Consider the following 144,179-nt stretch of genomic DNA (forward strand, 5'->3'; position numbering starts at 1 on the left):
CCGGATGTATACTGAATCAAAATATAAAACGTAACATGCAAATATTTCAAAGATTTTACTGAGTTACAGTTCATATAAGGAAATCAGTCAATTGAAATAAATGATTTAGGCTCTAATCTATGGATTTCACATGACTGGGAATACAGATATGCATCTGTTGGTCACAGATACAGTACCTTCAAAAAAAGTAGGGGTGTGGATCATTAAACCAGTCAGTATCTGGTGTGACCACCAATTGCCTCATGCAGTGCAACACATCTCCTTCGCATAGAATTGATCAGGCAGTTGATTGTGGTCGGTGGAATGTTGTCCCACTCTTCAATGACTGTGTGAATTTGCTGGATATTGGCGGGAACTGGAAAGCGCTGTCGTACACATCGATCCAGAGCATCCCAAACATGCTTAATGGGTGACATGTCTGGTGAGTATGCAGGCCATGGAAGAACTGGAAATGTTTCAGCTTCCAGGTATTGTGTACAAATCCTTGCGACAAAAGGCTGTGCGTTATCATGCTGAAACATGAAGTGATGGCGGCAGATGAATGGCACGACAATGGGCCTCAGGATCTCGTTTGTGCATTCAAATTGCCATTGATAAAATGCAACCATGTTCATTGTCCGTAGCTTGTGGCACTCTGTTCAGAAGGTTGTCATCAGCAAACCTCTCACCCCCACACAACGCCATACACATGGTCTGCGGTTGTGAGGCCGGTTGGACGTACTGCCAAATTCTATAAAACAACATTGGAGGCGGCTTATGGTAGAGAAATTAACATTCAATTACCTAGCAACAGCTTTGGTGGACATTCCTGAAGTCGGCATGCCAATTGCACGCTCCCTCAAAACTTGATACATCTGTGACATTGTGTTGTTTGACAAAAGTGCACATTTTAGAGTTGCCATTTATTGTTCCCAGCACAAGGTGCACCTGTGTAATGATCATGCTGTTTAATCAGCTTCTTGATATGCCACACCTGTCAGGTGGATGGATTATCTTGGCAAAAGAGAAATGCTCATCAACAGTTGGACAACATTAACAGGGACAACATTTTAGAGAAATAAGCTTTTTGTTTGTATGTAACATTTCTGGGATCTTTTATTTCAGCTCATGAAACATGGGACCAACACTTTACATGCTGAGTTTATATTTTTGTTCAGTGTATATTTAATGTGCATAGGGGATAATGGTACAGGAACTCATTACAGTAACATAAGAATGGAATATCCAGGCTGTGTCTGGGGTTAACCATACTAAAGTGATGGGAGTGCCTCTGACTGAACCAGTTACAGATAAATTAAATATATCCAGGGAGAGGGAAGTTGGTCAAAATTAATACTTGCATGGATTAGAGAATCAGGTGGTTAATAAAGCAACACCCACAGAATGGAGAGAAACGGAATAGGTGGCGATGGAGAGGGCCATTTCTGAAAATCACGGAATGCCTTTCTTCCATTGTCTACGACTCACTCTTTTGCTCCTTTAATTTAAAAAAATGATCATCATTTCATTGTTATATAACACTAATGTCATAAAAGTAAAATATAAATCATGTTTAATGTTACCATATTCGCATGAGACAAAAACACAAGATATTTTGAATAGCCTAAAAACAAATAAAAAGGGATCTGTATATCTCGACCTACATTTCCCATGTGTATTGTCTTATTGTGCAAAAGGTGCAGTAGTAGTAAACACTAAACACTATGAACAGTAGCTAACGCTCCAGAGCCTATTGTCCCCAACTCATTGACTGTGGTTACGGAACGTTTGTTAATCCCATGAACCGAGCGCACTGCACATGATCGTTAATGAATCTATGAGTAGCCAAGCACTAGTTCCTAAAGGCTATATACATTTAAATTAATGAATACTAAAAAAGATCATCGTCATCCAACTGTCAATATTCTGTAACAAAGAATAGGCTAATGAAGCGCTTATTGACATGCAAACCGAATACACTTATTTGAAATAACCATACAATAAACCGGTGATAGACTATTCATTTGAGATTGGCAAACGGATTGCACTCACAAACTAGATTTACGTCGCGCAATTTAGCCGCGACATTCTAATCCGCCTCTCCAACCACATGTGCATGCAGGTGTGGTCGGTTGAGGGTTGCCCTCCTGGTGATACTAAGGCAACATAACAGTGAAACAGGCAATGCAAAATGTATATCACAAATTACGAAAAAACACCATGAAAAAAAAATGTGCGTTCGATTTGCCATTGTTGCAAAGGCGCAATTGTTACCCAAGGCTAACCAAAACGCACTACGGAACACAACCTCGTGCAGACAATGAATAGGCAAATAAAGAGCAGTATCGTTATTGTATAGGGTAGAAATTCTTACCGCTATGCGAGTCTGTGAAGATGCTTTAATATAGATGCGGTGTTCCCGTGAAATTGTTTGTCGGTTCTGGCCTTACACACAGTCCAAACTTTAATTTTTGTCGGTGTTGATATGGTTGGCTCCAATTCTCAAGAGAACTTGAAGAGTATCTCATCGCATCAGGGAAAGCTTGTGCATTATTTGTCCATGTTCCTATGATAACTATTATTCTCTCATGATACAAGTACGTCGATTAAAGCAAAGTTCTCTGCTGCGTAAAATGCATGCCAAATCCCAATGAGCGCATTCCTGAACAGTCTACTGTCTTGTCATTTCCGTAGCCTATTAGGAAAAGTGGGATACATAGTCAGTTGTCCAACTGAACGTATTCAACTGAAATGTGTCTTCCGCATTTAACCCAACCCCTCTGAATCAGAGAGGTGCGGGGGATTTTCTTAATCGACATCCACGTCTTCGGCGCCCGGGGAACAGTGGGTTGACTGCCTTGCTCAGGGGCAGAACGACAGATGTTTTACCTTGTAGCTCGGGGATTCGATCCAGCAACCTTTCGGTTACTGGCCCAACGCTCTGGTAGGCTACATGCGGCACTTGTCGGGTCTAAAGGCTTCTTTGCATATGGAACAGTGGCATGAGCTTCTCTGACAAATTCTTTTGTTCATGTCAGTCGCTGAATTGGGTTGCCACAATTCAACATGTCTAACAAAGCCATGAATCGCTCACATCTTATTGTTCCTTCTTTGGTCGCTTCATCGTCGGAAAACCAGAGAGTTGATGTCTTGTGCAGGTGTTTTCAACTGGTCTAATCCACCTCAATCCGACAGTGACTTCTCCTCTCGTATGTATTACGGCAGGCGAGCGTTTGTTTACCATGTGGCGTGGCATAGTCGCTGGCTAGACTTCGAGCTGACACGTTTTGGTTGAAAATACTATGGACACCGGAGAGTGACAGCTCGATTTTCTGTCAGAAGCGCAATGATTCACGATGCGAAAGAACAGTGGGATGTTGCGCATCTTTGACAGTGCGCGTGCCCGTCAGGTTACACGTTTGGATTTTGGTGACACAACTCATCATAAACATCACTGCACGTTGAGGAGCCAATTCCTTTGCATTAGCAAACAACTATTTAAATATGAGCTATATCTAGGGGATGGAACATTTCAATGGAACAAATTAGGTTGTGTAAAAGTTAGTTACCTTACCTTGAACTGTCTGCAGAATTAAATGTGCAAATATTGTGATTGTGATAACCTAATTTTGTAGGCTATTTCTTCTCCAAATGAACTTTTAAAATATATGTTACAGTAACCTAATCCCTATCTAATTCCCTATTAACTCACAAGCCCATAGAATGTTGACATTTCCTCAATGGCCAATTCAAAATCGAATTGACTGTACTTACCCTAAAAATGCCTGATGTAAGATTTACGTTTCTTATGAAAGGAGCTGTTGCGCTGACAACCCGTTTTCTACTTCTTCCATCACAGAGAAGCGCGTGAAGAGACACGGAAAGTTCCAACGGTAGAACAATGTAGGTCCTTTTAGACATAACCTTGGGGCAATGAAATGGAGAGTGACAACGGAACCGGGTTCCCGCTGTGACCAGTGGCAGTCCCTCATCCTCTCTCCATAGTGATAGCGCCTCTTCTCTCTCCTGTCAAATCAGGACAGGCTTGACAGGATTGGTTGGGTCTGGGCTCTGCCTGTGAGGGCGCCCAGAGAAGAGGCTGATGCCAGGTTTACACTCGTTCTTTCTGTTCAGTTGCTCAACACCAAGAGCCTGAGGAGAGAGGAAAGTTGGGATCCCAATACAACTTTGATGACTTCACTCGGTTGGATGACCCATAATGCAGAGTGTACAGTGAGGGAAAAAAGTATTTGATCCCCTGCTGATTTTGTACGTTTGCCCACTGACAAAGAAATGATCAGTCTATAATTTTAATGGTAGGTTTATTTGAACAGTGAGAGACAGAATAACAACAAAAAATCCAGAAAAACGCATGTCAAAAATGTTATAAAATTATTAGCATTTTATTGAGGGAAATAAGTATTTGACCCATCTGCAAAACATGACTTAGTACTTGGTGGCAAAACCCTCGTTGGCAATCAGAGGTCAGACGTTTCTTGTAGTTGGCCACCAGGTTTGCACACATCTCAGGAGGGATTTTGTCCCACTCCTCTTTGCAGATCTTCTCCAAGTCATTAAGGTTTCGAGGCTGACGTTTGGCAACTCGAACCTTCAGCTCCCTCCACAGATTTTCTATGGGATTAAGGTCTGGAGACTGGCTAGGCCACTCCAGGACCTTAATGTGCTTCTTCTTGAGCCACTCCTTTGTAGCCTTGGCCATGTGTTTTGGGTCATTGTCATGCTGGAATACCCATCCACGACCCATTTTCAATGCCCTGGCTGAGGGAAGGAGGTTCTCACCCAAGATTTGACGGTACATGGCCCCGTCCCATCGTCCCTTTGATGCGGTGAAGTTGTCCTGTCCCCTTAGCAGAAAAACACCCCCAAAGCATAATGTTTCCACCTCCATGTTTGACGGTGGGGATGGTGTTCTTGGGGTCATAGGCAGCATTCCTCCTCCTCCAAACCCGGCGAGTTGAGTTGATGCCAAAGAGCTCCATTTTGGTCTCATCTGACCACAACACCTTCACCCAGTTGTCCTCTGAGTCATTCAGATGTTCATTGGCAAACTTCAGACGGGCATGTATATGTATTCTTGAGCAGGGGGACATTGCGGGCGCTGCAGGATTTCAGTCCTTCACGGCGTAGTGTGTTACCAATTGTTTTCTTGGTGACTATGGTCCCAGCTGCCTTGAGATCATTGACAAGATCCTCCCGTGTAGTTCTGGGCTGATTCCTCACCGTTCTCATGATCATTGCAACTCCACGAGGTGAGATCTTGCATGGAGCCCCAGGCCGAGGGAGATTGACAGTTCTTTTGTGTTTCTTCCATTTGCGAATAATCGCACCAACTGTTGTCACCTTCTCACCAAGCTGCTTGGCGATGGTCATGTAGCCCATTCCAACCTTGTGTAGGTCTACAATCTTGTCCCTGACATCCTTGGAGAGCTCTTTGGTCTTGGCCATGGTGGAGAGTTTGGAATCAAATTGATTGATTGCTTCTGTGGACAGGTGTCTTTTATACAGGTAACACGCTGAGATTAGGAGCACTCCCTTTAAGAGTGTGCTCCTAATCTCAGCTCGTTACCTGTATAAAAGACACCTGGGAGCCAGAAATCTTTCTGATTGAGAGGGGTTCAAATACTTATTTTCCCTCATTAAAATGCAAATCAATTTATAACATTTTTGACATGCATTTTTCTGGATTTTTTTGTTGTTATTCTGTCTCTCACTGTTCAAATAAACCTACCAATAAAATTATAGACTGATCATTTCTTTGTCAGTGGGCAAACATACAAAATCAGCAGGGGATCAAATACTTTTTCCCCCTCACTGTAATTGACAGTCTCCACCACCAGCCAACAGTGTCCCAAGGGGAAGATTAAGTTCCAAAAGAGTCCCTTCCATATCATGATCCCATGGAGTCAAATCTTCCATTCTTGATTCACTCGAAAGAACGTTAACATTCTCACTCCTGCTCCATACTGGAAAGGAACACAGCCACTCCATCCATCCATGCCATTCCCTAACTAACTGCTCAGTACTGAGAAATATATCGTTCTGCCCCTGAACAAGGCAGTTAACCCACTGTGCCTAGGCCGTCATTGTAAATAAGAATTTGTTCTCAACTGACTTGCCTAGTTAAATAAAGTTAAAATAAAATAAAAATGACATGGGGTCTGGTTTTGATCTGCCTTTGTGTGAAGCCTCATGCCAGGGAACACATGGCTAATTGAAACCAGGCTAGTTAAGTTCGAGGCCTAATTCTTCAATGTGGTTCTAATGTACTCCACCCCGTCTGTCTCGCTCTTTCTGGCAGGCATGTGTCTGTGCAGCCATCCCCAGCCCGACTCTCCCTGCCTAGCTGCTTGTGTTCTGCAGTGTGGCCTGACCTCCACAGATCCTGTGATCTCTCATCATCAGAGGATGATGATTCAGTGTTTTGGGTCCTTCAGGTGCCCTAGGGGTGAGGGAGTCACACAGTCATGCGTTTTTTCTCTTTCCCTTTGTTCATTCAGTGTTCCGACCTTGCCGGACCAACACTTGTCACGGACCGGCCAGCCAGGCAGCAATGGCGCCCCCCTGTGTCTCTAGGACATGTGACTATTCAGGGAGGGAAGGATGGAGGGGAGGTCAGGGCAGCCACAAACCCTCCTCCCCATTAAAGGATTAGGAAATAACCTCTACGTATACATACAGCCCTGTCATCAAGCCACCTACTGTCTACCACTCTCTAGTCATCTGCTGATAAAGGGAGACATATATTTAGCCACCAGTCTCTGCTCAGTCTATGGGTAATGTGGTTGGTAGCACTAACAAACTAATGTAAATAATGATATATTATTACATTTCTTATCACAGTAGACATGAATATGTTTTCTGCTGAGGGGGTGGATGTGACTGCTTGTGATGTAGAGGAGTGGTGAGACTGAAAGAGAGAGGGAAGCAGATGACAGAACCAGAGGTGTAGGAGAAGATAGACTGAGAGCGAGGAGATGAAAAGAGGGGGGGAATCGAGCAAATGAAAAGGAGGATGAAAAGAGACAGATGAGAGTGGATGAGAGAAGAGAGGGAAGGCCTTGCTGGGGAGTGTGCCCTCAGCCAGGCCATAGCAGAGAGCAGTCTCTAGCGTCTCTCGTCTATATTTAGCAGCAGTCCACAGATTGCAGAGAGCGCTCAGGGGACGTGCATTCAGACCGGCAGGAACCGCTGCCATCCGTCCCACTGCCCAGGGCCATGCATGATCACAACTCACTCCAGCCAGCACGGTGTAGGGAGGGAGATGGGACCACTGCAGAGGGTTAAAAGACACATTCACACACTGTACAGTACACACCAGCAGTGTGGGAGAGTGAAAATTATCATATGCAATGTCACAACAGACGCCATCGAAAGAGGTTAGAGGATTTGGTTAATTAGCAACAAACTGAGACTCTTGTAAATGCTGTGTTTGACACTGACAACACTGATGACATCGGACCATAAACATGTACAAGATACAAAACGTAAAGTCATAAAAAGTTGCATTTAAAGGCCCAGTGCAGTCAAAAACGTGATTTCCTTGTGTTTATCTATTTCACACTACGACTTTTGAATAATACTGTGAAATTGTGAAAATTATGATGCCCTTTTAGTGCAAGAGAGGTTTTTAAAGAATAGCTGAAATGTCAGCCTGTTTTGGTGGGATGCAATTCTGACCTGCCTGGTGACATTAGTTAATAGGTCAATAAGTAAGAGGGTTCCAAACCTCTCTGCCAATAACAGCAGGTTTAAAATGTTCCCATCCCAGACAGTCCTAACAAAACTCTTGCTTGAGAAATTATTCTTCGGTAAGAAGCTATTTGCTTATTTTTACCATTTTAATTGAAGACAATCACTTAATCATCACCCGGAAATTATTTGATATCTAGATAAAAATAGCTGCATTGGACTTCTAATAACCTGCTGGAACATTCCATATCTTAAAGTACCGATGTCTCCGCGAATGAAAACCACACCCACAGAGTTCTCACGATTGACGTTCAGTCAAAATGTCAAAGCTGCTCGAGACCTTTTTTAACCCTCCAGGTCCAGTCCCGTCCCCCACCCTGCGTCCATTCTAGTAATCGTGATGGGCATACAGCAGAGATGTCAGAGCTCTCTAGGTGTGACCGCCACAGAGTTAACCATACACCAAGTCATCAAGTCAAGGGAATAATCCATTATTAGTCAAGAGTACTGAATCAAGCCCTGCTTCCTAACACTCATATAGTGGTTATATTTAAGCTATTACGCAAATATGTCATGAGTCTTTGCCAAATGTTGTATCTTGGAGCCAATTCCTTGTGCACTCAGACTTTAGTTGGGTCAGTGGAAAAAGCTTTCGGAAACTTTGACTTACTTACTCTTACATTTATCATCAGGGCACCAAGAGAGAGGCTCAGTTAGGAATCAAACCACCAGTCTGTCCATTTCTTTTACCTTCTTTCTCCCTCCTTGCCACCTTTCCCGGTGGCTCTTTCTCAATTAATCTTTCCTCGTCTCCTTCTCAAAACCCATTGGAGAAGGTGGTACTAGGGGAGGGACCTTGGATCTTCTCCTCCAATAAAGGAGGAAAGGAGATTGTCTTAGAATGTGAGGAATCACAGAAAGACTGAGGCTTTGTGCTCCAGCACAGGGCAGCACACTTGGTGTGCATGTGACCCTGGTCTTGCCATCTATCTTCCGTGGCTGCCTATCCCCATCCAGAGGCCTGTCCATCAGTCACAGTCCACACAGCCCCCTCAAAACAGACATGCCAATCACTCACACGGACGCCTGTGCTCCAACATGGCGCTGCGCACTGTACACCACCACCCATATGCATACAGTGCAATAACACATCAAGGTCATGCCGTATATACAGTAACTTCAGAAAAGGGCCCTCAATGTGAACCAAATTAAACACCTGGAAGGAAGTGAAGAAAATAAAGTTACCTATGGATTCAAACAAAACAGATCTCACAAGCATATTTATTTTTTATTCAAAACAGACGCAAGATATCTAATTTCATAATTAAAAATTAAAAAAAACAATCAAGCCTGCTTTCAAGTCATCTTTACATCTACAAAACATTTGGGAATTTATACATGTCAAAAAATAAACAAGACATTGATGAGAGGGGAAACACCTCAGCAGTATTATTCATTGCGCTGATGACGAGAGGTGTCGGAGATGTTTCTATCCCGCCAGCCCCTACAACTGTAGATGCAGTCCTATCATAATAACAGTCCCTCCTACAAGGAGAGCACGGGTGGCCAAAGTCTTAACAGGAGATTGCAGGGTCTGTCGGGTTCCATATCAGTGCTTCATTGATTCACTTAAGTCATTGATGAGGGTAAGTGACCTCACCTGGTTAACAAAGTCCACATAAATCACCAATATGAAAGCAGGAAACGAAACTGGCAGACTCCGCTTCCCTCTGTGACAATGTCCACCCACCTCAGTGGGGTTTATAGCCCCATACAGTGTGGTGATGTTGGTTGTGGTGCTGGTGGAGGAGGGTAGCACTCCGGTCGTTGTCTCCCCGTCTCCAGACACCTCACATGGGGTAGTTGAGCACCACGTCCTGCTTGGCCAGCTCCAACAACATAGGGTCGTCGAAGAACTTGCTGATGCTCACATCCTCACTCAGACCCTGCATGGAAACCAGGGAGTCAGTCAGTCACATGGTCGTGATGTGCAGAGTCAATAGGCAATAATACATACTTAAGACACACCTTCCCTCACAGACATGGTGAGGGGGGGGAGTAAACGTACATACCTTGCGCCGGCGGGTCTTGATCATGAACTCTCTGGCCAGGTGAGGGGCAGGCTGGGGCTCCAGCGGCCTGATCACAATGCTCTTGTCCAGGGGGTCACCAGGGACAATCTGGGGGAAGAGGAGAGAGTAGAAACAGGGATCATGAGAGGGTTGAAAAGAAAAAAGGGGAATGAGTGCAAAGCACAATATGGTCCGTTTGAAAAACTCCCCATCTAGTCTACGGCTACACATGATCCACAGAGCAGAGGCCTCCTATAATAGAGTCACCACCACTAAACCTTTCACCACTCAAATACGTGATTCGCTCTCTGCTAGTCAGCCGGCGTTCTCCACGTCGCTGAGTCAGGGGGATGTCTGTCACACTCCTCATCGCCGCAACGTTAGCACATCTAGTTCTGAGTAGAATGGCGTTTTAAAATGATTACTTAAACCTATCATCTTCACCGGCACCTCAATCCCATTTTGATGGGTAAATATTACGTGCTTGTTGGAGGGAGAGCAAGGGGGTGGGGGGGTGAATCTCTTGGCCCCAAATCAGGCAAGGGGCTGTTTCGCCAACTCTGCAATCTCTCACTCCCTCCTCCGTGTGGGGCTGCGTTCCAATCCCAAAATGGCACCATATTCCCTATTTAGCCCTATGGGCCCTGGTCAATATTAGTGCACTAGCCTAAATAGGGAATAGGGTGCCATTTGGGACAAATCCTAGGACTGTGCTGTAACAAAACCCCAGGCCTGCGGGGGAAAAGATTGAACGGGAGGGGGAAGAAAAAAAATAAATCAATGGAGCGTCTGCAGCCCAACGAACAGATGGAGCAGGGCCGCTAAACGCATCACACCACACTGTTTCTCCACACACTGGGAGGAGGTGATGGTCACGCTACGGAGAGGAATAGCCTGCGTTTCACTTTACAGAAGAGGAGAGACCAGAGGAGAGACTAGAAGCAGACTGGGGCAAATGAGGGCGACAGGAGCAAATACATTTTTTCCTGACACAGCCAAAGAGGAGAAGAGAGAGACACATGAAACAGGGGGGGGGAAAGACAGAGACAACTGTAGCGAACACAACAGCTGCTGACTCAACACCCTTCTAGTCAGCATCCAAACCAATTTACTCAGAGTGGCAGGCATGAGCACGAGGTTCATGACTCTGGCATCATTCTGTCTGAGTGTGTGTACATGTGTACATTAACACAGCTGGTGGGCATAAAGAAAGAGGGCCGTTTGATCCTACCTGCCAGTGGTGGAAGACGGACAGGGAGAAGGCCTGTCCCTGTGTGTGTGTTCTCAGGTCAGTCTCGAAGCCAAACGAGTCGATGGCTGGGATGAAGGCCTTGATGGTGTAGAGGGGAGACCCGGGGATGGGGGCGTCCTGGGTCACATGACCTCTGTAGCACAACACAAAAACACAGCAGATAGAATTGTAACAACGAAAATAACAAAACCACCACATTTGAGCAATCAGCACAATATTTCCCAGTGAAGGTTTAAAAAGATCAGTCGAGAAGTTATGGGTGGGGTAATTGGGATGGTACAGAGGAGACATCGTTATTTAGTGGTTTGCGGGGCTCACCTCCGTCTGGCCAGTACTGTGTACACAGCAGACACACAGTCAGCTGGGGCCTGGACCTCGACGAAGTAGTAGGGCTCCATCAACCTGGGGGTGGCCTGGGAGGGACAGGAGAGGGACAGCCATTAGGAGAACCAGAGGAGAAGAGGGCAGGAGGGAGAGCCAGAGAAGATAGAGGGCAGGGGAGGAAAGAACAGTGGAGAGAAAGTCAGAGAGGAGAGAAGCCCGAGAGGCGGGCAATGATGGAGGGATGCAAGGAACCAAAAAAAGAGAATAAAGGAGACACCCTGGAAAGAGGGAAGCTATCACACGTCAATACAAACAACAGCAAGTCGGAAGAAAGCAGCACTTTAATCAAGGTAATGTAACTCAGGAGAAAAACTGGAGAAAAAGGATAGGGAACAAGAGTTCATGAAAGCAGAGGGTGAGGGAGGGAGAGAGAGAGGGGGACGATCTCACCATGAGGAAGGCAGAGTACACCACTCTCCTGGCTGTGGGGATGACCTGTCCTCCTCCTCTGTGTAGAGGCTCCTGCGCTATGACCGCATCCAGGATCTTAAACTTCACGTTTCTGATAGCTAGGGAGGGGATATACAGCGGTTAGGTGACTGCGTGTGTGTGAGTGAGTGATAAAGAGCGGCAAGACACTCACGTTCGTCACACAGAGGCCCCTCCCTGGTGCCCCACTGGAAGCCCTGGATGATGCTGTCCTTAACCGAGCCCAGCAGAGCCTTGTCCACCTGCACACAACACACCGTCAACTACCTGGAGACGTATGCCTCGTGCAAAGCTACACACGTCTGAATACAAGTGGACACAACATTGTCTTCATTACACCCAACAGTGTCATAATCAAAGATCAATATGGAGAGATTGATTGTTCTCATTGATCATAATTATTTCCTTGTCTTCCAGGTGGCATAACACTAACCCAAGACCGACGTTATTGCGCCCGATGACAGGCCAACTCAAATGGGTCAATGCCCCCATGATCACACCAGTGCAGAGGGCCAAACACACATCCATCGATGCATTTTCACACATCTGCTAGACAGCAGTCATCCTAAATCACTCCAACAACGCGCTCACAATTCACACACAGTCTGTTTACAGTTAGGCCTAGAGACAGGCAGGCTGACCCCAAAGTAGCCCAGCTTGACCCCAGAGCCCTAGCCTGCCCAACTCACCTCAGCCCACCCTGACCCCAAGACCACCACACCACCCCTAGCCCAGCCCCAGAGCCCTGGTCTCACCTCAGAAGGCAGGGTGTCATCTACCAGGATGTTAGGCCCGGTGGTGTCGGGCCCAAAGGCCCAGATAGACCTGGCAGCCAGCAGATCCCAGTCATACTTGGTCTGGAAAAACTCTCCCAGCTTCTTCCTGGAACCATGGATTAAACAACAGGATGGATTAGTGAGTGGTGTCCGTGGGGATGTGTGTGACAGGAAGAAGAACAGAGGGGACAGAGTTTGTTTCATGGGATGTCAAGTTAAAGTGTGTCACTGCCTTGGCACCATGGCTCACGTTGGCAATGCCAGGCCTAGATGGGTTCACAGATGAGCAGCACACAGCGGGCCGGACACTGTACACTTCCAATCACACACACACACACACACTGGGCTACAGCTGCGGATAGGAGGATAGGCCTCAAGGTATGGTCAAGACAGGTGATCTGTGATGGCAGGTGTCTGTTTGGGTTGAGACACTGACATGTGGACAGGTAGAAGGATACAGCAGGTATGTATGAATAGTATGAATAGGTGGTGTGCAGGTGTGTCCCGTACCTGTTCCATGTGATCTGCACCACCTCGTTCTCTATGTCCTCAGCCAGGCCCTTCTCCAGAGGCTCGGCAATCATGGTGATCTTATTCCTGTCAATCAAAACACACAACCGTCAATCACACAGGGGCGGCAGGTAGCCTAGTGGTTAGAGCGTTGGGCCAGTAACCGAAAGGTTGCTAGATCGAATCCCCGAGCTGACAAGGTAAAAATCTGTCGTTCTGCCCCTGAACAAGGCAGTTGACCCCCGTCGTTGTAAATAAGAATTTGTTCTTAACTGAGTTGCCTAGCTAAATAAAAGGTTAAATAAAATTAAAACACAGACAAACAGCCACAGCTCTCAATCTCCCATCCAGCTGGTCTAGACACAGCACACTAACCTCACACCTCAACATGGAACAGAATGCGTCCCATGACACCCTATTCCCTATATAGTGCACTACTTCCGACCAGAGCCCTATGGGGGCTGGTCAAAAGTAGTGCACCATAGAAGGAAATAGGGTGCCATTTGGGATGCATACCGTCTACACTAGTCGTTCAGTGTACTGTAGGCTAGGTCACTGGTGACCCATGGGAGATGATGGTGAATGCTTACTTCTTGTTCGGCGTCTCGGCAAAGCACTTAAGAGACGACGTCTCCACTACCGTCTCACAGAAGGTCACCACGGGGTCAGCCACCTGGGAGAAAGAGGGAGACATTCAGCACTGGAAAAGGAATAACACTGGACATGAAGGGTATTTTGTTTAAGACGTTACAATTCCGATACAGGAAGATTAGTTTGTTGTTCCAATTGGGTGAAGAGACATGTGAGAGAGCGAGAACTGACCTTGATGTCGATCTCAGAGTACATCTTCCGCAGGTCGTGCATGACACAGTCCAGGTAGAGTTCCCCAGTACCCAGGATAACATGTTCCCCTGACTCCTCCACCTTGGTGGTGAGGGAGGGGTAGCTCTTATTGACCTTCCGCAGTCCGTCCAACATCTTGGGCAGCTCTGACGGGTTGACTGGCTCCACAGCGATCTTGATGACAGACGCCGTGTTGAACTTGAGCGGCCGGAAGATCTGGGCTTCCTCGTTCCCTCTGGGCTCGGTGATGGTGGCCGTCTTGACGATGGGCTGGTCGCAGCCCTCAATGAGAACCCAGTTGCCAGCAGGCACACGGTTCACCTCTATCTGGTACCTGTGGTTTAGAACGTAAAGGGGTTTGAGCTACAACTCCTGGAGTAAATTACAGACAACTTGGGATACGCAAAAAAAACATTGTGTATAATACACACTTGTACATGTGAAATAGGACAAATAAGTGTAACAGTATAGCTTCCGTCCCTCTCCTCGCCCCAACCTGGGCGAGAACCAGGGACCCTCTGCACACATCAACAACTGACACCCACGAAGCATCGTTACCCATCGCTCCACAAAAGCCGCGGCTCTTGCACAGCAAGAGGAACAACTACTTCAAGGTCTAAGAGCGAGTGACGTCACCGATTGAAACGCTATTAGTGCGCACCACCGCTAACTAGCTAGCCATTTCACATCGGTTACATGAGCACCCACTAAATCATGATGATCATTATTATATTGAGGACCAGAGACTAGGGAGGAAACACAGAGGGGTTAGACTAATGAATACATAACCGTCAACTTGTTATAATGAACACACACATTCCTCGCCCAAAATGGCCCCCTATTCCCTATATCGCGCATTACTTTTGACCAGGGCCCATAAAGCTCTCGTCCTAATTCGGGCACCATGTACGGAAGAGTGTGCCATTTGGGACGCAGGCCAAGTGATGTGTCCGCGAGGTGGCACATTAACAATGCTGTCATTACCTGGCGACGTTGATCCAGAGACGTCCCACCGTGCAGACCTGAGAGTCCTCCTCGTCCTCCAGAGTGTAGTTCTCTCCCAGCACCTTGACTGGCTGGCCCGCCTGGATGGTACCGCTCAGCACCCGGCCGAACGCATGGAACTGCACCCCGTCCTCAGTACTGTACATCTTAGTGGTGTGGCACATCAGAGGACCCTGGTGGGAGGAGGGGAAAGAGAACGAGCAATAAAGGAGGGATACAGGGAGAGAGGAAAGAGGGTAAAAGGAAATAGAAAAGGTTAATAACTTTAATATGTTTATCTAACAGAATTCAAAAGCAACCATTTGTTACATCTCAAGTCTCTCCATTATTGGCTAGAGGATGTCTGAAGGGCATATGGAATGTTTGTGATCGATTTTTTTTAACAACTCACTTCACTCCCAGTCAATTCCAAATCACCCGCTTGCTTAATTGCGATTCCAGTTGCAATGAGGCTATTGATTAACACTGAAAACAGATTCCCCCTACTAGAAACCAACTACCATCCGCCTCTCGCCTCTTCTCACCCCCAGATCCTGTGTTTCCCCACTCCGTCACACTCACATCAGGGTCGCATTCTGCCATGGCCTCCCCCAGGTCTGAGTCCAGTCCTCCAGTGTAGCTGTGCTCTATCTTGTTCTTGGCGCCCCCCTGTGGTGAAGGGATGTGCTGCACGCACATGTCCACAAAGCCTGCAGGAGGGAGGTCACGCTCGGCATCACAATAATATGCTTCTCACACTCACCAGAAACATAACATTGTGTGCAATTATACCACTGATTATCCAAGGCTGTAGGCAGATACACTGGCCAGAGCACACAAAGGGTGAGCGGTAACCACATAGTGAGTCATCGTGTACGCAAACGTACACTAAGAGCCTATAATGAGAATGCGTACAATAGAATTAGGCCTTGCTAAAGACAAAGAAGATAAACATGGCTCAACTGTAAATGACCTCTGTGAATAAGATTAAACATGAGATGGTTACTGGGTGGTATATGAGGAGGCAGTAGAGGTCAGAGAGGAAACGGGGGCGGCGGGTGGCGGACGTACCAGTGAACTCTCCAAAGAAGCGCTTACAGACCAGCCTGAGTAGAGGCCTGATGTTGAGCTTCAGCTCCTCTTTGACCAGGTGGATGCCCAGCTCATCCAGCACCCGAGGCAGAGACGTGTCACAGTCACCCACCACCTGGGAGGGAGAGGGGAGGGAAAGAGAGAGAAGGGGGAAGTTTACTTCTGAGACGTGCTAGCACTACTTAAAAGACTTCTATGGAATGGGGTGGTCATCTGGGTAAAGTCATGTAGTCCAAACCAGAAAATCTGGCGGCATCTCCCATGAATGGCCGCAACAACACTTTTCAATTCACGGCGCTCCTATTGATTTCATAAGCTGACGCGTTTCGCTCGGCCTTTCTCAAAGCTTCCTTTCTGTGACAAAGACCGATTGAGGTCGCAATGCGTCAGCTTTTAAATAAGAGCACCGTGAACTGAAAAAAACTGTTGCGGTCTTTTATGGGAGACGCAATCCCGTTTTCTTTTTTGGACTTACGGGGATAGTGTTTGAGGGAGCAGACATGTCTACACTAAAGAAACCATCTGTGCATGTAGTAGGGTTGCACATTTTGGGGAAAATTCAGGTGGCAATGAACAGAAATATATGCAAATTAATATTAATACCATTTCAATGTAGATGTTTCTTGCATTGGATATATTTACCATATCATATGGAGACAGATACATAAACATTTTACCTTATCATAAGTAGACATAATTTCAAATTATTAAATCCTTCCAATAAAAATAAAACAAACAATTGAGTTATGAATTGAACTTTAGTGAAGTGAGTTGGCTCTTCACATGGAATGATTTCACTGAACAACAAAAGAGAATATTGAATGATCCATCGCATCTCCCAAAAACGTTTTCAACATACATCTGTAAAAATGATCCCAAACAAGGACCAGTTGCACTCTGAGGCGGCTGATGTTGGTGGGATTTAGAGGATGATGGAGGCAACAGGGGAAAGAGCCTCAGATCCACAAAGTCCCTTCCACCAGGTGGCTGATGAGATATGTTGGCACGACTGCCATATTGCATCTCCATCCCAAAGCCCTTGCTTGGAAGTGTACTTTGAGGACACCATAGGCCTGGTTGATCTCTGCACCAGACAGGATGCTCTTGCCAGCATACTTGGGGTCCAATATGTACGCTGCGGCATGTATGGGCTTCAGGCAGAAGTCTTCATGCTTACTGATGCATTTCAGAACTGCAGTTTCCTCTGCTTGGAGCAACAGTGAAGTGGGCAGGGCAGTACGGATTTATTATCTTACATCTGCAAGCAGAGTCTGAACATCAGACAGGATGGCATTGTCTCCCTCAATCTGTGCAATGGCTACTGCTACAGGTTTCAGGAGTTTCAAGCTACTCTTTCAAAATACATCATCCAGGAGGATCCTCTTGATGGGGGCGTTCATATCGGCCGACTGTGATATAGCCATTTCTCGGAGAGACTCCTTCCCCTTCAGGAGACTGTCAAACATGATGACAACACCACCCCAATGAGTGTTGCTGGGCAGCTTCAATGTGGTGCTCTTATTCTTCTCACTTTGCTTGGTGAGGTAGATTGCTGCTCTAACTTGATGACCATTCACATACCTAACCATTTCCTTGGCTCACTTGTTGAGTATAACCATTGTTTTCAGTGCCATGATGTCCTTGAGGAGCAGATTCCATGCATGAGCAGCACAGCCAATGGGTGTGATGTAAGGGTAGGACTCCTCCACTTCAGACCAACTCTGTTGAACTCTGCATCCAGCAAATGAGTCGATAAAGCATGTCTGGTTGGAGGGGTGTATGCTGGGCAAAGAACATTCAGAAATCTCTTCCAATACACATTGCCTGTGAGCATCAGAGGTGAACCAGTTGCATACACAGCTCGAGCAAGACATTAATCAGCATTTCTCTGACTACATTCCTCCATTGAGTCAAAAAAACATCTGATTCCAGGAGGACCATGAGCTGTTGCTATCGATAAGGTGTCTGATTCATCATTTTCACCTCGAATAGAGGTACTTTTGTCAGAGGTTACTTGTGAGCGCTGAGGGAACTTTATGCACTTGGCCAGATGATTCTGCATCTGTGTTACATTCTTCACATATGATTTGGCACAGTATTTGCAAATGTACACAGCTTTTCCTTCTACATTAGCTGCAGGGAAATGACTCCACACATTAGATAATGCCAGTGGCATTTCCTGTAAAGATGAGACATTTTTTTTTTTTAAATATATGTACACACACACACACACACACACACACACACACACACACACACACACACACACAATTCCATGTACAGATAAATAGTTAAGCAGTTAGATTAAACAACTTCTCTGTAAGATAAATGTTTTAAAATGAAACATGTAAAAGGTGAATTAACACTCCTCAGTTAGCACCCACACGGTCGCAATAACTAACTAGCAGAAATTGTTATCAAGTTAGAAATGATTTAAACACAATTTGCTGTAGGCTACTATTTACTTGTTAACAAAAAAATCATGTATGTGATATAAAATACATTCACCCCACCCAGTATTGTAATCAAAACTTACCAGAAAGCATGTAGTCCTTGGCTCAGACAGTGTAGTAGTGTGGGCTCAATAGCATCTCATTAGTGTGCAAGATCTTGAGAATCAGCTCTACATGTTGCAATTCCATTGACTTGGGGATAGGTGAACCAAAAAATATGCCACAAGACCTAGAATTGCCTTATGTGTATCCCACAAAAAAAGATGCACTGTTATGCAAATTAGCTTTTTTGCTGAATTTAACCATGGAAAATTTCCGGAAATTTCCTGGAAAGTTTCCGACCCTTCGCAACCCTAGCATGTGGCGTATAAGATTTGTTTTCTAGGAGATGATTGCGTTAGAGGAGTCTTACCTGAGATAGGATCTTGTACAGAGGCTCCAACACAAACTCCACAAAGCTACGCTGGGAGTTACTGGTGGGGGCTTTCTTAGTGAACCTGCGTCTGAGGAGAGAAGAAAAAAAACACGGTTATCGTCGTGCATTACAGACAAAAAGTCTAAATGACCCTAAATGAAAACCACTTACGTTTTGGGGTTGAAATAAATGTCTCCCCACAGCCTCTTGGCAAACTCTGTGTAGTTGATGTCACCTGCAACACCAGAGAGAAGGGTTAACAACAGTTCATTTTTAACAGTTACTCGTAGGGTTAAAACTAGGGATGCACAATCTATCGGTGAACATATCAGAATCTGACAATATTAGCTAAAAATGCCAACATCGGTATTGGCCTGATGTCTAGTTTAACGCCGATGTTAAAAAACAGTGTCAAAGCTGCCGAGCATACCTACAGTTGAAGTCCGAAGTTTACATACACCTTAGCCAAATACATTTAAACTCAGTTTTTCACAATTTCTGACATTTAATCCTAGTAAAAATTCCATCTTAGGTCAGTTAGGATCACCACTTTATTTAAGAATGTGAAATGTCAGAATAATAGTAGAGAGAATGATTTCTTTCAGCTTTAATTTCTATCATCCCATTGCCAGTGGGTCAGAAGTTTACATACACTCAATTAGTATTTAGTAGCATTGCCTTTAAATTGTTTCACTTGGGTCAAACGTTTCGGGTTGCCTTCCGCAAGCTTCCCACAATAAGTTGGGTGAATTTTGGCCCATTCCTCCTGACAGAACTGGTGTAACTGAGTCAGGTTTGTAGGCCTCCTTGCCCGCACACGCTTTTTCAGTTCTGCCCACAAATTTTCTATGGGATTGAGGTCAGGGCATTGTGATGGCCACTCCAATACCATGACTTTGTTGTCCTTAAGCCATTTTGCCACAACTTTGGAAGTATGCTTGGGGTCATTGTCCATTTGGAAGACCCATTTGCGACCAAGCTTTAACTTCCTGACTGATGTCTTGAGATGTTGCTTCAATATATCCACATCATTTTTCTTCCTCGTGATGCCATCTATTTTGTGAAGTGCACCAGTCCCTCCTGCAGCAAAGCACCCCCACAACATGATGCTGCCACCCCTGTGCTTCATGGTTGGGATGGTGCTTTTCAGCTTGCAAGCTTCCCCCTTTTCCCTCCAAACATAATGGTCATTATGGCCAAACAGATCTATTTTTGTTTCATCAGAACAGAGGACATTTCTCCAAAAAGTATGATATTTGTCCCCATGTGCAGTTGCAAACCGTAGTCTGGCTTTTTTATGGCGGTTTTGGAGCAGTGGCTTCTTCCTTGCTGAGCGGCCTTTCAGGTTATGTAGATATAGGACTCCCTTTACTGTGGATAGAGATACTTTTGTACCTGTTTCCTCCAGCATCTTCACAAGGTCCTTTGCTCTTGTTCTGGGACTGATTTGCACTTTTCGCACCAAAGTACGTTCATCTCTAGGAGACAGAACACGTCTCCTTCCTGAGTGGTATGACGGCTGCGTGGTCCCATGGTGTTTATACTAGCATACTATTGTTTGTACAGATGAACAAGGTACATTCAGGCATTTGGAATTTATCCCAAGGATAAACCAGACCTGTGGAGGTCTACAATTATTTTTCTGAGGGCTTGGCTGATTTCTTTTGATTTTCCCATGATGTCAAGCAATGAGGAACTGAGTTTGAAGGTAGGCCTTGAAATACATCCACAGGTACACCTCCAATTGACTCAAATTGTCAATTAGCCTATCAGAAGCTTCTAAAGCCATGACATTATTTTCCTGAATTTTCCAAGCCGTTTAAAGGCACAGTCAACTTAGTGTATGTAAACCTCTGACCCACTGGAATTGTGATACAGTGAATGATAAGTGAAATAATCTGTCTGTAAACAATTGTTGGAAAAATTACTTGTGTCATGTGCAAAGTAAATGTCCTAACCAACTTGGCAAAACTATAGTTTGTTAACAAGAAATTTGTGGAGTGGTTGAAAAACGAGTTTTAATGACTCCAACCTAAGTGTATGTAAACTTCAGACTTCAACTGTATATAACGTAGGTACATAACGTAATGACGCCACGTAAAATGTTGCGCTACACTTGCAACACAGCATTCCTAACCTAGCCCACAATGGAATTCATTGCCCTTGACAATCAACCGTTCTCTGTCGTGGGTGATGTTGGCTTGCACCGACTAGTCGAGCACCGGTACACCCTACCACATGCGCTATTTTTCAGATGTTGCCCTATCGGAGTTACACAGGAATACTGCTATTAGCTTCACGACATGCATACTATGGAACGCCGTTTGGGTCTTTGCGTTTCAAAAAGATAAAGTAAGCACTGTCAAAGCTGTACAAAAAAGTTTGCAAACAAGCAAACACCAGCCATGAACAATGTGTTTACAATAGAGCGTTGGTAATAAAGCATAATATGTTCTACCGCAACTTCTGGGGTAGCTAGCTTTAGCTTGGTACCTAGCTAGCACCAATACAACCAGCCTGAAAACAATGACCAGTAGAAACTGCAGTCATTTTCATTATTCTTAGCAATGATTTAGGAATCCTTGTGAGTAAGTATTAGCTATGTTGCCACTTGTTGTTCACTTGTTCAAGTAAGTGAAAGAAATAGGTTTTGATTATGTTTTACTGGTAATGGGGACATACGTAAACGCCAACAAAATAATTGTTTGGTCAGTGTGGTGTGTGTGTGTAACCTTTATTTAACTAGGCAAGTCAGTTAAAAACAAATTCTTATTTACAATGAGGGTCGTCTCACCGTAGGTGTCGGAGTAGATCTTGGCGAAGGAGCCCAGGGTGAAGCAAACACAGTACTGAGAGCTGGCAAAACACACGTTCCCCAGGAGAGGAGACACCACCAGGTTCTCGTCTGTAGAGTAGGTGCTGAGGGAAAGGGGAGAGTGGAGCCACACTCAATGACACACACTGGACACTACAACAGGCTAATCTCAATGTTAGTAGTTTTCACATTCCTGGTTTCACTCTGCAATGCAATCTTCTTTACAAATGCTCTGTGCTCCGCTTGCTACTCGTAGTAATCTCATCTGAAATCCGTCGATATTTCCTTTCCTCCACACCCGTGTCAGCCCCGTAGCCATGGTTACCAGGCCCTCCCCACGTCAGTACCTGAGCATGGCGTTGACCTCGTCCACTATGTGGCGTAGTTTGTAGTAGGCGTCTGTAGGGGGCAGCTTGAGCTCCACGATGAGGCGGTCCACCTTGTTGATGCAGATGGTGATAGCCAGACGCTCCTGGACGGCGTGCTTGATCAGACGCTCTGTGTTCAACATCACCTAGACACAGAGGGGCAGAGGCCTGGGTTAGGGGAGGAATGGTACATTTGACTTTCTGGGGCCAGGCCTCAGAGGTGGAAACACAAAAGCCTGCGTCTTTAGGCCAAACACCGAAGCAAAGTCTGATAAGAGAAGTGAGACACAAGATAGAGATGCACCGAGGTGAGTGGGGATTTGAGCTAAAAAAGAAAAAGTAAGAGCACCCACTCCTTCTGCTGCGTCGATGAAAAGCACAATGCCGTCGGAGAGTCGGATGCCTGATGTCACCTCATCCGAAAAGTTGACGTGGCCTGCAGGGATGACAAAGGGTATGAGGTCCCGCTCTGCCTTTCTAAAGCAGCCAACCTAACATCACACACAGTGAGGCGGTAAATTATACCAATCAACCGCCCTTGATTACTCTTTTAATCTCCCCTACGTTCCCTAGGAACACAAGCACTTCGCTACACCCGCAATAACATCTGCTAAATATGTGTATGTGACCAATAACATTGGATTTGATGTTGATTTGCATACCTGGTGTGTCCATGATGTTGAAGAGGAAGGATTTGCCTCTGGAGTCTGGAAGAACCATTGTGACGGGGGTGCTCTTGATACCAACCCCTCGCTGTGGAGGCAACCAAATAGGAGTCAGCACAATGCACTTATATGGGAGATAAACAATCCTGCAAGAACTTGCCATAGCTCTGAATACAATAAAAACTTACCTCCTGCTCAGTGAAGAGGATATCTGTGTAACGGAGCTGAAATACCAAGGAAAAATGCAGTGAATTAATGGCTGATTTACAGTATACACAGAGCATTTCAGATTCAAATCAAATGTTATTTGTCTCACACACACACACGTTTAGCAGATGTTATTGCGGGTGTAGCGAAATGCGTGTGCTTCTAGTTCCGACAGTGCAGCAATATCTAACAAGTAATATCTAACAATTTCTATCTAACAATTTCACAACAAATACCTAATACACACAAATCTAAGTAAAGGAATGGAATTAAGAATATATAAATATATGGACGGGCAATGTCAGAGCGACAGACTGAGATTCAGTAGATAGTATAGAATACAGTATATACATATGAGATGAGTAATGCAAGATATGTAAATATTATTAAAGTGACATTATTTAAAGTGACTAGTGTACCATTTATTAAAGTGGCCAATGATTTCAGGTCTCTGTATGTAGGCTGCAGCCTCTCTAATAGGATTTCTCCAAATTAGGATGAAAGGTGAGCAGCAAGTTTGGGGCAGTTTAGTCAAGCTGAAGCGTAAACTCACATCCATGTCATCTCTCTTCCTGATCTCTGGGTGTGTCTGTTCAATCAGGCAGTCCACGAAACACGTCTACAGACAATAAACAAATCCATTAAATCACAATAATGCCAACAGTATAGCTACTAACATCCATGATTTAGCCAGGGCTGGCTATAAAGCAGGTCAATTGCTGAGTTTTTGACCTTGCCGTGGTGCAGGTGGCCACACAGGGTGACGTTTCGGATCAGCTCGGGACTGTCCATTAGGTCAGCCAGGAACCTACAGAAGAGGAGAGGTAGGGGTTAAACATTGACCTTTTGTGAGTATAGACAGAGACAGGCAGACGCAGGTCTAGTTTACAACAGTCAAACTTGTGAACGGTCAATTACTTACTCCATGTCATAAACAGTGGAAGGTAGCTCCTGTTCCATCAGAGTGAACTGCTTGTTCCTTACAGGCTTGATGATGGGTTCTGATGGGGATGGAGAGAAAATGGGAATACGTTCAATACTATCATATCTGAATGAATGCATCTATGTGCTCGAGTGTGTATTAGTGAAACTGTGTTTATGTGTGTGGTGTCTGACCTGTGAGGGGCTGTGCGTCCTCTTCCTGGACTAAAGTTTCCACCTCCGGCCCGTACACTTCCTCTGCTGTAGGATAGTATTTCTTATCCTCGTGCAGAACTACCTCCATTCCTGGGACATCTTCATCAGCATCAGCCGGCTCATCATCCTCATCCTCATCAGCCTTCACAAAGCAGAGAGTGACACAAGCATGTCATGAAATGACCAGACATTATAAACACACCTACTTCATTTTTGTTAGAATGCGTTGTAATGTGCATTAACGTCTACGCTGTCTGTTGATTTCAGTAAACAAACCTCATCCGCATCTCTGTCGTCTGCCTCCAGATCATCATCCTCGTCAGAGTCTAGTTCTGGACCAATGTAGTTCCCAAACTCGTCATACAGATCCGTCTCCATTGTGAAAGGACTGGGTATAAGGAAAACATAATGGATTAGCATTAAAATTGCATCTCACACACACCCACCCAAGCACATGATTTAGCCTTCTGCAAAGAGTACCCTATACAAACCAATGAATGTTGTCTACTCTAATTCTGCAATTAGTTAGCTGTGTTACTGGTTCAGATGTTCATGTATAACGTTTCAGGTACACACACACACACACACACACACACACACACACACGTTAGCTAGATACTGCATGCATTGGCGAGTATGTTGAGAAAATCATGAAAAGAAACCCATCAAACTCACACCTCAAAGACAATGGTTCACTTTAAAATGGCCTGAAATGTGCAATTTTGTAATACAGATATTTAGTAGCTACAGTAATCTCTTAGCTAGCTAGCTATGTTTTGGTGGAATCGCTAGCTAGTTAGCAGATAGCAGTTATATAGGGAATGAATGGCATCCATAACCAACGGACAGGCTGCGTTGCGGTTGATGATGTTTCGCTTTTCTACAATAAAGTAGCAAGCTTGTTCTGGAGAATATATCAGCACAAAAACACATAACGTTACCTTGATGTGCAAAACGAGCGGTAGTTTCAAATTTGTATCGCTATTTTCCTAATTATTTGAACTATTCACAATGTTTTTCTCTTCTGTTTCCAAACCATGCACATGTAGGACCCCTCAATGCAAACGGACGTCGATCGTAAGTGATGCACAAATGTAGACTATCTTCATATTGCCTGATTGTATATTTTTGTACAATGCATTAAAAATAATGATATTAAAATAATATATCTATGGTTATTTGTTTTAGGAAATGTGTATAACATTTACAGTCCACATATATTTTATTTGCTAATATATTTCGAAGAAAATGTTAATGCGCGCGAAGTCTCCAGCCTAGGCGATATTTTTTGTGCAGGCGCATATTTTACATGAACGACAAGCGAGATTACTCAGGATCGATATTTGGTACTGAAAGGAAAGGCACTGTCTGTGTTAGATGGATTTGTAGGTTTGTTATAAAGGCCCAGTGCACTCAAAATGTTGTTTTCCCACATTTTGTGTCATATTGTACAACAGCTAATGAAACTAACATTGTAAAAATATATATTAGCAGTAAAAAAGATTTGATCAGTAGCTAGGTTTCCAAACAAATTGAGACAGATTTTCATGAAAATATTTTAAAATCTGCATAAAACAATATAAGCGTTTTCCCACCAGAAATGTGTTTCTCTCAAACTGACTTTTTGCGGATAAAAGGCTGTGCCTGATGACATAGTGCACATAAAAATAAATGTTGCTGTTAAATTCACATGTACCGAATTAAAAATACAAGTTAAATGGGTTTCCATCGTATTTTCAACTTTACTGATGGTTTTGTCACAAAAACGGTTTCTTTATATTGCAAATGTGTCCACTATGGTCTTGGCCCATGCACTCTAGCCAACAGCTCGCACATACAGTGCAGGTAGGCTACCTACATTATGAGATTATCATTATAAGAGTGATATTATTTGTATTTGTCAAACGGCAGCCCAGCATCGATCATCATGTCACAAGAATAAGACCCTTGATATTTATTGTAAAGAAGCATAAAGCTCATCACCTTGCACGTTCACCACCCTGTGAAGTTGATCATAACTTATTCATCTTTATTTGATTTATTTATTTTTATTTAACTAAGCAAGTCAATTAAGAACAAATTCTTATTTACAATGATGGCCTACCCCGGCCAAACCCAGACTGACGCTGGGCCAATTGTGTGTCGCCCTATGGGACTCCCAATCACAGCCGGTTGTGATTCAGCCTGGAATCGAACCAGGGTCTGTAGTGACACCTTTAGCACAGAGATGTAGTGCCTTAGACCGCTGCGCCACTCGGGAGCTTTATCTGTAGCCTAATAAACTGCAAGCTTTCCTGAGTCGTATAGTGGGAGGACCACACAACATATCATCGCGTGACTCCAAGTTTACTTCGATTTGATGGTTATTATATCAATATTTGTACATAAAGGCATTTCCACCGCCATTTCCAGCATAAATCATTTTACCGACACAGAAAGTTCCCATGTCGATCGAAAAAATTGTCTGTCAGCATTTATAAAATTGTACCGGCATTTCATGTTTCCATTAGGCCTGTCGTGACTTTTTCATACATCAGGTAATTCATCCGCATGAAATGGTTGGATGGAGACGTGGTTACAGTTAGGCTACTTCCTAATAGTTGCTGGTTGAAAATGCAATCTACACAGGACCATCTAATCAGAAGGTTTTTGCATGAGGGGAGTTTCAGCTTCACTGGTGACATTCCCAGGCAGTAAATAAATTAATAGACCAATAACAAAGAGAGTTCCAAACTTGTCTGCCAATAACAGCTAGTTTTCAGTTTTCCCCGCCCCACTCAGACCACTCCCAGACAATCTTAACAAAATTCATGTTTGAGAAATAGGTTTAGGCTATAAAGCTATTTTTGTTTCTTTTTGACCATTTTAGTGGAAAAGTATTACCATAAGGGTCTTAATTTTAATCTGAAATTATTTGATGTTGATATAAAAATGGCTGCATTGGGCCTTTAAGGTGGAGACGACAGTCATTTATTTGCCAAATGCAGATGTATTGCATCTATTATCACCCTATATAAATTGTTAAACTAGCTTTCTCTAATAGCCTGCTGTTGGTAAACAGTTTAAGTGGTTACAGTCATTATGTGAAACAATAAAAGTGACTGTTCTTCTTCTCAAATTCTGTATAATGTCATAGATATATTTTAGATAGGCTAGGCCTGCTTATAATACAATGGATTAGTCCTCAGGGGCTCAAGCGGTGTTGGCACAATTATAATTATTTCTGTGCTTGTTGTGGAAATTGAAAATTGTTCATTGATGGTTGCATAGTTCTGGGGTGTCAGATGACTGGCATGAGGAACAAAATCTACCTCTGTAATTCAGTAGGCCTTGTAATATGTCGAAACAAAAGTATGCATTTTATCAGCGATTACACAGAATAAATTCATAATCTCTGGTGTAACAGAACTATTTTTCACCCACTTGGAGACACTATTTAGACCTTTCTTTTATCTCATTGGTTTTGGCCTATCTCACTGCTAATTATCCTCCGTGGTCTAATGTTTTGAGAGGGAGGGGTGTGGCATTGGCATGGGTGTGAAATGCATCTAAATGGTGTTCAAGCCTATTGTGCTGCTGCCTTAAGAAACACTTGTTCCAGTGGAACTTATGTGTAGAGAATAACATAGTGGGGTGCAATTACAGTGTGTTAGGATAGGACATTAAAGTGCAGACTCAGAAGTTTAGTTCATGGCTTTATATTCCTGCTGGTGGTGGAACAAGTACATATTAAAAAACAGATATATATATATATATACACACACACAAAATAATAATACATGTTTTAAAATGACAATATTTAGTTATGTCATATGGTACATTATATTTTAACTTATTTTCCAAAACTTTAAAACTGGTCTCCAGTTGCAATCTGTAGATCCGCCAGTAGATGGCGATGTTGTCACATTACATTTTCCCTGATCAGCCATAAATTCTCCACTTCACAAAGAGCACTGTTAATTAACAAGTAAACAACACCATTCATTATTGATAATATAAGACAATTACACTGGAATAGCCACCCATTAATTTAGCATCGACAATGCCATTGGGTGGACTGGAGAGGGCTAGAGTCAGAGAACAGGCCACTAACTAACATGATCTGCTGCCCTACTGACCTAGTTTGACTGTTAATAAACCAATAAAGCTCAGTGTCAACAAAGGAATATAGGTAATACATCAGTCCTAAATGTATCACTGCAGAACCCCCTATTCAGTCAATGATGCATGTTTGTTCCTCTTCCCTCTCAATCCAGCGTAAGAGGATCAATCCCTCTAAAAGCTTGATTGACTGATTGGTAGGGTATCAACTAAGGCATAGGTCTCTGTAATGATTAACAGAGTTGATGCTTTTATTGGGTTGGTGTCTTTGATTGACCTTAAGCCTAGAGTGTGAAGAGCTGGACTGAAAGACTACAGTATCTCTACCTCTGTGGCTGAGTCAGAGTAAGACAGATGGACTGAGCGGAAGTGTGACACTGTCTGTCGCAGGCAATATATCAAAGGCCTGTTCAATTGGAATGCTCTATTCTTGAGTGTAGAGTGTTTTTTCATTGATGTGTGTCAGTATGTGGTTTTGTGGGTATTTGATCTAGGAATGTGATTTGTGTATGGGTGTGTGTGTGTGCGTGTGTCTCTGAGTATTTGTTCATGTGTGTGTGTGTGTAGCAGGCGGTGTACCCCCCACCCCCCTAGCTTCATCATTTCTCCTCTGCGTGCTTCCTGAGTCGCTCCACCACATCATCCCCACTGGCCCAGGGCACAGTGACAGCCTTGAACTCTCCCGGCCTGGCCTCGTGGATCTCAGTGATCAGCCGGTGCATGGGGTAGTCCCGCCGGGCGAACGCCGTGTCCCGGGGGCCCAGGATCAGTGACGGGCAGAAGTCGTTGGCCCCATCGCCCACGTAAAATACCCTCTGGAACGGCCGCCCGCGCTCCTGCGTCCGCCTCATCACATAGTCCCTCAAGATCACCTGCTTGCACATGTTCTCCGGGCAGCGCAGGCAGCTGTGGGAGTGGAAGGGGCGCAGAACCAACCGGCCATCCTTGTCGAAGGTGGCAGGGTTGGTGAAGATCTTGACGAAGAGCTGGCGGGCCCCAACACGGCGGAGCCAGGACTCGATGAAGAAGGTGTTGGCATCAGACACCATAACCACCTCAAAGTCTTGCGGAGGGCGGTGGCGGAGGAACTGGAACAGGGCCAGCATGCCGGGAGAGGCGGGGATCTTCTCGATGACAGAGCGGATGGCGCTCTCGGGCACGCCCTTCTCTGCCATGTAGGCTAGCACTCGCTGCATGTACTCGTTGTAGTGGCCCGGCCGGTAGGTGTCCTTCAGCCAGGCGGGGAGGTTCTGCCCTGGGGCTGCCTGCACCACCACATCATCACTGCTCTCATTCACAATGGTCTCGTCAAAGTCGAAGACGATGAGGAAGCGCCTGTCAGAGGGGGGTGTTGCTGAGTTGGCGGCCATGTTGTTTGCAGAGCGTCTGGAACGTGGGGGGGTAACGTCCTCGCCTGGGGGAGAGCCAAAGCAGTTCATGATTGGCTTTGCCACAACCTCTTACTGAGATGAGTGGCACCAAAATCCAGCTCTTTTGCACCTTTTGGTCTCTCGTTCACAACGAGGCAGGTCGGAAAACACAAGGTAGGGGGTCTGGGAAGAATGTGTCTAATAGGACGGAGGAGGAGAGGATGGAAGCAGAGTAAAAAGTAAAGATTGAAGAGGAAAAGACAAACAAAATACAAACATTTAGAGATTTATTTTTTTCAATGGACCTGAATTACAAAGATTAGAAGTGGTATGAGAGAGAATAATTTTGCCAATATCAGCATGGGTTGCATTTCTGCTTGGTAGCCACCCAACATGTGTACTAAAACACCAAGCACATTTCTACCACTGAAACCACATTAAGTCAGAGCAAGTCACAAGTCTTCAAGTCCGAGTCCTTTAAAGTCACGAGTCGTGTCACAAGTCACTTGCAGTGCTAAGCTGCCACCCAACCATTTTTTATGTAATAAATGCTGTTACATTGTTGCACATTGTATGGATATCTAGATCATTTAGCTCTCTAACATTTGCTGTTGTAGCTAGTATGTTAAATTATGCAACAAAGAGAGATTTTCAAAAGACACTACTGGTCGAGTCCGAGTCACCACTGGTCGTGTCGAGTCATATCTGGTCCTGGACTAGAGTACTACAATACAGATTTTTTACCATTTTAAACGTCAAAATGTAAAGTCACATTATTATGTAAGTGGTACAGCTGTGATGTCCTGCACCTCTGCAGCTGCAGAACATTGAAATGTAATAAGACCAAGTAATACACGAGTCAACAGCATGCAAAATAAACTGATATCTTAAATCAATACATTTTTAACGCTAGCCTACATGTCATGCTGATCTGTTTGAAGCTGCAAGGAATCGGTGAAAAGAACGGAACATACTGTACTGACCTTCAATGTTCCGTGCTGTCAACAGAGGGTCCCTAGAACACTATCAACCAATACATGGGATCTGTAAAGTGAGGTGGATAATTAACAGGAAAACTCTGTAAATAACCCCAAGAGACGGACACTGTTCAATGTTGTAATTATCTACAATGCCAGAAAGTGCAGCGCGTAGGCTAATAACGTAATGTAACCATCATCATACAATATTGGGCTACATACAAATGTATGCAATGAATATAGTACAGTAGCGCATTATATTATGCCATTTCACAGGAATATCAATTACTTAAGCTATAACAATGTGTTCCAAAAACCGGAGTAGACTGATATAAATGAGCCTTTATGCAAATGTATCCTAATCCACGAATATATTTACGCACTGGAAAACGTCCCGACGGTTAGTTTACTAAATAATTAATCTTATTTGCAGAGCAAAGGAACCATAGCAAAAATTTACCAGTAAGAATGTATGTCCACAAACATGTCCCGACGGCACGGTTGTCCCTCGCAGTATCTCTAAAGGTGCCTATGTTCTTGAATTGGTCACCGGCATGCTGTACTTTGTTCAGTCTCGAACTTGAGCATCACTTGGTTATATATAGGTTTGATTGTCGAGGAACAGGGTGCTTTCAGCTCGTTTTATTGGCTGTCAAACCCACTGAGCTTGCTACGATTATGACGTCCTAGGCTACGCAACAACGGCCCATTTGGCGTCCGCCTCCAATATCCTTTGTACATTTTACATTTATAAGTCATTTAGCAGACGCTCTTATCCAGAGCGACTTACAAATTGGTGCATTCACCTTATAATATCCAGTGGAACAAGTGTAAGTGAACCCATAGAGCAGTAGACAGGCTGGAGAGAGGTTGGTTGATTCTGGTTTGAATATCACTCAGCACAGCCTCCACAGAGAACATGGAGAGATTCCGTTTGTTGTGTTCTCTCAATGTATGCATAACACAACTGCTTAGTGAAAGGGAACAAGATAGGCCTGTTATGTGACATAATTTACAGCCTTTTTGCTGTGTGTGCAAACCACCACACCCCTAATTGACCCAAGGGTGACACCAAGAACACAGAGCACAATGTTAAAATTAATGAAAAAATGAACTATGAATGGTTTACAAGTGGTTTAGAAAAAGGTTAAAGCAAGACAAGCAAGCACCTCTGAATGCTCAGCCACTGCGACCCAGCAGGCTACCCTCCCCCACGTCTTTATCTCCTCTCAGACAGCCTCCCTTCCTCCTGCCTCTCTGCCACAAGAGCCAATAATGCCTAGCAGTTGGGAAGTGACTTATTTCTGAACGCAGATGGGAGTGCAGACCTATCTGGTGCTGTGTATTCACCCGGCCCTCTCCCACTCACAGTGCAAGAGAATGAACCTGACCACCCACTCACATACTCACAAACAGCATCAGTGCTGTGGTGAGTCAGTCACTCACACGTTCCCCTGCCACTACCAGCAAGCACCTAACATAACTGAGAACCATGTTTCTCAGCGCTTGATGAGAGCGTGTTCGTCCTATGGCTATTTTGCATACCTTCCCACAACTTTCTGGGAATGTTGCTTTGTACATGTAGAAAACGCTAGCTCCAACCTGGTGTCCCAGTGGACTAATTCCATGGATAGAGAACAGAGCTTCAACTCTCAGACGCCGTGTCATAAAAAAATAAATGTGTTTGCCTGATTAAAGCCTAAGGAAATTAATTTCCATGTGTCCTATCTGTGCTTGGAGTAAAATAAGTTTACCTAAAACAAGCTAGCAGTGTTGTCTTATTGAAACATTCATTGAAACTTTTTAAAGACGGTGACTAAACCAGCCGCGTTGCGTGCAAAATAAATGTACATATGTGTTATTCAATCATTTCATCCCAATTGCTCACACGGGTCACCGTAGCCAGGCGCTAAAATAGAACTTGGCTCTATTTTAGACACGCCACCTCTCCCATCTACTCATGGGTTTTTAAGAGCACACTAACCCACGTGGGTGGTTGAAAGATGGAGGCCCAGACTCCAGTCCATTTGGAGGTAATGCACCTTAAAGTTGGTTACCAAACACCATATAAAATCCACAGAAAAAGAAAGCTGAATGAAGAGAGAAACCTCACTAAAAATCTAACTAGGTTTCCCATTTTATCGGTGGATTAATTGTCAGAGTAGAGAACACATGATTTTGGATGACTCAAAATTCTACAAAGACCCAGCTAAAAGGACCATACGTATTTCTTCTCCCAGGACAAATTAGCTAGCAACAGCAAGCTATTTGTGTTTTGACCAGTCAAATTTATTGGTATTTTAACCTGCATGTCATGAACGCGTCAGGTAGGGATAGTTCAAATCAACATGCGCACGATGGCGCACACACAGACGAAGACGCTTTGGTCAAGGTGTAAGGAAGTTATTCAATAAACTAAGTAACCTATAATTTCCATTCTCAGTGTTTATAAAACCTCCCAGAACCACCCTGCAACCTAAAAATGTATGTTCCCAGAACAGGCTAAATGTTTACTTTTATTACTCATTTACTACTTATTCAGTTTTACTGTTTAGGAAAAATACAGCTTTGTTCCCAGAACCAATTGGGATACCAAAAATAAAAAATAAACACATTTCCACAACTTCCAAGGAACCAAATGAGCTAGCTGGGCACCCCGTCTCCTCATCTGCAGAGAACACAAACACTGACTCACATCCTCTCTTCTAACCCTGTGATGTCAACAAGGAACTGTGATGCGAAATTTCAGTATCAGTAATTTAGTTTCTCTCACATCAAGTTTTGAAAATAAACTTTGTTAGGTCTTGCTCTAATAGTTTGCGCTGGCTACGGGATCTCTACAGGATTAAGAGTAAACATCTGCAAGCACTTGAACACAGACAAACACTCATGAAGCCAAAAACAGACAAGACAGTCTAGGGACTAATGGGTGGGGTGTTCTTTAATCTGGTTGACGTGGCGTGGACCCACCTATTTGAAACATGCACTTTATGATCTTCACGTCTCGTTTCCTGAAGGCAGAGACATTTCAAACTCATGAATACACACACACACACACACTGCAGCCCAACACTGCTGTTAAAATACTTACTGTTCCCATTGAGAGCTACTTAAGATCTTGGATACAAATCAAGCTAAAGTGTTGTCATATGATTTATGTGGCGTCCTCCATGTCAACCACTCCCGCTTCCTTCCTGCCACGCAAACCCAGTTCTATTAATTAAAAACGGGTACATAATATTGTCTAGTTATGCACAAGGACTGCTCTAAGTGTTCTTGCAGTGCTTACAAGGCTCATTAGCAGTGGTCTTTTGGTGCTTAAAATTAAAGCACATTTTTTGGAAAGCGTCAAGCTGTGTTTGTGCAAGCCTTTCATTTAGTCATCTCTAGAACAGTTCCTTGAGGAAAATCCCCCCAGACACTGTGCTATTAAGACTTCTAAAGCTGTGAGGCAGGTAACAATGGAGTTGAGTCAGGTCATCTAAAAAGGTCAGGGGTGTAGAAGACTTGACCTATTTGGATTGGCACACAAGGCCAAAGGGAATACAGTGCTCCAGCACTGTCGCCACAGACACAGGGATTACTACAGATTTACCACAGCCCCAGGTCATAACTAACCACTGTTGACACAGACAAGGAATTGCCACACAGCTCAATTGGTAAGAGATAAAAGGAAAGCCTCTGTTTGGTAATGCAGTGATTTCAGCCATTTGATCAGTGTCAGCTTCTTTCTGTTGATAGAATCACATCCACTCACAAGAGTTGAGCTTGTCAAATGACCCTAAAACATCACCAGACAAAACACAAAACTGACTGCAACCACAGAGATTAGAAAAAAAAAGAACAAAATGTACATAATGAGCCAGCTTGCAAAAGGAGTGAAAGAAAGAGATCAGCGAGTTGCAACACCCTGTGTAACAGGAATGACCAGAATCAGAGCTGTAGACTTCTGGAGCCTGTATTCAAAGAACATGAGTAAGCAATGTTGATTAAATCAATGTAGTAATGAACATTACAGCCACCTGGGATTAACTCTGGAAAACAGCCCTTCATAAAGGCTTTTCGGCAAAGCCACTTTTGGTTCTCAACATGATGCACAACTTCAACCACAGCTGTCCGCCTTGGTGACGGATTTGTTTGTCCAGGACTGATTGTCCAGTTTAAGAAAATATATATATTATCAGCCTGTGACTCAAAATGGCTGGTCAAACTATCCATTCAAATGGGGGGGGGAATCTTAATTTAGATTAAAAATCAGTTTAAAAAAGTTTTTTTGTCAAATTCTTAGTGAACATGATGCATTTCCTCAGTTACGACCTGTCTGTATACAAGACCCCTGTGGTCACCGTTGCAACAGACAACGTGACGTAGGGCTGAGACTAGGAGCGCATGATATTTACCAAATATTGCGATTATGATTTAACTTGCAATTTAGATCAAAACACTTTGCTGAACTGTTGGAATCATAGAAATAAAAATAGCCACCCTGATTCTATGCTTGGTGTAGTTTGGCATGACAACTAAAGAACAAGCAAGGTAGAGTACAAGTTGTAGTGACAGGGTAGGAACCGGTGTCGGCCAGTTTCCCAGGGGACCCTTATCACGCTTGAATGTTACATTCGTGGCGTGTAAGAATAAATTGCAACCTCTTGCGATATGCATATTGTACAAGTCGATATTGCAATTTCGATAATAATTTGAATAATTGTGCAGCCCTAGCTGAGACTGAAATGTTGTTCCATAAGCTGTGAGAACAGGACACCATTAATGCATAGCTTCATGTGCATTTGAAAACTAATACCACAAAGAACACACGACAGCACACAAATGTGTGATAATTATGGCTACTTGTTTTTTTACTTCTGAAAGTTAGCAGATAGAGTCTGTTAAAATGTACATTATTAAAAAAAGGCCCAACATTTCAACTTCTCCTCTATCTCCAAAAACAAACATACAAAACAACCCCCCCCCCCCCCAAACAAAAAAACAACCCAGGACCGTATAAAGCCGCACAATTTTGTACCAGATACTTACAATAATAAAATATGCAATGCTACATTAAGTGGTTAAAAATACATGAGGGGAAAAAGTATATTGATTTTTTTTTTTTTAAAACATCTTTAAAGAATATACATTGCTATTTTTCTTAACTAGCCAGGATTTTAGTCAAAAGTGCATTCTATATAACAAATATGAAAGGAGGAGAATCATACAGTAAATCGGAAGAGAAAACGTTATACAACAAAGAGGAAACTGGATATGAGGCAGACAAACACGTCAAATGTATTTCAGATCAGATGAAGCAGGGAGGGGCTAGTGTAAAATAGCCAAAGCAGGAGGAACACCACTACTCGATCACTCTTTGGGAGTCCATATTAGAGCCAGTCTATAATAAACAAAATGTATGAACTAAACAAAACATTTCCTTATGCCATGGTCCCTTCCACACTATCCACCTCCAGATTGATTCTCCTCCTTTTCCTTGCCCAAAACAGCCACTCACCAAACCAACCACCACCTCCCTCCATGCACCCAACATCACTCACTCCCACAATGCATCGTCAGACCCTCCCTTCACTGCGCCTCACTCACGCAGCAGTAAAGTGCAGAGGATATACACAAATGAATAAGCTTTTCAAAACCAAACGTAAAAAAAAAAACTCATACTGAAACATCATGAAAAAACAGTAAGTAACTCACGGTTAAGCTGATACAGAGGCCCAACTAACAGACCCACAGTAACGGCAGAATGGTTGTAGCTCTCTAGAGGGTGGGCATCTCTGTCCACTGTTAAACCAAATTCAATGGGCCTTGCTCCTCTTCAGTTTCTCCCAATATGCAAACACAGTAACCTGATCCACTACTATGCTATACCTATTGTGTTAATCCACAGAAACATATCAGACATATTCTTGTGTGCAAATCACCCCCAGAACCCCCTTCAAGAGATGGCATGGCTTCAGCAGGGTGTGCATAGAGGGAGAGACCCAGAGACTATGTAAAAGCAGCTTTTGTTACAACAGCACCGGAGGGGTTCCATTTTGCCATTACTGAGACAAACCCACACCTTAATGTTGCTCCTCAACACTGAGTCTTATCCGATAACAGTCCCAGACAGGGTGAAGGGGCGGCGGACAACAGCCTGCAACCCATAATCAACAATCCGGCAAGACAGAATCTCTCACTGTCGTTCATCCATAGTAACAACCGGACTGTCAGAATATCATACAATGGAACAGCGGGAACATTCACACACACACACGAAAGGTTACATATACAAATGTGATTTCTTTGAGTAAATGTACAACTTGAGTAAATGTATCTACACCAGAAATTGAAATGCATGTTAGACATACCCTCTAACCTTTCCTATGACTATCACTCAACAGTATGTTCAGAGCGAGATGAGAATAATTCTTCAGTCTGAAACCGAATGTAGGATATTTCCAGAAAATATTACTAGAAAATAACACATTTGATTGCTAAACCGTCAGCCAATATCCCTCCATCTAGGCAACATTCAACGTGTTTCGATTCATCATTATTTGCCAACGTGTGCGATAGGGCCTCAATGTTTGTGTAACCTTATACAGAATATGTCAAACTAAGAGAACAACTTGTTACAATACAAACAAGTGTCATGCTCCACACCAAGCTGTGGAATATAGGCTGGTTGGGAAAAATACATATTTTTCAGTTATGAGTTGTGCTGAAAAAGTCGGAACTTCTGAATGTGTTTTAATGGCCTTTTACATGATGACCCGTATCATCATCATCATCATCATCTCAGCAGCAGCAGCGGGAGAGAGAGAGGAGCGAGAAAGAAAGCGCGAGAGACGGAAGAGACACGCGAGGTCCAGGTTGGGTCGTATTTGGCAGTATTTAACTGTTTTGATGACAGAAGACAAAAAAACCCTGCAGAATCCCTTGACAAGCATTTTGTGTGAAGTGAGACCAGTGATGACATACTGATTTTTGAAGTGTGTGTGTGTGTGTGTGTACACATGGCGGCACATTCAGGATCATCAGGTTTGTTCTGTTGGGAACGTTTGATCTTGTCAGCTCGAAGGCTGTATGTCAGTCAAGAAGACAAATCCCAGAACTGCATCACAACACAACCAATCCCACACTGTTACATTACACTGAGGAACTCCAGATGTTACGAGATCTAGCCTGTGTATAGAAGTGTGTAGTACTGCAATGGAAAGCACCAATTAACCAGAATCTCTGTCGCAACAGACTAGTAGTAGCACTAACAGACATTTTCTAACCTCCCCACTGTGAGCTATGGCAGTGATTCCTGGCCTACTGCTGGTAGAGCCAGTGTGGAATGCCTTAGGAGACAGTGGGAGACCCAGTTGGCACCAGGATGGTAAACATTCAACAAGACCTTGGTGACCCCATGGTCCTACGGGTCAGCCTTAGGACCAGGACTTACAACTCCCCCAGAACTGTGCAACCGTTGTTTAAGTCAGTCGACATGAAGGACTAAGTTGATGAAATCGATCTGTTCTGATCCGCTACCTGGATAAGGAACCACTAGTAGAATAATGACATTAGCAACCATCAGTGGGGAGAGGATACAATGGACACAAACAAGGGATAACTCACATACAGCCTTCTACCATGGGAGGCAGTTTGTCTAAGAATACAGGATTTTCTAAGAATATTTTCACAAGAAAAGATATGAGCAAGAGGTTGTAAAATCTGTGTCAGTTGACTTGGGTCTCTAGCTAAGTGGGTCACTCACTTATCTAAAGTGTAGACTGAAAGTGTACCTGTCTGTATCCCTCACACACTGGTGTGTACTGAGCTCTGAGTGTCTTGTTCATATCAGTCATCGAGGGGCCGCTCTACACCAGGGGCGAGGTACAGGGAGAGTTGGGGTGGGGGTAACCGAGGTGTGGCAGGCAGGCCTGGAGCCCAGGGCCCATATAGGGTTCAGTGATGCTGGGGGGCCCCAGGCCCCTTGTCCTGCGGTGCCATGTAACGCAGGTAGCTGCTGTCCTCCTGCCCACAGTGGGTAAGGGGCTCGCTCTTGAAGAGGGCGGGGGGGGGTGAGACAGGGGGCACAGGCAGGTGGTGGTGGGGGAGAGGGGGTGCTTGCAGGGGCGTGCCGGGGTGGTGCTGCTGCTGTTGCGATGTGTGGTGGTGAGGGAGATGGTGAGAGGGGGTCATGTGCAGGTGGGAGAAGGTGGCATGTCCCACGGGAGCACGTGGGGGAAGAGCCCCCCCTGCCGGGCTGAGGCCCAGAGGGGCGGAGGTGGTGGCAGCTGAGGGGGCGAGGCCCGGGCCAGAGGAGGAGGTGGCAGAGAGGTGGAGAGGCAGGGGGAGGCTGCTGGCCTGCAGGGTCACAGAGCTGGTGACCCGGAAGCACTTCTCCTTGTGGGCCTTGAGCATGTTGGAGAAGCGGAAGCGCTGGCTGCACAACTCGCAGGGGTAGGGCTTCTCTCCTGTGTGGGTGCGGCGGTGGCGCTTCATGTTGGGCCGGCTGGTGAAGCTCTTCCCACAGATCTCACAGATGAATGGCTTCTCTCCTGCAGGGGACAGGGACAGAGAGAAAGGAGAGAGAGAGAGAGAGAGAGAGAGAGAGAGAGAGAGGAGAGGAGATGGGTGATTTAGTTAAACTAATTAAGGAGAGTCAGGGACTATCACACATCACAGGACTTCATGCATGAGAAGAAGAATATACCACCTGGCAACACTTTTTGTCCTGTGCTGATTAAACCCCTCTGAACTTCATGAAGAAGTTAACTTTGCAATCAGACAATGTCACTGTAGGAGAGTATGAGGGGTCATTGCTGTCTAACCACCCACTCAGCAGGCAGCGATGCCAGTTCACACTTTGGGATGAGAGGAGATGTGAAAATGAACAACGGCTGTCCATTCGAGAGCTGCTCTCATTAACCTTTCATTCAGTGTGCCCGTTACCACCCCCGTACAATCATTCACAGCATACTGAAAGCGTCTCTCGGCTTTAATCTGAGCTGCATGTTTTCTGAGAGGCTCCGGTAAACCATTTACAGTATGACAGTGAATCACTTAATTGTGAGAAATTAGACTGGAGCCTTTTGTAAATGTTCTGCAACTTCTGTGTAGTAGGTAAGTTCCAGAGGAAAGCATAAACCTTGGGGAGAAGAAGAAGGAAAAAAGGATGAAGAAGGAGAAGGCTGTGTATTATAAGGCATCACTGGGTGTGTCTGACCACAGGAGGCCAAATTGGTCAGCTGCGGCCGGGAGAGGGTAAAATAATTACACCTTACAAAAAGAACCACCAGGGAGTGCAGGGAACCCACCCACACTAGGGAGGGAGAAATTACATTAAAACGACTGAAAAAGAACAGGCCTGGTCCCGATGTTCTGCTTTGGAAAGGAGAAAAGTGGCAGGGGAGAAAATGTAAGATGTAATATAGAATGTGTCATGGTAGTCATTATAAGTAGACATGGAGGAGAGGCACCACTGATGCTTTGCCACCCTCTCATTATATAGACTGGGCAAGGTCTCGGTACTGCACGTCTGGGGACGCCCCGTTTCTTTCCTTTTATAGAGCATCTACGGAGTCTCACTGGCTGACTAGGGATCAAGACTGAAGGCCACGCAGACTCTCCAGTAAATGGGATGGCTTTGGTCAGGGAGAATTTACGAATGTTGAAGAATGAAGAGGTCTGGCTTCTAACGTTATTGGAAGACCAGTGTCTCAATATTTGGTTTCAAACATTTTGATGACATGAACAAGTTCAAAGGCTTTTATAAGAAGAAGTCCTTGAGGGTGAGCTTTGTAATTGCACGTTTGTGTCACGCAAATTCCTCAGTGAGTGTGTGAGTGTAAACTGGTGTGTGTTCACTGTATGTCTCACCTGTGTGTGTTTTCATGTGCTCGTCAAAGTACTGCTTCATGTTGAAGTCCTTGCCACACCACTGACACATAAACTGCTTGTGTCCGATGTGGATGCTCATGTGGGAGCGTAGCTGGTACTTATACTGGAACCTCTCAGCACAGTTCTATAGAGAAACAGGGAGGAGAGAGAGAGACATTTAGGTGTCCCAAACGGCAACCTATTCCCTAGTAAGTGCACTACTTTTGACCAGGGCCCATAGGGTGTAGTAGTGCACTATATATGGAAATAGGGTGCCATTTGAGACGTAGCCGTTTAGAGGACATAGCACATACACAATCATCCCTGTAATGGAAATTCATAAGGGCTACTGTATAATAACACTATAATAATACATACATAAACACACATAATATATACCTAAACACAGATGTAGTGGAAGAAGGAGCCCACTGCGCAGTACTGAGTCAGCTGTACTCTTTAATAACATGTCAGTGGAGTTGCTTTATTTAATCACATGGAGCCCCACCCATCCAACCAACCACATGTTCCCAGACAACCCTCCTCCCTTTATGTGGTTGGCCACACAGAGGCCCACAGAGGGAGGTGGTACCTGCTTCCTACAGAATGCCCTATAAACCAGAATGCTGGGTATGCAAATGAACACCTGAGGAGATTTCAACAAGGAGCTCTGTTTGCCCTTGTTGAACCCCTACATGGCCACTTGATTATTTGTAGTGGCAGTTCAGACCCGAAACAGGCACGCATGTTTGCCGCACACTACCTTCTCTGACAGTTAGCTAACGTTATACAACGGGTGGGTCTAATACTGAATGGTTAAAACAACATTCTAGCCGGTGTCTATTCCACAAGTAACCACAGGCTAAATCTATTACGTTAAAATGCTTATTTACTCGGCTCCATTTGAATGCGCAATCCACTGTCTCATCAGCCCAGCCATGCAATATATAAACTTGATCTCCACTATAAAACGCATCTAGACAGTCCCACATTTCTTTTAGACTAACATTTATTTTTCAACAATGGAGATTTGCATAAACCTTGCTGTCTATCTCTGACATTTGCAACATTGTTTCAATATTCAAATTCGATCTCCAGGTGTCCCATAGTAATGAACGTGTCGGGAGTCAGGACAAGATACAGGCAGCGTTTCTCTGCCAGTCAAAATCATTTACCATTTTTATGGATATATACAACGAAACGTCAATTAAGAAAAAGGTCAAACGAAACGAAGTGCAGCTAGTTTGCAGTCTTTCCAGCTTCAGTTTGAAGTGATTGTGTTAGCGGTGTTGTTTACTAGCTCCTCTGAACAACAGTGTCCTGACGAGAGAGCAAATTTTCTAAGCTAGGCGAATTCTTGCCTCAATAGCTCATTGTTTTGGATGTGTCCAAATAGATGTCACTAGAAAACAGCTTAAACAAATGCAGCTGCTGTTGTTATTCTGGCTGCACTATTTGACGTGACTATGTTAGCCATAGTTTTCTAGCTAGCAAGTGTAAGAGTATTTTAAGATAATACACAACGCAAAGGACTAGAGGTCAATAGGGAATTAACAATCAATAGAAATAGTTGTTTTTCAGTTCAACGTCTGGTTAGAATCTGTGTAGGGATTTCAGTCCTGACTCATAGCTACGTGTGGCAAGATCTCATTGGTCTGAATCGTCTATACATTGAGCCTGAAACAGGATACTTGTTATTTGGCCACTGGCCCAATTCTACTGCAAGGAATTCTAATTGGTCAACCCCGGCTAGGGTTGGGGGTTATAAATGTTCTGTGGAGAAAACTAAGGACATGGAAGAATGAACATCTACTTCTCAGCATAACATATATGATTTGTTATTTTTGAATAAACCTATTTTTCTCCCCCCCGATTTGCTTTGGGGTCCGTGTTACTGAAAAATAACATCAACTGCTAACACAAGCAAGGGATAAGAACGTCGCCAGCCAGTATGACAATGGAACATTTAAAACGAATGGCTGGGTTGCATCCAGAGATACAGAACAAAAATACTGAACGACTGGGCCGTGTCTCTGGCAACCAAACCGATAAAACGAACGACCAGCCGGCTTGGGTAGCAACCCTAGATTTGTGTCGGGACTACATCTTGCAGAAGGATGAAATTAATATTCTTTTTTTTTTTAAGTTTGAAAATATGTAAATAATTATTTGAATATGTTGGTAACCCGTTGCATAAAAGTGATAATGCCCTCGAAGCCGGTGTTTGGAGGATATATTGGCACGGTTTGCTGGCCCTCGACGAACAACACCCGTGCCAATATTTCCTCCAAACACCGGCTTTTCGGACATCATCACTTAAATAGCGAATATTGGAACTCTGTTATTGGTCTATTAACTTATACCAACTAGTGATGTGACCAGGCGAACCAAAACTCCACCCATGCAAAACCGGAGGGGGTATACTATGAAGGAAGCTAGATCTAATCAGGGTTTTCTAAGGTTAGTCAGCTTCAGTTAGCTTCAGATTCAATCTCAGGCTTAATCCATACTACGATGGTGGATATTGCTCGTCCGCCTGCCACCAGCTCTAGCAGGCTTATAACTGTGTGTACATGTCACACATGGCTAGTAGAACGCCAAAGTCTTCACTAAGACCATGCTGAAACATCAATCCATGGGCGAGTCGGTACCACATTTTAATTTGTGCCAAAATCTAATTTAAAGAAAAGTTGTACTGCAAATATAGCAGGCTATGGTCCGAAACAGGCTTTTAGAAGTGCTGTTTTTATTTTATTACTTATCGTTAATGCCGGCTTTGCTGTGCTTTTCAATACATAATCACCACCCACTCCTAGCGATAAAACAATCGTATTAAGTCATACAAAAGTTTTACTGAGTGTGAAGTTTCAAATGCATTCTGTAATGGGATAGGTATTTTAACATGAATTTAATATTCAGTTGTCTTCCTCAAATTAAGGGGATGATGATGCAATCTATGCGAGAGGGAATAAACCTGAATTTATTGGTCCTCAATTTACGGCTCAGACACTTCATTCAGCATAAATAGTTACTTGCCCCAGGGCAGGTAGTTATGAAAGACTCCTTGTCATAAAAATGTAACTTACTAAAAAGGTGAGCCTTGTTGTACCGGTTATCCAGAGTTGAACTCAGAGTTGACCAAAGTTACCTCTCTAACTGCTCAAACCTGATTTGCAGTATAGAGCTCTGCTGATTAAATGGTCCTATGTAGATAGTTGCTGGTTGAAAAAAAATTAAAAAGAATCAGGAACTAACACTTTAAAATGTTTTCACACTTTTACTGTTAGTTTCATCAGCTGTTGTACAACATTATACAAAACACAGGAAAGACAGAGCTTTGACTGCACTGGGTCTTTAAAAAGTAAACAGTCCAAAAATCCAACTTCACCAGTCTATATTTTTATTCCAGTTATTCTCTACACCATGTGTATTCATGGTCTGCTAATGTTTGACATAGTTCAATAGTGATCACCATTTTGGAGCAGTCACAGTACAGCAGGCCATATTCCTCTGTTCAAACAACCCATAGTTGTCTGAATCCTGCCCAGTTTGTCTGAGTTAGCCATTCAAACCTTACTAGCTAGAAGTCAATATTTAAGGATTCTAATACAAATACATAAAAAATGGACACTATTCATACTCTGATAAACACTGTCCTTATAAAACGAATATTCATGAAAAAATGTGTATACTCTATTAGGTAATCTTAAACTTGGTCTTCTCCAGACCGAATGCAGGTGGATGTTCTATTTAAAAAAAAACTCTCCAACCATCATGCATGAATGAAGAATTGTTATTGAAGGGTTTCTGTAACTGGTATATTGCCACTTATCGGTGTTCCATATCCCCATCTAGTGGTCTCTCTAGCGCCCTACTCTATTACAATCCTGTGCTACATATTAGAGGTTGACCGATTAATCGGAATGGCCGATTAATTAGGGCCGATTTCAAGTTTTCATAACAATTGGAAATCGGTATTTTTGGACGCCTTTTTTATTTTTTTACACCTTTATTTAACTAGGCAATGATGGCCTAGGAACGTTGGTTAACTGCCTTGTTCAGGGGCAGAACGACAGATTTTTACCTTGTCAGCTCGGGGATTCAATCTTGCAACCTTACGGTTAACTAGTCCAACGCTCTAACCACCTGCTTTACATTGCACTCCACGAGGAGCCTGCCTGTTACGCGAATGCAGTAAGTTGCTAGCTAGCATTAAACTTATCTTATAAAAAACAAACAATCAATCATAATCACTAGTTAAACTAGTAATATCATCAACCATGTGTAGTTATCTAGCCTGTCCTGCGTTGCATATAATCGCTTAGGTACACGTTGCTCCAACGTGTACCTAACCATAAACATCAATGTCTTTCTTAAAATCAATACACAAGTATATATTTTTAAACATGCATATTTAGTTAATATTGCCTGCTAACATGCATTTCTTTTAACTAGGGAAAATGTGTCACTTCCCTTGCAACAGAGTCAGGCTATATGCAGCAGTTTGGGCTGCCTGGTTCGTCGCAAACTGTGAAGACTATTTCATCCTAACAAAGACAGACGTCTTCGCCAAACGGAGGATGATTTAACAAAAGCGCATTTGCGAAAAAAAGCACAGTCGTTGCACGACTCTACCTAACCATAAACATCAATGCCTTTCTTAAAATCAATACACAGAAGTATACATTTTTAAACCTGCATATTTAGCTAAAAGAAATCCAGGTTAGCAGGCAATATTAACCAGGAAAAATTGTGTCACTTCTCTTGCATTCATTGCACGCAGAGTCAGGGTATATGCAACAGTTTGTGCCGCCTGGCTCGTTGCGAACTAATTTGCCAGAATTTTACGTAATTATGACATAACATTGAAGGTTGTGCAATGTAACAGGAATATTTACACTTAGGGATGCCACCCGTTAGATAAAATACGGAACGGTTCCGTATTCCACTGAAAGGAAAAACGTTTTGTTTTCAAGATGATAGTTTCCGGATTCGACCATATTAATGACCTAAGGCTCGTATTTCTGTGTTTTTATTATATTATAATTAAGTCTATGATTTGATAGAGCAGTCAGACTGAGCGGTGGTAGGCAACAGCAGGCTCGTAAGCATTCATTCAAACAGCACTTTCGTGCGTTTTGCCAGCAGCTCTTCGCTATGCTTCAAGCATTGCGCTGTTTATGACTTCAAGCCTATCAACTCCCGAGATTAGGCTGGTGTAACCGATGTGAAATGGCTAGCTAGTTAGCGGGGTGCGCGCTAATAGCATTTCAAACGTCCCTCGCTCTGAGACTTAGAGTAGTTGTTCCCCTTGCTCTACATGGGGTGGCTGCTTCGAGGGTGGCTGTTGTCGATGCCCAGGTAGGAGCGAGAAGAGGGACAGAAACTATACTGTTACACTGGCAATACTAAAGTGCCTATAAGAACATCCAATAGTCAAAGGTACATGAAATACAAATCGTCCTATAATAACTATAACCTAAAACTTCTTACCTGGGAATATTGAAGACTCATGTTAAAAGGAACCACCAGCTTTCATATGTTCATGTTCTGAGCAAGGAACTTAAACGTTAGCTTTCTTACATGGCACATATTGCACTTTTACTTTCTTCTCCAACACTTTGTTTTTGCATTATTTAAACCAAATTGAACATGTTTCATTATTTATTATTTGAGGCTAAATTGATTTTATTGATGTATTATATTAAGTTAAAATAAGTGTTCATTCAGTATTGTTGTAATTGTCATTATTACAAATAAAATATATATTTTTTAAACAGAAACAAACAAAAAAACGGCCGATTAAATCGGTATCGTTTTTTTTTTTTTGGCCCGCCAATAAATCGGTATCGGTGTTAAAATCATAATCGGTTGACCTCTACTACATATTCTGAAGAAATGCTCACATTGTATATGTAAAAGCAATATTTGTTGATATTTCTCTGTTCCCTTTTGTATAATCTAGATCAGGCATTCTATTGAACTATGTACTGATGCGTTTTCTTGCTTGATCATGTGACATTTGCAATTATCCTTGAAACAGAAGCCAGACGTGCCTACCGACAATTCCAACTGATGATGGCCTGAGGCCGAAACGTTTGTGTTTTGTTTTCACCTTTCATTTATGCACTATGATCTTTTGATAAACATCTTCATTTTGCTTTCAAGCCTCAGTTTTGTATGTAAAAAATGTTGACAGTGTGTGTGTGTGTGTGTGTGTGCGCGTCCATCTCTTCCAATACCCTATAAAGTGAAATAAATCTTCTGTTTCAGTCTGTGTTTGAGTGTGGGAGGGACAATGTGACTGCAAGTCTAAACAGCTCACCTCACAGCGGAAGGGCTTCTCCCCAGAGTGCTGCAGTGAGTGAACCTTCAGGGACATGCTACGCTTGAACGACTTGCCACAGGTCTCACAGGTGAACGGCATGTCCTTAGTGTGAGCTGCAGAGAGAAAGTAACAGGTTAAAGGTGGGCGCCAACCAGAGATCTGAATGTTGATCCATGAAAGAGAGCAAGAAAGGCAAAAGAGGGTGAGTTAGTTCCAATTGATACAGATGTACAGAGCTTTGCAAAAGTGTTCATACCCCTTGGATTTCTTCACATTTTAATGATACGAAGTGGGATTAAAATTTATTTAAATGTACATTTTTTGTCAACAATCTACTCAATGTCAAAGTGGAAGAATAATTCCATATAGATAACTAAAATATAATCGTTGCCTAAGTATCTAGCCCCTTTGTTTAGGCAAGCCTAAATTAGTTCAGGAGTAAAAAGTACCTCAACAAATCACTTAGGTTACATGGACTCACTCTGTGTGAAATAATAGGGGTTGACATGATTTTTGAACGACTAACCCTTCCTCTGTCCCCCATACATACCACATATGTATGTATTATCCCTCAGTCAAGTATTGAATTTCAAGCACAGATTGAACTACAAAGACCAGGGAGCTTTTCTAAAGCCTGATGGGAGAAAACTGAGGACGGATCAACAACATTGTAGTGACTCCACAATAATGACAGAGTGAATAGAAGAGAGCAAATGTACAGAACACAAATATTCCAAAACATGCATCTTGTATGCAACAAGGCACTGAAGTAATACTGTAAATGAATACACATTTTGGCCTAAGTGCAAAGCCTTATGTTTGGGGCAAATCCAACACAAAATGGGATAGAGCTAAGCACAGGCAAAATCCTAGAGGAAAACCTGGTTTAGTCTGCTTTACACCAGACACTGGAAGAGGAATTCACCTTTCAGCGAGACAACCTACAACGCAAGGGCAAATGTACACTGGTTGCTTACCAAGAAGAAAGTGAATGTTCATGAGTGGCCAAGTGACAGTTTTGACTTATTTCTGCTTGAAAATCTATGGCAAGACTTCAGAAACGACTGCCTGGCCATGATCTGCAAAATGACAGTGTTTGAAGAATTATGAAAACAATAATGGGCTAATATTGCACAATAAAGGTGTGTAAAGCTCTTAAAGACATACCCAAGAAAACTCACAGCTGTAATCACTGCCAAAGGTGTTATCTAACATGTATCGACTCGGGGAGCTGAATACTTATGCAACAACTATATTTTTGTTATTTAACTTATATTCATCTTTTTTTATATATTAAATGTTCTTCTACTTTAACAAGAGTATTTTGTGTAGGTTGTTGTCAAAAAAATTTAAATCAATTTTAATCCCACTTTGTAACAAAATGTGAAGAAATCCAAGGCGGATGAATACTTTTGCAAGGCAATGTATATCCTATTAGGGACACTTGGGAGTTACCAGGAAGAGCAGGAACAGACAAACTGGAGTCCACCTACCAACCATGTGCTTGCGGACATGAGCCATTGTGTAGAACTTCTTGTCACAGATCTCACAGGCAAACTTCTTCTCTGCGTAGCCGTGCACAATCTTGATGTGCTCGTGCAGCGACCACAGCTTCTTGAAAGACTTGTTGCAGGAGACGCACTGAGCAGCAGAACACCACACACATAACACATTCAGTAACAGGTGATGATTGTTGTTTTGTGCCATTGATTACCCTGACACAATCTAAGAACCAGAGCAAGCAGCTGAGACAATCCCAGTGCCTGGAGCTGCAGATGGTATTTCCCACACTGCTGTAACAGTATCTGTCTAGGCTGGTTCCTAACGCTCCGATTCCCTCTGCTGGACAAAACGTTTCTTACATCCTCCAAACCCCAGAAATCTGGCCTTGATGACAGAGTGAGATTTTCGTTTCACTGTACCTGGTACGTAACTGTAGCCAAATGTACCTAATCAATGGAGTCGTTTTGATTGCTCAGGTCAAAAACACCTTGTACAGTTAATTAAAAACCAGAGACCAGGTCTGCGTCCCAAATGGCCCACTATTCCCTACATAGTGCACTACTTTTGACCAGGGCTCCATATGGCTCTGGTCAAAAGCGGTACACTGTATAGGGAATAGCGGGCCATTTGGGACATGCACCAGCTCTCCTTACCTGGATGTTCTTTTCACAGTCAGTCTGCTGGTGTAAGGCCAGCTCACTCTCCAGGACAAACTTCTTGCCACACTTGTCACAGATTTGCATGCGTCTGTGTGTGACATTCATGTGCTTCTCCAGGTACCAGCGGGTGTTGAAGACGCGGGGGCACTTCTCACACGCCAGCGTCTCCCGCTCCTCCCCATCCGCTTTATCCCCCGTTGCAGAGCCAGCTGAGGGGGTCCCCTTGCCCTCCCTGGCAGTCCGGCTTGTCCTCTTGGGCGGCTGGGTGGTCTTCTTCCGTCGGCCCCTGGTGGTCATGCCGGTGGTGCTCAGAGCGGTAAACTGGGTCTTCCTCCGGGGCTGGCTGGTAGCGGGCGCCACTCCACGCCGAGCCCTCTTGGCTCTCGTTCTACGGCTCTCTATTTCTTCCTCCTCTTCAACTTCATCTTCTTCCACATCTTCCTCATCTTCCTCCTCCTCGCTGCAGTGTCTCTCTGAGGTATCGTTTTGGGGGGCGGACTTGTCCCCCTTTGATACGTTAAGTGTCTGATTGTTCAGGTTGACCTCCACGATGATCTGCTCCCGCTTGAATGACTCCTCCTCTTCCTCCGAGTCCTCGGAGGTGCCCCCATTGCCTGCCTGGGCCCCCTGCACGCCCCCCTCCTGCCCTACTGTCCCCTCTCTGTAGTACTGCTGCTGGGGGGAGGTAACATGCTGTGGGGACAGCTGACTGGGAGTCTGGTCACCCATGGGGGTCTTGGCTGCCATCTTGTTGTCCACTAGCACAGAGTAAGGCTTGCCCCCGCCCTCCCGCCTGTACAGCTTGCCCGTTAGGTCCAGGTCTGGGGCGGGGGAGTGGTAGTAGGACTGGGCCACCTGCTGCGTTCTGCGCCCCTCCTGTGACATCCCACCTGGGCTGGACACCTCTCCCTTCAGGCTCTGACAGGATTTCATGTGTGTGGGAGGGGAAGACTGTAGTAGTGCTAGTTGAAGCACAGCCAGAGGTTTGTTAGCAGTGTTAGTATTCTTAAACTGTGAGAGTAACCTCGCTATGTTGTAAGGAGGGGCAGGGGGAACAGAAGCAATCCCCCACCCCTCCCGCCACTGAGGAGACAGGAAGGAGGAAGGGGTGAAGGGAAGAAAGCGTCACCCAGATTCAAACAGGGGATCCATGCTCACCACAGGACAAAGACCGAGGACAGACCGTGAGTGGCATTCTGCTACAGCTTAGGCTTCTGTTGAGCTTGAATCTCAAAGCTTCTCTGGATGCTGGGGTGTCTGCTCTTCAACCTCGATGAGGTTTCGGTCTCTCCGCAGGTGAAGCCTCTCAGGTTAGTCTCTCACTCGAGGCTGTCAGTGTTATATTGTCCGTTAGGGCTTCAGTCTTTAAGCTTCTGTCTTGAGGGTGAGCTTCACGCCGGACTTTGAGCTGCAGTCAGAACTTCTGTGCCTCGTTTCAGGAGCCATCTGCAATCTGCCGCCTGTGAGAGCAAGAGAAATGGAGAACGAGAGATTAGGCTCAATTCTGTGACAAGCGTGCAGTGCTGCCTCAGAGTGAGTGTGTCTGATGTGAAACTACAACCTGGGGAAGGCGTTGTGAACTGAGAGTGAGCCATGCTTCACCGCAACCGTTTCACTGGCATGTGTGAACATCCAAACCACACGCATCAGAGCTCTGTGAGAGAGGACTTATCCCCAAACACAGTCTACCTGCTCTTCACAATCTATTTATGCTTTCAGGTCAATCATCTTTCATTCATCTCACCATCTTGTTAACCAGACTTGATATATGCCGTCATATCATCCCAAAATGATACGCTCACATTTAATCAGAAAACCCATCTTCCATCTCAACCGGCTTTCAAAACACCAGTTTCACAAATCAATACCTCAATCTCAGCTTTCACATTTCAATAGCGGTCACACTTATCACACTGACTTGCCTAGCTAAATAAAAGGTTCAATAAAATAAATAAAATACACTGACATATAACAATATTCATAAGCTGGAATGAAATATACAATATTGCTTTATTTACTTTTCCTTTAGTTAACCGGGTAAGTCATTGAGAACACATTGTCTTTTCCAATAACGATTAATGACGGAGCAATGAATATTGGCAATCATGTAGGCCTAGCTTTCGACAAACTTACTGAAAAAGTAAGCAATCTGCTCTTCCAGGTGCTTCAATTAGATTCTTGAAGTCTGATTAGGGGGTGTGCTACTTCAATACAAGTATGATTTGCACTCATACCTTAACACCTATAAAATGTCATTCTCTCCCCCCCCTTCCCCTCTATTGTGGCAGTTACAGAGCACCAAATAACCACAGTATGGGAGCTGTAAATGAGTTCAACCACAGGAAACTGTACATCAGCTTCTGTGTGAGTGAGTGATTGAGTGAGTGAGCCTGCACAGCGCATGTGTGCAAGTGATCAAAGAACAAAAAATATACTGTTTGTAAATGTAAACAAAGCTTTTGCAATATTCTTGTTACTTAGCTTTTGAGGGGTTGTTTACTGCCTGCCCCTATAACACCATCATGGCAGTGACCCTCGAGGCACAGTGTTCGAGGATATGACACTAGTACTGAAACATTTAAGTCAGACATAGCTACAACTTTAAGCTTTTTGTTATTTCCACATGTATGTTTGACCCCAAATGACCTTGGGCACGGACGCTGGCTCAGCACTGGGGTTGGTTTCTTGATTTGCAACGACTTCGAGAGCCACTAGAAGAAAAAAGAAAAAAATCCTCTCTCATAAACAAACATCCTCTGCTCAACGGCCCAGTATAGGTTAACCATCACAACCCACCTCCACGATTCTGAGGCTGATCAAGCCAAAGAGGCCCTCTAACAACAGATTCCAGGCAGCTGGACTGTGTCTGAGGCCGAGCTCCACACACAACCCCAAAATCTCTGGGTCCACCTCCTCCATCCACTACACTCAAGTTGCGAGAAGTACAATTCTGGAACAGATCGACTCAAATACACACATGCAAGCACACAAACAAAATGCCTACAGCTATGTGTTGGCAAAAAAAAAAAAAGGTTAAGAGGACAGACATGCATAGGCATTTAGACAAAAGCAAAACAATGCACATCCACCCACCACCTTTCTTCCTGTGCATGTTGACTGTCTGATCCTTTCTGAGAATTGGACCGCTCTAGGTGCATTACAACCACAAGAGGAGGGACTGCGCTCCATAGAGCACCTCGTCTCACCTACTGGAACATTAAACTCCCTCAGATGCTCTCCTGCCCCGTGTGCAGATGTGATGTTAAATCTGACAGAACCAATCCAATAGGCCCTGTACTCTCTTAACAGCTGCTTATGCACAGGAATGTAGTAGGGTCAAGAAGACAGAGGCCTGTGCATTGATGATCCCTCTGAGTGGAGTAAGTGTCAAATTAGTCACGGCTTTCCTGATGCGTAGTGCAGGCAGATGTAGGCCTACCCTTACACCAAGGGTTTCAAACTCATTCGGAGGGCCAAGCGTCTGCAGGTTTTTGGTTTTCCCCTTTCAATTAAGACCTAGATAACCAGGTGTGGGGAGTTCCTTACTAATTAGTGACCTTAATTCAATAAAGTACAAGGGTGGAGTGAGAACCCGCAGACACTCGGCCCACCGTGGAATGAGTTTGACACGTGCCTTACACCGAAGACTGAGGCTTCGTTCTGCTCAGTGAAGATTTGCAAAGAACTTACTAGACCTGAAATTGTGACAACTTTGCACACACTTAATGCTGTTCCGGTCATTAACATGATCAAACAGAGTGAGATTGGGGGGGGGCAAGAGAGCATGTGCAAACATTCCATAACCACACACAGGACAGCTGAGGTTATGCAACTCGTATTGAGTAAAATCCTTACTTTGATGAGTCACGGTAGAGTTTCACTCACAATGAGAGAGCACAGCCCTTTGATGTGGTGAGCAGGAAGAGCAGATTTCACAATATCAGTGGTAATTGTACGATTACCTTGTCAGATCTCGGGGTTAAATTCAGTGTAACGTTGATCGTTTATGACTCCGCTTTTTCCAGTTTGGTGGTGCTGAGCGATCCATGCTTTTTGAGGTTGGTCCTGTTTCAGCTTGAATATTAAAAATAATCAGTTTTCCATTATTTCTTTATACATGAAATGCACTATGTACAGTTGAAGTTGGAAGTTTACATACACTTAGGTTGGAATCAATAAAACTAGTTTTTCATCCACTCCACAATTTCTTGTTAACAAACTATAGTTTTGCCAAGTTGGTTAGGACATCTACTTTGTGCATGACACAAGTCATTTTTCCAACAATTGTTTACAGACAGATTATTTCACTTATCATTCACTGTATCACAATTCCTGTGGGTCAGAAGTTTACAAACACTAAGTTGACTGTGCCTTTAAACAGCTTGGAAAATTCCAGAAAATGTAATGGTTTTAGAAGCTTCTGATGGGCTAATTGACATCATTTGAGTCAATTGGAGATGTACCTGTGGATGTGTTTCAAGGTCTACCTTCAAACTCAGTGCATATTTGCTTGACATCATGGGAAAAATCTAAAGAAATCAGCCAAGACATCAGAAAAAAAATCGTAGTCCTCCACAAGAAGTCTGGTTAATCCTTGGGAGCAATTTCCAAACACCTGAAGGTACCACGTTCATCTGTACAAACAATAGTACGCAAGTATAAACACCATGGGACCACGCAGCCGTCATACCGCTCAGAAAGAAGACGCGTTCTGTCTCCTAGAGATGAACGTACTTTGGTGCGAAAAGTGCAAATCAATCCCAGAACAACAGCAATGGACCTTGTGAAGATGCTGGAGGAAACTGGTACAAAAGTATCTATATCCACAGTAAAATGAGTCCTATATCGACATAACCTGAAAGGCCGCTCAGCAAGGAAGAAACCACTGCTCCAAAACCACCATAAAAAAGCCAGACTGCGGTTTGCAACTGCACATGGGGACAAAGATCACACTTTTTGGGGAAATGTCCTCTGGTCTGATGAAACAAAAATAGAACTGTTTGGCCATAATGACCATCGTTATGTTCGGAGGTAAAAGGGGGAAGTCTTGCAAGCTGAAGAACACCATCCCAACCGTGAAGCACGGGGGTGGCAGCATCATGTTGTTGGGGTGTTTTGCTGCAGGTGGGACTGGTGCACTTCATAAAATAGATGGCATCATGAAAAAGGAAAATTATAGAACATTTGTGGGCAGAACTGAAAAAGCGTGTGTGAGCAAGGAGGCCTACAAACCTGACTCCGTTACACGAGCTCTGTCAAGAGTAATGGGCCAAAATTCACCCAACTTATTGTGGGAAGCTTGTGGAAGGCTACCCGAAAAGTTTGACCTAAGTGAAACAATTTAAAGGCAATGCTACCAAATACTAATTGAGTGTATGTAAACTTCTGACCCACTGGGAATGTGATGAAAGAAATAAAAGCTGAAAGAAATCATTCTCTCTACTATTATTCTGACATTTCACATTCTTAAAATAAAAGTGGTGATCCTAACTGACCTAAGACAGGGATTTTCTTTTACCAGGATTAAATGTCAGGAAATGTGAAAAACTGAGTTTAAATGTATTTGGCTAAGGTGTATGTAAACTTTAGACTTCAACTGTATTATGTGAGTTGAATGCTGTAACACAGAATAAAACAATTAATAAAAGTTGCAGTGTGGTAGTGACTACCCATTACTGCTTATCAGTAATCAAATATTTCAGTTGTGTATATTACATGTTTTAATTGATGACTATAATTGTATACTAAGTAATCTCATCTCTATAGAGCTGCTGCCTATGCAGTCTGACAAAAATCTAAGTAAATATGGCATACTGTTATGACTGCTGAATACCAACTATCAATCACTTTGATCATGTATTTTCAGGTAGAAAATACCTCAAAGCAACTGCTCTCTTTCCGTCTTGATCTCGCATTCTGTCTCTTTTATGTAGCAAGAGTAAAATAAACATAGGCCGGACAGTAGGTGAGCAAAGGATTACGGTCATTGTAGTTATTTACCACATTTTCTGCGTTAAACTTTGTAGAATATTGGCCTGTTGGAAACTACAACTCCATACTACAGCGCACAGTTCGGGCATGATCTGATTTATCTCTAGAGAAATTGTGTAATGTCTGCATTGAGCTCACAGAAGAAAAAAAAAACAGAACAAAATGGAATTCAAATATTTGAACTGACATTGGTCAATTAGTTGTTTAGAAAAAATTATCGCTCAGCACTACCGTTTGGGCTGCTTTCAAATATGAACTTTGCTCCCTCTCATCTAAAGTGTCTGCAATATGGGTTCAAATCCTGTGCAGGTGGGAATCGCAACTTCATGTTGGTAAATTGCATGTAGAGTGACATGTCGAGGGTATGCATCAAAGTGTGTCAGCTGAATCCTTCCCAGAGGTTTAATTTCATTCACCATTGTTTCTGCAGCATTGAATTCCACCCTCTCTTTAATGAGCTTTCCTTTTGAGGCAAATGTGTGAGGGTTCACATTCCTGACTCCAAACTCATAAGACCTTAACCAGTCCACTGTGTTGCACACAGTAGGGGAGCCCTATGCCCCTGTAGGTATTTGTGCCTAAGCTTTCTAGAGATATAGATAGAAGGGCAACAGTGGTAGGCAATCACACTTTAAACCTCCACAGGCCTCTGCTCTGTCATAATCCTCCATCCAAATGCATGGACTGTGTTTCTTTTTCGCTCTTTCCCTCCCTCAGTGGTGTAAAGTACTTACAAATATTTTTACGGTATCTATACTTTACCATTTATATTTGTCAACTTTTACTTCACTACATTCCTAAAGAAAACTATATACTTTTTACTCCACACATTTTCCCTGATACCCAAAAGTACTTGTTACATTTTGAATGCTTAGAAGGACAGGAAAATGATCAAATTCACACACTTATCAAGAGAACATCCCTTGTCATCCCTACTGCCTCTGATCTGGCGGACTCACTAAACACATGCTTCGTTTGTAAATGATGTCTGAGTGTTGGAGCGTGCCCCTGGCTATCTGTAACTTAAAATAAACAAGACAATTCTGCCTGGTTCACTTAATATAAGGAATGTGAAATGATATACACTTTACTTTAAGTATATTTTAGCAATTACATTTACTTTTGATACTTAAGTATATTTCAAGCCAAATACTTATATTCAAGTAGTATTTACCTGGTTGACTTTCACTTCAGTCATTTTCTATTAAGGCATCTTTACTTTTACTCAACTATGAGAATTAGGTACTTTTTCCACCACAGCCCTCTCTGTGACAACAGAGGAAAGGAAGAGGGGAAAGGATCTGATGATGAAATGCAACAATGTAGGCTAATGAGATGGTCCACGGTGAGTCTCAGTTTTGACAGATGAGAAGTCTGTCAAACTTAAAACACTAATAACAAACACTAATACTGAAATCCCTTAAAGTACATGTCACAGTGATTAGTGAGAGCTTGCCATTTAGCTACTATTGACAAAAACATGTATCTATGAAGTTGGGTCTGACAATGTAATATGAAGGAACTTGAAGCAAAATGTCTTAATGTTGTTTTAGAAATGAGGCTATATTCAACACAACGAACGTGTGTGCATGGCAAAATACACTTCATAAAAGCGTCTGCACAACCGACATATTGTGCTCAATAAAAGTTGACATTTTGTTTCGCAAGAATTGGCAAGGCTGCAACTGGGCCTAAATCACGGCTGACACTGCATAGCAATCCTTTGCCCCCTTCTCAAACATAACAGACTATCTAGCACGAATGCTAACTCTGCTTCGCTTGTAATCAATCTGGCCTAGCTAGCTATTTCGCCAGCTGGCTAGCTAGGTTAATTTGGTAGCTACGCGTTACCAAACCCGCAATATATTTTCATAATACTAACAGATTGATAAAATACGGATGGCTATATTAGATGAATCCTACAAACTCCAAAGCAACGCATATTAACAACGGTTACACGATTATATGCAGTTTTGTTGGTAACAACCAACTTTAAAAATAAGTGCAAAGGGTTAAACAAAAAGGAAACATTGGTTGGTCAAGACCGTCGGACAGAAGGCCGTTCGGCTAGCCAATTTATTAGCTTACAACTACTAACAAGGTAGATTCAGTTTACAGTAGCTATTTTACATTGGTTGGAAATCGACATACTAACAAGACAGAAACAATTTGAATATATCTACCTAGCTAATCAAACTCGCCATGCACTGTCCGTTTCACCAGAAATAATACTAGCTAACATAGCTAGCGCAAATGTGAATTACCATGGCACACGGCTAACGTTAGCTAGCAAATCCTAGCTAATTAGACGACTTTCACTTTTTTTTAACCCAAAACCTCCCAGATATAAATCGGCTAAACCGAGATTTTACACCAGTATACAATATTGCAGCATCAAATCTTATACATCGTGTACACAAACCAAGGTTAAACATGTCAATATTTGTTAATACAATTGTTTAAAAATCATAGCTACAAGAATCTTTTAAATTCGCTCTTCCCCATGGAAAACCTAGCAAGATAGCACACAGCTCGTTACATACTCAATGACGGTTTACTGTCAGCAGTCTAGCTTGATAATAACCAAGACAATAAAATCGCTAAGAAAATCCTTCATTTGTCTTGCATTGTAGACAAATGTCATGTTTGTAAATACATTAAAAAATATATAATAACTTGTAGAGAAATGTTACCTTCGGTGAGAGCGCCCTCTTTCTCATTTCGTGCAATCAGAGTTGCAGGGATTCTGGAGTGCTGCAGACGCACAAAAAGAGCCAGCTACTGTTGCAGTTCACCACTGTTTGATAATCCTATTGCATGCTCGATTGCAAATGTGTTTACTAATGCATTTTTAGAATGTATGACACTGATATGTTAGCAGTAGACTCAGTGCTACTGTAGATCCATCGCTACGTGGCCCAGCCAAGGTCTCGCTCGCACTAACGTTACTGACTCTCACTCATCCCAGGCACTGACAGGCAGGCCGCTGTCTGGGTTGGGTAGGCGCGACACAATTTTTTCGTCTTCTATTCAAACCAGACTGGGCACGATGCGCGCACTCGTGTCTGTCCCCATCTTTAGCCGGGAAATTATGAGGAAACCAGAGCTGGATTAGACACGGAATCAGTTACTGGAAAAAGCGAACTACTGCATGAAATGTACATCTAATTGGCAATGCCCAGATGTTGGAGATTTCTGTTGGATACAGTATTTCACCTTATGCATTTTTTCATTGCCCATTTCCTGGACATAGAAGCCTATACGGATGGATGTCTGTACTAACCAAACACAGTAGATTGAGACTGCTCCGTTGTTCTTCTGTCTGTAATCACTCTTTTAAAATGAAATGTGGAACAATGTGCAACTGTATATTTACTAACTTCCCCCTCTGACCTAGGTACGGAAATGTGTAATTGTCATTTGAAGTATGCCAATTACGGTCATACAAATAAATTAGATTGTAATATTTACTGTAGTGCCCACAACTATGACTGTGTAAAACAAACAGGAAATCAGACTTACATCCTGTGTAAGCGAGACCTGAATGATGCACTGTTTATAGTACTCCATTCTGCAAATATCTGTGCTAAAATGTCTACAACCTATAGCAGGCTGTTGGGCTAGGAGGTGAAAGGCAATAGAACCAATCAAGAACAAAACCATCTGATATGAAGCATAGCCAGGTTTATATTTCTAAAACTACCTCTAGTTATCACAGTGTATAAACTACATTGCATGCATTTGTGCAATGGTAGCCTAGTAAATGTTTGTTCTCTGCCTCAATGTAAAGCTTTTTTTTATATATATATATATATATATATATATATGTAAAAAATAAAAATGTTTAGGGAGTCCTTTCAACCTCTACACAGAATTTACTCAATAGCAGACAAACGTTACATCTGGTATAAGTTTATATTTATGCACTCAAGTGCAGGTATTCACAAATTGGATGCAAAACTCACAATATATTTATAGGGCCCTCTTGTGGCTATAAATGAGAACCATAACTTGAACATGAACTGTGTCACATTTCAGAGATTTGGTACACACAAAAAAAAAGAGCTGAACACCATGCTGTAGAAATGACAATTTTATTGTTAAGTTGAGACATATTGAGAGGAATGCAGGGGCTTGCATATCCTCCCTCCAAAATAAAGACACAGCGACAAACTTTAAAGAATCAGGGAAGGTTGCGACACTTGACCATCTTACAGGCACGTTTCATACCACTGGGCTAGGAGGGACATGTCACTGAGGACCATGGATGAGGTGGTGTGGACAGCGTGCTAGTAAACCAAAGATGATTCTGTAGAGGATCCAATCAAGTAGAGAGGAGTGCAGCACTGGGACTCCATGGCAATCAAACTGGGAGGATTTTAGGAAAGCTAGCTGTGAGAGGACATTTGACAGGCCATCTCTACACAATAGACTAAGTCAAGGGATGGGTAGATTCAGAGTCATATTTAGAATATATGGCCCTGGGTAGATTAGTTCAGATCATTTGTTTGTACGATGTAATTTAAAGTTATGAGTGGAAAAACAACGGTGCTTTGGATCCTACACTACTTTGGTGTGTAGCAGCATCTTATTCACCCATGGAAGTTTATGCTTGGCTAAGATGAATGTAAATCCAGTTGATTAAATAGCTTGGCCTCTCAGATCAATAAATTCCCAGTATTGTGATTGCTGTGGTGGTTACAATAGTGCTAAAATGTTCCATCCTTCATGACATTCCAAACAGCTCTTCCCCTAAATTAACACAATTACAACTTCTTCATATCACAGGACTCTGTCACTGAGTTGAATTTGCCAGACAAATCCAAGATAATTTACTGCATCGGCGATTTTGTATTTGACAGAACTTACTAAATGTAGTTTACCATAGATCAAGCCTAAGGCTCCCTCCTCTTCCCCACACACTGCTCAGACTTCAGAACCTTATCAAGGACCTTTCCACACTCCCAAGCCGCCATTATTTCACCAGTCCATAGTTAGTCGGAGTGGGAGGAGAGCGTGTGAAGGTGGACGCCCATTCCCTCCCCACCCTCCATGGCCCATGCATTGGCTGGTCACAGGGAGGGGCGGTTAGGTCAGGGTGTGTGGGTCTCACTGGGGCAGCTGGAGGAGTGTGCCCTGGCCAGCGGGCAGGTAGGTGATGTTGCGGGAGCGGGACAGCTGGAAGGCGATGTCCTCGGCAGCCTCCAGCTTACGCAGCTCTACCAGGCCATCTCCAGCCTCCTGCAGGGAGTTAGCAATGAGCAGGGCGGCCTGGGAGTCACCCTCTGCTGAGATGATGGCTGCCTGTTTCTGTTGCTCAGCCTGGGGGAAGTAGAGAAGAAACACACTGACTTCTATTCATCCTTTATAAAAAGGTGTGCAAGGTCAGAATCACTTGGTTTTCAGGGTCACTTCCAGCATCAAGTGTATTAAATGCATGTTTATCATTCTTATCACCTTAAAGAATAAATCTCTGTCAATGTCTCAAACAAACCCTTTCTTCTTACCTTCTCCACGACAAACCTGGCCCTCTCGGCCTCCTGCTGAGCCACCTGCTTCATCTCAACAGCCTCTGTGAACTCCTTACCGAACGTCAAGTGTGTCTGTTGGAGGAGGAACATGAGGTCTTCAATTAAAAACACAGAACATGTACAAGTGATGACCAGAGCCAGTGGGTAAAACACTGTTGCTTCCTTACTCATTAGAACAATGAAATGAAACATTAGCGCAGAACAATAATGTTCTCCCAACATTATAAAATCATAGGAATAAGTTGTTTTGAGTGCATTATCCCTTTAAACATCAGCTTACCAGTGAGACGTCATCCAGGATGAGGCCGAAGGTGTTGGCTCTTTCTGTCAGGTCGTCACTGACCTGCCGAGACACCAGCTCTCTCTGGGTGATGAGCTCACCGGCATCAAACCGGGCCTATGAGGTGCACACAAACACACCCATATAAAAACACAGACGCAAGGAAATAACAGGATAGCATAGACTTCACTGCAACCCAATGCCACTCCGACTTTTTTTTATGACAAGGCCTCAGGTGGAAATGCAAAAGTCTGTTTTTACCCCCAAACACCAGGGTAAAACCTTATAATGGGAATGCAGCATTAGTCTAACACTCACCACCACGGACTTGAGGACCTCTGTGGTGATGGATGGCAGTACCCTCTCGTCGTAGTCCTCTCCGATGCTGGTGAAGATGCGTGGGAGCTGGCTAGTCACCGGCCGGAAGAGGATGCGCAGTGTGATGTTAACATTCTGCAGATCTGTGGGGAGGTAAAAGCTTTTAGTATGCCAGAGAAAGACTAAGTGTGAAGGCTAATATGCCGGTCCTCGTGACTCATGTTAGTTACCTTTGCTGCCTGTGATGACAGGCACGTTGCGTGGACGAGAACGACAGTCAAAGATGATAGGCTTCTGTACCCAGGGAATGAGGAAGTGGGTTCCCTCGCCAACTACGGCGTCTTGCACTCCCCGGAACCTGTCAAATATAACTGCCCGATGACCTGCATCAACTGAAACATTAAGAAATATTAGGACAATTCAGGTTGGTAGTGTTATGGAATTCACAACTTTAAGCCTTGTCATTCATAATTTCTAGTATTGCAGCAGGTAGCGTAGTGGTTAGAGCGTTGGACTAGTAACCAAACGGTTGCAAGATCAAATCCCCGAGTTGACAAGGTAAACATCTGTCCTTCTGCCACTGAACAAGGCAGTTAACCCACAAATTCTTGTTCATTGAAAATAAGAATTTGTTCTTAACCGACTTGCCTAGTTAAATAAAGGAGAAAAAAAAAATCCAGGTGTTTCCATGATATCAAGATCAATTGATCCATTTACAGAGCACAATGTCTCACCATTGAAGAGGGCTGAGTTCACAACACCTCCACCAACGGCGAGGGCCAGCCCCAACTTCCCGATGGATTCAAATAATTTCGCCATGTCTGCAGCCCTGAAAGAAAATGTATTTAAGATTATAGCGAGCTATTCATTTCCATGTGAGCTCACCAGATACAACTCTAGCTCTTAATTATATTATTGAGTATGTGGTGGTATAATATATCTGCATGTAGGCAAGTAGCTACTAAAGCTGAGTTATTCCATTCTGCCGTGATGGCCTTGGTCTGTCAATGATGCCAACGCTACATTAGCTAGCCAAGCAAGCAGACTTCACAACAAAAACGACTAAGACTATTTAACTAGCTATGTGAATTGAAACATGAAACACGCAATGTCACGCCAAACGACAGCGTTTGTTACCCTGATCTAGAGCCATCATGACAATGTGTAGCTACATGCTCACGCAGAGACTAGAACTTGCAAATCGGTCGCTCGTGTCCATGTTACTCAATGCGTACCTTCCCGGTTTACGGAATAATTACACACATAACTAGTCACACAGCAACATCTGACTATTAGGGAGCTTTGTTAATTATATATCGATACATGTATATGGTCAGAACTACATTAGCACTCACCTGCTGTTTTTGTCAGTTCTGTCTATGACCTCCACCAGAGCCAACGTTGGAACGCATGAATTATTTTTTCTACAAAGCATGCGCGTCAACTTGTAACAAACTCCTCTCTGATTGGATAAGAAGTGCTCCGGGACTTGTTTATCGATATAATTCATTGGCTAGTGAGAATATCGCTGAGCATTCTGGTTGCTGAAGTTCACCAACTATGATAATAGTATATTATGATTAAGCAATAAGGCACAAGGGGGTGTGGTATATGGCCAATATACCACGGCTATTGGATGTTCTTAAACACGACCCAACGAGTAGTGCCTGAATACAGTCCTTACTCGTGTTATATTGGCCATATACCACAAACCCCCGAGGTGCCTTATTGCTATTATAAACTGGTTACCAACGTAATTAGAGCAGTAAAAATACATGTTTTGTCATACCCGTGGTATACGGTCTGATATACCACGGCTGTCAGCCAATCAGCATTCAGGGCTCGAACCACCCAGTTTATAATGATAATTAGATATTTCTGTCATTTGAACAGGGTTGAATCACAGAGTTTCTAAACCATGAGGGGCAACATCGCGAAACTTCCGGAAGACTTGTGAAACAGACAATGCAGACCGGGCCAGGGTTTGAGAAGTAAATGAGAGAAGTGAAAAAGTATTCGTTAGTTGTTCATTTTCTCAAAATGTAAAGGCACAACCTATATTTGAGCCAATGTCTTAAGTAGTTGAACATGTTATTACTCCAACCTCGTGAAACTGACAAACTAACATGTTTTAATGTTCGTCAAAAACAACTTTATATCGAAGAAGTGCCTTTGATTTGACGGTCTGCACAAGCGCAGTTCAGCGCGAGACAACCCGTTAGACCCAATGATGTGCTTCTGCGCATGAGTTTAGGTAGCCATTGTCGCCATGACACCGCCTACAAGTGTGATCGGGGATTTCTATTGGAGAAGCAGTTTCAGCCTATCGTCATACTGTACTGTCTTTGGTAGAATTAATCATCTCTTTGGCGAGAATAATGTCTAGGCATATGTTGGTCTGTTTCTTCTTAATTTTTCAAATTTTGAGGGGTTAGTGTTAGGGTTATATTATGAAAATAAAGTTGAACTTACTGTGTATCATTTCAGAACGTTCAGTGGCTGGCTTCACACACACACACACACACACACACACACACACACACACACACACACACACACACACACACACACACACACACACACACACACACACACACACACACAGTCTTGTGAAGAGGGCACGACAACACCTTTTCCCCCTTAGGAGACTGAAAAGATTTGGCATGGGTCCCCAGATCCTCAAAAAGTTCTACAGCTGCACCACTGAGAGCATCCTGACCGGTTGCATCACCGCCTGGTATGGCAACTGCTCGGCATCTGACCATAAGGCGCTACAGAGGGTAGTGCGTACAGCCCAGTACAACACAAGGGCCAAGCTTCCTGACATCCAGGACCCATATACTAGGCGGTGTCAGAGGAAGGCCTAAAAAATAGTCAAAGACTCCAGTCACCCTAGTCATCGACTGTTCTTTCTGCTACCGCATGGCAAGCGGTACCGGAGCTACAAGTCTAGGACCATAAGGCTCCTTAACAGCTCATTAACAGCAATTAATCAAATGGCCACCCGGACTATTTACATTGACCCCCCCCCCCTTTGTATTTATACTGCTGCTACTCACTGTTTATTATCTATGCATAGCTATTTTACAAATTACCTCGACTAATCTGTACCCCCTCCACATTGACACTGTACCGGTACCCCCTGTATGTAGCCTCGTTATTGTTATGTCATTTTCTTGTGTTACTTTTTTTTTTGACTTTAGTTTATTTAGTAAATAGTAAACTCTATCTCTTGAACTGCATTGTTGGTTAAGGGCTCGTAAGTACGCATTTCACGGTAACCTGTTGTATTCGGCGCATGTGACAAATGCAATTTGATTTGATTTGTACAACTAACCTTGTGGGGACACACAATTCAGTCCCATTCACAATTCTAACCCTAACCCTGTGACCTTACACTTTTAATTTTTAATTTGACCTTTATTTAACTAGGCAAGTCAGTTAAGAACAAATGCTTATTTACCATGACGGCTTACCTCAGCCAAACCTTCCCCTAACCTTAACCCTAACCTTAAACCGAAAACCTAACCTTAACCGTAACCCTAAAACTAACCCTAGCTCCTAACACACACACACACACACACACACACACACACACACACACACACACACACACACACACACACACACACACACACACACACACACACACACACACACAATTTGTTGAAAGACAAATGTATCTCATTATTGGCCAATTCTCATCTAGGTTTTCAGTTGACCAATGCACTGATTCATTTTTGGACCCGTGAGACTGGCCTTAAGTTCGCCCCCTGGCGTTTGAAATGAATAACAACAACAATCTTAACCCTCCAGTTCCTACTTCATACAGTTTCACTTTCCATCCATGTTTTGAACAACATGCAAGTGAAGCACGTCCACGTCTTTGGTGCGAGACGAGAGATATGAGAGGCTTCTAAGAAGGTACGGTAAGGATATTTGCGTTGATATCATTGTGAAAAAAGGCAATGCCTTGAAGAGCTCTACTTTGAGGTCATTTTAGATTGTGTCGTTGGATTTGTGCACTTCCTTGAAGTTTCATTTTCTGTCTCCGTAGTCAGCACACTTACCCATTCCTTGGATTTTCACAGATGTTGTGACCTGATGGTCAAAGTGATCGTTTCTTTTATAGAGCGGGAAGGGAATGGATAACTATGCGCACTCATCTAGCATTTATTTCTGAAACAGTGGATGAAAGTGATTTGACGCATACTGTGCCTACTACTGGTCGATTGCTCTTTGTGGACTCCATTTGAACCTCAAGCAGTCAGTGCGCATGTCATGTGAACAGTTCGCACATCTCTCTTTACAGTATAGTATCAACATCAACGGTATCTCAAGCTGTTTCCATAGCATTGACCAACGTTGACACAGCAGTTTAATAAAACGACGTTTATGTTGATGAAGTTTCGTGACAACGTCCAGCAGAGGGTGTAATTTGATCAAATATCCAGATAACCCCCACCCAAAAAATCTTATGTTGGCCTATTATATGGCAATGACAAATTTATTGACAATTTATGGTCAGTGGTTATGGTTGAAGGGAGACTTGGCTTGGTATACTCACCTACATATTCCTCCTGTATGTCAGTAACCCGGTTTTGCCCAGCAGATGGCGGAGCAGTGCAGGACAGTAAGGGTGAGTGGCCTGCCCACTGATATAAAGGAGGACCGGCTGACAGACAAGCTGTACATCTACTTCCTGAGGGCCAGGAATGGAGGAGGGGAAATAGCACATGTCACCATTGTCAAGGCAACACCCGGCTCTGCCCTCATCACCTTTGAGGACATTGGAGGTCAGTAGGTGTGTGTGTGTGTGTGTGTGTGTGTGTGTGTGTGTGTGTGTGTGTGTGTGTGTGTGTGTGTGTGTATAATGTATCTGAGGCTCCTGGGAGGGGAGGGCTGGTGGGGTGCGTAGGGGATGGAATGGAATGTGAATGATGAATTGGTAGAGAGAAGAGATCTGGAGACTTGATGGTGATAAATTGACTATTTCACCATAATGTAGAGGCATAAAGTAACAACAAGAGTACATTGCTGCCACTGCTAAGTTCCTTATCAATAGATTTCCATCTGGCTCGTTGACCATGGCCACTTTTTTTAAACTTCATTTTGCATCCATTTGCAAATTAACTGTGAAATGCAAGGTATTATGCTTCATGTCCTGTCACCATCGATTAACTGTGAGCTCGGGTGTTGGCATACATTTCAAGAAGAGACCAGGGGCAGAAGTGCTTAGTAAGGGTCTTTCTCTGACTGAGATTGATTTAGCTCTTGTACTCTGGTGACCCCGCACAGTGGCAAGGAGCGTGCTTCAACATGGCCGACACATTCTGAAGGTGGACGGGAAGAAGTATGAACTCACCTTGAGTGAACCTCACAAAGACCTGGACCCAAATAAGGTATGTTGTTGACACAATATTGGGAAAAAGTGACAGATTTTGCTTAGACTTACATGTTCTCCCTCTTTTTCCCCCTCTCTCTCTCCCATTCAGGTCATCTTGAGCATGTCTGTTACTGTGGACTACAGCCAGCTACCTGGAGGAAAGGCAGCATTGACCAGCCTTGACAGGAGTCATGATGTCCAGATCCACTATAACAACCCAGAGCAGGTCTGCACCTTGCAGGGCCTCTACTCCCAGGTCCAGGCTGCACTGGCCCAAATACTGGGGCTCCCTGGGGCCCTGGCCTCCACAGATACACCCCCACCTGGGGCCAATGGTGTTCTGGGAGTCCTTACTAGAGGCACTAGGGGCCAAGCGAAAAGGACTCATACCCAGGAGGCAGCAGACCATCACAGGAGAGGGGATGAGCAGAGTGATCTAGGCTCAGGCCCACATAGGGACTTTACGTCTGGAGGTCAGGGCTGGGAGGGGGAGGGGACAGCCCAGGCAGAGGTGGGTGCTGTGGGTCTGCGTCTTTCTGAGGAACCCCCCATGGTGGAAGAGGACCTCTCCCTGATCATGGATGCAGACTTGTTCCACTACCTGCAGTGGCACTGTGGAGGGGAGTACCAGGAGATCCTCACCCAGCATGGGGTAGAGGTGGTGGACGTGACCGCTGAGGGGCTGACCACCCTGTTCCTACAGAAAATACCCGGGGTGGGGGGCAATGGGCAGGAGCGTCTGAGTGGGGCTCGTGGGGACCTGAGCCGGCTCTACCAGGAGAACGAGGCCAGGCTCCGGCGAGCCCAGCTGCCCAAGAGTGTCCTCTCTCCCAGCGGAGGCCTGTCCAGGGCCATGGAGGGCCTGCGGGTCAGACTGCCCAAGCTGCTGCTCAGTGAGGATGACAGGAACATCTACATAGTTGGCAACAGCAGCGATGTGTCCGAAGCCAAACAGTTCCTCCTCCTGGGGGAGAGAGAGGAGGCGGTGGAGGATGTAGCCAGCTTGTTACGATCTCCCTCATCCACATCTGGTTCCTCCAAGCCAGAGGAAGAGGAGAGACTCACACCCACTCTCTCCTCCACAGCAGGAACAGCCCTGGACGCCAGGGTAGATAAGCTGCTGAAGCAATATGAGACAGAGAGGAGGACGGAGGGGGCCCGAGTGTATAAGTTTGCCCCCCGCTTCAAGGCATTAGGTCCGGCTGGGCTAGGGACCAGACCTAGGGACACAGTGATGGTAGGGGACACATCTCCAAGTGTACGACCAGGTCTTGGACCCATGTTAGGCCATGACCTGTTTGGCTCAGACAGAGCAGGGTCAGGTGTTGGGGGACTCTACAGGCCAGGTACACAGGGTAGTGGAGAGGATATCCTGTTTAAGAGAGGTGACCCCCTGTTCACCCCTTCCTCTATGGAGAATGGACTCTTCCTGAGCTCATCACCAACAGACCTTGGGCAGCAGGGTGAGACAGCCCCATTCACCTCAACTCTGAACACCTTGTCAGGGGGCACCACCATCTCAACCTCCGGGTCAGGGTCCACCCTAAAGCGGGCCAGTAGTTTCTCGGGTCGGACCAGGTCCAAGGTCCAGGACCCAGGACAGAGTGAGGCTGAGAAAGCCACAACCAGAGCCAGGCGGTCCAATAGCTTGGACAGGAGAAATGCCTACAGTGCAGAGCTAACCATTTCCATGGTGATATGGAATTACATGAAGGAGGCCTACGCCACCCGTATACAGGACATGACCTCTGACCTGCAGATGAGGGAGAGCCAATTAGACAAAAGCAGTGACATCACTGTCATCCTTAGGGGGGCGGAGTCATCTGTGGTGCACACCTGTCAGTTGGAGATGCAGAAGCTGGTTGCCATGGTGAAGACAGACTTCTGTTTGCAGGAGTTGCCTCTGGCTGAGTTAGGCGTGTCTGACCCAGCAGATGAGACTTTAGAGGTGTGCTGTGCTGAGGTGAGGCAACGGTTCAAGAAGGTCTCCATCCAGACAATGAGAGATAGTGTGTTTCTGATCGGCCCCAAGCACCTGTGCTCTCAAGTGGGTGCAGCACTGAGGGAGGTGTTCCCTGGGGAGACTGGCCAGAGGCGGGGACAAGAGGACTTCTCTGTCCCCTCTACCTCCACTTTGAATCAGTCCAGTCCATTTCAGGTGAATGGGTTCCAGAACTCCACACAGTTTCAGACCAATAGCCCTCAGCGGATGTCTGAGACTCAGAGAGGGGGAGAGGAGGGGCCTGGTGCCAACAGGGAGAAGAAAAACATCCAGAGGAGTGATTCTTCCAAGAGGACGAGGAACAGCGAATCAGAACACAAGAACACAGTTGTTAGCCAATCACCAGCGAGGAAAGACCCTGTCATAAAGGAGAAAGTGGAGAGGGGAGGGACCATGGAGGCAGACGGGAGCAAGACTGACACATTTCTCAGCCATTCAGCGATAGGCAACGGAGGAAGGCCGGGAGCAGTGAATGATGGCGATACCAGTCAAGACATGGTCGCGCCCCCAAAAGAAAGCAACCTGAGATCCGGAGTGACCCAGAAGGACAACAACAGACAGTCTAGTGGAGCAGAGAACCAGGAGAGGCCCAGGTCAGGGGGAGATCTGACACGTCACGGCCCGGGAAGGTCTAGTCTGTGTGGGGCACGGACACAGATCTGTGTGTGTGGGGAGAGTGGGGTGTCAGTGACGAGGACAGGGTGTGGGGTGACCCTGTGCCCACAGTGCCTTCTCAAAGCCCACGTCCAATGCAGGGTTTGCCCCAAGGCTGAGGTGGCAGTTCCAAAGGGCATCCAGGGTAACATGAGCTACTCTGAGATGCCCTTCAGCCTGCCAGGCCATGGCAGAGACGCCATCGTTAAGATCACCTACTGCATCCCAGATGGCATTCAGGGGGTAAGGGCAGGACTTCTCTACCAGGCTATCTGATGGGCCAATTACTGTTGACATTTTAAATGTGTCATGTCATTCATATGTTATTTTTTTCAACTGTCCAAATGCACTCTTGGCATTATTAAATCAGCGTATATTCAAATGTTAAGTTTAAGTATCCCTTGTCAGTAATTGCTTGCTTTGCATTTCTAAGTTCTGTCATGTTTAACTCCTAACACTGTCTGGTGGCTATCACAATCTGGAGCACACCCCCACTATCTGCCACCTGTCCCTCTCTTGTTGTAGGAGGGCCATCCCTCGCCTGGCTCTGCGTTTCGGGGAGGAGTATTTGAGGCCTACCTTCCCCTATGTGAGAGGACCAGGATACTCCTACCGCGGCTGGAGAAAGCCTTCAGGCTAGGCCTCACCTTCACTGTGACGGGCAGGGAGCCAGGGGCCAGGGTCAGCTGGGACAGCATCCCCCACAAGACCAGCCTGCAGGGGGGCAAGTCTGGGTGAGTACTGGAGTCACTGTACCCATTAGTGGTTCTCGACTGAAATAGCAACAGTAAAGAGCAGAAAGTCGGGGGTCAATGTTATGTGCTGGCCGTTTTATTACCTAGTGTGTGTCCCAAATGCCACCCTATTCCCTCTATATTGCACTACTTTTGGGAATATAGGTGCCATTTAAGGATGTAACCTATGTAAGAAAAGCCCTATAGAGCTCTGGTCAAAAGCAGTGCACTATGTAGGATTAGGGTGCCATTTGAGATATACGCCATAATGTAATTTTGTGTCCACACAGGAATGGTTATCCAGACTCCACCTATCTGAGTCGCCTGTCTGAAGTACTGAGGGCTCATGGGATTGAGGAGGCCCCTGCCAAGTCTCAAGACACAAACAAAACCTGACAAGGATAGTCTTTTCTGTGTTTTTATGAAGGTGTTTGTGTCTATCCAGTGTTTAATCTGTACGCTACTGTCTTTTGCACTGTGTCCCTAGACTCCCTAGAAATCTTGTGTGCGTCTGTATAGTAATAAGCCAATGAGAGAAGTTCTTTTGGTTCTTAGTTTTATAGTTGTACTGTTGTTCATGCTTAAATCAGGACCAATTGATTTCCACAGATATTTTATGGATGATAGTGACAGGATATACTGAAAAGTGTTTGAACGACTATTTGAATTGGACCGATACTAGTCCTGGCAGCTATTGTTTATTTGATCTGTACTGTGCTTTGAATCTCTAGAGATTTCTGACAGTAAACATTCCTGTCTTTATCTTACTGTGACCGCGTACCGTCCATATCTTTTCCGTACTCCCACAGCTGACTTCATTCACAGTCATTATGTAAACACACTCAAAACATGAGCCATAAAATATCAAGTAATTGCAGTTCAATATTGTTTCCTCCCAGTGAAATCCTAATAACACAGTAACAAAGCCACAGCTCCAGGTCAAATCTTTTTTTGTCCCCGTTATGCTTTTTTATTAGTCCTGGAAAACATGTAAGGCATATGGTAACATTACACATTGAAGCATTACAAGCTCTAGAGCCCATACTGTGGACAGCATGGCACCACGTACGCAGTAAAATCCAGTCAAGCACAGAAGCAGCATCAATTCAAAGGGTTTAAAAAACAAAGTGGAGACAACTTGATAGAAGGAACGAAAACAACACTATAGACAGAAGGAGAGAAGGAACGAAAACCGAGCAAACAAATCAACGTGTAGGTAGAATAGCTGTCTCACAGTAAACCGTGTGTGGAAACTGAGCTGTCTGGACGGGAAAGTGACAATGGACCTGTTTTTCTGAAACTTTCCCATGGACGGGTTCATGTGCATCTTGTTATGAGGCTGACTTGACAATGCCAGATGAGGGAAGAGGAGGGGGAATGGGAGCGGGTACGGGTGCAGTGAGGAGAGGCGAGGGGGAATGGGAGCGGGTATGGGTGCAGTGAGGAGAGGGGGGGTGGGAGCAGGTATAGGTGCAGGGATTTGGCTGCTGTTGGCACCGTGATGATAAGGGTGGAAAGGGACTCCCTCTGCACAGAGCCACTACTGAACTATACAGTGGAAGGAATAGTGAACTATACACACGTGCCTTTTTTCCCCGGGTCACCTACACACAGATCCTAGTGGACTATACACATCGTAACAAACCTAGCCAAACGCACCAGACACTCACAGCATTTCTACAGAGTCGGGGAATATGTCGGTAGTTGGCACATGGCAACAGTTTTTAGTGATTGCTAATGAAGAGCCAGAGACAGCCAGAAGCGGCTGGGTTGTTTTCTGTTAGGGAAGGGGGTGTGTGGGGGGGTGGATGGGTGGGGGCTGTACGCCTCTGGATGTGGTAATAATCTCCAGACTGGGATTATCTTTCTAACTAGGAATACACTCCACCAAGCACTGCGATTGACATAAGACTGGAAAGGAGAACGATATAGCGTGTGTGAGAGAGAAAAACAAAGACAAACAAGTGTACTCAAAGGCAGTCATTTCTGATCAAGAGTAAGGGAAGCTGTTTGGAATGACCTGTGAGAAACCATGTGAAACAGTGATATTACTACTGCCAATCAAAGGAAACCCCTTTTTTACTCCCAAGAAACAATCAGCACGTTATCTCGAACAATATAGCTGGGCGCTGTGATGTTTTCCAATGCATGAAATGCCTTAGTTTCTTGAAGGATCATCTCTGGTTTTAGAGCTCTTGCATAAGAATGTGTGTCTGGCTGGAAAAGCAATTCAAGCTGATTTACAACGTAGATTCACCAAGCTGGAAAAGCAATCGGGCGCTAGGGGTTGGGAGGAGTGGGTTAGGGCTCAGGCACAGCCAACATCAGATTCATCCTGTCCTCTCTGACACCCAGTTACACCCCACGCCCTAGCCACTCACTACACCCACCCACCCGTGTGCTGCAGCTGAGTTCATCTAAGAGACCTTTTGGTTCTATCAAATAGGAAGAAAAACATTGAATCAAATGACATATAATCTCTGCACCATTGGATGCATGCAATTTAGTTCCAGATGTTAATGTGATGTGTGCGTATGGTGTGATGAGTGTGTGTATGGAGAGGGAAGAGGGCGGGGCTTTGGCTAACTGATAATTGACTAGAACCAAAGTGCTCTTGAGGTGCAATAGAGGATAGTGGATTGTCTAAGACCAACAGGCTGTATGTGAACTGGGATCGGCTTTAGGGCGGATATGTTGCGTCTGGGACAGATCTAGAGCTGCGTTTCTATCTGTGCAGCTGTGCCATATGGCCTCGCTATGACATCCCCTACACATCTGCTAACTCACTCTCTCTCTCTCATCCCATACAAACCATTTGGAATCAGGCTAAGAGAAACAGGAAACCGGAGTAGGGTGGTGTTCACAAAGCTAAACTAGAGAGAGGTGGATGAAAGAAATGCTCCGTGATTCAATGATTCGCCTGGTCATGTATATTTTTGAATGGATCTGTTTTATTTATCTTTTTAGTTTTTTTGGTTGCAATTCTAAGAAGATTTTTAGTTTGTTTGCTTTGCTGTGCAGCCTAATCGTCCATGCACCTTGTCCATTCACTGTTATGGAGATTATATGGTATGGTTGTAAACGCATAGGCCTGTTGACTGACGTGGGATCAGTTTGTTGTAGTAGATGTCTGAGGCCTGATAATACTCTTAACACATTCCGCCGATCTGAGATTAGCACAGTGAGGAGTTTGGATATGGATGGGAAGTGCCTCTCAACGAGGTAGTGTGTCTGTGTGTGTATGTGTGTGTGTGTGTTTTAGGATTGAGGCATGAGAGCAAGACCCCAACCAATCAAAAACAACTAGAACCTTTTGTAAACTGTAGCAAAATTCTATCAGCACCCATAAGCATTTGGGACAGAAATCATACACAGATTGTTTTTGCTTTTCTACAAGGTCATAGGAAAAGTACCCAGAAACGTTTTTTCTTCTTCTCTTTTTCATTGAATGCACCGTTGTAGTCAAGGCATTGACAGAGGAGTACATACAGTTTGGCACAAAGGGTCAGGCCCAACAGAAAGGCTCATCACATTGAAAAGGAATGTAGTTAGGCAGGTCCCTGCGTAAAGAGTATGAACTTTGAACTTTAAACCCCTTGGAAAACAAAACAAAAAAAACATCGGTCAAACCCCCTCCAAAAATAACATATTAAGTAAAACATCCTTTTACTGAAGCATTAGCTTCTCACATGGCATTCAGAGAACAGAAGCACCGTCCACAGGTTCACAGAAGGAGCCCAGCAGATCAGAAAAGAACACTAACCAGAGCCTGACAGAACACAGTCACTCCCCACACCGGCATGGCACTCACACTCAGTCCCAGGCCCACTGCTGTCCCCGCTACACCGGGTTGTCACTTTCACAGCCCTGGATGAATGAATGGTTTCATTTGAGCTGCCAACCAGGAGAAGCTGGCAGAAGGTAGAGGAGGAGATGAGTGTTTGTGTTTTGAGTGCATGCAAAAATGTCACTTCCACTGTACTTCCAGTGAGCTTCAGCAGATACAGTATGGTCTCTTTGAGTGGGGAAGGAGCGGAGCGGATTCAGAGCCAGCGGGACTGGAGTGGGACTGCCATGCCTGGAAGTGCATTAAAATCAGCGAGCAGAGTGCAAAATACTTATACCAATTGTCCTCTTAACATTGGCCTCATCAGAGAAGGGGAGGAGAGAGAGAAAGAGAGAGAGAAACAAAGGATTAGAGCTAGACAGCTGTGAAGCAGATAAAGAGTGCAAGGAAGGGGAGGTTGTAATGGGGTTGAGGAGGTGGGTCTTTTTTTAACCTGACAAACGACCTGAGGACACACACATCTTCACACACAATGACTGACACACAACATGAGGGAGGCCACTCATGCTAACACAACAACTTCTTGACAAAGTCACTAGTCACTATCTGAGACTCTTCACAGACAGGCAGGCAGACAGACAAGTGTGTAAAGAGCATGGATTCTCACATATTTCTAAATCGATAGTATGGTGGGGTGTTTTTGAAGTCCGTACTGCAGGACTCCTGCACATAACAGGTTTAGCTTCCATCCATGGTTTATTATAGGCAATTCATCTCTGACGTAAGAATGAATATCAGATTAATTCAATATAATTTAGAGGAGGATGAAAACAAAACCCTGCTTTATTGATACAAAGGAGTCGCCTATAATCAACTTCTGAAAACCAGTCTTGCTGTTCTAAATTATGTCCACAAGGGGCAGCAGTGCATTCGTATGGGAGAGGCCAACTACTGATTGTGGCCCTAGGTGTGCCACCACCACACAGACTATATGGGATTTGAATGTCCTCATAATATACCGATACAAATATAAATATTTCCGGAGTGTAGAAACTAGGATGTTAGCCTGATTTTACAGCGCTGTACTACAGCTTTAATACTAAAGCCGAGGTTTCATTACACAATTTACTGCTCACTCACACACTCACTCTAGATAGACCGAGAAATAGACCAGAGCGCCATCTATGACGAGCCTGGTGCCTGTTGCTATGCCGACCACAGAGACAGAGAGAGAGAGAGAGAGAAAGAGAGAGATGGAGAGAAAGGAGAAGGGGGAGGGACGGGTGAGAATGCACAGCACCAGGAGTTTTTTAACCCTTCTAAACTCCCCTGTTCCAGATCAGGGTGAACGACAGGCAAGCGGTCACTGTGAAAGGAGTGGAATGCCATGGAACGTCAGGGGAGGAATAGGGTCTGATATCAAGGAACTGGGCGGCATTCAACTCTATCTTACTCCGTTCACGTCTTAGTGTCTCTACACAACACTGCCTCTTTGAACACATCGTCCTGTGTGTGTGTTTGTGTTTGTGCGCCTTGTTTGAAGAGAGACAATTTTCTCTCCTAATTGGCACTGTGCACTGCTTGCCAACAGTTGGTTCATTAGAAACATCAGTGACTACAGAGCACCAAAACTAAGCCCTGATTTCTCCCTCCCTATTTAATACTGGACCAAATGGCTCATTAATTCTCTGTCTGGAGCTTCATCCTGTCACACGCTATTGTCTGGTCTCTAGTGCGTCACCTCTAGGATTATGGGATATGTAGTGTGGGCTCAGCTGTGAGGGCGGAGCTGTGTGATACTAGAAGTGCCATGGCATTTAAGGGATGTGCCGCTAACCTTTCTTTATGTACTTAAATAAAGAGTGGGTAGTGGTGATTGACAGGGGAGTTCTGTAACCACTGGCTTTGGAGTCAAGCATCACACAGCCATGCAAACATCTCCAGGCAAGCTGACAGCCAATCACAGACAAGCAAACACTGACTGACTCATGCACAGTGACATAACAAAACACTGGACCGTATGTGAGATGGTGGGTGGGTGTGGGTCTGTCTGTCTGTCTGTCTGTCTGTCTGTCTGTCTGTCTGTCTGTCTGTCTGTCTGTCTGTCTGTCTGTCTGTCTGTCTGTCTGTCTGTCTGTCTGTCTGTCTGTCTGTCTGTCTGTCTGTCTGTCTGTCTGTCTGTCTGAGGGTTTATACCATAGGGAGAGGGGGAGGGTAGGGGGAACTCAATAGAGGGTGAGGGGAGAAAGGAGAGGTGACAGGTGGAAGTCAGCGCAGGGCAATCTAGCATAGTGGGAGTCGACATGGAGGGAGGAGGGGCACTGTGTGAGTTGGAACAGGTCGAATTATCGTTGTCAAGGCAACGGTGATGCACCCCAGGCCTGGGAATTACACCCACACCGTCCCTCTGTGTCTCTCTCTCTCTCTCTCTGACTCTCTCTCTGGGGTCTCAACAGGCAACACCTTCAGACTGTTATGACATGAGTCAAAGGAGAGCGTATTGTAGTGGTCATTTTCCCATGGTGGCGAGGTGAGGCCTGGAGCTGTTTTGTGAGCCCGGCTATCATTAAGGTGCACTGGGATGAGGGAGCGTGAGGGATTCAGAAATAAAGTGACCTTTGCTTGAGTGGGGGAGGAGAGAGAGGGGAGGAGGGGGAGGGGAGGGTAAAGGCCCAGGCCTGAGTAGTCGCTGTCAGAGTGGACTGGGAAGGGGTCTGAGAGATGATGGTAGGGATGACAGATTGACTGCTGTGCAATGTATCTATAAAGCCCACCCCCATCCCCTGCTCTCCCAAGTCCAACCCACACACACCACACCTCCCTTTCCCTTTCCCTCCCTCACCACATTTCCCCTGCCCTGTCACCCCCTCCCAAACCAAACCCCTGCTCCCAGGACAAGAGCTCCCCTATGGTCTGCCTGCCTGACTATCCATCCATCCATCCATCCATCCATCAATCCCTCACTCTCACTTCTCCTCTTTCTTGGGCTCTTCCTTCTTCTCCTCTTTCTTCTCCTCATTTTTTTCCTCGTTTTTCTCCTCCTTCTTCGGCTCTTCCTTCTTCTTCTCTTCTTTCTTGTCCTCCTTCTTGGAGTCATCCTTCTTCTTGTCGTCTTTCTTCTTGTCCTCCTTTTTCTTGTCCTCCTTCTTGTCCTCTTTCTTAGGCTCCTCTTTCTTCTCCTCCTCTGGCATAGGCTCGGTGATGAGGATCACCTTGCCGATGTTGTTTCTCTCCTGCATTCTCCGCATGGCATCGCCCACCTGGATAGAGAAGCAGAGGCAGAGAGAGAGACATGAACGAATGAATGATGGAGAGGGGGAGGGAGAGTAGATATCCATCTATCATCATGTGTCCAGGACTGTTGGTTTGTCTTTCACACAAATATGCATACATAACCACATAAAACACACACACACACACACACACACACACACACACACACACACACACACACGCACACACACACACACACACACACACACACACACACACACACACACACACACACACACACACACACTAAATTGCTCTCCAAACCCATAGAAGACGATGATGCCAGGCACCGCAAGCATACATTTCCCAGTCTATCACTCCTTAAACATAAACTATAGGCAAGTATCAGAATATAGGAGAGTGAAGGTTGTACAACCTTAAGTGGGAGGATGTATTAATAACTGAGAGAGAGGGAGAAAGATGGAGAGGGAGAGATCGTGTAAACGTGAGCCTAAGTCAGTGCTTGATAGACAGAAAGCAAGAGCAAAAGCTTTAGATGGAGAATCATGTAGATCGAGAGAAAGAACGAAGAAAAACCGGTGGAATTATGAATCGGTATTCTGTGTTTAAAAAATCAAATACATTGCTAAATTCTACATTTATTTTCATTTGAAAGTACTACAGTTTAAAACTGTCTATGTCGTCCCCATATGTTTAATTAAACCACAGGATAGATAACACGTAGGGGACTCATTGAGAGCTGGACTATGCATTGATCATGTCACATTACCATCATTGACTGACTGGTTCCTAGGTGCCTGTCACAGTGTCACGTCAGAGGCCGGTCCCCAGGGTTGTGCCACAGCCAGGATTGATTGACCCATAGGCTTCTTCCTGTCCTGCCTACCTGTCAATCATAGTGACAAAGGGGCGGATCCTAGACAGGCCAGTCCTACCCTATATCGACCGCTTGGCTCTGCCTAATGTCTGCGTCTGTCTCTCCATCAGAGGAGGCTGGTGGGAGGAGCTATAGGAGGACAGGCTCTGTCTAATGGCTGGAATGGAATTAATGGAACAGAGTCAAACATGCTTTCCATGTGTTTGATGTGTTTGATACCGTTTCATTTAATCCATTCCAGCCATTACAATGAGCCCCTCCTCCTAAAGCTCCTCCTACCAGCCTCCTCTGCTCTCCACCCCTCCCTTCTACCCCCACCCACTCCAGCCCGCGCAGGAAGGCAGGCAGGCAGACCACCTAACGACCAATGCCATGGCAACAGAGGGCCATCTCCTAGCAACCCAAAGCCTTGTCAAAGCTTGGCCCTGAGATACATATACACACACACACACAGGCATGGAAGAGGGGGAGTCATGTCGGAGTTAAGGAGGGAGAGGAAGAGAGGGAGGGAGCAACTGGTGATATTCAGATGGACAGAACGCTTAAAGATGCAGTCCGGGATCTTAAGCACTTACAAATTTGTAACATATTGTACGAATTGGAATAAATTGGAATTGGAATTAAAGATGGCACCGAAGAACATGGCTGACGTTTTACATTCTCCCAACCAATTGTGCTACTTTGTTATTGTTTTTGCGTTTTGTGTAATTTTTTTACTTATTGTGTACATAATGTTGCTGCTACCGTCTGTTATGAGCGAAAATAACTTCTGGACATCAGAAAAGCGATTACTCACCGTGGACTGGAGGAAACTTTTTATTTTAACTTCATTAGGGTAGGGGGCACTATTTTCACCTCCGGATGAAAAGCGTGCCCAAAGTAAACTTCCTGCTACTCAGGCCCAGAACCTAGGATATGCATATAATTGGTAGATTTGGATAGAAAACACTCTAAAGTTTCCAAACCTGTTAAACCTGTTAGGGCTAGGGGGCAGTATTGACACGGCTGGATAAAAAACATACCCGATTTAATCTGGTTACCACTCCTACCCAGTAACTAGAATATGCATATACTTATTACATATGGATAGAAACACCCTAAAGTTTCTAAAACTGTTTGAATGGTGTCTGTGAGTATAACAGAACTCAAATGGCAGGTCAAAACCTGAGAGATTCCTTTACAGGAAGTGGCCTGTCTGACCATTTCTTGAACTTCTTTTCCATCTCTATCTTTTACTAAGGATCTCTGCTCTAACGTGACACTTCCCACGTCTTCCATAGGCTCTCAGAGCCCGGGAAAAAACAGAATGTCGTCATTCCAGCCCCAGGCTGAAACACATTATCGCCTTTCTCAAGTGGCCGATCAAGGGACTCTGGGCTTATGCGCGTGACCCGACCGCCCCCGCCTTTGTGATTTTTTCCTCTGTTTGCCGAAAAGGAGATTCCCTGTCGGAATATTATCGCTTTTCTACGAGAAAAATGGCGTAAAAATTGATTTTAAACAGCGGTTGACATGCTTCGAAAGTACGGTAATGGAATATTTAGAATTTTATTGTCACGAATTGCGCCATGCGCGCGACACTTCTTTACCATTTCGGATAGTGTCTGGAACGCACGAACAAAACACCGCTATTCGGATATAACGATGGATTATTTTGGACCAAACCAACATTTGTTATTGAAGTAGCAGTCCTGGGTGTGCATTCTGACGAAGACAACAAAAGGTAATCAAACTTTTATAATAGTAAATATGATTATGGTGAGTGCTAAACTTGCCGGGTGTCTAAATAGCGAGCCCGTGATGCCTGGGCTATGTACTTAGAATATTGCAAAATGTGCTTTCACCAAAAAGCTATTTTAAAATCGGACATATCGAGTGCATAGAGGAGGTCTGTATCTATAATTCTTAAAATAATTGTTATGCTTTTTGTGAACGTTTATCGTGAGTAATTTAGTAAAATGTTAGCGAATTCCCCGGAAGTTTGCGGGGGGTATGCTAGTTCTGAACGTCACATGCTAATGTAAAAAGCTGGTTTTTGATATAAATATGAACTTGATTGAACAAAACATGCATGTATTGTATAACATAATGTCCTAGGGTTGTCATCTGATGAAGATCATCAAAGGTGAGTGCTGCATTTAGCTGTCTTCTGGGTTTTGGTGACATTATATGCTGGCTTGAAAAATGGGTGTCTGATTATTTCTGGCTTGGTACTCTGCTGACATAATCTAATGTTTTGCTTTCGTTGTAAAGCCTTTTTGAAATCGGACAGTGTGGTTAGATTAACGAGAGTCTAACCACAAGCGTCCCACCTAGCCCATAGAGGTTAAAATAATGTCTGTGAGTATAACAGAACTGATATGGCAGGCGAAAACCTGAGAAAAATCCATCCAGGAAGTGGGATTTTTAAATTTTTGTGGTTTTCTATTGAATGCCATTACAGTATCCATTGACTTAGGACTCAAATTGCACTTCCTATGGCTTCCACTAGATGTCAACAGTCTTTAGAAGTTGTTTCAGGCTTGTATTCTGAAAAATGAGGGAGTAAGACCAGTCTGAATGAGTGGACCCTGCAGTGTCCCAGAGGTTTTTCATGCGCACGACCGAGAGCACGCCTTTCTTGTTTTCCTTTTATATTGACAAAGCTTTTGTCCGGTTGAAATGTTATTGATTATTATGACTAAAAACAACCTAAGGATTGATTATAAACATCGTTTGACATGTTTCTACGAACTTTACTGATACTTTTCGGATTTTTCATCTGTCTGTTGTGACTGCCTTTGAGCCTGTGGATTACTGAACAAAACGCGAACAAAACAGAGGTTTTTGGATATAAAGAGGGACTTTATCGAACAAAACAAACATTTATTGAGTAAATGGGAGTCTTGTGAGTGCAACCATATGAAGTTCATGAAAGGTAAGTGATTAGTTTTATCACTATTTCTGACTTGTGTAACTCCTCTAATTGGCTGGTAACTGTTTGTAATGATTTGTCTGCTGGGCGCTGTTCTCAGGTAATCGGATGGTATGCTTTCGCCGTAAAGCCTTTTTGAAATCTGACACCGTGGTTGGATAAACAAGAAGTTAATCTTTAAACCGATGTATAACACTTGTATGTTTTATGAATTTCTATAATGAGTATTTCTGTTTTTGAATTTGGCGCTCTGCAATTTCACTGGATGTTGGCCAGGTGGGACGTTAGCGTCCCACACCCCCTAGAGAGGTTAATGAGTCTGATGAGAAGGATATCCTGCTTTCACTGGAACAGGCCCAGATCCACACCTTTTGCTTGAAGAAAAGCTGCCGGAAAAGGGGCCGCAGATCGGGCACCCTTCTGAGAATCCGGAGGCGAGTGAGTAAACTCCCACTGCCTGCCATTCTTCTTGCTAACGTGCAATCATTGGAAAATAACATTGATGACCTACGATTAAGATTACCCTACCAACGGGACATTAAAAACTGTAACATCTTATGTTTCACTGAGACGTGGCTGAACAACGATACGGACAGTATAGAGCTAGCGGGATTTTCCATGCACCGGCAGAACAGAGAAGCTACCTCTGGTAAGACGAGGGGTGGGGGTGTGTGTCTTTTTGTCAATAACAGCTGGTGCACAGTATTGCTCAGTTCTAACACATTTTTACCAGCATGTCACATGTGCAACCAGGGAACCATAAATCCTAGACCACCTTTACTCCACACAAAGAGATGCATACAAAGCTCTCCCCCGCCCTCCCTTTGGCAAATCTGACCATAATTAGATCCTCCTGATTCCTTCTTACAATCAAAATCTAAAGCAGGAAGTACCAGTGACTCACTCAATACGGAAGTGGTCAGATGACACGGATGCTACACTACAGGACTGTTTTGCTAGCACAGACTGGAATATGTTCCGGGAATCATCCAATGGCATTGAGGAATACACCACCACAGTCATCGGCTTCATCAATAAGTACATCGATGACGTCGTCCCCACAGTGATTGTACGTACATATCCAAACCAGAAGCCATGGATTACAGGCAACATGCGCATCAAGCTAAAGGCTAGAGCTACTGCCTAATCCGGACGCTTATAAGAAATATGCCCTCAGACGAACCATCAAACAAGCAAAGCGTCAATACAGGATTAAGATTGAATCCTACTAAACTGGCTCTGATGCTCGTCGGATGTGGCAGGGCTTGAAAACTATTATGGACTACAAAGGGAAACCCAGACGCGAGCTGCCCAGTGACGCGAGCCTAACAGACGAGCTAAATGCCTTTTATGCTCGCTTCGAGGCAAGCAACACTGAAGCATGCACGAGAGCACCAGCTGTTCTGGATGACTGTGTGATAACGCTCTCTGTAGCTGATGTGAACAAAACCTTTAAACAGGTCAACATTCCCAATGCCGCTGGGCCAGACAGATTACGAGGACGTGTACTCAAAGCATGCGCGGACCAACTGTCAAGTGTCTTCACTGACATTTTCAACCTCTCCCTGACCGAGTCTGTAATACCTACATGTTTCAAGCAGACCACCATAGTCCCTGTGCCCAAGGAAGTGAAGGTAACCTGCCTAAATTATTACCGCCCCATGGCACTCACATCGGTAGCCATGAAGTGCTTTGAAAGGCTGGTCATGGCTCACATCAACAGCATCCTCCCAGATACCCTAGACCCACTCCAATTCGTGTACCATCCCAACAGATCCATAGATGACGCAATCTCAATTGCACTCCACACTGCCCTTTCTCACCTGGACAAAAGGAACACCTATGTGAGAATGCTGTTCATTGACTACAGCTCAGTGTTCAACACCATAGTGCCCACGAAGCTCATCACTAAGCTAAGGACTCTTGGACTAAACACCTCCCTCTGCAACTGGATCCTGGACTTCCTGATGGGCCACCCCCAGGTGGTAAGAGTAGGCAACAATACATCTGCCACGCTGATCCTTAACACTGGGGCCCCTCAGGGGTGTGTACTTAGTCCCCTCCTGTATTCCCTGTTCACCCACGACTGTGTGGCCAAACACGACTACACCACCATCATTAAGTTTGCAGACGACACAACAGTGGTAGGCCTAATCACCGACAACGATGAGACGGCCTATAGGGAGGAGGACAGAGAACTGGCAGTGTGGTGCCAGGACAACAACCTCTCCCTCAGTGTCAGCAAGACAAAGGAGCTGATCGTGGACTACAGGAAAAGGCAGGCCGAACAGGCCCCCATTAACATCGACGGGGCTGTATTGGAGCGAGTCGAGAGTTTCAAGTTCCTTGGTGTCCACATCACCAACAAACTATCATGGTCCAAACATACCAAGACAGTCGTGAAGAGGGCACGACAAAACCTTTTCCCCCTCAGGAGACTGAAAAGATTTGGCATGGGTCCCCAGATCCTCAAAAGGTTCAACAGCTGCACCATCGAGAGCATCCTGACCGGTTGCATCACCACCTGGTATGGCAACTGCTCGGCATTTGACAGTAAGGTCCTACAGAGGGTAGTGCGAACGGCCCAGTACATCACTGGGGCCAAGCTTCCTGCCATCCAGGACCTATAAAATAGGCGGTGTCAGAGGAAAGCCCATAAAATTGTCAGAGACTCCAGTCACCCAAGTTATAGACTGTTTTCTCTGCTACCGCACAGCAAGCGGTACCGGAGCGCCAAGTCTAGGACCAAAAGGCTCCTCAACAGCTTCTACCCCCAAGCCTAAGACTGCTTTACAATTCATAAAATCGCCACTGGACAATTTACATTGACCCCTATCCCTCCCTTTTGTATAGTATTGCTACTCTGTGTTTGTTTGTTACCTGTGCATAGTCACTTCGCCCCCACCTACATGTACAGATTACCTCAACTAGCCTGTACCCCTGCACACTGACTCGGTACCGGTGCTTCCTGTATATAGCCTCGTTATTGTTATTGTGTTACTTTTTATTATTACTTTTTATTTTTGTCTACTTGGTAAATATTTTCTTCTTCTTGAACTGCACTGTTGGTTAAGGGCTTGTAAGTAAGCATTTCATGGAAAAGTCTACACTTGTTGTATTCGGCGCATGTGACAAATAAAGTTTGATTTGATATGAATATATGAATTGGCCAAAAATTATATATATATATATATATATATTTTTTTTTTTTTTTGTAAAATGTAAAATGGTAGTAACAATTGCGCACAATTTCCGGGGACCCATTTTGACCCGTGAGCACTACTTTCAAAACCTCTGGCTGATATTATACAAAAACTCTGGAACATCACTTTAATGAAAAACCTATGAAGGGGAGGAGGAGGAGGAGGAAGAGGAGGAGAGAGGACAGACTATGGAGGTGTGGTAATCAGGGGTGGATGTGTGAATGAAACCACAACGAGCCCAATTACTGAAGCAGCACTGTAATTGTTGTAAGCACTCAAGCATCCAGCCTTCAATCACTCACTGCTCCGCTCTCTCTCTGAAAGTCTGGCTCAGCCGTCTAACTCTGAGTGTTCTCACAGTGAGTGGCTCCCTACCTTCCTGCAGTGTATGCACTAATAATCACAACTAGAAGCACTGTCTGTCTGTCTGTCTGAGAACGGTAGACATCAGAGTTAATATGCTCTACAGTACAAAGCCCTGACGGAGTTGCTCAATATGAGGCACCAGCCTTTCTACATGCTGTGTTAACATGTTCAATGATTAATAGTGCAGACATGGAGTGGGACAGGACAGGTCACAGAAGAGGGGGGTGATAGATGGAGTCAGGGTGTGGTGTCTGGGACCCCCAGGTCACATTCATCGATATACCATCTTATTAATTCAAGTTTAAGAGCTGTTTTATGCTGATGATATGTAATAGAATTCACACCAATTGGAATTGTAACAGCTATTACTACATGCCACTTCCTGTTACAATCATCTTTCCTTGAACTCTATCCACCTCATTTCTCAATCCTTCTCTCATCTACCCTCTTCCATCCTCCACTTCTTCATCCCATTCTGTCTCTCATTGTCATACACGGGGCCCCTCCCTAAGACAGAAGTACTGGCAGACCAACGGAGGTTACCATGGCAACAGGAGAAAAAACGAGAAAAAGATACACAGAGAGAAAGGGAGGGTGTGAGGCGGAGAAAGAGAGTACAGAGAGTAAGTGAATAAGCTGTGGATACAAACAGAGACAGGGAGAGAGAGAGACCGAGAGAGAGAGAGAAAGAGAGCGTGAGAGACAGAGAGAGAGAGAGAGAGACAGAGAGAGAGCGAGACAGAGAGCGAGAGAGAACGAGACAAAGGAAGACAGAGAGAGAGAGAGACACAGAGAGAGACACAGGGAGAGAGACACAGAGAGAGAGACAGAGAGAGAGACACAGAGAGAGAGACACAGAGAGAGCGACACAGAGAGAGAGACAGAGAGAGAGACAGAGAGAGAGCGAGACAGAGAGCGAGAGAGAACGAGACAGAGGAAGACAGAGAGAGAGACACAGAGAGAGAGAGAGAGAGAACGAGACAGAGGAAGACAGAGAGAGAGACAGAGAGAGCGACAGAGAGAGAGCGACAGAGAGAGAGAGACATAGAGAGAGACAGTAGAGAGAGAAACACTTCTCTCTGGTCAGTATCACAGGCCTAACCATTGACTGGACTTGGCATTAACCAATGAACATATCAGCCCCCTCTTTCTTCCCCCTCTCTCCCTTTCTCTCACCCTCCCTCTATCCCTCTTTCTGTCAATCTGATTCTGTCTTTCACTCAAAGAGACATCTGATGGAGGGAGAGCCTCTTCTTTTATTCACAGACACATGTGCCTAATCTCATCCAGTCTCATAGAGCCACGCCCAACCTTACACACACACATGCACACACACAAATACGCATATATACAAATGCACACACACACAGCCCCCCCCCCACACACACACACACACACACACATGCACACACACAAATATGCATATGTACAAATGCCCACACACACACACCCACCTGTTCGAGGTGATAGGTGGAGTCGATGCGTGGTTTGATCTTGCCCTGTCTATAGAGGTCCAGGATGGTGGTCATGGCCTGCTGGATGACCTCCACCTCTCCGTCCAGGTAGCCCAGGTGGAAGCCACACACTGACTTGTTGTTCTGGATCAGGCTGAGTGTGTGGATGGAGAACTGGTGGTACCAGGTCTTAGCCACCGCCAGAAGGTTCTTCTTCTGGCCTGCTAGCATGTTAGCTGCGCCTGCAAGGGGAGAGAGTGCAAAGGGTTAAAGGGTGTTAATGTGTTAAAACGGGTTGCCTGTAATAGTGTGTGTGTGTGTGTGTGTGTGTGTGTGTGTGCGTGTGTACGTGTGTACGTGTGTACGTGTGTGAATGGGGCAGGGGTCCTGGTGTCGGTTTTATTCTCAGTGTAGGGTCAGTTTGGGTCTGTGTATAATTGATTGACTGATCAGCCATTGTTCCCCAGTCCACTTCAGTCCACTTCAGTCCACTTCACAGTCTCATTATCTACCCCAACTCCCTCTTTCTCCCTCTACCTCCCTTGCTCTGGCCTTACCTTCTCTGCCCTCAACTTTTTTCACTGGGTCCCCCTCTTTTATCTCTCTTTTACATTATCTTTATAGTATGTCCCATTTTCAGTCCCATTTTCCCGAAGGACAGTTCTACTGCCAGGCTGACGTCCTTTCTCCGTTCTGCCTCTCTTCCTTTGTGCTCTGTCTCTTTCCCGTTCCCTCTCTCTGTCCTCGTTTCTCCCTCCCAGCCTCACTTTCCACACATCCCCTTTTCTCTCTAAATCTCTGTTCTCATAACCCTCTCTGCCTTCCTCTCTCGCTCTCTCTTTCTCACTCTGTCTCATCCTCTCTCTTTCACTATCTCCTGTGGATGGGACACAAAGCGTGCTTAGAGAGAGGAGAGGGAGCTGGAGAGGTATTCAGTCTGCTACATTCAGACATTCCACGTTCCGTGCGGATAGAACGGCCATTGTTCCGCCATGCATACTTCTGATAAACTGGTAGAGGAGCAGCAGGGAGGGAGGGGGAGTGTGGGCGGGGGGAGTGTTGGGGTGGGGGGTAGAGAAGGGTTGAGCGGGTGAATGGATCAGGTTGGGACCACCATGCTGGGTAGTTGGGTAGTCTTTTTTGCAAAATGCAGAAGGCAAGGCCCTGTTCTCCAGGCATGCCTCCCCAGCCCACTGTACCATGCATGCCATGCCCGCTACAAATTGGCATCATCACAGAGAGAAACTACAGAGGCCTTCCCACGGACAACACACACACACACACACACACACACACACACACACACACACACACACACACACACACACACACACACACACACACACACACACACACACACACACACACACACACACACACACACTGAGGACATGGACCTCTGAAGGGAAGCAGTTGTGTACCCAGTTGTGTACCCAACCCATTGTGTATGTTTTGTGCACACTGTGCTATTTGTGTTCTAAACCACTGGTATTGATATGTGTTGAAATAAAGCAATGTATGATTGAGGTCTTTTGTCCTTTCCTGTCTCACCGTAGGTGATGAGCTTGCCCATGGGCTTCAGCAGGTTGTAAGCCTTGTGGGTGTCTGAGCCTCCCAGAGGATCCAGCACAATATCCAGCCCTGGAGGAGAGGAGAGGAGAGGAGAGGAGAGGAGAGGAGAGGAGAGGAGAGGAGAGGAGAGGAGAGGAGAGGAGAGGAGAGGAGAGGAGAGGAGAGGAGAGGAGAGGAGAGGAGAGGAGTGGAGAGGAGAGGAGGAAAGACAGAGAGAGGTAGTCAGTACAGTTCAATGTTGCTTGGTTGGTTGGTATCATATTAGAATGCCAGTGGTGTAAAGGGAGGAGGGCAGGCCTTGCTATGTTTATGCAGAGCAGCCCATACATATGCCAAACGACGGGAGGGGGAGAGAATGCTGGAATTCTACTCATTTTAATGTCACTGATAAGACAAGGAATAAACATTTTCCTATCCTAGTCTGTTGGAGTTCCATTCCATTCCCAGGTAGTGATTTCTTGGAGAGAATAAAGAACAAACCAAAGCTTGAGACCCAGACTCATCCAGTTTCTCTGCAACGTTTTATATATCTATGCTGTCTCGCTCTTTCCCAATTATGTTTTTTTTCAGTGAACATGGGGCTCCTTAAAGTGGGTTAGTCCTCCTCTCCTCTCCTCTCCTCTCCTCTCCCCTCCTCTCCTCTCCTCTCCTCTCCTCTCCTCTCCTCTCCTCTCCTCTCCTCTCCTCTCCTCTCCTCTCCTCTCCTCTCCTCTCCTCTCCTCTCCTCTCCTCTCCTCTCCTCTCCTCTCCTCTCCTCTCCTCTCCTCTCCTCTCCTCTCCTCTCCTCTCCTCTCCTCTCCTCTCCTCTCCTCTCCTCGGTCCATTAGCTGATAGGCCTGTTGATTCACAAGGCTCTCAGCAGGACCCTGCCCTAACTGAGCCATAGTCACACAGACTGACAGACGTCTCATCGATCCCCGCCACTAATTTGACATGTTCTTCTGTCCAGAATATCAGTTATCCCCCCCCCCTCCTCTCTCTGTTTCTCTCTCTTTTTCTCTGTCTCGCTGCTGCTGCTGGGAGAGGTACTACCAAATGAGCTCCTGGTATAAAATCCTCCAACCTGCTTCTATCAAACCAGAGGTAAGTGAATAAAGAGTGATGAATTGGAGGACGTTCTGTTTCGGTGATGAGTAATGAATGAAATGTCTCCTAAGGCAGAAACGGATCATAAGAGCCCTGGCCTTGGGGATATGTTGGGGGATGTGATCCACACTGAGTCACAGGCTTCTCAAATACTTTGTCTGAGCGGAAAAGCACTTTTCTGTCTAGTGCCTATTACAATCCCGACCGTCTCAAATGCACCCCAGCTATCGTGGCTGAGAGTCGTGACACAGCGAAATGGAAACATCTAGCAGTTTGTTATCTGCAAATGGAAGACAAACACAACTTTACGAACACAACACTGCAACTACAGAGTAATCCTTAGGACTCAGGGCCCATTAGCCATCTCAGTATACTTATCTCATGGATCACATTGTGGAAATTATAGGTCAAACCATGCTTGTGTCCCAAATGGCACCCTATTCCCTATGTAGTGATCTACTTTCGAACTAGGGCCCATAGTGTGCACTATATAGGCATTAGGGTGCCATTTGAGACGCAGCCCATCTCAGTGCTGTAAGATAGGTCAGATGACCCCTGACCTCTCACCTTTGGGGCTGATCTTGCGGACTTCCTCCACGTAATCCCTTGTACGGTAGTCAATGCAGTGCGTGACTCCGCCCTGGCTGATGGTCTCGTGCTTACTGGCCGACGCCGTCCCGAACACTGTCACATCCTTCACTGTCTGGCACAGCTGGGTGGCCGCGATGCCAACACCACCTGGAGAGAGAGAGTTGGTTAGGAGAAAACGTAGATACAGTAGATGTTGCTGCAGGTTATACATCCTGGCCTGTTTTAATACAACAGAGACAAAAGCTCCCAACATGTCATACCCATAAGCCCTAGTAAATTACATTTCTCAATTGTTGCTTTTTTTTGTGCGTTATTTTCCATGTAGAATTGTTTTTGTTGATATATTATTATTGTTGCTCAAAAATATTGTTCATTTACACTGTGTAATACTTTATATACATCGCAATGGCGACCGTGGCGACCGTGGCAACCACCCATTCATGCCAGTAAAGCAGAGAGAGAGGACAGGGAGACAAAGATGGGTGGTTAAGATGAGCTGGAGATTAGACTTGTGTATGTATCCCTTCATTTTCTACCTAGTTGTTTCTCTAAACAGGGTAACTATGGGGATATAATACCGAATAAATCCTATCCAAGCTTCACTAATCATTACCTCAAGAGAGATACTCACTCAGGGAGACACCTCCAACTAAATTCAACTCAGCTGATATAAATATGTCTTGATGCACCCATAAATCCCATTATATACATCCATTCTATTGCAGGGAAATGTGATTTGTTTTGTTTACTGTGACAGGCCAGGTCAGTCAATAAGAGGCTGGCTGTGTGTATGTGTGTGCGGCTCAGGGGTAAGCAAGGAGAGCATTAAACACACATCACGTTACCTCCTACCCGCCGCCCTGGGCAAAAAGGAACACCCAAAACTAGACGTAGAGACACACAAACATCCACAACTAAAGAATGTAGCCATTGTACGTCAGATGACAATGGTTGACGTTAGCTTCATGCAAGATGACCTGACTAAGAATCTAGGGTAATTTGGGGTATTTGTTTTGGCTATGGGAGCAATGTGTGACACGGGGTCAAGAAAACAAGAAAACATAGTTTCGTAACTGTGCCAGTTGAAACAAAACCTTCTCATACAGGGAACAAATCTTTGAAACGATGAACAACGCACTGCCTATGATGACCTTTGTAGACAAAGTGGCAGTTGTGTGAGAGCATTGCTTTCTGTAGGTGTAACTTATATCAGCATGGCTGTTTGATGTAGTATCGGTGTGTGTATGATTCATTGTTTTTGAACATACTGTATGTGTGTGTGTGTGTGTGTGTGTGTGTGTGTGTGTGTGTGTGTGTGTGTGTGTGTGTGTGTGTGTGTGTGTCTTAAGCCAGGTCTCAGTAGGTTATTGTTAAGTAGTGGGACAGAACAGAGAGGACAGATGGAGGCTGACTGGATGGACTGAACATGGCCCATAAAGGTCACCCATGCCTGAGGCCAGAGCCAATTGAGCAACGCAAACAGAGCGTTCACAACATGGACATTTACATTCAAACAGACGCCTGTCTCAAGCATATATAAACTGCTGTGGTTGACCGTGGTTATCACCAGCAACATGTTGGGATGGGAGTTGTGGTCCACCGTCTTGGTCACACTCACTCACACACCATAAGCTTGAGAAGACAGAGACAAAAGTAACCAAGGAGAAGGTATATTTTCATCTATTGCAGTCGCTGGTTGCTAAGTCGTACAGGCTGACCTCCTCTCTCCTTTGACACTGACAAAGAAAATAAACTAGAACGAGACCAATTCCCTCCTGGCTCTGCTCTGAAGAGACCTTGAGCCTATGGGAACTCAATAGACATTTCTCACTGTATTCAAGCCTGGCGAGGAAAAAGAGAGAAGGTCTGCTTCCCAAATGACACCGTATTCCCTAAGTAGCGCACTAGTTTTGATCAGGGCCAATATGGCTTTGGTCAAAAGTAGTGCACTGTGTAGGGAAGAGGGTATCATTTGGAACGCAATCAAGAACTTAATGAAATAACAAGAGCAACGGTGTTTCTGTTGGATGGCAGTGTCAGTGAGTCAGCCTGCCTCCTAACAGCTAGAACTATCTCTCCCTGTCGTTCTGTCCTCAGAGAGAAACCAAGTTTGCGTTGCCAGGGAAACCCAGGCCAAATTGGCGGCGACGACTGAGCAAAGGAGCCATTTTGTTTCATTGGCTGTTTTTCCTCCAGGCAAAACAGGAGGCATTTGGTGGCAATCAGAAGCTCATCCAGGGGTAATATGTGACAGATCAGCCAGTAACACCCACCCAATCACCACATAACGACTTACCTAGAGCCAGCTGGGAGTAGATGAGTGTGTACGTTGGTGTGAAGGTGGAGAGATGAGAAATTGCTTACCCTGAAGGATGCCACAAAAAGAAAAGCCACATAGACTTCTGCTCACACATATACTTTGATATTGCAAACTAGTAATGTGTATGGTCAATATGAAGTGTTTAGGCTGTCGGGGTAGGACAGAGTTTTGATATTTAGAGTTGGTGCCTGCCTATGTCTCCTAACCACTCTGTCCCACTCATCCACCTGTGTTAGAAAGGGAGGAAGGGGCACCTGTTTCTGGCTGGATCCCCCTGAGAACCAGAGAGCCAGGGCCAGTCTGCCCGTCTTGTGACTGATCCACCATCACAAGACCCAGGCCAGCACTGCCAAGAGCCCCCCCCCCCCTCAACACACAGAGAGAGCGAGAGATAAGCTGAGGTAGGAGGGAGACTGCAGACGGGAACAGTCTGGATGAAAAGTCTGTTCATATCCGCTAATCATCACTAATATGTGCTCAGATTAAACAGTTAACCCATCATCAAGCCATTGTTTTGGTTCACATTGCTTTCTTGGTATTTTTCACTAAATTCTCACAGATTCCCTGTCACCTTCTCCCTCTCTCCCGTCAGTGCCCCCTTTCAGTTGCCCCCTTTATCTCTCTCTCATCTGCTGTAAATGTGGACTAGGGCAATCTGTCTCTCTTTCCAGTCCTTATCTTCCTTTTTTTCTTCCCTTCATTCTCCTGGCAATGTGACGCGAGGTCGTCCCCTGAACACTAACCCGTTGCCTGAACACTAAACCATTGTCTGTGCAAAGATGGCAACTTGAGCAAATTCCCGCGCCTAATTCCATTCGTTCGGCCTGGGATTCAATTGAATTGGTTTAACTGAGAAAATTACAGGGCCTGTCAAAAGCATAGTTTTCACCCTCTGTCTCTCGTTTACTGACCAGGGTGTGTAGGGAGGAACAGCATACATAGTGGACTCCTATCTCTTTACACACACACACATACACACACACAGATTCTGGCACCAAATACACTCTGGGTCTCAATAACATGCTCTTCTAGAGTGAAGAGGAATGTTGTCCTAAACACTGTGGAGTTAACATTACTATGTAGTCCAGTATGATGTGTGTCCACACCCAGAGTTCAACTTGAGGAGAGGGTGGGGCCACTAAATGTTGTTGAGATTTCCCAAAGGGAAGGAGGATACGCAAACCTCCTACTACTGTACATACTTGTACCATAGTACAGTCAGTGCACACAGGCCTTTCTCACAGTCATCCACACACTGACCACATTCGTGTGAACGGTGCTTAAGAGGTAAGCTTGCTAGGCCACTTCCTCATAGAGAGCTAGTTTCTTAGCATAACTCAAACGGAGAAGCTAACACACCTCAGACCGTGCTTACTGTAACTTCTAGCCTAAAAAGGCCTGGTTGTGGTTATAGGTGTGGGCCCTATGGTGCTAGCAATGATAACACTAGCTAGCACACGTGCTCATGCTAATCACGGAGAGATGTGAGGCCGCTCATGTCACGTCAGGGTTCCATGCTGTCTGCCCCATGTCATTCTCTGTGTCTCCACTCTCCAAGCTTACCCTCTCCCACACCCTATCATTAGCCTGCGGTGCCTGTGGCTGACAAAGAATGGAATAAAACCATAAACCCAAGAATCCTTCGTAACCAAAGGGACGGCGAACAAGATCATCAAGTCGGACATGATTGAGCAATGTTTCTTGCTGTTGTTGTGCAAATCTTACATGAGGCTTACATGAGTGTGTGAGCATAAAACGGCATTGGGTGTGTGTCTGTGTCTGCTATAAGGAGAGATGACTGTGTTACATAACATAGTGTTTTCCCTGCTCTGTGTAGCTGTGAACTCGCTGACTGTTTTAATATGCTTTCTCGTATGGTAGGTTCCTCTTTGTATCACGTATAGGATGCACATTTTTAGTGACTGGGTGAGTGAATTCAAAACACATCCTGTGTGAGAAGGCAGAACCTGCGATTTCCTGAGTGAGAATTCACACAATGCTAACGCACACAGAGACACTAACACACACATACACTCATTGTACACACAAACACAAACAGACATGTTATCATGAAACCCACTGATAGCCATGCACAAACAAACACATTCTTCCTAACACAAACTCACATTGTAGAAAAATAAATACCAACTGAAATGTACAGACAGACACACCTGTGTGTGTGTGTGTGGGGGGGGGGGGGCTTAAGCTGAATGGGGTCATAAGGCAGGGGTTGTGAGTGAGAGCGTATTCTGATTGGAGGGTGGGTTGGAGGTTGGAGCGGAGGGGAGGCTGCATGCCCTGGTTTCCCTGTGCTATCAGTGCAGCTGATCTGCGTCTGGGTATGATGCCAGCCAGCCAGCTAGGCCCAGAGAACAAACACAACCAGCACTCTCCTCTCCAACACAGCCCTTATTAGCATTCACTGAACTAGGATAAGACCTACAGCACAGGGTAGTCAGACAGTGGGGAGTCATTGTAGACTGCTAAAGGATATGCTGAAATAGAGATGTGATTTGACTGAAATTGTAGGACAAACTAACAAAGTGATATTCTGTCTGTCTCTCATATTGAGTGATATCTTACATTCTTAGAAAAAAAGGTGCTTTCTAGAACCTAAAACGTTTCGGCTGTCCCCATAGGAGAACCCTTTGAAGAACCCTTTTTGGTTCCAGGTAGAACCTCTTTGGGTTCCATGTAGAAACCTTGCAACAGAGGGTTCTACCTGGACCCAAAAAGGGTTCTCCTGTGGGGACGGCTGAATAACCCTTCTGGAACCCTTTTTCTAAGAGTGTAGAGTGAGCAGGTAACATCAACATCTCTGTACTTTCTCTATACTCTGTCACCTCTTTCTCTTCTCTTCCATTATCGTCTTCACTCAATCTCTTTTCTTTCTTTCTTTCTTTCTTTCTTTCTTTCTTTCTTTCTTTCTTTCTTTCTTTCTTTCTTTCTTTCTTTCTTTCTTTCTTTCTTTCTTTCTTTCTTTCTTTCTTTCTCTCCCCTCCTCTCCTCTCCTCTCTCTCTCTGTTGATACAAGGTAATGTTAGTCAGACCACTCAGGCCTAGGCCCAGTCAAGTGTGTATGTATGTGTGTACACGCGCGTGTGTGTTAGTGTGTGTGTGTGTGTTAGTGGGCATGGTGGCATGCAGGGCTGCTGGCCAGACCTAATCCATAAACACAGGGTCCAGTTCAGGGAGAGGTCGCAGGAAAAGGCTCTTGCCCCCCCTCCCAAACACATCCAAATGTCACTGCACTCCTTCCCTTGCCCTGTCCCTCTGGAGAAAACAAAGGGGGGAATGTATGCACACTCCCCAATGACGAGGTATCGAGCACTGATACGCCATGGTCATGAGGAGCCTCCCCGGTCGGGGTCATGTGGAGGGGGGAGGAGGGGAGGTGAAGGACAGGAGGATGCAGATGTGCGAGCCCAGCGGACAGAGAGGGCGGGATGGTAGGAGAACAACATGCCATTGTTTGGGGAGAGGGGACGGGAACGGCCGGCCCACAGGCCCACGAGAGAGAGAGGCAGCTGGGGTCAGTCAACGATTCACGGTTCACACACAGCCATGACACTGACACACCAGGGGAACCTCTTTATCTCTCTCTACAGAGCTCTCTCTCTCTCTCTCTGAGTCTCTGTACTAAACTCTATGACAGAGGTACGGTTGAGGTTTACCTTTGACTTTGGTCTCCTTAGCTGAGTTCTCTTCTCTTGGGTACAAGGACAGAGAAGGCCTATGTAATAATCTCCAGAGAGCTAAAACATTGACAGTGGCAATTATGCTGGAGAGGACATACAGTATCTTTCCTTGTCATGAGGTGGGTGGAGGGTGGTGCTGCTGCTGCAGGCAATGAGCTAGACACCTCTCTGCCTGGGTCCTCACAGTGGGAGCCAACAAGTTAGCAGCCTGTTGAAAACACCAGGCAGCACCACCATAGAGCCACATAGAGCCATAGACAGAGCTCTAGTAGTCTCTCATTCACCAGCATGGCTCTACGGCACCACAGGCCGATAAGAGGGAAGAAACCGAGTAACATTGATGAAGAGACTGATGACAGCGGAAGCAGAAGATTGCTAATCAAACAATGACTCTGCGGTCGCTACGATAAGAAGCTGGCCGTTGATCTATATATTGATTTACTGCGAGTAAAAATGACAGACAATTAAATCATATCTGTCTGGACATACCCTGAGATTGGATATGAGAAATGGCTCCTTGTGTCCTCATGCAGTACCACCCACTGTTTTAATATACTATAGCTGTCACTGAATCTTATTAAAAAGCTGTCTGTGTTCACTATTAAAGACATGCATCCGGATACACTGAAGTTCTGTACATACGTGTAAACTGTAGGTTAGAGATATGATTCAAATAGCTGGTTGTGTTTTTAATCTCACCGGTGCAAGAGCAAGACAGGCATCCACTCACACACAACCACACTAATAAAAAAGCATGCACGTACCATTACTGTGGTTGTGCACACACCACACACACACACACACACACACACACACACACACACACACACACACACACACACACACACACACACACACACACACACACACACACACACACACACACACACACACACACACACACACACACAATGTTTGATATCTGACACTAATCTAGAGTTTAAAATCAGAGACGTGCTCTGACAGACTCTTGGGCTGCAGCAACATCATTGCCCAACACCCTCCACCACCATGTGAGGGGGAGGAGGCCACATGAACCAACCAACCAGAGGTGTTAGCTAGGGACCAAACAAGGGTGGATGTGTACTAATAAAGTCTTCACACTTACTAGAGGTTTTGCAAAAATACCCCCGGCTACATATATGCTGCAATGTAAACTTGCGAACTTGTCATGTCTCAACCGGAGGTAGTGCACGACACTTGCCTGACAGTTGCCCCCGCTAAGAAGGGCAGTGTAAACAGAATTGTCTCGTTAAGCCAACACTCGTACAGTAAACATTTTAATGTCCTTATTTTATTTACTTGTTTTATTGAATTTGTACCTGAAATTGTAGTAACAGCCTGTTACATTCTGAAATTGTCACCGTAGCATTATATCTCAACAGTGTATTTTTGTTGTTGTTGCTTGACTGCACTGAGGTCCAGGCAAGAAGCTATTCCCTAGGAAATGATCAACATTTTCAGTCGCAATTTGCCTTTACCTCATATAATGACTTCCATGATATTGATCAAATGAAGCCTGGTTTGTTCTAAGGTAACTTTAATATGGTAGTTAGGAGCTCTTAGCGTTACACTATCTAGCTATGGTTCAGCTAATCGTCAGCATATAGTAGCTACAGCCAGCATGTTTATGTGAGGATGCAGAAATTATTTTGTTTAGCTAGCTAGCTTGCTAGCTAACGTTACCTAGCTAGCTGTGTAGCCTATATTATAATATGAATGACACTGTATGATAACGCTACTGTCATTTATATTCGTATGGGAGGGGTAAACATTCATTATTGATATGCTAATGTTACTTGAGTTAGTTGTGTATTGTCAGCACTTTAATGTGTACATGTAGCAGACATGAGTCGGTCATGGTCACGTGATGAAGTAGCCTCGCCTGCGAACTTCAAAACCAGTGTCTACCCTCTATAGCTGGCTAGCTAGATTTATAGTTTTGTCATTTATTCCAGTACATTCTGAATTCCCCAAAATGTGTTTATTAGCTAGCTACATTTTATAGGCTCCTCACTACGAGACTAAGCTAATTTGAACATCATTCCCATTTGCCAATGCTTAAATCAATGTCATCTATATATATTTTTTTGCAAGCTAGCGTCATAATTTTGTCTCACATGCCGAAAATGCTTAAATTTGATTTCATTTGACACTTAAATTAGACACATGAATACAGTTTGTATTGAATTGTGGATCATATCAATCCCACAAGTGATCAAAGTTCTCCACTCGCTCCCTCAAGCTAAATCGAGGGCCTAGGGGGCAATGTTAATGAATTGGACCTCCACTTAAGATGGCAATCAAACTCCATCCTGTTTCGACGGGGATTCCCCTAAGGAAAAGTAGCTAGCGCAAGGCCTGATGGGGTAAAAAGAGCGTGTTTGGACTGCAGGCTTGGTCTAATGGTCTAAGATGTTGGTTGATCCTGTGGGAAACCCGTGGTTGTAAGTGCTGAGAATAGAGACATTATATTCCTATTCTTATGGGTAAAAATAAAAGCTATGCATTAAGCCTCTAGTCATAAGAGTCACACCTAGTCGACAGATATTTAGGACACCTCATGAGCTTTCCTAACCCATTAAGAGTTACCAGCAGCTGTCTTGATAATAGAAAAATGTAGTGAGTCAGTGGTTCCTGTGCCATATGCAATTGTTTTGGAGTTATCCAAATAATGTTTTGATAATTCTTTATAATCAACCCATAAATAATCTAGATATTCATTGATTTCACGAGGCCTATTTCACATCATATGCTTATTGTCACGTCCTGCCCAGTAATAGGAGTTATTTTGTTATTATAGTTTGGTCAGGACGTGGCAGAGGGTATTTGTTTTATGTGGTTCGGGGTGGTTGTGTGTTTAGTGGTGTATTTGATTTATTATTCTGGGTTTTGGGCACTGGTCTATGTTAATGTATTTCTATGTTTAGTCTAGTTCTTTATATTTCTATGTTTAGTTTATTGGGGATTGGACTCTCAATTGGAGGCAGGTGTTTTCTACTTGCCTCTGATTGAGAGTCCTATATATAGGTATGTGTTTGTTTTAGTGGGAGATTGTGCTAGGTATAGCTTTGTTGCCTTACCGGCCTGTTATTAGTCGTTGTGTTCTTGTTGTGTACGTATTTATTTTGGTTTACCTTCTTTGTCCGTTTAAATATAAAGAAGATGAGTGCACATTTCCCTGCTGCGTCTTGGTCCGCTTTAACCTACGGCAACCGTGACACTTATATACTTATAACAAATAGGCTAATAAATAAACATGTTTTTCTTCCGATTTATTTAATTACCTACATTATGTTATTTCAAGTTATCCCTTTGAAGAGCATTATCACATTGTTAAAAAAAAGATGCCTAAATTGGGCATGCCTATAAATTAGGCAATTGAAGGCATCTAGGACTTATGTTAACTTTGATTGTGTTCGATGAAAATGATAGTCCTTTCAAACGTTGTATGCAACGTTGTTTGCAACATTATCGACAAGAGACTTGAGACCGACTGTGCCAATGCGATTTAGAGTTGTTAAATGTGAGTGACGAGTGTGTTGATTTAACGGTAATACTGTAAAAATGCAGCTTTTAACAACCATTAGAATTGGATAAAAAAAGGTTATGCATGCTAACATATAAGGTGAAAATGAAGAGAAGTGATCGTGTCAGGTTAAATTATATCAAGCGCTTTACCGTTGTAACATTTGATTTACAGTCACATTCACCGTGGCTGTCTGAAGTGTGCGATAGAGTTAATAACTGGCGATGCCTCATTACGATTGGTTATTCCCCATCATTTGCAACAATGTCATTGAGCGTCATTACTATCTTTCCTTTGCGGTTCCTCAAACTGTCATGATTACCAGCTGAGAAGGTTTTATGAGTTTATTTTACTCCTTGCTCAGAGTTTGTCTGAGCAGTGTCTTAACATCATCTTAAAACACTGAGCTGGGAGTTATTTTTGCGTTTTATCAGGATTCCTAGGATATTTTCTGAGATGCTTTGTGGATACGGGCCCCAGGTTTATATCGTTACAATGGCGCCCAACGTGGGGCGGTCTCTCATAGAGGAGGTCAAAGGGGGGTGAATGTAGCAGACATGAGGCGGTCATGGTCCCATGATGAGGTAGCCCCGCCTGTAAACTTCCAAACCAGTGTCTGCCCTGAGTGCCCTCAGTCAAAGAGGGAATTTTGGTCTAAAGGTCTAAGACAAGGAGACCCTGTTCATATCCCTTGTGTTACATACGGACAAGAAAATAAACCCTTTTATTCTCTGCACATGCCTATGGATTGTTGCATATATGGTTTGGTTGCGTTATTCAATATTGTCATATGTTTTAGAAAAAAAATTGCCCGGATTGTTGAATACTTTTTGCTTACTAGCTAGTGGTTACTGTGATATTTACGGTCAATTTGAGCGGTGGACCAAGAATGTCACATAGCCAACCACAACAAAAGGTAAGGGAAGGATGTAATGTGAATTGAAAAGTAGATCTCGTTCCCCACTCCGGTCCTCAGACTCTCCTTCATCTCTCATAGTGGGAATAGGGCCTAAATGTGTTTACTCAAAAGAAATGCATATAAAAGTACCACTGCTGCTGCAGCTAGTGTACGTACTGCCTTTCTGTTACAAACACAATAACTGCATTTGCAACTAAATTGCCTTTACAAACAGTGAAGAAAAGATACATGTATAGATTGTTTCATGACCCTGAGTGGGTGTGTGTAGTTTGAGAGATTTCAAAAATAAAGAAAGAGCGAAGAATAATTTTTCTTCAGGAAAAGAGGCTGTTAGGCAATGTTTCTGTTATGGATTCAGTAATCCTTTGTTCTAATCCTTATGTCCTTACAGACAGCTGGGAGCCATGAGAAACCAGAGGTCCAGACCTGTATAGACTGTGTCCGAAACTGAATACAATTCCCTATATAGGTTCTGGTAAAGGGTAATGCACTATATAGGGATTGGGGTGCCATTCGGGACTACACTACACTCTACCAGACCAAGGGGAACACTTAGTGTTGTACGCCCCCCTCCTAGGGAAACCATACACTCTTACAGTGCACAAAACCCCAGGCAAACTGAGTTCCACTTCTACATCAAGTCTCCAAGGTCCAAGTTGATGAATGACATCAGCTAAATAATAGGAATGTAAGCAAACACCTGTGAATTCCACAGAGACCTTTAACTGAGTGATTAGCCTGACTCATTAGCCTCTGCTAGCTCTGAAACACACTTGTGTATATTACAGTAGTACATGAATCTCATACTCCATCTCGTAATGATTGTGTTCCATTCAAGGGGCATACACACCTGCACTGAGTAGAGTGACGTGGTTCCTCTCTAACATATACAGATGCATAATTCATCTGTGCTTCTCATAACCATGTCAACCCACATACTGTCCCAAACACAGGGGTGTAGTGCTGCCGGAGCGCGGGGGAGGGAAAGGGAAAGGGGATACCTAGTCAGTTGCACAACTGAATGCATTCAACCGAAATGTGTCTTCTGCATTTAACCCAACCCCTCTGAATCAGAGATTTGAGAATACACAGAGCTGGTAAAACTATTTATTGGAAAAATATATGAATATATTCTAAATAAATTAAATTGAATTACCTCAAATTCCATTAAAAACGATAGAATGACAAACCAAATACTGTAAATACAGTTGAAGTCGGAGGTTTACATACACCTTAGCCAAATACATTTAAACTCAGTTTTTGTTAACAATTCCTGACATTTAATCCTAGTAAAAATTCCCTGTCTTAGGTCAGTTAGGATTACCACTTTATGTTAAGAATGTGAAATGTCAAAATAATTGTAGAGAGAATGATTTCTTTCAGCTTTTATTTCTTTCATCACATTCCCAGTGGGTCATACGCTCAATTAGTATTTGGTAGCACTGCCTTTAAATTGTTCAACTTGGGTCAAGCGTTACGGGTAGCCTTCCACAAGCTTCATACAATAAGTTGAGTGAATTTTGGCCCATTCCTCCTGACAGAGCTGGTGTAAATGAGTCCGGTTTCTATGCCTCCTTGTTCGCACACACTTTTTCAGTTCTGCCCACAAATGTTATATAGGTTTGAGGTCAGGGCTTTGTGATGGCCACTTTGGAAGTATGCTTGGGGTCATTGTCCATTTGGAAGACCCATTTGCGACCAAGCTTTAACTTCCTGAATGATGTCTTGAGATGTTGCTTCAATATATCCACATCATTTTCTTCCCTCATGATGCCATTTATTTTGTGAAGTTCACCAGTCCCTCCTGCAGCAAAGCACCCCCACAACATGATGCTGCCACCCCGTGCTTCACGGTTGGGATGATGTTCTTTGGCTTGCAAGCCTCCCCCTTTTTCCTCCAAACATAACAATGGTCGTTATGGCCAAACAGTTCTATTTTTGTTTCATCAGACCAGAGGACATTTAAAAAAATTCCCATCTTTGTCCCCATGTGCAGTTGCAAACCGTAGTCTGGCTTTTTTATGGTGGTTTTGGAGCGGTGACTTCTTCCTTGCTGAGCAGCCTTTCAAGTTATGTCGATATAGGACTTGTTTTACTGTGGATATAGATACTTTTGTACCTGTTTCCTCCAGCATCTTCACAAGCTCCTTTGCTGTTGTTCTAGGATTGATTTGCACTTTTCACACCAAAGTATGTTCATCTCTAGGAGACAGAATGTGTTTCCTTCCTGAGCGGTATGGCGGCTGCGTCTTTATACTTGCGTGCTATTGTTCGTACAGACGAATGTGGTACCTTCAGGTGTTTGGAAATTGCTCCCAAGGATGAACCAGACGTGTGGAGGTCTACAATTTTTTTCTGATGTCTTGGCAGATTTCTTTTGATTTCCCCATGATGTCAAGCAAAGAGACACTGAGTTTGAAGGTAGGCCTTGAAATACATCCACAGGTACACCTTCCAATTGACTCAAATGACGTCAATTAGCCTATCAGAAACTTCTAAAGCCATCACATCGTTTTCTGGAATTTTCCAAGTTGTTTAGTCAACTTAGTGTATGTAAACTTCTGACCCACTGGAATTGTGATACAGTGAATTATAAGTGCAATAATCTGTCTGTAAGCAATTATTGGAAAAATGACTTGTGTCATGCACAAAGTAGATGTCCTAACCGACTTGCCAAAACTATAGTTTGTTAACAAGAAATTTGAGGAGTGGTTGAAAAACGAGTTTTAATGACTCCAACCCAAGTGTATGTAAACTTCCGACTTCAACTGTATGTATACCACTTTGGCCAATCAGAACGTTGAACATACAGTAGATATCTCAATCCCGGCAGCTCAGCGTAATGTGACAGGGAGTTACATTGAGATGTAGGATCCAAATTTACTGTGTGTCTGCGATGACGTTCATAAAACTCCACGGACCTCTTGCGCAGTGGAACCCAAAATGATGTGACCCCTTGGTTACGGTGACACCGTTCCGCCGAGGACACCCAAAACAGAGTTGCCACCGCAAAGCCCAAGGAGCCTGACCCTCTCTGGAAGTTGTTGTAGCCCTGCTTGGGATATTTAGACTATATTGGTTATTGGTTGAGACCGACGCAGCTCTAGCTTGGTATGTCAGGGTGGGCAATTATAAACGTGAATTGGGCCAAGTTGGAGGCAATAATGCATTTAGGTTATAGTTTATTGAGATGCATGAATACACAACACCAAAAGATTGATTTTATGGCTGTTTTAAAATGAATTTCCTGCATTTCTACGTAGTAATGATTTATGTTCACTAATTGGTCAATTGATTTGATAGCATGTTAATCTATGCAAATAAATTCTATGAATAGTTCACCTCTCTGTTTTCTTTTATTCTGTAATATGGTATATTGTAACCATGTGTTCAAGCTAATCAAATAAAAGTTGATTTATGATACAGTGTAGTGTAAGCTACACAATACAATGAAATGCCTACTCGCAACCAAAGCTCTCCTCGCAAACAGTGCAATGATGTATTTATATTTAGATTTGGCTATAGCCTACAAATAGCTATCCCACGTAGTCATAGGCTTATTAGGCTATACTGCAAATTATTGTCTGTTCCTGAACTGGCCGAATGACAGAGCTATCCTTCAGCAACACAAATTGGTTCAACTTCTTTAACATCATAACGCGATTCTGGCGCTGTCCTTTCAGCACCAGGAAGGGCTGTCCAATCACTTAAAATAACACTCATCAAGATATGTTACCTACGCCTAATAGTCCTGGTCATCACTTGTTATTATTACAAATAAGATATTAGCACTTCTCATAATGATGCTTGGATAAAAGCTGAATCAATGTCTCGCAAGATCACATAATGATTCATTTGCATATACGCAGTTTGGACGTTTCACCGGTAAAACGTGAAGAATTATCATTCACGATTGACAGTGATGATGGCCTATTTTGAAATGAGGTATGCCCATCTTGGTGTTTGAGGGTATTACAAATAGAACATTGTGTGGGCATACCAGTAGGCAGAAGTTGCAATTGGAGGATGCATTTTATACATAGGCCTATTCTACAATGACATTCAATAGGCTACATCTGTCGGTACAAACTTTGATTGAGGAAATGATGACGTCATTTTAATGTGTTGACACATAACAGATGCACGCTGCACACATGCATGTACTGTATGCACAGGAAGAATAAAAAACAAACTGTCTTCCATTTTGATCAGCTGGCCTTGTCCTTGACACACAACCGAGACACTCACTCTCTTACGCTCAAAAACACTCAAAACCTCAACACACCCATACCCAGGTGCTTACACCCCCTCACTCCCCCATTCCTCCACCCCATACAGTGCACTATGACCCCCAAAGCCAGGTGACAGGTGCTCCTCCAACCCCAACTCTCACCACTTCTCTACTATACTAAGTACTGACATACACAGGGTTGGATCTTAAGTAGTATTTGCAGTACTCTTACGTAGTATCTGCAATACCACTCCTTCTCGTAATTCACATAGTTATAATACACAATCATAGACAGGAGCTATGGAACAATACAGAGTGATGCATTTCCTTGTGTTCATAGTACACAACATTCTTGACCTGGACTGGAGTATGGGTTTAGCACTATACACCATTCAAGACTTATCACTGTGTTTTCCCAAGGAATGTATTCATATTTACAATGTATGCATTTTTGTTCCTTTGAATGACAGAGACCCCCCTGCTGGCCTGCAGGTGTATACGTAAGCAATAAGGCCAGAGGAGGTGTGGTATATGGCCAATATACCACGGCTAAGGGCCATGTCCAGGCACTATGCACGACACAACGCGGAGTGCCTGGACACAGCCCGTATATTGGCCATATATCACAACCCCCCGAGGAGTCTTATTGCTATTATAAACTGGTTACCAACGTAATTAGAACTGTAAAACTACAAATGTTGTCATACCTGTGGAATACGGTCTGATATACCATGGCTTTCAGCCAATCAGAATTCAGGGCTCAAACCACCCAGTTTATAATAAGTGTGTCACTGGATTACAATTACAGTAGTACTTCCTCTAATTCTATGGGTCACTCATGATTTAATTTTATGGGGTGTGTGTCTTGTTTTATGTTCTGTCCCTATACCAGTGACGGCGATTGGTTCCTACTTACACAGTGTTTATGGTGATTGGTTCCTACCTACCCAGGTGTCTATGGTGATTGGTTCCTACCTGCAGCAGAGTGAATGAGGATGCTCTGGTTGGGCCTCAGGTTGCCAAAGTCAAACAGCATCATGTAGGCGGTGATGTAGTTGACGGGGAGGGCGGCGGCTTCTTCAAAAGTCATTCCCTCTGGGATGAGGAACGTGTGGGTAGCGGGCACCACGGCCACCTCCTGCCACAGCCCACAGCGGTTCAGCACCAGCACCTTGTCACCCACCTGCATGGACAGAAAAGAGTCATGGTTTACTATAAGGTTGCAAAATCCCAGTACATTTCTGACAATTCCCAGGGTTTCCAAGAATCCTGGTTGGAAGATTTACAGAATCAGGAGGGAATAGGCAGGAAATCCTGGATCCAAACAGGATTTGGAGAAAACCTGGGAATGTGGGTAAAGTTAGTGGGATTTTGCAACCCTAACTAGTGTATATCTACTGTAGACATGCCATTTAGTTCACAAGTTACAAGTGGCTATGTTTATGGAAAGCAGGGGATCAGCTGTTTTGTGGTTTGGTGTTGGGGGAATTTTACAAATCTAAGGTTCACAATGAAAATGACTGTGGCGTTAGTTATTTTGTAATTTGTTGTTTGTTATATAGGATCATACAGTCAACATCATAACATGATCTGGCATTAGCCCCCACTGCTACTTTTCTCTCTCTGACAATTATCACCTCCCTCCTTATCACCTCAACCCCCCTCCCCTCCTCTCCCCTGCTTGTCATTTTGGGCGCCGTGTCCCCATTCGGGCTTATCAGAGCAGCAGGAACCTCCGACCCTCTCCTGTCTGTCCAGGAGGAAGAGCCCCATTGTAAACTTCCCCCCCTGCCGAGGGACTGGCCAATCAGGGAGGGAAACACCAGGGACACAGGAAACAGAGCCCACCACTGCATTCTAACATTCTTCCTGTTTTCTTCCTCCTCCCTTCTCCACCCCACCTCTACATCCATCTGACTCCTTCCTTCCCTCGTTCGACTCCTCTCCCTTTCCCTCAACCTGTCACTCTTCCTCGCTGTCTCTCCCTCTCACTCCTTCAGTATCTCTTTTGATTGTCTCTCTCTCTCTGTCTCACTCTGTCTTGTACAGTATCTCCTTTACCCCCGCTTTTTTAATCTCCCTCCCTCCTCCCGTCTCCCTTTCTCCATCTCCCTCTCTCCACCTCCCTCCATGGGCCCTGTGCGAGGAGTTGCCCGTTTCCCCTCTTCCTCATCACTGAGACAGGACAATGGGTCCCATCTTCTCCCCTGGCCACTCTCCACTCATCAGCGGCCCTGCCAGATTCTTCTCCATGGTTGAGCACAAGACAAGCTCTCTCCTCCTGGGAACAAACCCACTCCTCCCGCCCCAGCCTCCCCACCATCCTCCCGCCCGCCCTGGGCCTCTCTAATGGTCTGGAGGGAGCGATGCGCCTCGCTGTCTGTCTATCCACTCCAATTAGAGAGATCTCCCTCTTCCCTCTCATTCACTCTCCCTCTCTTTATATCCCCCGTCTCAAGCTGATGCGTTTTGAGTCCTTCCTCTTTCTCTCTTTCACTCCTTTTCTATCAGTCTTCATCTTTCGCTCTCTCTTTCTTTCCCTCTGCCTGTCCTTCTCTCCATCTCCCTGTGTCTGTAGTGAAACTCATTGCCCTCAGTCTGTTAATTGGCGCTCCAGTATGGCAGGTAGGATCAATAGGCGGAGGCGTTGGAGCCTAGCAGGAAACACGCTGATGACTCAACCCTCACATTCAACTGCATCGGCATGTATTGTGTGCCCATGTGAGGCATGTGAGTCACCGTCACACAAACACATGCACACACACACACACACACACACACACACACACACACACACACACACACACACACACACACACACACACACACACGAGAAGAACAACACACACATACACAGAACATACTCCCACTCAAACACACTCTTGGCCAAAGTCCTCCTTGTGACTTGTCTATCACAGCACTCGTTAGTGTTACCCCCCCTCCTACTTCTCTCATGTCCCCCCCCCTTGACTCTCCAGTCTCCAATGAAGTCACCACACAGTGTATGAGGGGGAGCTTCTCAAAGAGCCTTGTAGTCAGCTGCTGTACACCACTGGCCTTTATCAACTAGTGATTCAGGTTTGGGGGTATGTGGGCTACAAGTCAGAGGTTATGTGGTTTGACGATCTCATCAACTTTTGCCCCCAATTGGTTAGGTCATGGATTCTAGTCTCAACTGGAGGAGTAGCTGTGAACTCAGTATGGCTCCTTAATGTTCTCATGGAGCCTTGGTTAGATTAAAGGACAAAGGACAATGTATTCATCCTACTGTGTTGTGTCAGCAGTGTTGTCGTCTAACATTGTTAAGCGTAAATCATAGGCGTCCCATTGTGACATAGCCACACGGCTCTGAGAACACCCTCCACGGTTGACACACAGCCCGAATGCGCACTTCCCCATAATTCTCAACGAACGCGTCTCCGGCACGCTTCCTCTATTCATTTGAATGTGTTGAGAGTTGGAGAAATTGCTTGAGCTGTGTTGGAACTTTCAAAGTCCGAAAGGCCAACAGTCCAATATTCTAGAACGCCACTGTGCGTACACCGACACGTTTTGGACTGTGATAAACCCTTTACTCTGCTGATGTGTGAACCGTGTGAGACTGAGAGGGTCATCCATGGAGCATTATATGTGTCAGGATCACGGCCCCGCCCTGTTCACGGATGGAACCTACCTTGAGTTTGACCTATAATCTGTGCTTTCTACCTGCTATTTCTGCCATTGCAGCTGTTACCATGACTACGGTGCTGCAATAGCAAGTCTTGTTACTGATAGGCTAGAACTGTTCACGGTAACAAACTCGGAGACATACAGACGTCGTATTTCTGTGTTGTCGTTCTTGGTGCCTCTCGGTTCTGTTGAGGTTTTTTGAGTGTGTGTGTGTGTGCTTTCGGCAGTGTTATAATTAAGCAATAAGGCCCGAGAGAGTGTGGTATGTGGCCAGTATACCACGGCTAAGAGCTGTTCTTACGCACAACTCAATGCAGAGTGCCTGAATACAGTCCTTAGCCGTGGTATACTGGCCATATACCACAAACCTCCGAGATGCCTTATTGCTATTAGAAACTGGTTACCAACGCAATTAGAGCATTAAAAACACATGCTTTGTCATACCCGTGGTTTTGCTCAACATTCCAAGGTTATAATAGTTGTTATAAACTGGACGGTTTGAGCTCTGAAAGCTGAATGGCTGACAGCCATGGTATATCAGACCGTGTACCACAGGTATGACAAAACATTTATTTATACTGCTCTAACTACGCTGGTAACCAGTTTCTAATAGCAATAAGGCACGTCGGGGGTTTGTGGTATATGGCCTATATACCACGACTAAGGGCTGTATTCAGGCACTCCGCGTTGCATCGTGCATAAGAACAGCCCTTAGCCGTGGTATATTGGCCATATACCACACCTCCTCAGGCGTCTGATTCTCTCCTCCCTTTGTTGTTTATGGCCGACTATCAAGACAGACTGTGCAAAATGCATGCTACGAGTGTGCTTCCCATCTGTAGTGAAAAGGAGGACAAGAGGGACGGAACGGAGCGAGGTAGGAGGGACGGAGGAAATACCAGACTGACAATGTGGGCCGGAGGGAGATAATTGAGAACATATGAGTTAGATCCTACCAGAGCTCAGCTAAAGCTTATACTCTCAAAAAAGGAAAGGGTTTAGTGAAAAAAGTGCTGATTGAGGATTGTCAGTCATGAGTAATAGAGTGTAATTTGGATATTTCCCTCTTTTTGTCACTTACTCGCTCTTTCCCCGCACTGCTCGTGCGGTTATTCGGGGTGATGTCACTTTAGTATTAACCTACTTCCAGTCACTGTGTCACTGCAGACTCAGCGTGTATGTGAGAGAGAGAGAGAGAGAGAGAGAGAGAGAGAGAGAGAGAGAGAGAGAGAGAGAGAGTGAGAGAGAGTGAGAGAGAGAGAGAGAGTGTGTGAGTGTGTGAGTGTGTGAGTGAGTGAGTGAGTGAGTGAGTGAGTGAGTGAGTGAGTGAGTGAGTGAGTGAGTGAGTGAGTGAGTGAGTGAGTGAGTGAGTGAGTGAGTGAGTGAGTGAGTGAGTGAGTGAGAGAGAGAGCCTCCCAAATAAAGTGACTGCAACTAAGGTCAGCACATTCCCTGTGAGCTCCCTCCTGCCAAAACACAGAGATCTCTATCCATTAGGAAGATTGGCTCTTAATTTAGGGAGTTGGGGGAAGGTAGGGGTAGTATGGGGACTGCAGTGTGTTAGTGTTTTGTGTGTGTGACCTTCTAATCCAATCTGCATGAATAACAAAGTGCAGTGAGGCCAGGGAAGTATATAATAGGACGTGGGTCATATCATATATTATGCTGTCAAAGACCGACACAGACCCAATAACTCTGGTATATAGACGCTTCTATAAGCTCATCTTATCCCTACGGATCTTCAGGTCCAGTGGATTTCAGGGACACGACCCCTCCCTGCTGAGAAAGAGGTGCACTGATCTTATTAGTGTATGTCCCAAATGACACCCTATCCTCTATATAGTGCACTACTTTTGACCAGGGACTCTGGGCATTATATAGAGAATTGGGTGCCATTGGGACGCAGACTTAGACTGATCTGGCACCTTCTGTTTTGTACTTGGTCCAAATGCAACAATTGCAGAGTGTTCTTATTTTAATTAGTCTAGACCTGGGTCAATTTGTCTTCATGTCAATGAGTTTTGTAATGTAAGGTTAATCAATTGTTTAAGAGCAATAAAGGTTTACAGCAGGGTTATAACATCAGAACATATGATTGGTGTTGTAAAAATAGCAATGAATATACATCAAGTCTTTGTGCTTAGTGAACATTGTGGTTTTGTCATAGAGTTTTATCTGTGATGGTGTTCGGTCTCAGGTTCAAATAATATAGCAACAATATCTCTAGGCTACTATATATCTAAATTGTCATATTGTTATAAAATGAACAGATTTAAAGGGTCGTTGTGCACAATATGTTGCTATTAGCTCCATTGAAAGGATGTGGTTGGTGTTGCCTTGCCATCAGTAATATAACTGGCAGTAAAACATGACTCATCACACTATTCAAACAAGGAGAGGTAGCCTGGAATGATCAATGCATGGGCGATGTTATTATCATACAAGTAATGCTGATTATATGGCAATGGATTCATGTGAAGATATACGATAGATAAGCAGATAAGCAAAATAACACAGTCCTTTCAAAATATTAATGGTACGGAAATACACTGAGTGTACAAAACATTAAGAACACCTGCTCTATCCACGACACAGACTGACCAGGTGAATCCAGGTGAAAGCTATGATCCCTTATTGATGTCACCTGTTAAATCCACTTCAATCAGGGTAGATGAAGGGGAGGAGTCAGGTTGAAGAAGGGTTTTTAAGCCTTGAGACAATTGAGACATGAATTGTGTGTGTGTGCCATTCAGAGGGTGAAAAGGCAAGACAAAAGATTTAAGTGCCTATGAATGGGGTATGGTAGTAAGTGCCAGGCGGACTGGTTTGTGTCAAGAACTGCACTCCTGGGTTTTTCATGCTCAAAGGTTTCCCGTGTGTATCAAGAATGGTCCACCACCCAAAGCACATCCAGCCACCTTGACATAACTGTGGAAAGCATTAGAGTCAACATGGACCAGCATCCCTGTGGAACCGTTTCGACACCCTTTCGACACCTTGCAGAGTCTATACCTCCACGAACTGAGGCTGTGCTGAGGGCAAGGGGGGTGCAACTCAATATTAGGAAGGTGTTCCTAATGTTTGGTATGCTCCGTGTATACCCAAAAAATAGATGCTGTTTAATGGGCGTTGTATGCAGAATATAGCAATATTAATTTCAAATCGATAAAAAATCTGAAGATTGAATGGTTGGTGATTTGTGACTTTCCCAAAGACATGTCTGTTGACAAAGATCGCGAGTAATCATTTAAATGTTCGGCTTCTCCTGGTCTTGCGCCTCGCCCTTTCCGTTCGCTTAGTGCGTGAGCCACTGTCGCTCTCCGTAACAAAGGCAACCGTGTCACTACTGCGTGGAGTCGCCGCCCCCCCCCCATCTCCCTCCTATCCCCGAAACGGTGCTCTAAAGTGCCAGAAGCAGAATGTTTTTCAAAAGGTTTCATTATCTCGAATTTTCTATCCCCTAAACGTAGAGATAGCATTGTAATCTCTCCAAATCCACAGAACCGAGTGCTACATGCCTTTCTGCTGGTTAGCTGTCTAGCGGATGGCGCGACTCACAATTTGGAGCTGTCAATCTCCCGTGCGCAAAGCAACTCATTTTTATTGTCGGCAGACAAGCGGCGCTGGCTTCATTGAACTCACTGCCAATTTAACAATTGGGTCCTTTGCTGGAATCATAAAAAAAACAAATGCACTCCTTGGCATGTAACTTTCCACTCAGAAGATTGAGTGACTACTCTGCTGCTATGCTCTCCATTTACGCACCAGTGACTGGGCTTGCAATAATCCTCCAAAGCATTTAGCAGCGAAATTAGGCTACATTATTCTTGTGGGCTATCATTGTTCCAACTCTCTGGTCATTTTGAGACTTTGGACAAATAGACAGTCTTATTCTGAAATCAGATTACATTAATATTCAAATGTATTGGTCTGGGCTTTTAGTGTTGAATGTGGTGATGACGATGGTGATGCTGGTAATAGATGACTAACATGAACACATGTGAGACGGAATTGTCAATTCAAATCAATAGCAAAGACGGACACGCCCTAAATCAAACAGCATCCTGATATGAACCCAAATACCTCAAGAAATGAGTTAACCAAATGTGCTTTCTTTGGAACAAAGTATCCGACAACATATTATTGTTCATGGAAATTGCCAAATTACCAGGTTTACTAGGCAATCATACGAGTAAGCTAAATCATTTCTAAGACAGAGGCTTCAGAAGCAGGTGAAGTGAGAGAGATGGAGAGGAGAGAGCGGAGAGGATGTGGCGCGCTTACTTTTCTATCCGTCACCTCTTCTCCCACAGCCTCGATCTCCCCGGAGCACTCCATCCCTGGCGTGACAGGTGGGGACGGAAGCCGGTCGTACAGACCCTGCCGGGCCAGCAGGTCGGCAAAGTTCAGCCCGCATGCCTTGACCCGCACCATGACTTCTCCGGCCTTGAGTGCCGGCTTCCCCTTCTTCACCTGCAGTTTCACCTTATCATAGCCCCCGTAGCCGGAAAGGACCAGAGAGCGGTAGGTGAACTGCTCTTCCTCGGGGACCTTCTCGGTCGCCGCCGGTGTGGCAGCCGCATCGGTGGAACTGACTGGTGGGGACTCCGGCTTGGACTCAGCTTTCGGCTCCTCGCTGGGTTTATTATCTTGCTTTGTTTCCTCGGCGTTTTGCTGCTGAGCAGGTGCATCATCGCCAGACATTGTGAAGAGTATTAGTAGACAGTGACAAGTCTTGAAATTTAACGTTCACTTTTATCCTCTTGCTTTGCTGTAATGAAGTGTTGATGAGTCCGATCTGAGTGAGTCAGGAGCAAAGAGAGAAGAAAACCTGATTCTCAGAGCTTCTTCAGCAGCCTTGCATGAGGACACAGACCCGAGTCAATGAGAGCTTCAGCTGAGTAAAGAGCAGGCTGCCTCGCAACGGCTACAGTGGCCAGAGGTTGTCAACTCCGCGCTCTGACAGTGTGTGTGAGTGGGACGAGAAGGAGGCAAGTTAGAAAACCCGGAGAGCGGAGTTACTGAGGAGGAGAAACGACAAGTGGATTTTTATAGACAAACTGACTGTGTCCGCCTATATACGTTTCGGCATAGCCAGGGGCGGACTGGGACAAAAATTCAGCACTGTCATTTCACACCAGCCCACATCCCCCCGCAGTAATGCTAATGTAAAATAACATAAGCAACTATAGTATAACATTTCTCAACCTTTACTGTACTGTCTGTGCTTCTTGTTCTTGTTCTCATCTGTTGTCACTCTGTCTGTCTTTGCGTTTGTCTGTCACTCCTATGTGTTAATTGCTATTACATATAGAGCCACCATTTTAAGGAACTGGCAGTACATCTGTGTCTCTGTTTTCTTCTTTCCTCCAATATACTCAACTCTGAGCTGTCTCTGCTAAGCCTAGCATCATTTCCCACAGCCCTGATATCAGAAGAACATGGGACCACACTGCCTGTGCTGGGCCCAGCAACATTCTAGTTGTGAATGAATAAACACATGTATTAGATAAAGACGATTACTGAATACATGCCTAATAGATATAATACCTTGTGAAAGCCTTACTACTTACATTGCAAATACAAGTGCCTGGCTGTCATACATGTTCCCCCCTACCTTAATGGTTAATTACTATTACATACAGTGCATTCAGAAAATATTCAGACCCTTTGACCTTTTCCACATTTTGTTACGTTACAGCCTTATTCTAAAATGGATTAAATACACGTTTTTCCTCATGAATCTACATACAATACCCCATAATGATAAAGCAAAAACAGGTTTTTATAAAGTTTTGCAAATGTATTAAAAATAAAAAAACAGAAATACCTTATTCACATAAGTATTCAAACCCTTTGCTATGAGACTCAAAATTGAGCTCAGGTGCATCCTGTTTCCATTGAACATCCTTGAGATGTTTCTACAACTTGGAGTCCAGCTGTGGTGAATTCAATTGATTGGACATGATTTGGAAAGGCAACACACCTGTCTATATAAGGTCCCATAGTTGACAGTGCATGACAGAGCAAAAACCAATCCGTGAGGTCGAAGGAATTGTCCGTTGAGCTCCGTGACAGGATTGTGTCGAGGCACAGATCTGGGGAAGGGCACCAAAACATTTCTGCAGCATTGAAGGTCCCCAAGAACCACCAAGACTCTGGCTGCCCGGCCAAACTGAGCAATCAGGAAAAGATGAACGGAGCAAAGTAAAGAGAAATCCTTGATGAAAACCTGCTCCAGAGGGCTCAAAACCTCAGACTGCGGTGAAGGTTCACCTTCCAACAGCACAACGACCCTAAGCACACAGCCAAGACAACGCAGGAGTGGCTTCGGGACAAGTCTCTGAATGTCCTTGAGTGCCTAGCCAAAGCCCAGACTTGAACCCGATCTAACATCTCTGGAGAGACCTGAAAATAGCTGTGTAGCAACGCTCCCCATCCAACCTGACAGAGTTTGGGAGGATATGAGAAGAAGAAGAGAAGAATGGGGGAAACCCCCCAAATACAGGTGTGCCAAGCTTGTAGCGTCATACCCAAGAAGAGGCTGTAATCATTGCCAAAGGTGCTTCAACAAAGTACTGAGTAAAGGGTATCAATATTTACAGTTGAAGTCGGAAGTTTACATACACCTTAGCCAAATACATTTAAACTCAGTTTTTCACAATTCCTGACATTTAATCCTAGTAAAAATTCCCTGTCTTAGGTCAGTTAGGATCACCACTTTATTTTAAGAATGTGAAATGTCAAAATAATAGTAAAGAGAATGATTTCTTTCAGCTTTTATTTCTTTCATCACATTCCCAGTGGATCAGAAGTTTACATACGCTCAATTAGTATTTGGTAGCATTGCCTTTAAATTGATTAACTTTTTTAGGATAGGGGGCAGCATTCGGAATTTTGGATGAAAAGCGTGCCCAAAGTAAACCGCCTGCTACTCAGGCCCAGAAGCTAGGATATGCATATAATAGATTTGGATAGAAAACACTCTAAAGTTTCCAAAACTGTTAAAATAGTATAACAGAACTGAAATGGCAGGCGAAAACCTGAGGAAAATCCATCCCGGAAGTGCTATTATTTTGAAATGGGTGTTTTTCCATTGAAAGCCTAGCCACCATATAAATGGTTATGACCCAGATTGTGTTCCCTATGGCTTCCACTAGCTGTGAACTGTCTTTAGACATTGTTTCAGGCCTTTATTCTGAAAAATTAGGGAGAATGAGCAGTTTCAATGAGAGGCCAGTGGAAAGTCCCCAACCTGTTTGGTGCTCAATTCCGAGAGCGCGCCTTTCATTGTTTTTCTTTTATATTGACAACGCTATTATCCAGCTGAAATATTATCGATTATTTAGGCGAAAAACAACCTGTGGATTGATTATAAACATCATTTGACATGTTTCTATGAACTTTACAGATACTATTTGGAATTTTTGTCTGCCTTTTGTGACCGCATTTGAGCCATTGGATTACTGAACAAAACGCGCCAACAAAATGAGAGGTTTTAGGATATAAAGAGGGACTTTATCGAACAAAACAAACATTTATTGTGTAACTGGGAGTCTTGTGAGTGCAACCATATGAAGATCATCAAAGGTAAGTGATTAATTATATTGCTATTTCTGACTTTTGTGACTAATCTAGTTGGCTGCTAACTGTTTGTAATGTTTTGTGTACTGAGCGTTGTCCTCAGATAGTTGCATGGTTTGCTTTCGCCGTAAAGCTTTTTTGAATTCTGACATGGCGGCTGGATTAACATCAAGTTAAGCTTTATTTAGATGTATTGCACTTGTGATTTCATGAAAGTTAAATGGCGCTCTGCAATTTCACCGGAAGTTGTCAAGGTGGGACGCTAGCTGATCCATAAGAAGTTTAACTTGGGTCAAACGTTTCGGGTAGCCTTCCACAAGCTTCCTACAATAAGTTGGGTGAATTTTGGCCCATTCCTCCTGACAGAGCTGGTGTAACTGAGTCAGGTTTGTAGGCCTCCTTGCTCACACACGCTTTTTCAGTTCTGCCAACAAATGTTCTATAGGATCAGGCCTTTGTGATGGCCACTCCAATACCTTGACTTTGTTGTCCTTAAGCCATTTTGCCACAACTTTGGAATTATGCTTGGGGTCAATGTCCATTTGGAAGACCCATTTGACACCAAGCTTTAACTTCCTGACTGATGTCTTGAGATGTTGCTTCAATATGTCCACGTAATTTTCCTCCCTCATGATGCCATCTGTTTTGTGAAGTGCATCAGTCCCCCCTGCAGCAAAGCACCCCCACAACATGACGCTGCCACCCCCATGCTTCACGGTTGGGATGGTGTTCTTCGGCTTGCAAGCTTTCCCCTTTTTCCTACAAACATAACGATGGTCATTATGGACAAACTATTCTACACTGCTCAAAAAAATAAAGGGAACACTTAAACAACACATCCTAGATCTGAATGAAAGAAATAATCTTATTAAATACTTTTTTCTTTACATAGTTGAATGTGCTGACAACAAAATCACACAAAAATAATCAATGGAAATCCAATTTATCAACCCATGGAGGTCTGGATTTGGAGTCACACTCAAAATTAAAGTGGAAAACCACACTACAGGCTGATCCAACTTTGATGTAATGTCCTTAAAACAAGTCAAAATGAGGCTCAGTAGTGTGTGTGGCCTCCGCGTGCCTGTATGACCTCCCTACAACGCCTGGGCATGCTCCTGATGAGGTGGCGGATGGTCTCCTGAGGGATCTCCTCCCAGACCTGGACTAAAGCATCCACCAACTCCTGGACAGTCTGTGGTGCAACGTGGCGTTGGTGGATGGAGCGAGACATGATGTCCCAGATGTGCTCAATTGGATTCAGGTCTGGGGAACGGGCGGACCAGTCCATAGCACCAATGCCTTCCTCTTGCAGGAACTGCTGACTCACTCCAGCCACATGAGGTCTAGCATTGTCTTGCATTAGGAGGAACCCAGGGCCAACCGCACCAGCATATGGTCTCACAAGGGGTCTGAGGATCTCATCTCGGTACCTAATGGCAGTCAGGTTACCTCTGGCGAGCACATGGAGGGCTGTGCGGCCCCCCAAAGAAATGCCACCCCACACCATGACTGACCCACCGCCAAACCGGTCATGCTGGAGGATGTTGCAGGCAGCAGAACGTTCTCCACGGCGTCTCCAGACTCTGTCACGTCTGTCACGTGCTCAGTGTGAACCTGCTTCATCTGTGAAGAGCACAGGGCGCCAGTGGCGAATTTGCCAATCTTGGTGTTCTCTGGCAAATGCCAAACGTCCTGCACGGTGTTGGGCTGTAAGCACAACCCCCACCTGTGGACGTCGGGCCCTCATACCACCCTCATGGAGTCTGTTTCTGACCGTTTAAGCAGACACATGCACATTTGTGGCCTGCTGGAGGTCATTTTGCAGGGCTCTGGCAGTGCTCCTCCTGCTCCTCCTTGCACAAAGGCGGAGGTAGCGGTCCTGCTGCTGGGTTGTTGCCCTCCTACGGCCTCCTCCACGTCTCCTGATGTACTGGCCTGTCTCCTGGTAGTGCCTCCATGCTCTGGAACCTACGCTGACAGACACAGCAAACCTTCTTGCCACAGCTCGCATTGATGTGCCGTCCTGGATGAGCTGCACTACCTGAGCCACTTGTGTGGGTTGTAGACTCCGTCTCATGCTACCACTAGAGTGAAATCACCGCCAGCATTCAAAATTGACCAAAACATCAGCCAGGAAGCATAAGAACTGAGAAGTGGACTGTGGTCACCACCTACCGAACAACTCATTTATTGGGGGTGTCTTGCTAATTGCCTATAATTTCCACCTGTTGTCTATTCCATTTGCACAACAGCATGTGGAATTTATTGTCAATAAGTGTTGCTCCCTAAGTGGACAGTTTGATTTCACAGAAGTGTGATTGACTTGGAGTTACATTGTGTTGTTTAAGTGTTCCCTTTATTTTTTTGAGCAGTATATTTTTGTTTCATCAGACCAGAGGACATTTCTCAAAAAAGTACAATATTTGTCCCCATGTGTAGTTGCAAACCGCAGTCTGGCTTTTTTATGGCGGTTTTGGAGCAGTGGTTTCTTCCTTGCTGAGCGGCCTTTCAGGTAATGTCGATATAGGACTCATTTTACTGTGGATATAGATACTTTTGTGCCTGTTTCCTCCAGCATCTTCACAAGGTCCTTTGCTGTTGTTCTGGGAATGATTTGCACTTTTCGAACCAAAGTACGTTCATCTCTAGGAGACAGAACGTGTCTCCTTCTTGAGCGGTATGACGACTGCGTGGTCCCATGGTGTTTATACTTGTGTACTATTGTTTGTACAGATGAACGTGGTACCTTCAGGCATTTGGAAATTGCTCACAAGGATGAACCAGACATGTGGAGGTCTACAATTTTTTTCTCTGAGGCATGGGCTGATTTATTTTGATTTTCCCATTATGTCAAGCAAATATGCACTGAGTTTGAAGGTAACCCTTGAAATACATCCACAGGTACACTTCCAATTGACTCAAATTATGTCAATTAGCCTATCAGAAGCTTCTAAAGCCATTACATCATATTCTGCAATTTTCCAAGCTGTTTAAAGGCACAGTCAACTTAGTGTATGTAAACTTCTGACCCACTGGAATTGTGATACAGTGAATTATAAGTGAAATAATCTGTCTGTAAACAATTGTTCGAAAAATGACTTGTGTCATGCACAAAGTAGATGTCCTAATTGACTTGCCAAAACTATAGTTTGTTAACAAACATTTTGTGGAGTGGTTGAAAAACAAGTTTTAATGACTCCAACCTAAGTGTATGTAAACTTTCGACTTCAACTGTATTTAAATGTCATATTTAATTTTTTTCTTTTTTTTATACATCTGCAACATTTCTAAAAACCTGTTTTTTCTTTGTCACTATGGCATTGTGTGTAGATTTATGAGGTAAAAAAAATCTATTTCATCCATTTTAGAATAACGTAACAATGTAACGTAACAAAATGTGGAAAAATTCAACGGGTCTGAATACTTTCCGAATACACTGTATATAATATAGAGCCAAAACATCACTAAACTGGAAGTACATGTCTCTCTCTCTCTTTTCTCCCTATGTCCTCTACACTTGACAGCTGCAGCAGCAGCTGAGCTGTCTGTTCTGTGTAAAATACACAGACCTCGAATTGACCTTTATTGTAATACATGAGGAATTGTGTTTAGTGAAATGCACTGCATACAGTATATGTCTAGTAGATGCTATTGCCTTACCTACAGTACCAGTCAAAAGTTTGGACACACCTACTCAATCAAGGGTTTTTCTTTATTTTTACTATTTTCTACATTGTAGATGTCACAATGGGTGGTGTGTGGATTCAGAAGAGTCAGGCGCAGGAGACAGAATGATTCCGTGACTGACTTTAATAAAATGTCCACACGGAAAATATGCAAAGGTATGGAGTGCAAAGCGTGCAAAAAAGAAACGCACCACCCTTAAAAGAACGTAACCAGGGACGCAGCCCAAACGAATAGCGTAACTCCAAAAAAATACAGAACCTCATGACAAACACACCCTGACAACACGAACAATCCCGCACAAACAACAAACCTAACTAACTAGCCTAAATACCCCTCCCCACTAACAACTAACACAACTAACCCCCCCCCTAAAGGTGCATACCCCGAATGCACCTAAAAAAAGAAACCACAAAATCCCCAAAACCACAACAAAAACAAATACAAATACCCCCTAAACAATAAGGGAGGGAAGGGAGGGTGGCTGCCGTCAACGACGGCACTGTGCTACACCCTCCCTCCCCAACCCACCTATCCTGGAGGTGGCTCTGGTTCCGGCCTCCTGCCCTCCAGGTTGTAGGCAAACTCATTGGGGTCCGGGTCGTAGACAGACTCAATCCGTTGTGGATCGTGGGCAGGTTCCTTCATTTCCACGCTGTAGGCAGACTCATTCAATACACAGTTAGTCACATTCAGTTCTGAGTCGCAGGTCGACTCCTTCGGTTCCGGGTCGCAGGCAGACCCCTTCGGTTCCGGGTCATAGGCAGACTCCCTTGGTTCCGGGTCACAGGCAGACTCCTCTGGTTCCGGGTCGCAGGCAGACCCCTTCAGTTCCGGGTCGCAGGCAGACCCCTTCGGTTCCGGGTCGCAGGCAGACCCCTTCGGTTCCGGGTCGCAGGCAGACTCCTTTGGTTCCGGGTCGCAAGCAGACCCCCTCGGTTCCGGGTCACAAGCAGACCCCCTCGGTTCCGGGTCACAAGCAGACCCCCTCGGTTCCGGGTTACAGGCAGGCTCCCTCGGTTCCGGGTCACAGGCAGACCCCTTTGGTTCCGGATCGCAGGCAGTCTCCCTCGGTTCCGGACTAGACACTGTTGCTGGATACTCTAGACTGCACACTGTTGCCGGATACTCTGGACTGCACACTGGTGCCGGATCCTCTGGACTGCACCCTGGTGCCGGATCCTCTGGACTGCACCCTGGTGCCGGATCCTCTGGACTGCACCCTGGTGCCGGATACTCTGGACTGCACCCTGGTGCCGGATACTCTGGACTGCACCCTGGTGCCGGATACTCTGGACTGCACACTGGTGCCGGGCTCTTGAGGCTGGGCCGACGCACTGGAAGCCTGGTGCGTGGGGCTGGTAGAGGTGGTACCAGGCTGAAGACACGCACCCTAGGGCTAGTGCGAGGAGCGGGAACAGGCTGAATAGGACTAGGCCGACTCATGGGAAGCTTGGTCCGGGTTGCTGGTACTGGTCGTGCCAGACTGGAGGAACTCACTTCCGGGATAGCACGAGAGGCGGGAACCGGAAAGACTGGGCCATGGAGGCACACAGGTGGCCGTGACCGCACCGCCTGCACAAACCATCCTGGCTGGATGGAACTAACAGCCCTGTACGAGCGGGGTGCTGGTACAGGGCGAACTGGGCTGTGCAGGGGCCTGATGGTTGCCGTGCGTAGAGCGGGAGTAGGGTAGCCTGGTCCTAGGAGGCGTACCGGCGACCAGACGCGCTGCGCAGGCATCTTCCTACCAGGCTGGATGCCCACTCCAGGACGGCATCTGCGAGGGGCTGGAATGGTGCGCACCGGACTGTGCGTGCGTATGGGCGAGAGTGCGCACCTCAGCGAAACACGGCGCCCTCCACTCCATACGCTCCTCCATGTACTCGCGGGTAGCTGGCTTATGGCTCTTCATAGGCCTAGCCAAACTACCCGTGTGCCCCCCCCAATTTTTTTATTGGGGGTGCCTCTCCGGCTTCCTCGCCAGTCGTGGACCCCGGTAGCTTTCCCGGTCCTCACCAGCCTTTCTCCACGGGCCCTCTCCGGCCAGAATCTGTTCCCAAGTCCATTTCTCACGAGTGTCCATGTCGAAGTCTATTTCCTCAGAATAGTCCATATATTCAGCGTCCTGCTCCCTTTTCCGCTGCTTGGTCTTGTTGTGGTGGGTGGTTCTGTCATAATTACAGCCGTGTTGAAGAGACCAAACTGCAAAGTATCCACGGGAAAAAACAATAAACAAAAAACGACTAACAACAGGCTAACAGGCTACGTACATACCAAAAACTAGCAGTGTTAGCACAACCACCCACAACCCCAAGTGACAAACATACTCCTAATTATATGACTCCCAATCAGGAACAACGATAACCAGCTGTCCCTGATCGGGAGCCACACAGACCCACATAGAAATACAACACCCAGAACACACATACACAGACATACTCTGCCACGTCCTGACCAAAACTACACAACAACACCCTCCGCTGGTCAGGACGTGACACAGGGCGTGACCGGGGGTTTTGTCTAGTATTTATTTCTATGTTTGGTTCTAGTTTATTTTTTCTATGTTGGGTTTTTGTCTAGTTTAAATTTTCTATGTTGTGTTCTAGGTTCTTTTTTCTAGGTTGGGGTTTTTGTATGATTCCCAGTTAGAGGCAGCCGGTCATCGTTGTCTCTAATTGGGGATCATATTTAAGTTGTTGTTTTTCCCACTAGTGTTTGTGGGAGATTATTTTCAGTTAGTGCATGTTGTACCTCTTCGTCACAGTTTCTTTTTTATAGTTTATTGTATGTATTGCATAGTTTCACATATAAATAAAGATGTGGAATGATACACATGCTGCACCTTGGTCTCGTTCATACGACAACCATAACAATAGCCCTACTTGGTAAAAGACAAAGTCCATATTATGGCAAGAACAGCTCAAACAAGCAAAGAGAAACGACAGTCTATCATGAAGGTCATGAAGGTCAATCAATACGGAAAATTTCAAGCCGCAAAAACCATCAAGCGCTATGATGAAATTGTCTCTCACGAGGACCGCCACAGGAAAGGAAGACGCAGAGTTACTACTGTTGCAGAGGATAAGTTCATTCAAGTTACCAGCCTTAGAAATTGCAGCCCAAATATGATGGCTTTAGAAGCTTCTGATAGGCTAATTGACATCATTTGAGTCAATTGGAAGTGTACCTGTGGATGTATTTCAAGGGTTACCTTCAAACTCAGTGCATATTTGCTTGACATCATGGGAAAATCAAAAGAAATCAGCCAAGGCCTCAGAGAAAATAATTGTAGTCCTCCACACGTCTGGTTCATCCTTTGGAGCAATTTCCAAATGCCTGAAGGTACCACGTTCATCTGTACAAACAATAGTACACAAGTATAAACACCATGGGACCACGCAGCCGTCATACCGCTCAGGAAGGAGACGCGTTCTGTCTCCTAGAGATGAACGTACTTTGGTGCGAAAAGTGCAAATCAATCCCAGAACAACAGCAAAGGACCTTGTGAAGATGCTGGAGGAATCACGTACAAAAGTATCTATATCCACAGTAAAACGAGTTCTATATCGACATAACCTGAAAGGCCGCTCAGCAAGGAAGAAACCACAGCTCCAAAACAGCCATAAAAAAAGCCACCAGACTGCGGTTTGCAACTGCACATGGGGACAAATATCATACTTTTTGGAGAAATGTCCTCTGGTCTGATGAAACAAAAATAGAACTGTTTGGCCAGAATGACCATTGTTATGTTAGTAGGAAAAAGGGGAAGGCTTGCAAGCCGAAGAGCACCATCCCAACCGTGAAGCACGGGAGTGGCAGCGTCATGTTGTGGGGGTGCTTTGCTGCAGGAGGGACTGGTGAACTTCACAAAATAAATGGCATCATGAAAAAATACAATTATGTGGATATATTGAAGCAACATCTCAAGACATCATTCAAGAAGTTATAGCTTGGTCGCAAATGGGTCTTCCAAATGGACAATGACCCCAAGCATACTTCCAGAGTTGTGGCAAAATGGCTTATGGACAACAAAGTCAAGGTATTTGTCACATCCTGACCAGTAATAGGGGTTATTTGTATTGTAGTTTGGTCAGGACTGTCACGGCTGTCTTCGTCTTCTGACGATATAGCGAAATCGTCATCTGAAAATCTAGACCAATATGCAGCGGATGTCGTGTTCATCTTTGAATTTAATTAATCGCTCACGTGAACACTATACAAAAACAATAAACAATGACAGTGCAACAGTTTTGCAGGCTATCCTAACGCAGTGCAAAAACAATCTCCCACAAAAGACAAACACAAACACACCCTCATATATGGGACTCTCAATCAAAGGCAAATAGACAACACCTGCCTTCAATTGAGAGTCCCAACCCCAATGAACCGCAAACATAGAAACAGACACACTAGACTCAACATAGAATACATGAAAATCAAACAGTGCCCAAAAACCCCGGAATACTTAAATCAAATACCCTTTTTAGAAAAACACCACCCCTAACCACATAAAACAAATACCCTCTGCCACGTCCTGACCAAACTACTATACCAATTAACCCTTATACTGGCCAGGACGTGACAAGGACGTGGCAGAGGGTATTTGTTTTATGTGGTTCGGGGTGGTGGTTTGCTTAGAAGGGTGTTTGATTTATTATTTCCAGGTTTTGGGTTATGTTCTATGTTTTTTGTATTTCTATGTTCTCTCTAGTTTAGTATTTCTATGTTAGGTAATTGGGTGTTGGACTCTCAATTGGAGGCAGGTGTTTGTAGTTGCCTTTGATTGAGAGTCCTATATATAGGTATGTGTTTTGTTTGTGTTTTGTGGGTGGTTGTTCCGTGTATAGCCTTGTGCCTTACCAGACTGTTCGTCGTCGTCGTCGTCGCGGCGTTTGTGTACGTGTTTATTTTGGTTTCCCTTCTTTTCTTTAATAAAGATGAGTGCACATTTCCCTGCTGCTTCTTGGTCCGCTTTATCCGACGACAACCGTTACAGTATTGGAGTGGCCATCACATAGCCCTGATCTCAATCCTATAAAAAATGTGTGGGCAGAACTGAAAAAGTGTGTGCGCGTAACGAGGCCTACAAACCTGACTGAGTTATACCAACTCTGTCTGGAGGAATGGGCCAAAATTCACTCAACTTATTGTGGGAAGCTTGTGGAAGGGCTACTCGAAACGTTTGTCCCAAGTTAAACAATTTAAAGGCAATGCTACCAAATACTAACAGAGTGTATGTAAACTTCTGACCCACTGGGAATGTGATGAAAGAAATAAAAGCTGAAATAAATCATTCTCTCTGCTATTATTCTGACATTTCACATTCTTAAAATAAAGTGGTGATCCTGACTGACCTAAGACAGGGAATTTTTACTAGGATTAAATGTCAGGAATTGTGAAACTTAGTTTAAATGTATTTGGCTAAGGTGTATGTAAACTTCCGACTTCAACTGTATATATTGTTTTATTTGTTGTGAATTAAGACCAGCCCACACCAATAAAAGATGGCATTTGCATGCGTTGCAAAGCAGAGATCCCTAGTTCGAGCCCAGTGTGGAGCAGTCAGACAGTGAAGGAAGCTAAGCTGTTTGCAGTACACTGACCCCCATTACATTAGCAAAGAGCAACTTCTCAAGCAAGAATATTGCTCGGACAGACTGGGAGTGGTCTGAGTGAAGAGGGGAAACTGAAAACTAGCTGTTTTTGGTTTGGAACTCTCTTTCTTATTAGTCTATTACCTATTTTACTGCCTGTTGATGGTGGTAAATATTCCATCCCACCAAAACGAGGCTGAAATGTCAGGCCGTCTTTTCAAACAGCTCTTACACTGAAATGGCATTATCATAATTTTCACAATTTCACAGTATTATTCCAACCTCGTAGTGTGGAAATATATAGTATACACAGGAAAATCAAGATTTTTACTCCACTTTAACAAATTGTGTGCTTTTCTCAATTCAGGTCAACAGCACAGACAGTGACATCTCAATTAAATTCTGGGATTGGAGATTACATTGATAAATGTCCCCAGGGGTCAAACCAGTGTCTGTAGTGTACCCTCGAGCACTGAGATGCAGTGCCTTATTGCCATCGAAATGTTAGCTATTAAAATTAGATCCAACAGTAATATTAAGGGGTTTAAAAACAAAGGTGTCATTTTATGCTGATGATTCATGTTTTCTTTTAAATCCACAATTTGGATCCCTCCACATCCTCATAGCGGATCTAGATACTTTTTGTAACCTCTCTGGATTACAACCAAATTATGATAAGTGATATTACGTATTGGATCACAAAAAAATACAACTTTTACATTACCGTGTAGTTTACCAATAAAATGGTCTGACGGGGATGTGGACATACTTGTTATACATATACTGAAGTGAAGAAATTATCTCACTCCAATACATTTTTATAGAAAGGGAATGTTGCTACCATGGAAAGGAAAATATCTATTTGTGGAAAAATCCCCCTGATTAACTCTTTAGTCATATCCCAGTTTACTTATTTGCTTATGATCTTGCCTACACCTAGCGACCTGTTTTTTAAATTATATGAGCAAAGTATATTACATTTTATTTGGAATGGCAAGCCAGACATAATTAAAAGGGCCTATTTATATAATGAATATGAATTCGGAGGGCAGAAATGATTCAATATTAAAGTATTAGACCTCTCACTAAAGGTGTCAGTCATACAAAGGTTATACTTAAAACTGGTTCTCTAGCAAATTAGTAAGAATGTCTCACCCTGTGTTCAAGAATGGCCTTTTTCCCTTTACTCAGATTACAACCTTTCACTTTCGGTTATTTGAAAACAAAATCATCTCCAAAATATCATTATTTTTAAAACAAGCCATAGAAAGTTGGTTGCGATTTCAATTTAATCCACCAAAAAAGTCAGAACAAATAATACAACAAATACTGTGGTTAAACTCAAATATACTAATTGATTAAAAAAACAATATTTTTCAATACAATTTTAAAAAAAAGGTATAATCTCTCTAAATGATATCATAAATATGACTGGTGGAGTTATGTCATGCATGCAGCAAACAAAAATATATGGAAATGTCTGCTCTACCCAAAATTGCAACTAACTAATTGCAGCATTACCGCAAAAATGGAAATGGCAAGTGGAAGGGGGAAAAAGTAAAGAACTTGTCTTTCGGCCCTGCATGTAATAAATACAAATATATACCAGTTTCATTTAAAGACCAAACAATTGACAAATTGACAGCCATATTGATTGCAAAAAAGTTTTGATCTACCGATGGCACATGGACTGATACGCAAAAATAATTTTATATGGGGGATACAACCTTCCCAGCTCTACAGATTTTGCTGTCATTAGTCATTAGATCATTTATTTTGGTACTGTCCATATGTAGCTTGTTTTTGGTCACAGGTCCAGGAATGGCTGAAGAAATGCAACATTTACCTGGAGCTAATGCTGCAGATGTGATTTGAAAAGTCAAAGTCAATCGATCAATAATGTAATAATACTTATAGCAAAAATATTTCTTTAATTTACAATCTGTAGAAACTATGAGAATAGAAAGGTTCAGAACTTTTGTGAAGCGTCACAGCACAGTTGAAAAATATATGGCTAATAGAAATCCAATATGTATGGTGTTAAGAGATAAATGGGAGGGGTTGAATGGAACTGAAGGGTGGGACTAATAACAACAAGATAACAATTGTAAAATATACTGTATCTGTAAAATGTATATAGGTTCAGAACTTTTGTGAAACAGCACAGTTAAAAATACATGGCAAATAGAAATCAAACTAGATGGACATCAGAAATAAATTGAGGTTGAGGGCAGAGGGTAGAGGAATGACAGGACTAAAAACAAACAAAAGATAACTATTGTAAAATAGATTGTATCCGTAAAATGAATATAGTATGTATTAGATAGAAGTAGACACCTAAGTGCTGTTGTTCATTAGTTTACTCCAATTAGGGGAGGGGTGGTAGGGTTAGCGGAAAATAATAAAATAAAAGATATTTGTAAAAGATATATATATGTATGTATGTATGTATGTATGTATGTATGTATGTATGTATGTATGTATGTATGTATGTATGTATGTATGTATGTATGTACAGTATGTGTATGTGTATGTGTATATGTATAACAGAGAGAGAGTAGTGGAACACGAGGAGTTCAGAGGAAATGTCTGTTTATGCCGCCCATTATACTGTGTGATTGGCCGGAACCCACAGGATGCTCAGGACTCATTGTTGCTACTTCACAGTAAAGTACAGGCGCGTCATAAAAACAAACTGCTTGTCTTTCGATCCTGTCACCCCTCCATCTTGTGGGTATGTTGACTGACATTATGAAATTGGCTCACTTGCCAGACCTAATAATCAGAAAAACCATGTTCTTCCCCTGTGGTGTCGCGGGCTTAGAAATGTTTGTATCCATACTGATGGTCAATAAGGCCTGTATCCTGGAGAGACCTAGTGGGTTAAGTTATTGATCTGAAAAAGTGCTACCTGGCACTGAGCCCAGATCAGAAGAGCAGCACTTAACAGGGGGAGCCCCTGAGTGGATGTTGAGCTGGATGCGGAAGTGAAACAAGCTGAACGGACGGCAGAGCCAAAGGTACTTTGTCTGTGAGAGACATAGATGTTTAATGGGATGTGAGGACGTCACCGTCAGGGAGAGCCACTGCTCCTCAACTGGACGGATTCCATAGTGATGAACATTTTGCCTGTACATTTCATAATAAATGTTTTGTTCTAACAGGTTTATATGTTGTTTTGGAATATTGTTGACGACATTCGCTAAGATTAAACTCAGCTGTTATTTTGCATGTAGCAGTTGGGCTAGCTAGCATGCTAGCTAACCATCATAATGGGTTTGGTTAGCTAGCTAGGTTAGCTAGCTAGTGCCGTCCGCCAGATTAGTATCTGAATTCAAATTATTTTGAGTGTAATGCATTTGATTGGTCACAATGGTATGAACAAATATTCAGCATTATATTCATGTGAGCATTACAATATGATTATAACCCAAAAGTAATGTGGAATGGCATATATATTTAGACTTTGGCTGGGCTTGGTAATTGCTAATGTTAGCCAGCTAACTAAGCCTTAGGCGGAGCATTGTATCCTGGGAGGTGAAATGCAGTCTGCTACTCTGTACCTCCTGGACTCTGATCTGGTTTTGACCTTTTGCCTGTCCACGACTGTTCTCTTGCCTACCCCTTTTGGAACAAATAAATATCAAACCATCTGCCTCCCGTGTCTACATCTGGGTCTGGCCCTGAGCCCTTATAGTACGAACTGGCCATGACAGACCCAGCAGACCTGGACCAGCACCGCCACGCTGTCTCCCTGAAGGGAGCCACAATTGGGAGGCATGAGGAGCTACTTCAGGAACTTCTGGAAGGGCTTCGTTCCCTGACGGCACGCCAAAACCAGGGGTTTAAGGCTATTATGGAGCAAATCATGGAGTTAGCTCATAGGCAGCCTACCACCTCTGAGAACCCCCAACCACCCAGTAACCTTTTCCCTATGAGTGGTGAGTTGGTACAGCCTACCCCGTCTCCCCGGGAACCCCGCTTACCACGTCTGGAGCGTTACTCTGGGGATCCTGGTACCTGCTGGGGTTTTCTTTCTCAATGCTCCCTTATTTTTGCGCTACAGCCATCTTCGTTCCCTTCGGACCGATCTAAGATAACATATATGATTACGCTAATGTCGGGAAAGGCGCTCTCCTGGGCGACGGCTGTTTGGTAACAACAATCCGTCATTTGTCGTCATCTGGAGGATTTCATGGCAGAGGTGAGGAAGGTGTTCGATTCTCCAGTATCTGGGAGTAAGCTTCTTGAATTACGTCAAGATTCCCGTAGTGTGGCAGACTACGCTGTTGATTTTCACACGTTGGCCGCCGAGAGTGCCTGGAATCCGGAGTCCCTTTTCGATATCTTTCTTCATGGACTATCTGAGGTGATAAAGGTTGACCTAGCTGCTCGGGAATTGCCGGTGGACCTCGATTCCCTCATCGTCCTCTCCATTAGAATTGATGGGCGGCTAAGGGAACGCAGGACTGAGAGGAGGTCTGGCCTGGGTCACACTCGTTCATCCGCAGGGGCTCGCTCATCTTTGAAGGAACCCGGAAGTCCCCGAAGTCTATTCTTCCAAGAGGACCCGAAGCCACCTGAGCCTCCTCAAGAATCATTGATGACGGGTGAGTCTGACACACCAGAACCTATGCAACTGGGAAGGGCTAGGTTATCGCCTAGGGAACATTCCCGCAGGCTAAGCTCCAGTTGCTGTCTGTATTGTGGAGCTGTATGGCATTATATAGCCACCTGCCCAGTTAAGAGACCGGACACCTTAGTCAGTACAAGCATTCTGGTGAGTCTGACTGGGAATCCTCTAAGTCCAATTACCCGTACTCCTTTTAATGTAAGCTTGATGTGGAGAGACCCGTCTAAGTCTCTCCGGTTGCTTATTGACTCTGGGGCAGATGAGAGTTTTATGGACGCTACCCTGGTATCAGAACTGGGTATCACTACTCAACTCTTCTCTGTTCCCATGGATGCCAGGGCTCTGGACGGTCGCTCTTTTGGTAGAGTCACGCACAGCACAATGCCCCTAAATATGCAGGTATCTGGAAACCACAGTGAGTCAATTCAGCTCCTCCTCATTGAGTCTCTCCACATACCCGTTTTGGGTTTTTCTTGGCTCCAAAAACACAACCCATATATAAACTGGACTACGGGTTCCATTCTGGGTTGGAGCCTATTTTGCCATTCACACTGCCTAAAAGCGGCACTTCCATATCTGAAACGTCTGTCTCCAGGATTAAGTACGGCCTCGGATCTCTCTGCTGTGCCCGCAGAGTATCAGGACCTCCTGGAGGTTTTAAGCAAGGCTCGTGCTACCTCCCTTCCTCCACATCGTCCCTACGATTGTGCTATTGACCTCCTCCCGGGCACCACACTGCCGCGAGGTCGGCTATATTCCCTGTCCGGACCTGAGACCAAGGCCATGGAGGAGAACATTGAGGACTCACTGGCTGCTGGGAGCATTCGCCCTTCTGCCTCTCCTGCCGGCGCAGGATTGTTCTTTGTGTGGAAAAAGGACAAGACCCTGCATCCATGTATTGATTACCGGGATCTCAATGATATTCAGATTAAAAATCAGTACCCTCTACCACTCCTCTCCTCACCTTTCAAACCTCTCCAGGGGGCTACTATCTTTACCAAACTGGACCTTCAGAATGCCTACCATCTTGTGTGGATACGCGAAGGAGACGAGTAGAAGACAGCTTTCAACACTGCCAGTGGACATTATGAGTACCTGGTTATGCCATTTGGACTCACCAACGCGCCTGCCATTTTCCAGGCTCTGGTCAATGGTGTGCTCCGGGACATGTTGAATCGTTTTGTTTTTGTCTACCTCGACGACATCCTGGTTTTCTCTCGTTCTGCCCAGGAACAAATTCTCCATGTTCGACAGGTTCTTCAGCACCTCTTGGAGAATTAGTTGTTTGTAAAGGCTGAGAGGTGTGAGTTCCACCGTTTTGCTAATTTCTACCGCCGTTTCATTCAGGGCTACAGCACCCTGGCGGCTCCTCTCTCTGCACTCACCTCTCCCAAGGTACCATTCACATGGGCTCCAGCAGCAGACAAGGCTTTTGGTGATCTTAAGCAGCGATTCACTACTGCTCCTATCCTCATCCATCCGGACCCAACTCGTCAGTTTCTGGTGGAGGTTGATGCTTCCGACGTGGGAGTAGGGGCCGTTCCCCAGCGATCTGTCCAGGACCAAAAGCTTCATCCTGTGCCTTCATGTCCCATCGTCTCAACTCTGCAGAAAGGAACTATGATGTCAGGAACCGGGAACTCCTAGCTGTGAAGATGGCTCTGGAGGAATGAAGACACTGGCTGGAAGGGGCGGAACATCCATTCCTGGTATGGACGTATCATAAAATGTTTGAATACCTCCGTACTGCCAAGCACCTCAACCCAAGGCAAGCTCGTTAGGCTCTGTTATTTACCAGGTTCAATTTCACCATCTCCTAAGAATGTGAAGCCGGACGCTCTATCCCTCTGAATCTGAGACCATCCTCCCTGCCTCTTGTTTGGCGGCTTCTGTCGTTTGAGGATTTGAGGCTCTGGTTCGCAAAGCATAGCGTTCCCAGCTGGCTAACCGGCTGTTTGTTCCGGATTCGGTCCGGTCTCAGGTCCTAGAATGGGCTCACTCCTCCAGGCTTACCTGTCATCCTGTTACTTGTCGAACACTGGCTTTCCTCCGTCAACGCACTGGCTTTCCTCGGTCAACGCTCCACCCCCTCCAGGTGTCGCGTATTTATCCCTGTGTTTCCTGTCTCTCTGTGCCAGTTTGTCTTGTTTGTTTCAAGTCAACCAGCGGGTTTTTCCCATGCTCCTGTTTTTGCTAGTCCTCCTGGTTTTGACCCTTGCCTGTTTTCTGGACTCCTGCCCTGACCTCAAGCCTGCCTGCCACTCTGTACCTCCTGGGCTCTGATTTGGTTTTGACCTTTTGCCTGTCCATAACTATTCTCTTGCCTACCCCTTTTGGAACTAATAAATATCAAACACTCAAACCATCTGCCTCCCGTGTCTGCATCTGGGTCTGGCCCTGAGCCCTTATAATATCTCATGATATATCTCTTGTTCACGGAAGACAGACGGAAGACCTAGCCGGCCACCTGTGCTAATTAGCTATCTAGCGTGCTCCGCATGTCACGGCTGTTAGAAGGAGTGGACCAAAGCGCAGCGTTTTCGTAGTTCCACATCTTTATTTAATAGTGAAACGTGATGCAATACAAAAATACTTAAACTAACCAGAAAACAACAAACCGTGACGCAGAGAGGGAAAAAACACACTACTGAAAATATAATCACCCACAAACAATATGCAGAAACACCCCTACTAACTATGACCTCCAATTAGAGACGACAAGGACCAGCTGCCTCCAATTGAAGGTCAACCCAATAAACCCCAACCTAGAAATAGACAAACTAAAACTACAACATAGAAATAGAAAACATAGAACAAACACAAAAACACCCCCTGTCACGCCCTGACCACTCTACCATAGAAAATAACAACTTATATATGTCAGGACGTGACAGTACCCCCCCCAAAGGTGCAGACTCCGAATGCCAACACCACAACAAACCCCCCCCAAACAACAACCCCCCCAAACAAAAAAAACAAAACACAAAGGGAGGGTAGGGTGGGTGAAAAATGTCTATGGCGGCGGCTCTGGTTCCGGGCGTAGTACCCCCACCGCCCGCTGATCCCCCCGCTTCTGTTTGTCCGGAAGAACCAGACCATGGATCATCGTCGGAGGCTTCGGAACATCAACCGCCGCTGAAGACTCTGGGCTAAAAGCCGTCGCTGAAGACTCTGGGTTGCAGACCACCACTGAAGGCTCTGGGTTGCAGACCACCACTGAAGGCTCTGGGTTGCAGACCACCGCTGAAGGCTCTGGGTTGCAGACCACCGCTGAAGGCTCTGGGTTGCAGACCACCGCTGAAGGCTCTGGGTTGCAGACCACCGCTGAGGGCCGAGTGCTCACAGCAGGCACTGGCTGTACCGGGTTATGGATGCGCACTGGAGGGAGAGTGCGTGGGGCAGGAATCGGTCTCACCGGACTGGGAAGACGCACTAATGGCCGAGTGCTCACAGCAGGCACTGGCTGTACTGGGTTATGGATGCGCACTGGAGGGAGAGTGCGTGGAGCCGAAATCGGTCTCACCGGACTGGGAAGACGCACTAATGACCGAGTGCTCACAGCAGGCAATGGCTGTACTGGGTTAGGCAGGCGCACTGGAGGCCTGATGCGTGGGGCTGGCTTTGGAGGCGCCAGACTAGTAACACACACCTCAGGGCTAGTGCGGGGAGCAGGAACAGGACATACTGGGCTGGGCAGGCGCACTGGAGGCCTAATGCGTGGGGCTGGCTTTGGATGCGCCAGACTAGTAACACGCACCTCAGGGCGAGTGCGGGGAGCAGGAACAGGACGTACTGGACTGGGCAGGCGCACTGGAGGTCTGATGCGTGGGGCTGGCTTTGAAGGCGCCAGACTATTAACACGCACCTCAGGGCCAGTGCGGGGAGCAGGAACAGGACGTACTGGGCTGTGAAGGTGCACTGGAGGTCTGGGGCTTATGGCTGGCACAACCCGTCCTGGCTGAATGCCAACTCTAGCACGGCACCTGTGAGGAGCTTGCACCGAGCGCACCGGGCTGTAGATACACACTGGCGACACAGTGTGTATCTCAGCATAACATGGTTCTTGCTCGATCACTCGCTCCCCACAGTAAGCACGGCTGCTCCTTCGTGCCCTTTCCGCCAGTACCTCTCTCCGGAATCTCGCGTCAAGCTCCTCGCTTGACTCCTTGACTGGCTCCGTTTTGCTCCACGGCTCTCTCCTGTACGCCCGGGAAGTTAGGTCAGGGCTCCCCCCTGACTTAGCCAAACTCCCCGTATGCCCCCCATATGCCCCCCAACCCAGAAAATTTGGGGGGCTGCCTCTCGTCCTTGCCTCTTGGTGGATATCGCGCTTCATAGTATCGCCGCTCTGCCTTCGCTGCCTCAAGTTCCTCCTTCAGGCGCTGGTACTCCCCAGCCTGCCTCCAGGGTCCCTTGCCTTCCAGTATTTCCTCCCATGTCCATGACTCCTGCTGCTCCATGCCACACTGCTTGGTCCTTGGTTGGTGGGTGATTCTGTCACGGCTGTTAGAAGGAGCGGACCAAAGCGCAGCGTTTTCGTAGTTCCACATCTTTATTTAATAGTGAAACGTGATGCAATACAAAAAATACTTAAACTAACCAGAAAACAACAAACCGTGACGCAGAGAGGGAAAAAACACACTACTGAAAATATAATCACCCACAAACAATATGCAAAAACACCCCTACTAAATATGACCTCCAATTAGAGGTAACGAGGACCAGCTGCCTCCAATTGAAGGTCAACCCAATAAACCCCAACCTAGAAATAGACAAACTAGAACTACAACATAGAAATAGTAAACATAGAACAAACACAAAAACACCCCCTGTCACGCCCTGACCACTCTACCATAGAAAATAACAACTTATATATGTCAGGACGTGACACCGCACATCAGTGTGTAAACGTAACTGGGGGGTGGGGGTGTTGTTTGTCAACTGGAGGCACACACAGCTTATGGATCTGTACACAACTGCTACAGTAGGTATTTTTTTACAGTATACATAACATGTTGATGCTCTCAGTATCACTGAAGTTCTTACGTATTGACTCATCCTGTTTAGTTTTTTACCTTTGCATGGGTGAGCTGGTGGATGCCACACCACTAACTCTAGCTGAACTGGAGGAAGTGGCTGCAGCTATTGGTCCATGTTGTGTCTACAACTGTCTTCACACTGACAGGAAAAGACATGCACTGCTTCAAATGGCACAATTACATAATAGGCTGTCTGTTTGACAGGTGTTTATCAAACATGATCCCTCACAAGATAGACTAAAAACAGTGAATAAAGTTATTGCTTGATTGAACCTGTTTTATCATAAACTAATGATTGATTACGTGTTGACTACATATTTTATGTTACCCTTTCCTGATATGATTTGATACATCCTGACTGCTCCCTCTAGGTTAGTCTTGTCTGGCACAAGTGAATGCTTTGCTAATAGCTGAATGCATTGCTGATACCGCCCCTACAAAAAATCGCCATTCCCATACGGTTTCATTCTGTGTATCTCATTAATCATTTACCCCCCCCCCCCGTGTTGACAGTTGCAATTGTCAAAATAACAAATATTACAAGTGTAATATACATTTTCTTTCTTTGATATTGGTCTAGGTACCAGTTCCCACATCATAAGTTGTGTACACAAGGCCAAATACACTGGAGTTTCTTACCAAGACAACATTGAATGTTCCTGAGTGGCCTAGTTACAGTTTTGATGTAAATCTGCTTTAAAAATCTAAGGCAAGACTTGAAAATGTCTGTCTAGCAATGATCAACAAAAAAACATCGTTTTTCAAGCAGTCTTTGAAGAGAGTATTCGAGCACTCTCATTCAAGTTTGGCTAGGTGCCAGCCGAACCAAATCATGTAGAAGGCTTAAGCCTCCCCTTAACCAGCTTGAATACAATGAGGACGCTATCAGGCATCAGCAGTCTCTCCCTCTCTCTCTCTCTCTCTCTCTCTCTTATGCTATGCTTACGTCTTGAGAATAAAACTCCTATGAGGCCAATTTACTTTTATAGAATCATCAATCAGAATGAATTGTTTTCAGTATGCTTCAGTCAAGTAGTGTGCATTGCATTATTGTCTTTGCAAAGCACCACTAAGGCCCAAAGTCACAGAACAAATGTTAAAAAGTGTTGTCACTGCTGCAGCACTGTCTGTGCTCCTGAACAACGTGGTGCCCTGAGAGTTCTTCTTCTGTTTTGACTAAGTAGGTTATTACAGTTCTGCTTTACAGCATTACACATTCAGTAATGTGGCCTGGATAAGACAGGGAGCTGTGGGTTCAGACGTCTGGAAGCAGAGGCCTCATGTCCATAGGGGACATAAGGGCACATGCCCCCTTAGATTTATCCTGTTTTTAGGCGTTGGGTCACTTAGTTGGGTTATTTTCTTTTGGTGCTGTGTTATTGAGATATGACCCAGCAGGTTAGATCAGAAGACTGGAGGCGTAGTTTAGTAGTTATTTTTAGCCATTCCTGTTAATTTGTTCTGTTGTATAGTTATCACATATTAAGGTTGAATATTTACATTTTTGTAGCTTAAATGAGGCTTACAGAAGTTTGAGTTCCATAACAGCCTATGAAAATTCATACCACCTTATTATAATATGTAATAAATAATCTTAATATTCTAGAAGAATGTGTTTAATGCAAAACATTTTAAGGAACACTTTTATTTGCAGTATGTAAACTGTACATAATGAACAGGAATTACATTGCTCTCAAGGGTGGCCAATAAGATCGATCTGAAGGTCACGCCCGCAATCAGCCATGCCTCCTAAAAATATATATATTTTTTTACATTAGCAGATGCTCTTATCAAGAGCAATTTACAGTAGTGAGTGCATACATTTTTGTACTTTTTTGTGCTGGTCCCCCATGGGAAAATAGTCATATGACAACCATGCTCTCATCAAGCTCTAAGAAACATGCTTCTGTGCTAGCTGGGTAGCTTGTCTGACTATCCTAGCTGCCATGCAAATATTGCTTTAATTATTCAGTTATGATACTACAGTATAGCTATACCAATGTGGCAGTTGTACTAATCTCCTAAGACATAAAAGTTCTTGAAGAATCAATGTGCATAATTAATTAAAATGACAACTGAACAGGTAAAGAGTTAGGCTTAGATAACCCATGCAGAAAAAATATACATTTCTTTGAAGGAAAAAGCTGTTTCAGGTGTTTGAAAAATGCTACATTCTCAGACTTGCAAGCCAGCCTCTGGACCACCCCCCTCCATCATCACGCACTTCGTGCCCCCTCTAAAATAATGGGTGCCTTGAAGCCCCTGTCTGGAAGGCACATTGATGGAGTCTAGAGCACTCAAAATAAACCAGGCCTCAAACATCTTCCCTGTTCAAGAACAAGCAATTACCGGTAAGTTTGCAAACATTTCTTGATATGGAAATAGAGACCTAATTATCAAAATGTGCAAAACTCATGACTAGAAAGAATAGACCTAAATAACGGAGCCACAAACAAAAGGTATGCGATCCAAACCTACTGTAATTGAATTGCCTGCATCTGACTAGCTCTCGAGAACCCAAGACCATACCTGCCAGGTCGTTCAAGATTGGAGTCAAAATTGGACATCTATCCATGTCCTGAGGATGTGGGAAATGTCTTTCAAAACCGAACACTAAGCATAACAGTGAGCCCGATTACCATCAAGTAGGCTTGGGTTTTGCAAAAGTAGATGGATGTAATCCTATGACTTTGGATCAGAAGGTTACAGTTGTGGACCCTGGTTTCTATTTTTTATTTTAACCCTATCCCAAACCTTAACCCTTACCTTAACCATTTGGAATGAGTGCCTAAACTTAACCCTTAACTTCTAAATTTGATGTTTGGAGAAATGGAACGATACAAAGCAGCAGGAACAACAAAAACACTTTGAAGTATGACGTTTGGAGCAACTTCGAAATTAGAAATTGTAAGTTTGGACAACGTGGATAAACGTCTAATTCTGCAGTGAGACCGTGAGAGCTTGTTGGCCATACTGCCATAGGGTTCTCATTTGAACAATTGACCAAGGCAGGGCCAATGTGTAGGCCTACAGTTGTCCTGACGCTTGTGTAATGTTAATAATGACTGCGTGCAATACGGATTTGGAAACATCAGAAACTCTATTTTCGTATCTATCCAAAATCATTTTACAAATAGAAAAGATACACTTATTGTGCGCCGTTTTAACACAGATTCTCACAATTAAGCCCTTTTTCTACTTACCCAGAGTCAGATGAACTCATGGATAAAATGTAAAAATCATCTGGAGTAGAAAAGGACCTAATTGCCAAAATCTCGCACAATACTTTCAAGTTGAGTGTTCAAGGTTTCCAAAACCATACATCAATCAGGATCATTCTGTTTCCAGATAGAGCGATCCACACTTGACCAAACCACCTCAGCTAATCGAAAGGGACTTGGAATGACTCCAATGTAGTATTGAGTCATGAGAAGGGCTATTATCTGACCAAACTCTGACATGTGTTTCTCTGTCGTTTAGGCTACATGGGACCTAAGTGCCCCCCCCCCAAAAGCTAATATTCTGTCAACTCAAAGGCCCACCCAAATAATGTTGTTGACTCGTCCTTTACTTGTATTTGTGGTCAAATCATACATTTGAGAAAAAAAATTGGGCAATAGGCCTCTCCGTCCATAAACTTGTCTGAAACAGACATCTTCAAAAATGCTTTCCATTTCATATAAGGTGACTGTATATGCTTTGGCTTAGACGTCTCATTGGCTCAGGGACTGAGCTGGAAAATAAACTGTTTACTTGTCATGGATATTTAAAATGATTGGTAGGCTGCAGTGCCTTCAGAAAGTATTCATGCCCCTTGACTTATTTGACATTTTGTGGTGTTACAGCCTGAATTCAAAATGTATTAAATATATATTTTTCATCACCCATCTACACACAATACCCCATAGTGACAAAGTGAAAACATGTTTTAATTTTTTTTGCAAATGTATTGAAAATTAAATACAGATATATCTAATTTACATAAGTATTCACACACCTGAATCGATACATGTTAGAATCACCTTTGGCAGTGACTACAACTGTAAGTCTTTCTGGATAAGTCTCTAAGAGCTTTGCATACCTGGATTGTACAATCTTTGCCTATTATTCCTTTCAAAATTCGTCAAACTCTGTCAAGTTGGCTGTTTATCATTGCTAGACAGCCATTTTCAAGTCTTGCCATAGATTTAAGCTGATTTAAGTCAAAACTGTAACTAGGCACTCATAAACATTCAATGTCATCTTGGTTAGCAACTCCAGGTTATATTTGTCCTTGTGTTTTAGGTTATTGTCCTGTTGAAAGGTGAATTTGTCTCCCAGTGTCTGTTGGAAAGCAGATTGAACCATGTTTTTCTGTAGGATTCTGCCTGTGCTTAGCGCTATTCTGTTTCTTTTTGTATGTTAAAAAAATTGTTGTCTAGTTGTTGCCGATGACAAGCATAATGTCACGGCTTCCTCCGAAGTCGGTCCCTCTCCTTGTTCGGGCGACGTTCGGCGGTCGACGTCACCGGTCTTCTAGCCATCGCCGATCCACCTTTCATTTTCCATTTGTTTTGTCTTGTCTTCCACACACCTGGTTTCAATTCCATCAGTTCCATGTTGTGTATTTAAGCCTCTGTTCCCCCCATGTCCTTGTCCGGTATTGTTTATTGTAAGTGCTTGTGCACGTTATGTCTGGTGTGCGTTGGGTTTTGTACCCATTTATTGATTGTTCTGTTTTCCGGTGGTTTTTATTATTAAACTGCACCGTTGGAAACCCCGTTTTTGCTCTCCTGCGTCTGACTTCTCTGTCGCCAGTATGCACACCTTACACATACTGATAACATTATCAGAACTCAGGATAAGACCCAGATGTAGACAGCTAGAGTCACATGTTTATTGACCCAAACAGGGGCAGGAAAAAGACAGGTCAATGGCAGGCAGAGGTCCATAATCCAGGGCAGAGTCAATAAGGTACAGAACAGCAGGCAGGCTCGGGGTCAGGGCAGGCAGAGGTTCGTAAACGGGTCAGAGTCAGGCAGGTACAGAACGGCAGGCAGGCTCTGGGTCAGGGCAGGCAGAATGGTCAGAACTGGGGAAACTAGGAAACAGAACTTGAAAAAGCAGGGAGATGGGAAAGCATGCTGGTAAGACCTGAAAAGACAAGATAAACTGGCAACAGACAAACAGAGAACACAGGTATAAATACACTGGGGGTAATGAGGAAGATGGGCAACACCTGGAGAGAGGTGGAGACAAGCACAAAGACAGGTGATACAGATCAGGGTGTGACAAACATGATGCAGCCATCACCATCCTTGAAAACATGAAGAGTGTTACTCAGTGTTATGTTGAATTTTCCCCAAACATAACGCTTTGTATTCAGGAAATAAAGTTTATTTATTTGCCATGTTTTTTGCAGTTTTACTTTAGTGGATTATTGCAAACAGGATGCATGTTTTGGAATAGTTTTATTCTGTACCAGGCTTCCGTCTTTTCACCCTGTCATTTAGGTTAGAATTGTGGAGTAACTACAATGTTGTGGAGCCATCCTCAGTTTTCTCCTATCACAGCCATTAAACTCTCTGCATGGCAAAATCCCTGAGCTGTTTCCTTCCTCTCTGGCAACTGAGTTAGGAAGTACTTAAGTAAAAATACTTGAAAGTTCTACTTAAGTAGTTTTTTAAGTAATAAATAAATAAATAACAAGATAATTATGCTGTTTGTTTTGCTTAACATAAGGACTTTGAAATTATTTATACTTTTACTTTTGATACTTAAGTATATTTGATCAATTGCATTTACTTTTGATACTTAAGTATATTTAAATCCAAATACTTTTAGACTTTTACTCAAGTAGTATTTTACTGGGTGACTTTCACTTTTACTTGAGTCATTTTCTATTAATCTATCTTTACTTTTTCAAGTATGACAATTGGGTACTTTTTCCACCACTGCTTTGTAGTGACTGGTTTTAAGGGTAATTAATAACTTCACCATGCTCAAAGGGATATTCAATGTCTGCTTTTGTCATGAATCCCGCTTCCTGAGTCTGTTTTCTGCCTGAGTTGCCTGTTTTCTGTCTTGGAGTCTGTTTCCTGAGGTTCCTGAACGCACCCTGTCTGGTTGCCGGGCGACGAAGCTAGGTGGGAGATCTCTCGATTACCCGCACCTGCATCTCATCAGCTATCTGCACACCTGGTCCTGATCATCACCTCTCCACTTCATAAGCTCTGACCTGACATCCATTCCCCGCCGGATCGTTAGCAATGAACATCATTCTCCCGGAACATTCACCCCACCCCTGCCTGGTCATCGGTGGCTTCTGTGGCATCATTGGATCTGCCTATTGACTCTCACCAACTCACCTCCGCTGCCCGCTCCATCTCCTGGATTATTTCTGCTTTCACATTTGAGTCTGTAAATAAATACTCACCTTCGTTCAACTCACCTTGTCCTGGTCTGCTTCTGGGTTCTACTTTAGAGAATCGTGACAGAACGATCCGGCCAAGAATGAACCCAGCGGACCTGGACTCCGTTCGCCATGCCATTACCCATCAGGAGAAGATGTTGGGACAACACAGCACGGCGCTACAGGAGATAACGTTTTCAGTTCGGAACTTTTCTGCTAGTCTGACGAGTATCCAGGCTCAGCTCAGTTTGCCGGCGGATCATCCACCACCTGCTTCACCCCTCTCACTTGTCCCTTCTGGAGCTGTTTCCTTCCGTGAGCCCAAGGTTCCGACGCCAGATAAGTACGAAGGGGATTTGGGAAGATGCCGTTCGTTTGTTATGCAGTGTGGATTAGTGTTTCATCTGCAGCCCCACTCTTACGCCACAGACAAGGCTAGGATAGCTTTTGTTATTGAACTGCTGCGTGGAAGAGCTCTGGAGTGGGCTTCAGCCGTATGGGAACGACAGGATACCTGCAAGGCGTCATACCAGGAGTTCACGGCAGAGATGAGGAAGCTTTTTGACCTTCCTGTCCGAGGTAAGGACGCAGCTAAGTGTTTGTTCTCTCTTCGCCAAGGAGCTCGCAGTGTGGCAGACTTTGTTATCGAATTCAGGACATTGGCTGTGGAGAGTGGGTGGAATGAGGTGTCACTACAAGCGTTTTTTTATCAGGGGCTGTCGGAGCAACTCAAGGATGAGCTGATCTCCTATCCTGAGCCTAGTGACCTGGACAGTCTGGTAGCATTATCTATTCGGGTGGATAACAGAGTCAGAGAGAGAAGGAGGGAGAAGCAATGGGCCACGTCCAATCAATCAGCTACTCGGTTACCATTCGGGTCAGGAAGTGGACCAGAACGAGTCGATCATTATTCACCACACGGGATTAGTGGAGGGGTCCTGCCTCCAGATCCTGAAACCATGCAAGTGGGGCGGCACGGGTTAACCAAGGAGGAGCGCCAACGTAGACGTGAGACCAACAGCTGCCTCTACTGTGGTAGCTCGGGACATTACATCTCCGCTTGTCCCCAGCGCCCGTTAAACTGCCCGGCTCGCTAAGTTTGGGAGGACTTTTAGCGAGTCAGTTTCAACCTCTCAATAGTCCTGTCAGATCCCGTTTTCCTGCAACACTCATGAACAAGAATCAGAGTTTAGCGATTAACACTTTTATCGATTCAGGTGCCGATGACAGCTTTATGGATACCGACTTGGTGGAACAGCTGGGGCTTTCCGAGGAGCAATTACCGGAAGCCATTGAAGCAACCACTCTGAACGGCAGTAGTCTGGCACGTATCACTATGAGGACTGAACCGGTTAAGATGCTGTTGTCAGGGAATCATTCAGAGGTTATCTCCTTCTTCGTTCTGCCTTCTCCCCATGTTCCTCTGGTTCTTGGATACCCCTGGCTGAGAGAACACAATCCCACGTTCGATTGGGTGACTGGCAAGGTAACTAGTTGGGGCACTGAATGTCATGCTAACTGCCTTAAGACTGCCTGTTCCCATTCTGTTCCCAGTCAGGTCATTGATTCTACCCCCCCAGATTTGTCCCTGGTTCCTGAAACATATCACGATTTGGGTGAAGTGTTCAGTAAGCAGAAGGCTCTGTCACTTCCTCCCCACCAACCATATGATTGTGCCATTAACCTATTCCCTGGAGCTGCCTATCCCAAGGGATGGTTATACAGTATCTCTCGACCTGAACGTGAAGCTTTGGAGACCTACATAAAGGAGTCTCTAGCTGCTGGTCTCATTCGTCCCTCGTCATCAACCCTGGGGGCAGGATTCTTTTTTCTGAGTAAGAAGGATGGCTCTCTTCGACCTTGTATTGATTATTGTGGTTTGAATGATATTACGGTCAAGAACAAGTATCCCCTGCCCTTGATGAGCTCTGCTTTCGACTCCTTACAGGGTGCTACTGTGTTCATGAAGCTGGATCTACGCAATGCGTATGTATCATCTGGTCCGGATCAGAGAGGGGGACGAGTGTTTGACTGGTTTCAATACACCGATGGGTCATTTCGAGTATCTGGTGATGCCGTTTGGACTGACCAATGCTCCAGCAGTGTTCCAAAGTATCTCTCCACTGGCTTCCAGTCGAAGCTCGCATCCGCTACAAGACCATGGTGCTTGCCTACGGAGCTGTGAGGGGAACGGCACCTCCGTACCTTCAGACTCTGATCAGGCCCTACACCCAAACAAGGGCACTCCGTTCATCCACCTCTGGCCTGCTCGCCTCCCTACCTCTGAGGAAGCACAGTTCCCGCTCAGCCCAGTCAAAACTGTTCGCTGCTCTGGCACCCCAATGGTGGAACAAGCTCCCTCACGACGCCAGGACAGCGGAGTCAATCACCACCTTCCGGAGACACCTGAAACCCCACCTCTTCAAGGAATACCTGGGATAGGATAAAGTAATCCTTCTAACCCCCCTTAAAAGATTTAGATGCACTATTGTAAAGTGGTTGTTCCACTGGATATTATAGGTGAATGCACCAATTTGTAAGTCGCTCTGGATAAGAGCGTCTGCTAAATGACTAAAATGTAAATGTAAAAATGTTAATGATGTCCTGAGAGATATGATCGGTCTTTTTGTGTTCGTGTACCTGGATGACATTCTTATTTTCTCTAAGGAGCTTTCCAGCCACGTCCAGCATGTCAAGCAGGTTCTGCAGCGATTGTTGGAGAACCGCCTGTTTGTGAAGGCCGAGAAGTGTGATTTTCACGCCCACACTACATCCTTCCCCGGGTACATCATCTCCAGGGGAGAGATTAAGATGGACCAAGAGAAGGTTAGGGCAGTTCTGGATTGGGCCCAGCCCGGTACGAGATTGCAGCTCCAGAGGTTTCTGGGGTTTGCGAATTTCTATCGTAGATTTATCCATGATTACAGCCGTGTGGCCGCTACATTAACTGCCCTGATTTCTAGCACCAGGACCTTCTGTTGGAATCCTGAGGCAGACCGAGCATTTCTGGATTTGAAGAGTCGATTCACCAACGCCCGATTCTCTCTCAACCTGACACTGCCCGTCAGTTTGTCGTTGAAGTGGACGCGTCTGATGTGGAGGTTGGCGCCATCCTGTCCCAACGAAGCTCCACTCATGGTAAACTCCATCCCTGCGCCTTCTACTCTCGTCTTCTTTCGTCTGCGGAGAGGAACTATGACGTGGGTAACCGGGAGCTTCTCGCGGTGAAACTGGCCTTTGAGGAGTGGCGCCACTGGTTGGAGGGGGCGGAGCAACCGTTTATTGTCTGGACTGACCACAAGAATCTTGTTTAGGTGCAATCGGCTAGACGTCTCAACTCCCGTCAGGCCAGGTGGGCTTTGTTTTTTGGACGCTTTAATTTTTCCCTGACGTTCTGAGCTGGGTCTAAGAACGGCAAGGCGGACGCTTTGTCCCGGATGTTCTCCAAGACGGAGGAGAGTGGGGCCAAGACCGAGACGATTCTTCCCCAGAACTTCGTTGTGGGAGCAGTTACGTGGAGGATTGAGGAGGAGGTTCTGGCAGCCCTTCTGACGCAGCCCGGTCCCGGTAACGGTCCACCCGGTCGGTTGTTTGTGCCTGAGTCTGTCCGTTCTGCTGTCCTCCAATGGTCCCACGCCTGCAAGATGGCTTGTCACCCTGGCGTGGCTCGGACGATGGCGTTACTACGCAGACAATTTTGGTGGCCTGCCATGGGAGAAGATACCCGGAGGTTTGTTGCTGCCTGTCCAGTTTATGCACAGAATAAGAGTGCCAATCGGCCCAGCTCTGGACTTCTTCACCCCCTACCTATTCCCCGGCGAACATGGTCGCATCTGGCCCTGGACTTTGTCACTGGGTTGCCCTCTTCTGATGGGAACACGGTCATTCTGACTATTGTGGACAGATTCAGCAAGTTCGCCCACTTTGTGCCCATCTCCAAGCTTTCCTCTGCCTCTGAGACGTCCGAGATCCTGGTTAGGGAGGTTTTCAGGGTCCATGGGTTGCCCAGTGACAT

The 144,179-nt window shown here is 44.6% G+C and overlaps 6 protein-coding genes and 1 pseudogene across 11 annotated transcripts; 1 reads left to right on the forward strand and 6 right to left on the reverse strand.

The window, feature by feature from the left end:
- Positions 1-4,004, reverse strand: part of LOC106600989 (gap junction gamma-1 protein-like) — a 39,221-nt pseudogene extending 35,217 nt beyond the window's left edge.
- A 4,954-nt stretch (positions 4,005-8,958) lies between these two features.
- Positions 8,959-25,291, reverse strand: LOC106600990 (116 kDa U5 small nuclear ribonucleoprotein component). The gene is made up of 26 exons (XM_014192817.2): positions 25,033-25,291; positions 24,368-24,479; positions 24,071-24,233; positions 23,877-23,955; positions 23,687-23,762; positions 23,508-23,573; positions 22,936-22,971; positions 22,745-22,835; positions 22,436-22,518; positions 22,062-22,228; positions 21,694-21,818; positions 19,071-19,134; positions 18,897-18,987; positions 16,011-16,146; positions 15,522-15,649; positions 14,940-15,133; positions 13,935-14,289; positions 13,703-13,785; positions 13,113-13,199; positions 12,582-12,708; positions 11,981-12,068; positions 11,788-11,906; positions 11,332-11,426; positions 10,993-11,146; positions 9,762-9,869; positions 8,959-9,635 (listed from the first exon to the last, which is right to left on the reverse strand). Exons 2-26 carry the CDS (start codon positions 24,467-24,469, stop codon positions 9,540-9,542), a joined length of 2,913 nt encoding a protein of 970 aa, XP_014048292.1. The 5' UTR covers positions 24,470-24,479; positions 25,033-25,291; the 3' UTR covers positions 8,959-9,539.
- A 2,482-nt stretch (positions 25,292-27,773) lies between these two features.
- Positions 27,774-31,177, reverse strand: phop1 (Probable phosphatase phospho1). Of its 3 annotated transcripts, XM_014192791.2 has the most exons (4): positions 31,000-31,177; positions 30,546-30,606; positions 29,693-29,760; positions 27,774-29,606 (listed from the first exon to the last, which is right to left on the reverse strand). In XM_014192791.2, exon 4 carries the CDS (start codon positions 29,560-29,562, stop codon positions 28,792-28,794), a length of 771 nt encoding a protein of 256 aa, XP_014048266.1. In that variant the 5' UTR covers positions 29,563-29,606; positions 29,693-29,760; positions 30,546-30,606; positions 31,000-31,177; the 3' UTR covers positions 27,774-28,791.
- A 4,200-nt stretch (positions 31,178-35,377) lies between these two features.
- On the reverse strand, positions 35,378-57,928 carry znf652 (zinc finger protein 652). Of its 2 annotated transcripts, none has more exons than XM_014192818.2 (6): positions 57,572-57,928; positions 48,882-50,347; positions 48,219-48,366; positions 46,723-46,838; positions 40,398-40,542; positions 35,378-39,076 (listed from the first exon to the last, which is right to left on the reverse strand). In XM_014192818.2, the coding sequence occupies exons 2-6, from the start codon at positions 49,818-49,820 to the stop codon at positions 38,481-38,483; spliced, it is 1,944 nt and encodes a 647-aa protein (XP_014048293.1). In that variant the 5' UTR covers positions 49,821-50,347; positions 57,572-57,928; the 3' UTR covers positions 35,378-38,480. The 2 variants fall into 2 exon arrangements, with proteins under 2 accessions (XP_014048293.1, XP_014048294.1); XM_014192819.2 differs by lacking the exon at positions 57,572-57,928 and adding an exon at positions 51,534-51,909.
- A 1,028-nt stretch (positions 57,929-58,956) lies between these two features.
- On the reverse strand, positions 58,957-62,401 carry phb (prohibitin). The gene is given in 7 exon segments (NM_001140130.1): positions 58,957-60,200; positions 60,386-60,481; positions 60,690-60,806; positions 61,008-61,150; positions 61,238-61,399; positions 61,742-61,836; positions 62,363-62,401. Coding segments are annotated over 6 exon segments (816 nt in total). The 5' UTR covers positions 61,827-61,836; positions 62,363-62,401; the 3' UTR covers positions 58,957-59,987.
- Positions 62,402-64,810: 2,409 nt separating this feature from the next.
- Positions 64,811-70,550, forward strand: LOC106600992 (uncharacterized). Of its 3 annotated transcripts, none has more exons than XM_014192820.2 (6): positions 64,811-64,931; positions 65,620-65,803; positions 66,306-66,409; positions 66,503-69,292; positions 69,575-69,783; positions 70,074-70,550. In XM_014192820.2, the coding sequence occupies exons 2-6, from the start codon at positions 65,620-65,622 to the stop codon at positions 70,177-70,179; spliced, it is 3,393 nt and encodes a 1,130-aa protein (XP_014048295.1). In that variant the 5' UTR covers positions 64,811-64,931; the 3' UTR covers positions 70,180-70,550. The 3 variants fall into 3 exon arrangements, with proteins under 3 accessions (XP_014048295.1, XP_014048296.1, XP_014048298.1); XM_014192821.2 differs by having other exon boundaries at positions 64,819-64,936; XM_014192823.2 differs by having other exon boundaries at positions 64,827-64,931; positions 65,599-65,803.
- A 177-nt stretch (positions 70,551-70,727) lies between these two features.
- On the reverse strand, positions 70,728-112,260 carry LOC106600993 (synaptic vesicle membrane protein VAT-1 homolog). The gene is made up of 6 exons (XM_014192825.2): positions 111,518-112,260; positions 104,540-104,747; positions 88,844-89,014; positions 87,170-87,259; positions 85,619-85,860; positions 70,728-76,830 (listed from the first exon to the last, which is right to left on the reverse strand). The coding sequence occupies exons 1-6, from the start codon at positions 111,935-111,937 to the stop codon at positions 76,537-76,539; spliced, it is 1,425 nt and encodes a 474-aa protein (XP_014048300.2). The 5' UTR covers positions 111,938-112,260; the 3' UTR covers positions 70,728-76,536.
- Positions 112,261-144,179: the final 31,919 nt, after the last annotated feature.

The sequence above is a fragment of the Salmo salar genome, chromosome ssa03 (genome assembly GCF_905237065.1).
Source record: "Salmo salar chromosome ssa03, Ssal_v3.1, whole genome shotgun sequence".
Lineage (NCBI taxonomy): Eukaryota > Metazoa > Chordata > Actinopteri > Salmoniformes > Salmonidae > Salmo > Salmo salar.

Coding starts and splice junctions, on each gene's coding strand:
- phop1 (XM_014192791.2), bottom strand. CDS start 29,562: ATGGCCGCCAACTCAGCAACACCCCCCTCTGACAGGCGCTTCCTCATC.
- LOC106600993 (XM_014192825.2), bottom strand. CDS start 111,937: ATGTCTGGCGATGATGCACCTGCTCAGCAGCAAAACGCCGAGGAAACA. Junction 104,748..111,517: donor AAGAGGTGACGGATAGAAAA/GTAAGCGCGCCA, acceptor CTGTCCATGCAG/GTGGGTGACAAGGTGCTGGT. Junction 89,015..104,539: donor CCTCATTCACTCTGCTGCAG/GTAGGAACCAAT, acceptor CTCTCTCTCCAG/GTGGTGTTGGCATCGCGGCC.
- LOC106600990 (XM_014192817.2), bottom strand. CDS start 24,469: ATGGAGACGGATCTGTATGACGAGTTTGGGAACTACATTGGTCCAGAA. Junction 15,134..15,521: donor TGGCAGAATGCGACCCTGAT/GTGAGTGTGACG, acceptor TCCTCCCACCAG/GGTCCTCTGATGTGCCACAC. Junction 12,709..13,112: donor GTGCAGATCACATGGAACAG/GTACGGGACACA, acceptor CCATGGTTCCAG/GAAGAAGCTGGGAGAGTTTT.
- znf652 (XM_014192818.2), bottom strand. CDS start 49,820: ATGAAATCCTGTCAGAGCCTGAAGGGAGAGGTGTCCAGCCCAGGTGGG. Junction 46,839..48,218: donor TGTCCGCAAGCACATGGTTG/GTAGGTGGACTC, acceptor TTCTCTCTGCAG/CTCACACTAAGGACATGCCG. Junction 39,077..40,397: donor GCACATGAAAACACACACAG/GTGAGACATACA, acceptor TGTCCCCTGCAG/GAGAGAAGCCATTCATCTGT.
- LOC106600992 (XM_014192820.2), top strand. CDS start 65,620: ATGGCGGAGCAGTGCAGGACAGTAAGGGTGAGTGGCCTGCCCACTGAT. Junction 65,804..66,305: donor CACCTTTGAGGACATTGGAG/GTCAGTAGGTGT, acceptor GACCCCGCACAG/TGGCAAGGAGCGTGCTTCAA. Junction 66,410..66,502: donor AAGACCTGGACCCAAATAAG/GTATGTTGTTGA, acceptor TCTCCCATTCAG/GTCATCTTGAGCATGTCTGT.